This window comes from Microtus pennsylvanicus, chromosome 2, assembly GCF_037038515.1.
Source record: "Microtus pennsylvanicus isolate mMicPen1 chromosome 2, mMicPen1.hap1, whole genome shotgun sequence".
Classification (NCBI taxonomy): domain Eukaryota; kingdom Metazoa; phylum Chordata; class Mammalia; order Rodentia; family Cricetidae; genus Microtus; species Microtus pennsylvanicus.
In genome coordinates, this window is record NC_134580.1 from 14326748 (window position 1) to 14437842 (window position 111095).

Consider the following 111095-nt stretch of genomic DNA (forward strand, 5'->3'; position numbering starts at 1 on the left):
TCACCTCCTGGGGCGGGGGTTGGGGGAGTCTTCTGGGTGTGACAGGTGCAGCAGCGACAGAGGATCCAGCAGTATTGGGGGGCTCAGGAGTCACAGAGCCACAGCCAGGGGCTTGCGACTGAGACCCACGAGGCTGCTAGTGGCTCCCCAAGCACTATTACTTCCTTGGAAACTATAAAAAAAATCAGATATATAATATAAATGAATGCCGAATGCTACATATGCTGCATATAGTATAATAATCAGCATTGATTCAGAAGATATTACATAGCAGGTGAATACCAGCTCCTGTCAGGCATGTGCGGGGGGTGAGGGGTTGTGCAGAAGGCTACAGGAAGGCCATGTGCTTAGGCCCAAGGGTCTATTTCTGGGGCCCGCCCGCCCGCCCTGGGAAGGGAGCCCTGTTTCAGTCTCTGCCATCTTACCAACCTATTCATCACATGAGCCACCCTTCTGACCAGCCAGTGAGGGGCGCTGGCTGCACGTTGATCTGCCTCCTCCACTCGGCGGGGTGCTTCCCAGCAGCGACATCGTGTGGCATCAGGAGGCTATGGCAGCTGTGAACTGAGATCAGCTCCACTGAGGTGGTGATATGCGGGGGGCGGGGGGGGGGGGGAAGCACTGATCTGGGCTATGCCAGCATTGGGGTCCGAAATAATTCAGGGAAGGTCTGCACGAAGCTGGAGCTGGTCCTAATACCCCTCTGAGCATGTGGCTGAGGGGAGGCCCTGCTTGGGAAGTGGCTGTCATGGCTGAGTCTCAGCTGTTTGCATATGCACATATGCCCATGACCCTCAGGCAGATGCATACCTGTCCTGTGACATTCAGTGGGCATGTGTCTCTGGTGTCACCTACTGGGATGGATTGTGGCACTGGAAAAATCCCTATGTCAGCTGGATGGATGCGGCTGCTCAGCCCTCCACTCTGAGCCCAGGTCTTTCTCAGGAACTGGACAAGGTGGAAACAGCTAAAGTCGGACCTGGGATGACTGGAGAACTGAGATAAGCCAGGAAGCAAAATGTCTTTGGGTGTGTGTCTTTGGGTGTGGCTGGCTTATGGGCCCAAACCTTGGTACAAAGGCCGGTGGGACTGCCAGTTACTCCATGCTTCCTCCCCACTTACTGCATCCTGACCCCAAGTTCATTATGCACACCCTTGCCAGCCCCAGCCTCTTCCTGCCCAACCAGGATCCAGCCTAGAACCCTAACTGTCTGTGGTCTAAAGTGCAAAGCCAGGTTACTCTATTCTGTAGGGGCAACTCCCTGGGGGTGGGAACGGGGTGCACAGGCTATTGAAGTAAACCCAGGTGTGCTGTGACGCAGCTTCAGGATGTCTGATTCCAGTCTTCAGTGCAAACCCTCAGGCTGTCTTCCCAAGCTGGCTTCACGGACGTGGAAACTGAGGAACAGAGAGATAGAGCCGCTTCTTCAAGGCTGCACAGGAGGCTAAGCAGAGTGGGTAAAAGAGGTTGTGTCTGTTCGTCACATCTATAGCTGTCCTGCCTTCCCAGCCGCTAGGGACTATGAAAATGGCAGGCAGGAGGAAGGACTAAGGAATCTGCACAGGGCCCTTTCTGTTCTACCCCAAGCTGCCCTCCTTGGCGAGAGGAAAGTGGCCAATGATCATCAGTCTATCTTCCAAAGAAAGAAATGACTGCCCTGGCTTTGAACAGGGATGAGGAGATGGTCTGCCTGGGAGGTTCTCGAACCCCAGCGCTCTGGCCCTAGGCATCAGACATGCCTTTAGCCATGACCACACGGGTGATGATAAGCCGTCAGCGTGAGGGGGAGGCATTGTCTTCTTGTGATCTCTAGAAGCCAAAGTAAAGTATGTCCTGCCTTCCTTCCCCTTGTCGTTTCTCCTCCCTTCCTCCCCTCTCCTCATTTCCCTAACAGGCCTCACTCACCGTCTACTCTCATCCTGGGCACCCTCTGTCTTGGTTCTGTCTTCTGCTCATTTCCTGGGTCAGCTTGGCCTGAGTTCAGGGTCACAGCAAGGGGCCTTCTAAGGAGACACTGCTTCAGTCAGTGCTTGTTAAACCGCAACTGGCTGGCCTGCTGCTGAGCAGGGCTGTGGGGTATGAAGATGTGGAAAGTTGGGGAGGGGGAGACGGGGGAATGTGTGAGGCCCTGAAGCCTGGGAAGGGGCCTCACAGGAAGAAGAAATGAGTTCTTGTGGGTCTGAAGACAGGAACAGCCGCAGAGGCCCCAGGAAGAGGACAGCAAGCAGAACTGGATGGAGACCAGGGTGGTGTGCGGAGGAGGCCCCAAGGGAGGTGCCCAGTAATGTGAAGGAACCCTGGAGGGGGTCAGATGGCGTTGACAGAGCCCCTGTCCTCGTGGGGTGCTGAGCAAGGGACAGGGAGTGACCAGCTACAGGAATGAACAAGACCAATGCTGGGACTAAAGTGTGCCTGGTAGAGCCCAGGAGCACTGAAGGCCCAGCCAGTGTCCGCTGACCTGGTAGGTAACAGGGGATCCCTCACATTCCTCTGGGGGAGCTGAGGTAAGCTGTGGACAACCCTGATAGATGCCCTGCCCTTGAAGCCCCTGTGCCTCAGCCACAGGAAGCCTGCCAACGGCCCCTCAGGCCCACAGGCATTGCCCTGCAGTGCCCCTGGCATCCACAGTAGGCCCCCAGGTGTGGCAGAAGTAGTAGCATCAGAATCCCACCCAGAATCCACCCTCTCCCTGCTGTTTCTGCTCAGGAAAGAAGGCCTGCTTCTCCCTGGTGCTTTGCCATCCTCATAGGTAGTCTCATAGGTACTGGCCAGGCCAATGAGAGACGAACAGGTTCTGCTCAGCAGGAGGTTCCTTGTCGGTGGTCCCTGCAAATGACCTGGTCCCCCAGACCAACAGCCCCTGAGCTTACTCTCTGAATGGTTCTGGGAAGTTTAGGAACCCGTGCGGCCCCATGGGGGTATCAGAAATGCAGGCGTGGAAGGGTTCTGAGGGAGGAGGGCTCTGCTCAGAGCAGCCCCTTGAGAGGTAGCTATGAAGGGCCAGCTGCCTATGGTGAGGCCAGGGATGTGACTGGTGAAGTAGCCATTTTGCTAGCTGCTCAGGAGTGGGGGAGCATTCCAAAGCATGGGTGTTGTTCGTGGTCTGTGTTGGTGCCGAACTTGTAGGTATCGTCTTGTCCTTACTCACTGTGGTCTCAGGGATGCCTTGTCTGAGGTTGCTAGGGTTTTAAATGGATACACTGGCTAACCTATTGTCCAGCCTCACCTCTGTCGCCATCCTCCTGTGCCCACTCCACTTTGTCCTGTGCCCCGAGTATGTGGTCCACCCGCAATAGTCCCCTAGGGTTCCAGGGACTGTGGTCATCCTCACCTGTCCCACGGCTTAGCAGTCGGAGCGGGCTGTTAAGTGAACTAAGTGGTAGTTTGGGTCAACTTCGTACAAACTAGTCATTGGGGAAGAAGGAACCTCAACCGAGACAATGCCTGTGAACAAACTGTGGGCCATTTCCTTGACGAATGGTCGATGGGAGAAGACCTAGCCTACTGAGAGTAGTGCCACCCGTGGGCAGTCGGGCCTGAATTGTGCAAGAAAGCAGGCTGAACAAGCCATGAAGGCAAGCCAGTGGAGTGTTCCTCTATGGTCTCTGCTTTAGTTCCTGCTTCCAGGTTCCTGCCTTGAGCTCCTGCCCTGGCTCCTCCTAATGATGGACTCTAACCTGTTTAGACGAAAACAAGCTATATCTGTAAGTGCGTGTGTGTGTGTGTGTGTGTGTGTGTGTGTGTGTGTGTGTGTTGTGTGCTTTACTCTTAGCTCTTTGGGGACCCACAACCCAACTCCCAAATAATCAGAGACTGATTCTTTCTTATGAATGTTCAACCTTAGCTTGGCTTATTTCTAACTAGCTTTTCTTAAATTATCCTGTCTACCTTTTGCCTCTGGGCTTTTGTCTTTCTTTATTCCTTTCTTTACTTCTTACTCCATAGCTGGCTGGTTGGCTGACTCCTGGTGTTCTCCCCTTCTCCATTTCTCCCTCCTCCCTCTTCTCCTCTTATTTATTCTCTCTGCCTGCCAGCCCCGCCTATCCGTCTCTCCTGCCTAGCTCTGGGCCGTTCGGTTCTTTATTAGACCAATCAGGTGTTTTAGACAGGCGAAGTAACACAGCTTCACAGAGTTAAACAAATGCATCATGAAAGAATGCAACTCATCTTTGCCTCGTTAAACAAATGTTCCACAGCATAAACAAATGTAACACATCTTCAACTACTGTTCCACAGCATTTATCCTCTCCAAGTGAGCTGTGGTCAGGGTTTTATTGCAGCAAGAAACCGAACTAGAACAGAAGGTAAATTAAAAAGACTATGCCAGGGGTCAAGTGAGCCCAGAGCTGCGGGAGAATTCAGGAGAGGCTGCTGCAAGTTGGTGGGAACCTGGGGCAAGTCGAGGGGGTGACTGCTGGCTCTTGTAGTGACTCGTGAGATGTGCTTGCACTATGAGATGTGCTTGCACTTCCCTGGTGGCGCAGGGAAGTGGTAAGCGCTCTATAGCGCTGCCCCATGTCCTCTCCTGGAGTCATGGAGCAGTGACCCATGGAGGCTCTGACAAGGTCTGTAAAGGGGGAAGCAGGTCCACATGATTTGGTTCACTCATGCTACTGACTGTCTCACAGAGCAGGAGCCGTGTCAGGGGCTGGAGTCAACAGAAGTCTCAAACGGGCAGAGAGTCTTGGGAGCTGGCAGCCACTGGGCCTCAGACCAGAGTGGACTCACACAAAGCTTGACAGAGTGATCCACCCACCACTCTGGGAAGCTGCAGCCCTCACACCCCCACCACCACCACCATACTTGGCCATCCAGGGAGAATCTTAGCCTGGCTTTGGGTGGTAGCCTATCCTGAAGGAATCCAGCAGGCTCAGGAGTAGCAGAGGGAAGGGCAACTGGATATGCGCACACCTGGGTCCACAGAACACTGAGATCGGCTCAGAGCCAGGTGAGCACTAGGTGTCGTAAGTTAGGCTCCAAAGCCAGAACAAGGCAGGAACTCCAGAGACAGAAGGTAAGGTAAGGTCCCTGACACTTCCAATTTCAGACAAGGCCCTTGGCCATCAAATGCTGCTTCCCTGCACATGGGACTTCCGGGGTGCAGAGCCTGGCTCCTGAGCGTGAGGCCCCGGTCCTGGCGGCTTGGCTAAGGGTGCTGGAAATAGTGGGTTTCTAAGCTACAGTTTGGTCAGGACTGGGAGGCACGACTATGCAGGCCAGAGATGGGGGTCTGTATGGTTGGGGCAGTGGTCCCTTTATAGTAAAGCTGCTTTAGCCTGATCCACCAGCCAAGCATGAGTTGGAGGGACATCATGAGCTTGAGGAGTTTGGAAACCTTCTAACAGACTCCCTACGGTACGACAGAGAGGCCCGGAGGTGCTTTCTATAGCCGTGATCAACACCACGACCAAAAGCAACTTGTGGAGGAAAAGATCTCTTTCATCTCAGGCTTCCAGGTAACAGCCCATCACATAGGGAGGCCAAGGAAGGACGTGAAGCAGACGTCAGGAAGGAGTACTACTTACTGGCTTGTTCAGCCTGTTTTCTTATACAGCCCAGAATCACCTGCCCAGGGGTGGCATTATTCATAGTAGGCTGGGCCTGCCTACACTAATCATTAATCAAGAAAATGCTCTACAGACTTGCCTACAGGCCAGTCTGATGGAGGCATTTTCTCAGTCCAGGTTCATTCTTCGCAGATGAATGGGATCGGCGGCTTCCATATAGGCAGTTCCTAGTCTGTCCACAAGGTGGCACCCTGCGCTGGCAAATATACCAGTAGTAAAAGGCTGGTCAAGTGGGTGCTTGGCCTTGGCTGCCTGTAGATTAAATGGTTCTGGTCTCCAGGTAAGAGTGTGGATGGAGACTTGGGCTGAATAGCCTCAGTGTCAGCCTGGGAAACCTCAATCTCCAACCCACATGGACCCCTGTCCCCAAATCTCTTTTGTAGGTTTGCAGGACTCTGACCACCCGAGTTCACCATAGTGCTCTGCCTCTTTGAATTTCATTTTCCCCACCTGTAAATAGAGAAACAGATATCCCTACTCCTCTCCGGTTCAATAAGATTGGCCATTGGCTCCCAAAAAGTCTGCCTACCCCTCCAGTCAGTACCATCTCCTCCCCTACCTTCCCGTGTGCCAGCCCCTACAGATAGAGGGGTGTCCTGCAAAGTGAAGGGTGGCCGCCTGGGTTAGGCTGTCAGCGGGAGGTGAAACACTAAGAGAAGGGGGAATTTTGTTGATCCCAGGTCCCAGGCGTGCAATGCTTCTCAACCTGTACCTTTGAGGGTCAAATGACCCTTTCACAGGGGTCACCGAAGATCGTTGGAAAACACAGGTGTTTACGTCATGATTCATAACAGTAGCAAAGTTATAGTTATGAAATAGCGATGGAATGATTTTGTGGTTGGGGGGGTCTCCACACACGAGGAGCTGGAGGAAAGGGTTGCAGTGTTAGGAAGGTTGAGAACCACCGCAGTAGTGGGTGGATGATGCCTCCAGCGCAGAGGTAGGGGCTGGTGTTCCATCTGCTCTTCCCAGACGAGGCCATCAAGACGGAGATGCCAATGCCGCTTTCAGGGTCACGTAGACGTGCTCCTTCGGTGATCTCTGATCTTGAGCCTGATCATGGGAGTTGTGGCTGTCAACACCACTGGCCACCATGTCATCATGAGAGCCTCAGGGGTGCTGATCTCTAAGAGGGTCACTGGGTCCCAAGGCAGGCTCCAAAGTGTCGGACCCACAGGGATGTTGTGGTGGGGAAGGGAGGCAATTCAGGGACAGCCATGTGACACAGACAGGAGGTCCTGGCAGCTTATGTAACCTGGCAGGCCCGTGTCCCACTGAGGAGTTGGTGGCCAACAGATGAATCTCCCCATAGGCATGGGCAAAGGCAGCTGCTGGCCCAGCACTGAAGGAACCTGGTAGGTACAGGGACCGGGTCCGAGAGCCTGGTACCTGGGGCACATGCCACCACAGGGTGATGGTGCCTTGTCTAGGATGATGGGCACTGCCATTTACTGTTCTGAAGGAGACAGGCTCTGATGCACAGGGAGACAGCTAGAGCTGGAGAGAGGAACAGCATTGTGTGTCCCCACGCCCTTCCTAGCTGTTGATTGGTGGCTCAGTTCAATCTCTCCCACTAAAGCGCTCACTCCTGGGGCCAGCGTGACCTGCTTCCTCTGGCCTTCCTGCCATAGGGGGCTGCTTGCCCCCCCCCAAAAGCACGAGTGTCCAGCCTCAGCTCACATCAGCCCTTCTCTGGCAGCTTTATCTGGCCTCCCCCTCAGCCTTTGGGGGCACTAACCACCTGCCTGTGGGGAGGAGCTCCTGGGTATTGAGTCTCTTTCCACATCCCAGTGTTTACTCTCTTTCAGCTTAAGGGTGAGAACCCTGGGATGTCAAGAGGGGCAGGCAAGACCTTCCCAAGGTCTATAGCCTGGAAGACGCCTGTCCAAAACACTGGTGGCCTCGCGTTACATAAACCCTGGCTTTGTCACCGCCTGCCCTGGGCGACTTCTCATCTCCAGGGAGCTTTCCTGGACTCTATCTCCCCTCTCTGCCCCAGCTCTTGTAACCAGATGTTCACAAGCCCTGGCACCTAGGACGCTTGTGGGTTACTAGGACAGAGGGGAGCCAGTCACAGACGTGAGGCATGTCTGTCACCCACAGGATGAGGGTGTAGCCGTATGTCCTCACTACCACCAACCCAGGAGAAAGGTGATGGGTACCACCTACCCAGGGAGGCCAGGACCTGGCACTGAGGCCCCCTATCTGCTCCAGATCTCCCCTCCCCCACCTTTCTGAGTGGATCCAGTGTTGTCACAAGTCATGTGCCATGCAGTCCCAGAGGAGGCCTGTTTGGACAGTGAGACCCACAAGGACATAGGTGGCAAGAGCCAAGGAGAGACCCATGCTGTGGGGGAGGTGCCTGCCATAGGGACTGGCTGGAACTCTTGTTTCATGACCCCACCTCCGGCTCCTGTGCCCCAGCCCCCCACTTAGCATAGAGCTGACACTACGTGAACCTGAGTGACCTCAGTCTGGGCTCTAAGGGTTGAATAAGAGTTTATGGGGGAGAAGAGGGGTGTGTCTTGTGTCGAGGGCACAGAAGAAGCAAAGGCCTGAGTCAGGGCAGGAAGTACTGTGTGAGCGGATAGCAAAGACACACGGGACGGGTAGAGGCATTGAGGCTGCTCTACCAGGAAGGGGAAATGGGTCTGTCCAGAGCCACTCTGTCCATACCCTGTCCCTGCTCTAACTTCAGTAGTCTGTCCCCTCCCTGTCTTCCTCAGCCTCTCCTGTCCTGAGCATTGTTGCACCTCCCTCCCAGTTCCTGCTTCTCCTCCCCTCAGCCAGCTGGACAGTGTTTAGTAGGCAAAAGAGGATGCTCAGGCCCAGAGAGAGGCCAAAGTGATGGAGCCACCTCCGGACCCCGACCCCGAGTAAACCTGGAATGGGTCAGGTGGGAATTTCCCCATCTCTGCTAACATTGAATACTTGCACAATGACGGATGCGGCTGCATGGGGAAGGTCCATCTCACTCGCCCCTAGTCCGGCAGCCCCACTCATCTCCTAACTCCGCCTTCCCTTAGGAGGACTCCCCAGCAGGGTCGTTTCTATGGTTGCATGGATGCTGCTGCCTCTGTCTCTGCTTCCTAGCTAGTGGGGCAAGCCTAAGCTAAGCTAAGTTTTCATAATTCATAACGAGTCTCGATGTCATTATTTGAGATCTGGCGGCAGAAAGATATATCTGCCTAAATACCCCAGGGCTTCTCTTGCCTCCCTGGCCCAGCCCTGTCACCCAGAGCTTCTCTTGCCTCCCTGACCTGGTCCTGCCACCCTTCCTCAGGGTGCTCCAGCCCTATTGACCACCAAGCTTCCCTCTCATCACCACACCCTGCACCTCCCTCTAACTGACCCCTCCCTCCTCTTGTCTCTCTTCTTGGTGGGAGCCCGATCACCTTGCCATCTCCTCTACCCTCACCCGCCCTGCTGGGGATGTAATCCTTTCTCTCTGGCCTCCATCCTCCACTCTTCTCCCTAACAGTCCTGAGCAGCTTTGAGGACAGACCTTGGTCAGGCTGTCCCCTCTTGTGACTTAGGTGTGAATTGGACTTGGCTCAAGACAGTCAATGGTAGCAGGACATCTAACTACCCAACCTTCTAGTAATGACCTGCTGCTATGTTATGTGGCCCCCTGGTCACTCAGGAGTGCCCTCATCTATCCCTACCCCTCTGGTCAGGCATAAATACTGAGCATAGGCTTGGGGGGCTGTGCTCTGTGGGCAGCTTCTCTTGAAGCCCCCACTGGCTTCCCTCAAGTCAGTGTGATGGAACAGGGGATAATGCAGGTTCTCAGTGGCCACCTTCATGATGGATACAGTCAGAGCTACCCACCTTCGAAGACTTGGGGCTACACACCTGTGGAGATTTGGGGCTGCAAACCTATGGAGATTTGGGGCTATACACCTGTGGAGATTTGGGGCTACATACCTGTGGAGATTCAGGGCTGCATACCTGTGGAGATTTGGGGTTACACACCTGTGGAGATTCAGTGCTACATACCTATGGAGATTTGGGGCTACAGACTGAGGGGAGGAACCTTCCTCTCCCTTCTGATGAGAACCAGTGTCAGGCCATTGCAGAAGCGCTGTGCCACAAATCTACATACAGGCTTTATGCCCCCTAAGAGTCCCTACACCCAGATCAGGCTGTGTGATGTGTGTCAACAGGTCTTGAGGCCAATGGGACACTCAAGCTGGGCTGTGTCTTCACACCCCCGCACTCAGGGGTGCTGACTACAGTGAGCAGCCAAATACTGCAGAGATGCTAAAGCTCAATAGAGCTTGTCACCTTGGCCCCAAGCCCCCTTGTCTGGAACTGACTCTGGGTTCCAATCTCCAGAGCACATCAAGGACTTTGTTAGTCTAGCAGTAGTTGGCCTGTTCTGGCATCAGTTCCTACTGGTGGGGTCCTTAAACTGTGACTGAGGCCAGGTGATGTGCAATGTCTTTCTGTATGTTGTGAATATAGTTGATAAATAAAGATGCTTTGGCCTGTGGCAAGGCAAGATAGAACCAGGCGGGACATCCAAGCAGAGATACAGAAGAAGAGTCTGAGAGACACCAGTCACCCAGCTGCCCAAGAGGCAAGATGCCAGTGAACCGGTAAAGCCACAGCCATGTGGCAATGCTTAGATTAATAGAAATGGGTTAACTTAAATGTAAGAGTTAGCTAGTGATAAACCTAAGCTATTGGTTGACCATTTGTAAGTAATATTAAGTGTGGTAATTTGGGAAGCAGCTGCAGGACTGGGCAGAACAGAAAAACCTCCATTTACAGCCAGGGTGCAGTGTGGTGCTGGACCTGGGAGCAGTTTGGTGGACACAACACTGACTGTAGAGAGGGTCTGGGGAACAGGCACAGGGAGTGACATGCCTGATGTCAGCAGGTACTGACTGGGCTGTGTAGGGTCGTTTATACCCAGTAATCCTTTATTTAAAAGCTGTGGATTGGCCAGGGGCTCTCAGGAGCATTTGGCAGGGTCCTCTGCTGATGTCAAGGATGAGGGGCAGGGCAGGGTCCTCAGGTGGATCTGAGGACAGGGCAGGGGCAGGGGCAGGGAACTATGCTTAGTGTGGACTACCAGTTCACGGTCAGCACCCACATTCGCTGTGTCAGTCCTGACCCTAGGCCCCAGTAGACAGGATGATTACAGGTCCTCATGCTGGCCTTTTGGTCATCAGGCCACCTATGGAACTGTGTGCAGGGATCCAGAATTCTCTGATGTCTTCCAGCCAGATTGAGCTAGAATGGCCATTGATACTGTCTATGTGCCCTGCCTGATAGGCAGTGCCATGACACCAGCCTTTTTTTTTTTCTGCATCTGGGAGGACACTCTTGGCATACAGAAGCCCTAGGAGTGCAAAGCCACTTTGGGTTACACAGTACATGGGTACAATCACCCCAGTGCTGGATGCTGGCCCTCTGCCTTGGAGCCCTGGCTAGCACTTCCCTTTGGTGGTCTGAGGACAGTGGGAGTAAGCAATGGCAGGGAATGTGGGATGATAAGCATGGATGTCCTGGGAGCCAGTAGGTAGAAGAGTCTTCTGGTAGTTTGAAAGAAAATGGCCTCTAAAGGGGGTGACATTATTAGGCGGTATGGCCTTGTTAAAGGAAGCAGATCACTGTGGAAGTGGACTTTGAGGTCTCCTATGCTCAAGTTACAACCAATGTCACAGTTTACTTCCTGTTGCCTGCGGACCAAGATGTAGAGCTCTCAGCTCCTTCTCCAGCACCATGGCTGCCTGCTTGCTGCTGGGCCCCACCAAGATGATAATGAACTAAATCTCTGAAACTGTAAGCCACTTCCAATTACATGTTTTCGTTTATAAGAGTTGCTGTGGTCACGGTGTCTCTTCACAGCAATGGAAACCCTAAGTAAGACAGAAGTTGGTACCAGGGTCTGGGTATTGAGAGACCTGGCAATGCTTTTGTTCGAAGGACTGTGGACCTTGGGGCTTTGGATTAGAAAAGCAGTTGAACACTTTATATGGTGCCTAATGGGCCATCCTGGAAGGAGCTCGGAAGACAGTGGTGCTGATTGTGATTCGTTGAACTGTGCAGGCCTGGCTTAAGAAGTTTCAGAGAAGAAGAATTTTAGTAGGTTGCCTAGAGACTGGTCTTGTGATATTTTGGTGAAGAATGTGGCTCCTTTTGCCCTTGTCCAAAAACTCTGCCAGAGGCTAAAGTGAAGAGTTTTGGATTAATTCCACGGCAGAGGAAATCTCCAAACAACCTAGTATAGACTCTGTTGTGTGGTTGTTAACTCTAATGAAGATTTATCAAGGAAAGGAGCAAGCTGAGCTAATAAAAATACAAAATGTACAATTTGAGGAGAAAGGGAGTACCAGGAAGTGGAATGAAGCTAAATCCTGTGTTCAAGGAGATAAACAGATTAAGAAATAGAATAAAGGGAGTGGTGACCTCAGGGCAAGATCCCACCCACCTAAGTTTCTAAATTGTAAAAAGGGATGAAAGAAAAGCTTAGAGCCCCATGATGGTGCACACCTTTAACCCTACTTGGAAAGAGACTGGTGGATCTTTCTGAGTTTGAGGCCAGTCTGATCTACAGAGAAAATTCCAGAACAACCAAGCTTAGGTAATGAAGGAAATCATGGAAAACAGAAAGCTGGTGAAGATGCAATTGAACAAAGGGGCCATGTTCCAGCCCCAACAAGCAGTAGAACTTGGCAGTTTTGGCCACATGGTTCTGGCTTTAGAGTCAAGGAGAACCAAAGAAAGTCTCTGAGGCCAGGCATGTGTCAAGGGTGTCCCTGAATGGAGGCCTAGAGAGGACATTGCGTGAAGTTGTCAAGTTGAAGCCTGGATTGCCTCGGAGACCCGAAGATGTGGGAGATGCCAGAGCCATGGGATACCTGCTAAGGAGATCTGCTAACAGGGAGTAGAACCAGCCCAAGAGAAAGAAGTATGTTGCAGCTAACAAAATGAAAAGGCATTGGAGATATGAAGACCATTTTGACATCAGACATGGAGATGCAGAGTTTGGAGTTTGCACAGCTGGTTTCCAGTCTTGTTTTGGTCCAGTATTTCCTTACTATGTTTTCCTCACTACATTTTGGAATAGTAATCTATACCCTGTGCCATTATATGTTAGAAGTATAAGGTCTGCTTTTTGATTTTGATTTTTTTTAGAGATTACAGTTAAGAGATTGCCACGAGTCTCAGAAGAGTCTTGAAACTTTAGACTTTTAAATTAGTTTGAGACTGTTACAGACGGTGGGAACTTTGGAAGTTGGACTGAACAAATTTTGCATTATGATGTGGCTACAAGCCTTGGGAGGCTAGGGAGAGGAATGTGGTAATTTGAAAGAAAATAGCCCCTATAGAGAGTGGCACTATTAGAAGGTGTGGCCTTGTCAGAGGAAATGTGTCACTGTGGGGGTGGGCTTTGAAGTCTCCTATGCTCAAGCTAAGCCCAGTGTCACAGTCCACTTCCTGTTGCCTGTGGATCAAGACAAAGGACTCTCAGCACCTTCTCCAGCACCATGTCAGCCTGTGTGCTGCCATGCCCTGACATGATGACAATGGACTAAACCTCTGAACTGTTAGCCACCCCCAATTAAATGTTTTTCTTTAAAAGAGTTGCTATGGTCACGATGTCTCTTCATAGCAATAGAAATCCTCCTTTATCAGTGGTGTGTGTGTGTGTGTACTGGGTGGCTTTATGTATCAACTTGACACAAGCTAGAGTCATCAGAGGAAGGAACCTCAGCTGAAGAAATGCCTTTTTGAGATCCAAGTGTAAGGCGTTTTCTCAATTAGTGATCAATGTGGGAGGGCTCAGTCCATGGTGGGTGGTGCTATCCCTGGACTGATGGTCCTGGATTCTATAAGAAATCAGGCTGAGTAAAATATGGGAAGTAAGCCAGTAAGCAACACCCCTCCATGGCCTCTGCATCAGCTCCTGCCTCAGGGATGCTGCCCTGTTTGAGTTTCTTTCTTGACTTCCTAAAGTGATAAACAGCAATGCTGAAGTGGAAGCCAAATAAACTCTTTCCTCCCTGACTTCCTTTTTGGTGATGGTGTTTTGTCTCAGCAATAGGAACCCTTGGACAGTGTGACATGACCCCAAGAGTCCAAAGACCAGGCCAAGGTCATACCTCGGCCAGGCATCCAAGATGGCTATCAGATCTTCGGCTCCCAGGTTGTGAAGTGGGATTCCCCTCTGTATGCTGTGATTACCACTAATGAATAAAGAAACTGCTTTGGACCTATAGCAGAGCAGAATTTAGCTAAGCCAGGAAAACTAAACTGAATGCCGGAGAAAGAAGGGTGGAGTCAGAGAGAAGTCATGTAGCCTGCCAGAGACAGATGCTGTAAACTTTACCCAGTAAACCACAACCACATGGTGATACACAGACTAATGGAGATAGATTAAATTAAGATGTAAGAGTTGGCCAATAAGAAGCTAGAGCTAATGGTCCAAGCAGTGATTTAATTAATATAGTTTCTGTGTGATTATTTCTGTTCTGGGCAGCCGAGACGAACAAGCAGCTTGCTGCTACAAGGTTGAGCTCCTTTCTCTGTAGTACGTAGAACAGGAATGAATGGGCTATGATTTCTTCCCATTCTTGAGGGAGCCAGTCCCAGGATACACCAGTCTCTGGGTCCAGGATCTAGTGAAATCTGGGGTCATAGAGAGGTGACCTGGGGCTTCTGGCAAGCCTGCTGACACTGTCAGCACACTAAGGTGGCCTTGACTCAGGGGATAAGTGACCAGCATGTCGTGGGCACCTCCTGTCTTCTTTCTAGAGCAACTGGCCTTTCAGGGACCGTGGGCAGCTGGCCAAGGTATCTGATTGCTTGGTCCTCAGGAAGGCATGGTTCTCACTTAGCAATCTGTTCAGGCTTCCTGTCCCAAAGGCAGTATGGCCACATGCATCCAGATCCCATGAGCCCTCATGTCAAAGAGAGCATTTAGGGATCCTGGGACCTCTGTGAATACCAGCTTGGCTTCTGCCTCCCTGCCTTTCCCTTGGACCTCTGCTAATCTATTCACCCCTTATCTGGGTCTTCATCCTTCTTCCTGGGCAAAGAACCTATAGGGGACTTCAGGGACCGTGACTGTAGGTAAGTCAAATGTAGTGTCCCTCTGCACCCCCACCCAGGACAAATCCAGCTCCAGGCAGTCCTGGTGCCAGCCCTCTCTGTAGCCAGCCCTCTTTCTCCTTCATGCATGACCTAAGAGGAACCTTCACAAATATAAGACCATGGCTTCCAGAGAGATGAAATCTGTGCCCCGAGACTGTGAGTGTGAGAATCACCCCTCCTCCCAAAAGCTGGGGCAGGTAGGAGTGGTCGTGTCAGGAGCACAGGACTCTGGGAGAAACCCTCAGCAGAGCAGGATATCATCCAGGGGCACCGAGCCTTGTCTGTTGACTATTTTGGAGTTCTGCATGCAAAACTCTGTGGTCCACCCCATGGGTGCAGCAACCCATTGTCTCCCACAGAAGAGCGGACGAGGATGCTGGAGCATTTTAGATAGCAGTGGTGAGAGGAAGCATTTTAAGTGTCAGCTTCAGAGAGAAGCAAGCTGGGGGAAATGTTGGTTCCTAGGGATGGAAGGCCCCAGGGAAGAACAGAGAGAGACTGAGGGCCGGAGAGAAAAGAGACCAGGAGCACCAATGTGGAGCCTGGAGGAGTAGGGTTGAAGATGCCGGTGTGGGGGAGCGAGAGATTAAGATTGTTCTAAACAACCAGGTGGTGGCAGCACACACCTTTAATCCCAGCACTGGCAGGCAGAGGCAGGCAGATCTCTGAATCAGGGGCCAGCCTGGTCTACAGAGCAAGTCCCAGGACAGCCAGGACTATACAGAGGAATCCTGTCTCGAAAAATAAAGACAAACAGATTGTTCCAAGCACACACATGGGCCAAGTGTGAACAATACAGGACAAACTAGACACCCCAGGGTGCTCTGACCAGACGGCCCCATCTATCCTGTCTGCCCGCTTCCAGAAGCTGTGTCTGAATTCCCAGACTCAAGTGAGGAAAGGAAGAAATAAAATCTTTGCAGCCCTTTCCCGTAAGCTGTTACAATTCTATCTTTGTTCCTCTAATGAAGCAAATGCTGGAGAAACGGACAGCCCTTCAAATTTCTGTGAAGCCTTAAATAGAAGGTCCAGGCCAGGCTGCACCTCCACCATTATGGGGGCACCAGCTGGGAGAAGAAGCAACTACAAGGACATCTCTGCTGCCTTTTGGAATGACCTTCTCTCAGAAGGCGCTACTTGCTGTGGAACGGGAGAAATTGGGAAACTGGCAACAGAGGTCATCATCAAAGCTGTTGCCAACATCATCCAAAGATGCGGCCTGCCCCTGCCTCCTGACCTTGGCTTTGTGGAGTTCAAGGTCTCAAGGCCTTGCTGGCTGTGAGGAGACTGTGGGTCACGGGACCAAGTTCAGGACAGCCGCTGCTCTCAGCTGTCTCTGGTATTCCTAATCACTGGAGAGAGAGCAAACAAAAGAGCGTGCGCACACATACAGACACAAGCTCACACGGATGTACCCATCTAGACAGGGGCATGCCAACACACCTGTACGTGTCCATAAACGCGTGAGTGCATGCTCACACATACATATACCCATATACTTTTTTTTCCATCTGGAATGGCACCTCTGCCCATGCGTGTGGTTATTCCATGCCATTGAGGAGCTTGAGGAGCACAGCCCACTGATTTGGTAGGATGTCTGTATGATAAGACCCAAGCTATCCCCTTCCTAGCTGGAGAGCCACAGGAATGTGTGTCTTTATCAGTGTAGCCCCAGCCAGAAGTCCCTGGAGAAGTGCAGAGTCAGCTGAAGGCGCTCAAAAGTTACTGTTTCTCTTTAGGACTTGCAGCCTTGCTACATTTCATTACTACATGGCCTGGTGTCCTCGACAGGAGATACTTTGAGACCATAAATACTGGGTTAAAATTTCACCTACTTATTCTACCATCCATGCGTGATTTTTGCCGGATTCCACTGTCACAATGGTTAAATGATTTTTTTATTCCATTTTATTATGTCTTACCATTAATCTCAGAAGACATTCTAATTCCCAAGGACTTTCAAGGCTAGTGAGAAATACAGCTAGGGCAAACCAGTACAACGGCAGTAGTAGGAGGCACTGGGATGGATGTGGCAAAAAGCAGGACACAGGGAGGCGAGATCAGGGAGGCCTTCCTGGAGGGGTTGGTGCCTGAAGTGAGACTTTGAGGGAAAAGCAGAAGTGAGCAACAGAGATGCCCCACAGAAGGAAAAGTGAGCGGGGAGCAGCACAGCTTAAGTCCAGAGACTGGAGAGAGGTGAGATGCAGCTGGTGCCGATTCCTGGTGTGGGGTCCTAGGGCTCTGCTCAGAACTGCCGGCTGCCACTGCGTAGGGTTGTGGACGGAGATAGCCTACAGAATCAGTCATGTGGGACATGAGTAGATAGGGTCTCCAGGTAGAGGGAGAGTCTCCACTCTTGCCCGTCATCATCCCTGCCCTCCTGCAGCCCCTCAAAAGGCCCGAAAAACCAAGTCTCACTGGGCAGTGGAAGCTCATGCCTGTAATCTCAGCACTTGGGAGGCAGAGGCAGGCAGATCTCTGTGAGTTCAAGGCCAACCTGGTCTACGGAGTGAGTTCCAGGACAGCCAGGGCTACACAGAGAAACCTTGTCTTAAAAAACAAAACCAAAAACAGCAAGAAAACCAAATGAAAACAAGAAACAAGTTCCAAAGAGGTGAGGTCAAAGACACCCTGAGGAGCAAGTGTGGGTTAGTGTTCAGACTCAGAGCAAATGGGTTTTGAGAGAGAGCCTTCTTTCAGTGGAGGGACCTTCCTCCTGGAGCCTGCACCTCTCCCAGACCCAGAGACTAATCCATGGGGTCCACCCACCCAGTTTAGAGAGTGCCTGGTGACCTTGGATCCTGCCAGTTCTGTCGCAGATAACTTGTTGGGCTTCCTCCCAAACCAGGCAAGGGTGACCAGGCAAAGAAGTGCAGCTTTGGCCTTCAGTTTGAGGACTGAGCCTCCCCATCAATACTGAGGAGTGAAACACACAAGGTCTGCTCTTTGAGAGTTTGCCAGAGCAAGCCTGCCTGGCATTTCTTCCTGCTCCCAGCAGGATGTGACGTCTATTTCAGACCAAAGCCACAGCATGGGACAGTCACAGAACTCAGAGAAGACTGTTCAGGAGGGTAGAAACCCAAGAGAGATCGCCCCTGCCCCTGGATGGGCTTGGGTGTAACCTTCAGCTGGTCTGCTCTGGCCTTGCTGAAAGGAATCAAGTCCCTAGGGCCGCGGACTTGGGGCTAATTCTAGGCCTGAACTAGTTCTAAATGCATTTGCAAAGCACAGAGCACAGAATTCACTACCAGGCTCAGCCTGGAAGGTCATGTGGTTGCCTCCTCTTCCCCCAGGTCAGGACATGCCCCATGGCACTCTCCTTCTGAGGCCTGGCACAGTCACGCCTCCAGATACTACACAGGATCCCAGGCTGGCAGGAGTGTTCCTGATCGGCTAACCTAGCCTCTCATCTTACAACTACCAACAACAGGCTGCTGGGAGACCAAGGTCAAAGAGCCCAGGAGGGAGCGTGGGGAACAGTTGAAAAAAAATGAGGGCTTGTGAGCAGGGCTTCAATGCATCCGGGTCAGGCCCGGCACTGCCTCTCAGCCTCAATTTCCATTGCAGGGAGCAGGCAGAGGAGCAGACACAGGAGGTTCCCTCAGAGACGCGCAGCACCTTGCGGTATCATCAGTTACCTCCTGAGCAGTGAAGCTGGAGGGGTTAACGCTGGGCTGCCTGACCCTCTTTCCCCTGAACAGTGGTATCCTTCAGAACTGTGGCCAATATCTCTGCCTGGTGACTTCCTTTCTGTGCTAGGGAAGTCATGGGTCACATGTTCAAGGGCAGGTGCTATCTCCAGTTACTTAGCTTCTGGCATGTGGAATCAATAATGCTCACAACTTAAGGGCTCCGGAGACTGGGAGATGGCTCCGTCAGTACAGTACCCACTGCACAAGCCTTCAGTCTCATGAAAGCCCAGCAAAGACTGGATCAAAGGCCTGGAGGAGCACTGGAAGGCACACACCAAAAAAAGTAACCAAGATACCACCAGGAAGAGCCCACAGATAGAAGTCGGGCATAGTGGCGTTTGCCTGTAATCACGGCATGTGGGAGACTGAGACAAGGAGGATTGTCAAGAGTTCTAGGCCACCCTGGGTTGTAGAGCAATACTCAGCCTTGACTCAAGGGCTGCAGACGGATCAGCAGCCACCCGCATGGCCTCAAAGTGCTATGGTTTCCAGGATCTACCAGACTAACGGTCTAGCCATGATAGAGAGATGACCATATTTAGGTCCAACACATGGCCTACCTCTGCTCCCCTCAAGAATCCTGCAGAGAGCCGGGCAGTGGTGGCGCACGCCTTTAATCCCAGCACTTGGGAGGCAGAGGCAGGCGGATCTCTGCGAGTTCGAGACCAGCCTGGTCTACAAGAGCTAGTTCCAGGACAGGCTCCAAAGCCACAGAGAAACCCTGTCTCGAAAGACCAAAAAAAAAAAAAGAATCCTGCAGAGGACTGTCCTGTCCAGGAGTCACAGGTGCGCCGGTGGCTGCAGGCAGGTGGCTAGGGCAGAGGAACGAAGATGGTGTGTCCTGACTTTCTTACATACTTGCTATGGCACTGTGTCTTTAACCTCAATGTATGACAGACAGGGAGGAGCAGATTTGCTCTTAATAAAGTCAGTCTAAACAAGGGACTGGAGAGATGACTCAGAGGATACAGGCGCTTGCTCCCCAGCCAAATGACCCGACTTTGATTCTTGGAACCCACGTGGAGGAAGGAGAGAACCGACTCCCACAAGTTTTCCTCTGTTCTCCATGTGTGGGTCATGGTGGGCACCTCCCCCAAATACACTTTTATAATTTTTTTAAAATATTTATTTATTTACTATGTATACAATGTTCTGCCTGTATGCCTGCAGGCCAGAAGAGGGCACCAGACCTCATTACAGATGGTTGTGAGCCACCATGTGGTTGCTGGGAATTGAACTCAGGACCTTTGGAAGAGCTGGCAATGCTCTTAACCACTGAGCCATCTCTCCAGCCCCCCAAATACACTTTTAAAATGTAAAATAAAGTTTTTTTTTTAAAAAAGTGTAAGCAAGTATGGGGGAATAGTTCAGTCAGTACTGCCTTATAAGCGTGAGGACTGGGTTCAAGTCCCAGAACCCACATAAAAAAGGCACTGTGGTACATGCTTGTAATCCCAGGGCTGGGGAGGTAGAGGCAGGCAGATTGCTGGTCACTGGTCAGTCAGCCTAGCCTGCTCGACAAGTTCCAGGCTAGTGAGAGACTCCCACAGGAAAAAGAGGATGACAGCTGAGAAACAATACCCTGTCTGTCTGCACACCTACATCTGCACCAGTGCCCACAGGAACACACACACACAGGAATCAGGTCTGCTCAGGGCCCACTTCTGTGTGCAGGGTAAAGCCAAGAGCCTGCTCCAAACGAACAGGTTGTTTTTTTTCTTTTCAGGATTGTTTTCTTTCTAATTTGCCATTACCCAGAGCTACCTGGAAAATGCTAATGAGCTTGGCATTCATATCTCCACAGTCGTTCAAGTCACCCCTATAAGCAACACGCTTACTGTTGAATTTTAGCTCCTCCCACTTGGACCTGCCTGCTTCTGTTCACTGCAGCACAACTCTCCCCCACTCCCCAGACATGAGAGAAGAATCTCTGGCCAGCTCAGCAGCAGAGTTCCATTGTCCCTTGTGTGTGCACACTAACCTCTGCTCCTTCCCCTGGGCCCGGGGCAGGTCAGGACAAGCAGGCAGGGACGTTCCTACTCTTGAGTCTATGGCTGCTTGGTATCCCCTCTTGCCTGCCCATTGCCTGTAACACCAAACCCCACTTTGCCTATATTCTAAGACTCTCTGTGTCTTGGCAGAATGATTTTGCAGCTATACCTTTGGACTGCTGGCCTACGAGCTGGCTCTTGCTTCCAGGCAGACAGCATGTGGCCGGTACCATCCCATCTGATGACAAAAGAGACTAGGGGTCAGCCTTCAGTCTTCTGTGGAAGCCTTCTGGGTGCCGCGGCCAGACAGCTAGTGGAGGCAGACTCTTCTCCACCCAAAGAGGGATGCAAGCCAGCAAATGACCTCAGTAGACTGAGGTTTTCCCAAGGCACCAGGGGACTGTGAAGGCAGGTGCCAGGGACAGTAATAGGCTAGACAATGTGTGGCCAGCCTAGGACACTGTAGCCCAAGATAATGAGCGAGTGCTGAGATGTGGTTCAGTAACTGGGTAAGATCCCAGAACCCAGCTTGCTGCTTGTCAGCGCTGAGGTTGCTGGGCAGGAAGACGGGAATCATGTTTGGAAAGCACCAGCTCAGCCCCTGCCTCCCACTTAGCCCTGCCACATAGGTTTAGGGTTGTTTTAAAAGTGAAACTCATCACTAACACTTGACAGGAGACTTCAGTTCGTTCCAGCGCTTCCACCCTGGGGATGTGAGGATGGGGCTCCGGTGCCTAGGCTTTCCTCCTGCCGGCTAACCACTTTTTATTAAGAGCAGATGGTCTTTCCTATGCGGCCTGGTTCCCTGTCCTTCCCTGCCCCTAACTGCCCCTTCTAGGGACACTCTGAGGCTCCCAGATAGAGGAATTATGCCTTTTCAAATCTGATCCCTGGGAGGATGCCCAGTACCTTGTGCCAGAGCCCCATGTGTGCAAAACTCCTGCAGGCTGTGCCGCCCACACCTTGCTCCTTGGCCTCCTGCAAGATCAGAATCTAGCCCTCGCATAGAATCTTGTATTTCACACTGCAAGTCTCAACATAAGCCAGTGTGTTGACTTGAAAAATAAATATCACAAACAAAGCCAGGGGAAAGGGCTGGGCATGGAAAGTCCAGAACCATATCAAGAAGCCTTTGCCGCTCGCTCACCTTTTGAATCTGTAAACAGAGCCGTTCAGGCCAGAGGTGGGAAGCTGCAGAGGGGGCTGGGTTCTGACCCACTTGGAGACTCATCATGGGGTTGCCAGCATTTGGTGAGGCCAAGTCGGAACAAATTCATATTTTGCTGATAGCACCCGTCTATTGCTTAGGGAATTTCCTTTCAGAAAGGATATTTTCAACCATAATAGATTATAAAGGATACTCAGGGAAGAAAAGTACATTTCTTTAAAGCAACTAATAAAGGCTGAAACTATGACACTTCCTTTCCCTCCGTGTTGCTGAAGAGTTAAACAAACAAAACACAAGTGTTTTTAAACATGGCCTGTCCCTTTCTAGGGACGCAGGTGTGGGGCTCTGTCCATTTCCACTTTTTTTTTTTTTGATTTTTCGAGACAGGGTTTCTCCGTAGCTTTTGGTTCCTGTCCTGGAACTAGCTCTTGTAGACCAGGCTGGTCTCGAACTCACAGAGATCCGCCTGCCTCTGCCTCCCGAGTGCTGGGATTAAAGGCGTGTGCCACCACCGCCCAGCCCATTTCCACTTTTTAGTAAAGCCCAGGGCCATCCAGCTGGTCTTATCTACAAGGGCAGCCTTCCTGAGCTCTGCGGACGCGCTTCAGGGCACCACAGCCCCTTCCAGAGAGTGCTCTGGAGCCTGGGGCCTGGAGGCTGCTCTGGACAGAAGGGACTCTTCTACAGAGGGCAATGGAGTGGCAGGCGGGGAGGGCAGCAGGGGGAGGCATGCAGTCACGGTGTCGGTAGGAGTGAGGGCTTCCTGTCATCTATGCCGAACGGTAGCCGTAACAGAAACTGCAACCAGAAACTGCCAGATAGCGGAGACCTGAGCTAGCTGCATGGCATAGGGAAGGAGGGGCTGGAACAGAGGGCAGCACGGCCATGAGATGATTGCCGAGAAGCCTCCTAGAGGAGGTACGAGCCTTGGGCTTGTGGTCACCACATTAAGACTGTGACCTGCCTTTCGGAGGGGGTCATGCAAGCATTCCTCATTCTTGCACCAGGACACTGGGAAAGACACGATGACCCTGCTTGCTAGGTGGGGAGGCTCCTGTGGGAGTCAAGTCCAGTGCAAAAGTTACAGAGTGACTAATGGGTGGAGCAGACTCTGTGCTAAGGGGGACTAAGGGGACAATATCCCCAGCAGAGGCGGTATGTGTACTCCCAAGCCTCCAGGAGATGTTGAAACTCAGTATCAGAACCTAGGGAGAAAACCTAGGAAAACCTGGGATATCCCTAGTCATTCAGGCCCAGGATAAAGTTGAATTTATATAGCAGGCACAATAATGGATCAGCAACCAAACAGTAATACACTGTAATAAGCATTATTAAAAATATGTGAAATGTTTATTTCCATTTAATATTTTCAAACTGAATTTGACCACAGATTCTTGAAAACAAAGAAAGCACATTTTGTTTGTTTGTTTGTTTGAAACTGGCTCTCTTCTATTATGCAGCCCTGGCTGTCCTGGAACTTGCTCATGAAGCAGGCTGGCCTCAAATTCACAGAAACCCACCTTCCTCTGCCTGCCAAGTGCTGGGGTCAATGGCATGGGCTACCACACCTGGCTTGCATTTGTGACTAACACACTAGGCCTTATCTCTACTCTCCTGACCCTTGCCCAGTCACAACAATGTAGCTCGTGGTCCTACCTCCTGTCCTTGTCAGAACAAATGTCCTTTGGGAATCGAATCTGTCTACTTCTGCACTGAGACTCTCCCAGTACACAGTGGGCCAGTCTTCAAGTCTGTGCTCTGGATTGGATAAAAGGCACCTCTAACCCAGTGCCTCAAGACATAACCCACTGGGGATATAGTCACATGTGTCCACAAGGAGAGTATCTGTGTGCCCTGGGAGGGGAAAGGGACAAAGAACAGAATTACTGTGGGCAGGCTGCTTTGACCTTCCAAGACTTAGAAAGACAGACAGACATCTGACCCATGGTGAGCACAGGCAGTCTATGACCTTAGGCTGGAGATGGGTTAATTATCAAAAAAGGGTAGTGTGTCCATGATGCAGCAGTTTCTGGGCAGATGGTTCCAGATCTTGCACACCTCCAGTGAGTTTATAGCTTTACCCTCCTCTGCCTGGGTAACCACCAGATGTTGACATAGCTCCTGTATCATCTGTTGTTCTGATGGGATTGCAGCCCCCACTTAAAACCATTCGTGGTGAGCTTCCCACAGACCTCCATACCCCAACCTCCCCAGCTACAAGACCCTTCCTGGATAGGGCCCCATCACCTCTGCCCACCTTGGCCCACTTCCACACTCTCCCCCCTTGAGCCTGTCTCCCCTTCTTGTCATGGCTTTTGAATTGTCTGCTGCCAACTCCAAAAGTCCTGGGGCCAGGACTGACTGTCCAGAGCACCGGGCTCTGGTGTCTGCCAGAGCCTGAGGTGTCAAAGCCAGCAGGTGGCCTCTGTACCAGATAAGTACAGATCGCAGAATGGATATGAGGTCTGAGAGCATCCCCATCCCCTCTAGGTGACTTCTGCTCCTGATTTCTTCATCTGTGTAGCGGGAGTAGGCGGAACTGCCTTCCAGGGCTACCGCGAGTCTCGTGTCTAAGGTGAACATACTTTGTTTCTTGGACGGTGAGTGCCAGTCCTAGGGTGGCATCCAAGGACATACTGGGATTGATCTTCTCTGAAGTCTACCTCTGGACACCAGCAGCTTCTTATTTTCCATCAGCAATACCTACTTCTCCTGCCCTGGTGGACTTCCACCACCTGATTGAAGGCAGGCTTCCAGGAGACCAGAGGCCACTGTCCTGGCAGATGACATATGATAGGAGGGCTTTGCAAATCAGCAGGGGGCAAGCCAGTGACCCTTGGAAGCCTTGGGTGGCTCCTGGAAAGGACTTACATAAGCTGCAAGGTAAATACCGATAGGCCTGGACCCCAGACCCGTGGGAGAATCTCTAAATGCTGGGGCAGGGCAGGTAGTGGGACTCCTATGCTTCCTGTACCGGGCTCTCACTGCTCTCTGTACGTTTGCTGCAGGAAACTCCCTGCAGGTATTTCTTCCACACACCTTCAGGTAAGTGTGTGCAACAGCAGCGTCATAGACTGCCTTTCTCTCCTGGGCCTGCCACCGGCCAGGAAATGTGAACATGGAAGGAAGGGACAAGTGTGTCTAACCTGCATCCCGTGGGCTGCATAAGTCCCAGGATAGCTATAAATGTGACCCAACACTTTTGCAGGTGACATCATCGTGCAATCTCAAAAGGCATCCCAGAGTGAACTATGACACATGCCCAGAAACTCCCAGTGGGGTTAGTAACATGCCAACTAGGAGACACAAGCGCTTTGATAGTCCCCAGAATCACAGGAGTCTACTAAGCCCTGCACAGGCAGTGTCTCTGCTCTGTGTGCACCCATAGACACCAGTCAACACTTGGGAAGCAAGGAGAGAGGGTACAGAGGCATCCCAGAGCCAGGTGTGCATCCTCTGCTCTCATGGTGGGCGCAGGACAAACCCTTGCGTCTCTCTCCTCTGAAAGCAGTCTCCCAAATGAAATTCACTGTCCTCTGGGGCAAGTGACAGGGGACCATTTGAAAAGAGAAGTTCCAGATGTCTAAGGGAGGCCAGATGAAAGTCTGTTCAAAAGTGATTCCTCTGGATATGTAGTTAAAAAAAAAACCAACAAGTTTTCTTTTCTTGAAACTGTGGGAGCTCCAAGAACCCCAACTATTGGTTGACTGTGTTCTCTGTGTTCACAGCGACTCTGCTGGCCTCTTACAAACCTTAGTTCTCTTTCCTAACCATTATTTCAAGATCATTCTAAATGCCTAGTAGAACTAGGTTTATGGCAGAACATTTCGAGAGAGAGAAAGAGAGCAGAGAGGAGAGAGAGACAGAGAGAGAGAGAGAGAGAGAGAGAGAGAGAGAGAGAGAGAGAGAGAGAGAGAGAGAGAGAACACCCCTGCATGTGCTGCATGTGGACTCTGGTCCTTGGAGCTTGGGACCTGTTGTACACCAGGTAACTAATATCTCTTTCCACTGGCCACCCTGGCCATCTGGTACCTAGAGAAAGTCCTTCAGATATGTAGCCCCGTGAGCAGCCTCCAGTCACCCTTGCTCACTGTTATAAACATGCCACCTAGCACAATGCTGCCACTGGTAGGACAATGGTTTAATGCTGTCCCTGCCTGTTCCCCAGGTCATTCAGGAAATCATATAGGCAGGTCAATTTGCAAGTTCTTTTAATGCTTCCATTTATTTATTGTATGTGGCAGAGTGGCTGGTGTGTGTGTGTGTGTGTGTGTGTGTGTGTGTGTGTGTGTGTGTGCATATGGAGGTCAGAGGACAACTTTCAGGAGTTGGTTCTTTTCTTCCACCATGTGGAAGGTTCAAATACAAGCCATCAGAATTAGTGGCAAGCACCTTTACCCACTCAGTCATCTCCAGGGTCCCAATTTTGCAAGCTATGAAACATTTTACAAATGGCTATTTCCTGGCCAGCACGAGCAAGAAAAGGCGGGCTTGCCAGTAGACAAGTAGGGAATGTTCTGTGGGTGTCTGGAGGGTGGGGCAAAGTTCACCAAAGGTATGAGGCTAATCAGCAAGGGTGGGTTTAAAAGTTCCTGAATGTTACAGTTTAATCGGGTCGGGTCCCCAGTTCCCGAGTAAAGAGACGTGCGCTTAAAGTTTCATTTCCCCGAGTAGCTTCTCCAGGGCGCTCATGGCCACAAATAGCATAGTGGCAGGCGCAGCGTGAGGACAGAGAGGAGGGCTGGCATAGCACACATTTCGTTCCCAAAGGAGCGGTATCCTGATGCGTTGGCACCCCGGGGGCCGTGTGCATTCCGTGAGCAGAGATCCAGGGAGGACGCAAACAAAGTGGCTGCGCTGGGCCGCAGCACCGGCCCCCCCCCCCCCCCCCCGGCGCTGGCAGTTGGCAGAACCCCAGCGCCTCAGCTGGATACAGTCAACCCCTCAATCCCCCAACGTACTCAGAGGGGGTGCAGCCCGGGGCGGGGCAGGGGCTAAGGGTTGGAGCGGCGGCGCCTCCTCGCCACCGTCCCCGATGTCCTTCACCCTCCTAGTTCCCCGCCCGCCACACCCACCCTGGCACCTCGGCCACCTGTTGCCGCGTGCCCCTGCTTGCTCTTCCCCCCCCCCCCCATTTCTCATCCTGGTGCCCTGAAAATCAGATCTTTCCTGCTCGCCACCCCTACGAACTCCCGGGACTCTGGGGTGCTCTCGGTGGCCTAAACCAGCTCACCGAGGGCACACGGCGGGAAAAGTTATACCCGACCCGCCACCTTGAACTTCAGTCCCAGTTGGTGTGCGGGGCTGGGAACTGTAGCTCGCGTGCTTCGGGGTGTACCCTTTCTGCAGGGTTTTCTCGCCCGTCGGGTGACCTTGAGCAATCCCTACACCTAACCAGCCTCAGTTTACTAACCGACACCGTGGCCCCCGGGCACTAAATGGGCGTCGCGAAGAGCTGCCCCGGGCCTCTTCGGCCCCGCCCTGCCCCTCAGCAGCCAATCGTGCGTTGCCGTCTGGGGGGTGTGTCTCGCTCTGAGCCGCGGCCCCGGGCCTAGGGGGCGGGGTTTCCGGGGCGGTCACCTCGCCGCGGGACCCCGCAGGGGACGTCCGAGGGGCGGTGCGTGTCGTGGGGGCGCGGCTGGCACGGGCTCACGGAGGCGGTGCCGGTCAGGGGCCCGGGACGCGGCGGCCCCACGACAGGAGTGACGGGGGCGGAGGCAACCGCTTGCGCCCCGCCTGGCGCCGCCTCCCCGGGCGCGCTGCCCTCGCGGACCCGCAGGCGGAGCGCAGCCTCAGGTGCTCGGGGGCGGGAGGGCACGCGCGGGGGCGGGAGCCAGGCGTCCCCTGTCCCGGGACAGTGAAGTGGGTGGACAGGGAGAGGAGGGGCTCGGTGGCGCATGCGCGCGGATCAGGGGCGCGGGTCTAGAGACCCACAGGCACCGGCTAGGGCACAAGCTGGGAACGCGTGCGACTCTCGGGGCCCGCGGGACTGTCCGCTACTTCGGGTCCCCGCAAGTGCCGAGCGCCGGCCCCGAACTCTGTTCGCAGCTGGTAGTGGGGCTGGGGACTTCGCGGAGTCCTTGAATTGGAGCGACGCTGGGTCCTCTGGTTGTCCCCTGGAGGGGAGGGCCCACGGGCGGAGACATCGGGGAGCGTCCTTCCCACGGCGTGGTGCATTTGGGCGTCACCCACCGGGGGGCGTTTCCTGAGACCCTCAGGGATCTCAGAGGCGAGGTAACCTGAGGACCGGACAGACTGATTCTGGGATCACTGAGCCCGGCTACTCCTGTGGATCTGGAGAAACGCGGGTGGGTTCCTGTCACCAGCAGCCGACCCTCTTTGAGCACCAGTTCCCACATTGCGTCTGACCGTAGTGGGGAGATGGGGGACAGGCCCCAGCAGTAGGGTAGAGTCTGGCAAAGCCACCCTATGTCTCTGCCTCTCCAGAGCCCAGTGCCACAGCGGGCCCTGTGTAGGGCAACTTAAGTCTCCTCAGCACCTCTCTCTCGCTGCTCGGCCAGCCTGCTAGGGATAAAGGGAGCCTAGAGTGCCAGTGTGCTAATCTGGAGGGTGACTCTGCCCCAGTACCCGCTCCAACTATCCTGGAACAACTGCACCCCTCCTTTTCCCAAACTTTTTTTTTTTAATTTAAAGGGAAGAGGGTGTTTCTCTGCAGTTAAGATTCTTTCTAAGAAAACATACAGTGTTATAATGTCTTATAGTCTTTGAGGGGCACTCTGTTGGAGTTGCTCACCCACCGCAAACCCAGCCCACTCCTTTCCCCTAAGGAAACCAGAAAGGCCTCTCCCCTCCTAGCACTTCTTGGGGGAGGAACTCAGAACTTTCTTGAGCGACCCTGGAACACTGTAGTGGTTGCAGGCAGCAGGGTCACAGTGACTTTCCCAAGGTGGCGGAGAGTTGGGGGGGATCCAGAGAACATATTGTGACTGGTTCCTTCCTTAACGTCCTACAGCCAAGACTGAAGTTCAAGGCCCTATCTTCCCGGTGGAACTGATTTTTGTCGCAAGTCAAGCTCAGGAACAAGACGCTGTCATCACAGGTAAAAAGAGGACTCGTGGAGCTTCCAGACTGAAATATAAATTCTGTCTTGGGTTGCAGGCCAGGGGGTCGGGTAGATTATTTTATGATAAAATAGTAAATGCATTTTCAGGGTTTGGAAAGCCAGGCAAATGGATGGAACCATGTTTCATTTCTGAGTGTGTGTTCCCTGGGAACTTCAGTTCTTTACGGCAGGCTGCTTTGGTGCTTTTTAAAAGGAGGTGGCATTGCTTTAGAAATAGTCTAACTGACTGGTAAGGCTAGCCTGATGTCTTCTAGCTGTTTCCAGATAAATTTGACTACGTGGTTGGTGAGTTTCATCATCAGCCATGGCAGGGATGACCCCAAGAAACAGTCCGATGAATAGTCCTTAGCAGCCACATAAAAGTCCAGGGACATTGGGCCTGACAGTAAATGAAAGGCAGTAGAAAGCAAAGTGTTTCTTTCCCCATATCTTAAACATGTATGGAAACACACCAGACTCCCAGTGCTTGTTAGTAGGGGAGGATCCTGTTATGTAGCCCATGCTAGCCTGGATCTTGCTGTGTAGCAGAGACTATCCTTGAGTTTTTTATATTCCTGGTTCAATCTCCTAAGTACTGAAAGCTAAAGTCATTCATTTTAACTTATGCTTATCAAGCCTATTAATTAGAGAGTTCTAAAAATTGTGCACGTGTGTGTGTGTATGTGTTTAAAGGGTAGAAAGAGATGGGAGAAGAGAAAACATGTTTCTTCTACATAGACTTTTATAATGCTTTATTAGGTTGAGGAAAAATATTTTCATGTGAATAAAATGTATCTTTGCTTCATTTAAAGTGTCTGTATAATATCTCACTAGGCTTAGATACAGTATTTAGCCAATGCATATATAGATAAATGTGAGTATATAATTCATTTGATTCATGCTTACTGTGTAGCTGCTAGGGGCTCCTGTGTCATTCATGAACAAGACAGTCATGGACTTGCTCATGAAACTAATTTTCATGCCAGAATATAGGAAACAGCTGAAGTTGGAGCTCAGTTGGTGTAGTGCTTGCCTAGTACACACTGTACCCTTGGTTTGATCCCACACACTACATAAATCAGGTGTGGAGGGTTGGCACATGCTTGTAATCCCAGCACTGAGGAGACAGAGGCAGGAGAATCAAAAATATATGATAAGTTTGAGGGTAGCCTGGGCCACATGGGACCTCGTCTCAAAAACAAATAAATAGACATGCTGGTGCATGTCTTTCATCCTCGTACTCAGGAGGCAGAGGCAGGAGGATGTCTGTGAGTTCAAGACCAGCTTGATCTACACAGAGTTTTAGACCAGCCAGTGCTATGCAGTAAGACCCTCTCTTAAAAAATAAAATAAGCAAACAATAACAAAGCTAACAAACAGACAAGCAAAAAAGAAGTTTAAAACTATCCTCATAATGGTTAAAAGATGAAGAAACTGGAATGCAGTGAGAGAAGGGGTGTCTTAGCCGTTTGTGCCTAGGGACCCTTGTGCCCCTTTTTTAATGTTATGATCATTTGTGGTTTTATAATACTGTTTGAAAAGATTTTATTAAAACATCGTTTGAAATGTCTCTTTGCTTGACATAAATAGATTTTTATTTTTTTTTTTTTTTTAGTAAGCGTTAAGGTATTTCAGGTAACGTGGGTTTTTTTTTTTTTGTTTTTTTTTTTTTTTTTTTTTTTAGTAAGCGTTAAGGTATTTCAGGTAACGTGGGTTTTTTTTTTTTTTTAAAATAGATTTTTATTACAACAAATTCCCTTGCCCCCGTTTGCTCCTGCAGCCTCTGTGTGGGGTGTTGTTGTTGTTAGTGGCTGATGTTTGTCCTAGCTTTGTGGCATTGCAGCTAAGGTCGTGGCCGGTTGAATGTCTGCTTTTGGTGGCAAAAGGGAGAGGGTCTCTGTTTTTATTTCTGATTTTGGCAGTTTGATTGGCACTGTTTTAAAAATTTCAATGGGCATGGTGGTGGTGCATGTCTTTAATAAGATAGATAGATAGATAGATAGATAGATAGATAGATAGATAGATAGATAGATAGATAGTGAGTTTCAGGCTAGCCAGGGCTACATAGAGAGACCCTGCCTCAAAAATAGATAGATAGATAGATAGATAGATAGATAGATAGATAGATAGATAGTGAGTTTCAGGCTAACCAGGGCTACATAGAGAAACCCTGCCTCAAAAATAGATAGATAGATAGATAGATAGATAGATAGATAGATAGATAGATAAGCTATAACTTCTGTGTATGGGACAAACATTTGTTGTGTCTGTGGCTTTAGACTTTTTAATGTTGCAGAATAAACTGGATCATCTAGGGTCATGGGCTTAGAGAAAATTAGGCAGAGAATTTAAATCTCCAACTTGGTGATAAGAGGACCTTTGTTATTGTTTTTGGGTTTTGTGAGGTTTCTGCTTTGGTTTTGGTTGTTGAACATCAAGTCCAGGGGTGCAGGTTCACAGCACATGCTGTGCTGAGGGGTGCCCCCAGCTGCAGGTGGGTTTCAGTAGGAGCTTCCAAAGAGAAACATGTGCTGTGTAACAGCTTGCTTCTCTGGGTGTCCAGCAGAAAGGAACACTGTGCATGTGGCATTCCAAGCTGTTCTATAGATTTACTTGTATTTACTTGTTCTTCAAAGATGTGTGTGTGTGTGTGTGTGTGTGTGTGTGTGTGTACATGCTTTGTCTCTCCTAAGCTTTGTCAATGGCTGAGTGTCAAGGGGTGGTAACTGCGGTGTCCTGGAAGTGTCTGTGCATGTCACATGGTGAAGCCCTTGCTCTTGGGTGAAGTCTTCCTAGTTGAGCTGAGCTGGTTTGGGGTCTGCACAGCAGAAAGGAAAGGGCACTGGAGGGTGCATTGGAGACAGACCTGGATATGGCGGGAAAGGTATGATGTCATTCATTATGACATTTTGGGTCCCCACCTCTCAGCTGCCACCTGCTAGGCCACAGACTTCTGTCCACCTCCCTATGCTGCTGCTTCTCAACAGAAAATGCAGTTCTCTAGATCACCTTGAAGAGCCGTGACACTGAGAAACAGCAGCCGAAACAACCGTGCCCACCTGAGTAGCCGTCAGGGCGGCTCAGGCTCTGGGCCACCTCTGTTGCTCACCTACCCTGAGCCATTTGTAGCTGTCACAGCCTTTTGACCTCCCGGAGACTTTGAGAAAGAGACTTTCTCACTACCCTCCCATGCTCTCTCATCAGATTCCAGTTTGAAGCAGGTAAAGGAGAGGGCCGAGGGCTCTAGCAGTAACTTAGAATGTGACAGACAAGTCCTGCATGTGCCCCCCCCCCCAGTGTCTCTCCAGAGGTATCCAGCCTAGGGCCAGCAGGCTGTGTGTGTCCCAGGATCGCTGTGAGTGTGACCCAGAGTGTAGATGATACGACAGTGCAGTGTCAAAAGTCAGATGCCCGTTAGACCAAACCATACTGAGGGACCTACTAAAAGGCAGCCTCCTGCAGCATAGTGGGACTTATGTTTAGGTGTTGCCTGGCACCTTGGTTCTGGAGAGTCTGCCTCTCCCACTGAGGCGGGGGTGGGGAGTGGGGGTAAGGTGTTGGGCATGGAGGGCTGGGGGTTAGGATCTGTCCACTGTTCATCTGCTAGCACCATAGATTTTGTAAGAACTTGGAGAACCTCATTGAATATGTAAATGATTGGCAGTAATGAGATCAGCAGGAACTCACTGCCCTATACCCTTGTAGAAGCATTCATGTGGAAGGGCAGATGTCTCTGAGCTGGCAAGTGCTACATCCTCGTCTCCACTGTGGGGCACCTCTTGGTAGTTGGCAGCTCTCCTTATGTCCAGGTTGTAGTTCCTGTGGCTGTGGAGTGAGATGTGGTGGTTGCTGTCAAAATATTGTGTTTGTAATTATCACTAGATTTGGGAACTACTCTATATGAAATACCTTTTTTAACACTACAAAGCCTGAAGATATGTTTAAGTAAAGTGTTATTTTTTTCTGCAAACCATGGACTCAAATACCTGACTGAGGAAGAAATGTGGTTCAAGTTCTGTAAATTGGGACATGGAGCATTAATTTTTAAATATATATATGTGTGTGTGTGTGTGTGTGTGTGTGTGTGTGTTTTCCCTGCATGTATGTCTGTGCTTCCTATGCATGCCTGCTGCCCGTGGAGGCTAGAAAAGAGCATTGGATCTCCTGGAACTAGAGTTACAGATGGTTGTGAGCTGCCATCAAACTCAAGTCCTCTGCAAGAGCAGCCACTGCTTTAACCACCAAGTCACCTCCCAAGCTCTTCAATGTATGTATTTAATGGACTAAGGGTCTTGCACAGGATGTATATTCTTAGGAGAAATTGGAGACATTAAATGCCCCTGCAGGTGGCACACCACAGGCTGCTCTTATTCTGCTGGATTTTAAGAGATTGGGAAATAAAAAAAAAGGAGTGAGTGTCTCTAATTGGACCCACTTTCTTGACACTTTCTGCTTGGAGAACACAAGGAAGCCTTTAAAACAGCATCGCTCTGAGTCCTGAGAGTCAGGGCTGGAACACAGACTGGTTAATTGTCCCAAAGGTCACTGAAACTTGTGAACAATTCAAGATTAGGGTAGGCTCAAGAGTGAGGGGGCCCCCTGGGCTCTTGACAGCCATTTGTAACTGAACAAGTCTGCGGGTATGTGATAACCACTCTGAGGTGACAAGCAACAACTATCGGGGAGAGACCTAGTAATTAGGGGTGAATGGGTGGAAGTGCCCGATTCAAGACGTTAGCAGCCAGCTTTAGGTGAGCATTCGTGGTGAAACAAGATGGCCTGTAAAAAAAAAATGCAAGATGAAATCACACAGCAGGTGACAAATCTTAGTGCCCCAAAGCCAGTGTTTCTGTGTTCCCTCCACGCTAAATGCAGACGGTTTTTACTGGAAGAAGTTTTAGCTGCGATTTTCCAGGTGGCTTTTCTGATTGGTCAGAGTGATAGCTAATGGCTTGCCGATCCCAGAGCCCTGCTCTCCTCGTCTAGAATCACGAGCCGAGCCGCTCTGATGCATTCCAGGCTCCAGTCACAGACCAGCCTGGGGGAGGGTTTTATTCACCACTTTCTAGTCCTGTGCATGAAGAATGATGCTTTAAAAAAAAAAAAACTGTTCTGGGAACTTTGAACTTTGGCTGCCGTGGGGTCATGTCTGAGTAAGTGAAAGTTATTGACAATGGAAATCATCCGGGCAGCGTGTGGTTGCAGTGCCCTTGGACTTTACAGTTTAGGGAAGCGTTTTTGCTCAAGTATTATCATTGCCTCCGTCTTCACTTTGGAAAATACTGCAGATGTCACCAGATGCAGCCGGGGAAGCTGGGCTCACCTTTCCTGCCTGCTGCTTCGTAAGCAGGAGCCTAAAGTACTTGAAACTTCAGAGCGTGACTTCCACGTTCTCGCCTTCATAGAAGTCGCTTTGTCCGCTGTTTTCCGTTAGGAAAGGCAGTCTCTTGCTGTTGTTTTGAAATCACGGAAACAAGCCTGAGCTGCTGTACTCAGTGTGGAGGACTGACATAGGAAAGCCACTTTAGAGAGTTCAGGTGTGTAAAGATGTGTAGGTTTGCACGACACAGAATGTGATGTGTGCAGAAGGAGGCTTGAAAAGGGCGTGCGGTGAAGGAAGGGGTCTTAGTGTCTAAACGTGCTCTGAGCAGTGCTCTTTGAAGTACCAGGCTCTTGGGACGAGTGCCGGTGATAAATGTGGGATGAAGCCGTGTAGGCGTCACATGCCTATAATCCATGCTTGGAAATCCAAGGCAGAAGAGCCACAAATTCTGGGATAGCCTGGGCTAAACAACCGAAGGAGCATGGCGTGGCGAGGTTGATGCCTGGTGCCTTTATCCAAAGCAGAGAGGATTTTAGATGTATGAAGGCGTTATGGCAAAAGTGGGAACATTCAAAAGTAGAATGGCCCTGGCGGTGGTGGTGCACGCCTTTAATCCCAGCCCTCAGGAGGCAGAGGCAGGCGGATCTCTGGGAGTTCAAGGCCAGCCTGGTCTACAAGAGCTAGTTCCAGGACAGACTCCAAAGCCACAGAGAAAGCCTGTCTCAAACACCAAAGATAAAAGAGGAGAATGGGTTGGACAGTGACTGTGGGAGGGTGGATCAAAGATGGTGGACCAAGGGCACCCACCCTTGCCACTGAACCTGCAACCTGGATGGGACCATGAGAGAGGAGCGGGGAGTGTGCATCTGGGCTGGTATGTGGAGGCCAACAGGAAAGTTGCGGTTCTCAGCCAAGAGGACAGCAGTGGAGAGGGAGAAACGGCTCACCTGGAGCAGCCAAGGCTCCTTGCAGGGTTCTGGGGTTGTACTTAGAGACTGGGCAGGGAGCGTAGCAGGATTCAGACGGAAGAGTGATATATGAGCGGCTTCCTTTTACTCTGGAGACCAAACATTATCGGTTTTTCCTGTGCCCTATTCTCTACTTGGATGAATCTAATAAAGGTAGCTTTTAGTGTCTAGGGCAGAAGTCTAATGAAGGTGAATGTTTAACCACACTCAAGGGCAGCTGATAATCTCGATAGCAATAGAGGCACAGGCTCAAAGAAATGGGAGCCTGAAGGAAGACTTCAGCCAGGACTTCCTTGACTCAGAGAGCACAGTCCTACAATGAACTGTGACCCTTTGGAGAAATGAATGAATCTAGAAGAGGCTTTCCTGGTGGGAGGAAACATTTCTAGTAGGTATTTTAAAAGAAGGTTTAGGGAAGACTCCGAAGCCTTAGTTAAGGAAGTCTCTGAAAACCAGACCTCAGGAGATGGTAACGTGCATTATAGCATAAGGTGAACACATCTAGACCCAGTTATCTTGAGAGCTTTGTATTTAGACTCATGAAGGCAGATTACCAAAGGGCCTATTAGCATGGACTTCCCAATTCTCAGTATCCTCAGGGTCGGTCCCCTGAACCCAGCGAGCCCCTCTGCCTCCTGCTAGGCCCCTGCATTTTGCCATCTCTCTCTGAACTCCAAGTCCAGACATCACCTGTGACCTTGCCATGATTCCCAAGCTTTGTGTGTCTTACTCTGAGCCACCCTGCACTATTCCCTTGATCCTCCCCCGTCTCACTCATTGGCTCCCACCTGGACTGGTCTAGGGGAAGCTTGGAGCAGCATAAGCTACAGGGTCCTCTCCCGTCACTTAGCAACCCTCAGACTCAGGTTTTTCACCTGGCCTTCAGTTTCCTTGTTCATAAATGGGATGACTGCCAGTGCTTTCCATAGACAGCCCTGCCGGGCAGGCTATAAGAACTCTGTAGGCGCTTGTCTGCCTAATTAACTCCCGCTGTCTGTCAGCCCATACGTCAGACACTCATGGGTTTCAGTGGTGACCAGAAAGGCATAGCCTGACTCCCCAGAGCTGACATTTTCCACTCTGGCCTCTTACAGTTCTTTTTCTACTCTTTACTTCTTCCACAGATGAAGACGACATGCACCCTTCTCCTGTTCTAGGTCTTCTCTCGACCCGTAGCCTCTTCCCTTCAGATCTCAGCTTCAGATCTTCCTTTTTAGCTTTCTCCCTGAGCCTCCCTTGGTTGGAGCTTTCTGACATGGGTACCAACAGAATTCTGGATGCCTTCCTGTCAAAGCATGTGTGTCTGTGTTATGTATGTTCACATATGATTTGACAAAAGTGACTTTCTCTGAGACCCAACAGCTGCAAGAAGCCTAGTGCTCCTCGCTCGCACCCCACTCCCGCTCGGTAGGAGCAGGTGCATTCTCTGTCTGAGAGTTCTTCAAGGTTGCTTTCAATGCCGCTTCCTTCGTGAAGTCTTCTCGACTCTCCCCAAAGCAAGTGTGTGTGTTTGTGTGGTGTATGTTTGTGTGTATGCACGTGTGTGTGCATGCACATGGAAGCCAGAGCTCAACTCCAAGTATCTTCTACTATTGCTTGCTACCTTACTTCTTTCCTTTACAAGGATTTATTTTTAAATGTGTGTTGTATGTGTGTGTGTGTGTGTTGTGTATGTGTATGTGTGTGTGTGTGTGTGTGTGTGTGTATGTGGATGCACACTCACGCACCATCCATGTGTAGGTATAGCCAGAGGCCAGAGGCACTAAATTCCCTCAGCACTACAGTGCATCTCAGAGCATGTTTGTTCTAAGAATTCGGAATTTCCCTTTGCTGAAGGAAAGAAGTTGAAGGAAAAGTAAGACTCACTGAAATTCATGAATCTGCAGAACCCTTTCCGTTCTTTTCATCGTGATCTTGAGGCATTAAGTGTGAGTTAAACTCCTCTTGACCCACATCGGCCGACGGGATCTAATCTTAGGTGATTATTAACTCTAATCAGGAATTTAATGACCGATATTCAGGAAGCATTGCCCATTTAATCACCACGCCTGCCCGTCCCCTTCCTGTCGCAGATGGGTCCGGCAGCCTCAGGGCAGTAACCATCTTCCCCTGGCCAGCAGGTCAATGGCTTCCCGAGATGGAGCCTGGGAGGGTCAGAGCAGACTTCGGGGTGTAGTGGGCCCCTCGCCATTCAGCTCAATTGGCCTGCATGAGGTCAATTGTTCCCTAGACAAATATAAGCCTCTCATCCAGGCCTGTTAGCTAGAAGAATCTAAAATGAGAGCGAGCCCAAGCTACTCCTTGATTTGCCTGGTGGGTTTGAAGGATGGGGAGGCCATCTGGGGGTCATGACCCCACTAGGTTAGATGGGAGCAGCACTAGCCCCTGCTGCTTCTGGGCAGGGTACCCTGGCTGCCCTCGCTTGTGCATGGGAACCCAGGTAGTGAGATGGGTTCCAGGATTTTAGTTTTTCTTTTACAGTCAGGCTGTTTAAATTACTGCATGTCCTCGGGAGGCAAAGGCAGGCAGTTCTCTTGTGAGTTCAAGGCCAGCCTAGTCTACAGAGCAAGTTTCCACGACAGCCAGGATTGTTACCCAGAGAAACCCTGTCTCAAAAAAGAAAAAAAAAGAAGAAAGAAAGATTACTGTATGTCATTTATATACAGTGAAATCTATCTGTCCTCAGTCTATAGTTCTGTGAGGTTTGAGAAACACTATTAGATCCATGTTTTCTCACTAGATGCCAGCTAGGGTTTGTTAACTGTTCCTAGATATCGTTCTTAGTGGCCTTTCTGTTGTTGTTGATGCCAACCCCCGTCACTTTGTTTTCTCTCTCACATCACCTGTTCCTGGCTCCCCTCTGCCTTCACCTTACCCACCCCTTCTGCAGCATCCCTGATTCCAGCAGAATTCAGAGTTCTCCACCATGAGAGCTCAGGTGGGCCCCTTGCTCCCACCCTAGGTCTCAGGATGGCCCACCATCAGAGTCCCTCAGGATTCTTCTGGAGAGCTGGACCTAAGTGTCACACCCTTGGACTCTAGGGATAGTCATGTCTTGTGATTTTGGAGGCAGAAGTCTGTATCAGCCGGCAGAGCTGCATGCCTGTGAAGGTCTGGGCAGAACCCATCCTTGTCTTTCTAGTGTCTCTGATGGCCACAGCCCTGTGTCCCATAGCCCGCCAGTGAGGCCCTGCTGTGACTGCTTTTGCTTCACAAAGCATCTTCTCCCATGTCTGTCTATGGTCACAGTTCCACTTTAATATTATTCAGTGTGTGCGCATTCATGTGTGTGAGGTCAGAGGGCAACTTTTTAGGAACCAGTTCTGGCCTTCCACTTTGTGCCGACGGGGTCTTCCATTTTGTGGAGGCAGGGTTTCCCTTGTGAGTACCTCTATGCCCTATTCTCCAAACTAGCTGGCCTGAAAGCCATCCAGAGTCTCCTGTCTCTACCTCCTTCACCACAGGGAGTGCTGGCATTAACCGCATGTCCACTGCATCCAGCTTTTCATGTAGGTTCTGAGGATTGTACTTTGAGTCAGAAGGCATGTACAGCTAGCCTGTCTACCTGCTGAACTATCTTCCCGGTGTAAGCGGAGACTGCTCATTTGTTCCCAGCCGCCCAGACACAAATAGTCACACAGAAACTGTATTAATTATAACACTGCTCAGCCAATGACTCAGACATAGTTCTAGCTAGTGCTTCCATCTTGAATTAATTCATTTCTAGTAATCTGAGTATTGCCACCAGGCTGTGGCTTACTGGAAAGATTCCGAGCCCTTCTCCTTTGGCAGCTATGTGACATCTCCCTGACTCCGCCTACTCTCTCCCAATATCTCTGTTCAGATTTCCTGCCTGGCTTTATTCTGATAAGCCATTGGCCAAAACAGATTTATTCATTAGCCAATAAAAGCAACACATATACAGAAGGACATCCCACATCATGCTCAGACTCATGCTCCCCCTTTTTGGTGATGTCTGTCACTTTGCCTTAGGCCTAACCTACACCATGGTGAGCTCACTATGACTTTATCGTTGGTGACTCATTTGCAGATAACCTCCATCTCCGAGGTATGGTGAGTTGAAATAGAAAATTCTGTGAGGAGCACAGATCAACTGATCACAAGACCTCCCAAGCTCACTGTAGAACCCCTTAGCATGGGAGAGAACAAGCTGCAAAGCCTGGGCTCAGGACACAGACAGCTCTGCAGCCATCATCCCGTAGCCACTCACGGCTCCTGCCTTCAAGCCCACAGTGTGTTGGCAGCCGACCCTCACTCAGGGAGGTGTGGAACATTGTGGCCTTTCAATTGTTCATCCTTAAATGTGGACCTGGCAGGGAAATGTAAATCACAGTCCTACTGAGTCTGCCCATCTCATCCCAGTCAGAGTGGCTCTAGGAAGGAAACAAACCACACAAGCTGGTAAATCTGTGAGGAAAGAGCAAGTCGCCCACTGTTGGTGGAAAGGTAGACGGGTGCAGCCATTGAGGGAACCAGTGTGGAGACATCTCCAAAGCTAAAAACAGAGCTACCGCATGGTCCTGCTATCCACAGGAAGGATCCTCAGGCAATATTCCTCAGAGACACTTGGGCAGCCATGTTTATGTAGGCCCTGTTTACAGCAGCCAAGATAAGAATCATCCTTGTGGCTTATCAGTAGATGAGTAGATAAAGAAATGCAGGGCTTACTGGCAAAAGAGTTGTATCTAGTCACAAAGAGTAGAATCTGCCATTTCTCAGAAAATGTATGAAACTAAAAATTACCATGTAAGTGACAGAGACTCGGCAAGGCAGATGCTGCGTGTTTCTCTCATGAGGGGCTACACTTGAAAACACACGTGTATGCATGGCATGGAAGTTAGGAGGGACTCCGAAGGAGAGGCTGAGGTTGAAAGGGAGTGGCGAGGGGCAAGAGAAATGAATGGGAGGGCTAGAAAGGCCAGGGTTCCCCTCCCATGAGCAGTCAGGATTTAAAGACATACATGACATGAAACAGGGGAAGGAGCATTTGGGGTGGGAGGCGAGTGAGTGGGGAGCGTAGTTAGACGATACGCCGAGTATAACTATATACTTTGCACACTATCTAAGATATGATAATAAGTGATAGCAGTGCTGTCCCAGGGAGAGCATGTGCCACAAGTACACGAGAAGAGAGGAAGCCAGTGGTGGTGCCTGGGTGGAAGGAACAGCGGGAGAACAGCCAGCCGCTACGGGAGGTGCGCTGAGGTGGCCTTCTCACGCAAACTGAGAAAGCGGCGGTGATGAGAAGCCTGAAGAAGCAACTCCCACACATTACAGGGATTCACAAGGCCATTCATGACCGCAGAAGAGCACAGGGTAGCGGCTGAGGAAACCCCAGTGGTTAAAGTACTTGCCCTGCAAACACACGGACTGGAGCACTGGTCTCTGAACCCATAGGTGCCCAGTGTGTGGCAGCCCACCTGTGGTTCGTTCTAGCCTCAGAAGGTGGAGAGTGAGCCAGTTAGTGAGACTGACTATATTAGTGAGTGCTGGGTTCAACCGAGAGACCCTGCTTCAATGGATGAGGTGGAGGAGCAATTGAGAAGATTCTGAATAGCGATCTTGGGCTTCCATGTGCACGCATGCATATGCAAAAACGCACACAAACACGCATGCACACACATGGGCCTACACATATGCAAAAACACACGTCTACACATGCATGCACACATATGCACATGCACACCACACAACAGGAAAGTGGAAAGGGGGACAGTGCAAAGGAAAGGTAATGTATTGGTAGCAAGTCCATCAAAGTGAGTCTGATGGTTTGTGTGGCACAGAAAAAAAATTGCTCCTATTCACCCTCCCAATTACCAGGTTTTTAAAAGAAAGTAGAGTGTGGCTGGAGAGATGAATCAGTGGTTTCAAGCATTGGTTGATTTTTCAAAATACTCAGGTTCTGTTCCCAATACTCACATGGTGGCTCACAACTGTCATTAACTCCAGTTCCGGATGATCCGATTCCTCCTTCTGGGCTGTGTAGGTACTACATGCATATGGTGCACAGACATACAATGCAGGCAAAATGCCCAGATACATAAAAGAAAAATAAATACATATTTTTTAAAAAGAAAGAAAGAAGAATAAGGAAGTAAAAATTATATACAAATATTATCAAATTAAATGTAGTAATATGCAGAAGTACAATATGTTTTAACCACATGTCAGGAAGCCAATAAGAATGGTTAAATATTTGGAAAATATTTGAAAAAAATCAAGTAAAAATTATCTATGAATTTCACAGAACTTATGGAATAAAAGAGAAAAATCAGTGTAATTCATAATATTGGTTGGATGAGGGAAAAATTGTAATACAGTTAAAGCATTGAACAAAATTTCAAAGAGAAAAATGCAGAGAGAATCTTAATCCAAGAAAGGATTTGTGAAATCCCTGGCACCTAACAGTGAACACTCGAAGCTCTATAAAATTAGCTAGATTTATTATGTAGTTGGCTGCAGCATCGTGATATCAGCATTAGACAATGTAATAGGACAAGAAAAATAAAAGTTGTAAGTGCTGGGAAAATATTTTTTGACCTTTGCTTATCAAAAGACACTTAAGAAAATGAGAAGTAAAGACACAGACTTGGAGAAAAAATTATAAAGCATTTATGAGAAAAAAGTTATCCCTGAAAATAGAAGGAACTCTCATAACCCAGTAAGAGAAAAGTGCAGTTTTAAATGGGGAAAGAGTTGACTAACTCATGAGCAAAGGGCATGTTCATAAGTGGATGGAAAGAGAGCACACGGGAGATGTCTCGCATCCTTAGCCTGTTGGGAAAATCAAGTGAGCAGTACGAGTTCTCACCTAGTAGAGATGGACCTTGACTCTCCTACTGGATCAGGTGGCACTAGGCATTCTGGCCAAATGTGTGTGGGGCTGTGGAAGGGAATCTCATACATTGCTGGTGGCAGTGAACGAGGACAGTCCCTTCAGACAACACTGTGGCCGGTGCCATCCATAGACTACAACATTAGACAACATGTGTGAACATGTTGTATCCCTGAACTGGTGGTATACAGTATGATCACATGGCATGGCATGATGGGAACGTCAAGATTATGGAGCCAGTAAAGAGAACAGTGGCCTACGAAGGGAGGAACAAGTGAGTCAGGGACCATAGATGGGACACTTTGGGGGCAGCGAAGAGTGCTCTGTGTTATACCATAATGCTGATGGCATCCCACAAAATATGTCCAGTCCTGCAGAGAGGGATTGCCAGTGGTAACTAGGGACTTCAGTTAGTGGTGTGCGATGTTGTCTCATCAGTGAGCTAACGAATCTGTCTCCCCAGTACAAGGCCTTAGTAATAGAAACTGGTGAAAGCTGAAGGATTGTATGAAAACGTGTTGTGCTCAAATTTTCTATAAACCTTAAAACATATTGTAATAATGGATTAAAAACTAAATGCATCTATCATACGCCTAGGAATAAATTTGAGAAAAGCACCCGAAGCCTCCGCTAAGAAACTTGATGTTATTATTGGATGTTATTATTAATGCTATTGTTATTAAGTATGGTTTGTCTTGGTTAGTTTTTGCTCAAAACTTGACACAACCCAAAGTCACTCGGAAAGAGAGGAACTTAATTGAGCAATTTGCCTTGATCAAGTTGGACTGTGGTCATGTCTGAGAGATTGTCTTGGTTAATGATTGACGTGGAAGGGTCCAGCCCACTGCGGGAAGCACCATGCCTAGGCAGGTGGGTCTGTATATAGGAAAGCTAGCCGAGCAAGCCAGAGAGTGACCCAGCAGGCAGCATTCCTCCATTCTTCTGCTCCAGTCCCTGCCCTGACTTCCCTTGTGATGGATGGCATGACCCTTTTCTTTCCCAAGTTGCTCTTGAGTGTGATGTTTATAACAGCAACAGAAAAGCAAACCGTATCATAGACCAAGTAAATAGACAGGTATACCATATTCATGGAAAGGGGCTACCTGGTTTCATAAAGAAGTCATTTCCTGTATGGAAATTCCTGTATGACATGCTGAAATACTGACCTTGAACACCAACCATATGCATGTTTAGCTGAGTGGTGTGGACCCTACACAACTGGTTGTTGATGCTTTCAGTGGTCTGGGGGACCTTAAGCATGTCTCTTCCCAGAAAGTTTTGGGATGCCTGTGATGGCTATTCTTGGTTATCAACTGATTACCTCTGGAATCAACTAAAACCCAAGCATCTGGACATACCAGATGTGAGATATGCTCTTGATTGAATTATTTGAAACAGGAAGACCCCCCCATAAATCTAAACCATGCCTTCTAGTAGCAGCCCCCCCCCACACACAAAGGACATGGAAGAAAGAAGCGTTTGATTTTTGCTTGCTTAGTCTTCAGTCTATGTTGGAATACTGAAGAAACGGGTTCTAATAACTGCAAAGGAATGCCTTAGTAACAGGGTGATTGAACTTGCCAACCAGAGTGAAGACGAAGCTCTCTAGGAAATCCCTGGGACTCCAGCACCATATTGGTACTGCTGAGACACCCGGTCTTGTGGGCTGAACAACAACTAAATTCTTAGCCTTTCTGGAGACAGTCTTGTTGTACTACTTGGACCTTACCTGTAAATCACTCTTCTAAGTCCCCTTTAAGGTAGGTATGTAGGTAGGTAGTAGATAGTAGGTAGGTAGATAGATAGATAGTAGATAGATAGATAGATAGATAGATAGATAGATAGATAGATAGATAGATGATAGATAGCAGGTAGGTAGTAGATAGATGATAGATGATAGATAGATAGATAGAAATAAGGTAGGTAGATAGATAGTAGGTAGGTAGATAAACAGTAGGTATGTAGGTAGGTAGATGATAGATAGTAGATAGTAGATAGAGAGATAGTAGGTAGATAGATAGATAGATAGATAGTAGATAGATAGCAGGTAGGTAGTAGATAGATAGATAGTAGACAGACAGACAGACAGACAGATAGATAGATAGAAATTAGGTAGATAGATGGTAGGTAGATAAATAGTAGGTATGTAGGTAGGTAGATGATAGATAGATAATAGAGAGATAGTAGGTAGATAGATAGCAGGTAGGGTAGATAGTCGGTAGGTAGCTAGTAGGTAGGTAGGTAGATAGATTCAGAGTAGCAATTATGTTCTTTAGAGAACCCTGACTAATACCGCACCTATCAAGAATCTTACAGCAGAAAGTATTGTTATGCTTTTCTTTCTTTGTTAGCTGGGCATCCCGAGGTAGCCCTGGATAGCCTGGAACTTGCTATGTAGATCAGGCTAGCCTCAAACTCAAGATATCTGCCTTTCTCTACCTCCTGAGTGCTGGGCTCAAAGGTGTGCCCCACCACACTCTAGGGCCATGCTTTTATTCAGCAGCTGCTTCTGTTCCTGTGTGTTCTCATGACTTTAGGTGACAGGCATCCTATTTCTTTAAGAAAGGCTTTGCCTTGAAGTCAGCTCTGTCCTTTCAACACTGCGTTATCTTGGGGCAGGTCCCTCTCCCTCCCATAGGCTCACTGCTTAGCACGGCAGGGAGCATTGTTCACACGTTAACGCCAGTATGAAATTCATGTCATAGCTATTGATGAAACGGTGTTGTGTAGGAGTAGAGGAGGCAGAAAAGTGAGAATTCTGTGTAACGAGCTGCTCCTGCTCACGTGGGCAGGTCGTAGGTAGGTCATCAGTCAGGACCTAAGAATGGAGCAATGGCGAGTCGGGGAGTGGCTCTTCCACCCTGGGCATCCACAGGAGGCTTTTGAAAGGAGGGGTATTCGAGTGTCCTCAAAAGTGTGAGTGATGCTCCAGGTTGAAGAAATTGGGGCGAAGCGTGGAGACTGAAAGCAAGTAATGAGTCTGCCAAGCTCTGGGTGTTTTGTATTGGTCAGAGAATTGATTTACAAAGGAAAACAAACAAAAAAAGATGCATTCAAATAGTTATTGAGTTCCTCTGTGCCCCAGGGGTACGTCAGTAAGCCCCAAACACAAAATCCCATCCTTTGTACCAGGGACGTGGGATCGTGGGCACAGAGGCTGAGTTTTGGACCTGGGAAGGTGAAAAGAGGACAGAAGCAGTGGGAGGAGCAAGCTTAGCTTGGGTCAGCTGGGCCTGGAACATTGTGAGATAGCCTTGTTTGACCTGGGGAGAAAGAAGTATGATGGGGCAAGTTGAACTCAGGTGAGAACCTGCTGAGCAGACTGGATTGGGGCTTGTCCTGGCAGCTCAGGCCACCAGCTAGGCTCATGCAAAGAGCAGCAAGGCAGTGGAACTGAACTGGAATGTCCCAGAGAAGAGGACGAGACGTCCCAGGAGAGAGGTGGGAGCAGGTCACTGTGGTGACCATCATGAGGCCGGGTTGGGACTCCATGTGAGTGGCACGGGGCTTCCGAGTGAGGCTGGCATGTGCTTTGATTCAGCTGTTAAGAGGCCCCCACTGGCTGAAGGCGGAGCTGAAGGTGGCTCAGAGCGATTACAGAGGACTTGGGCAGGTGTAGCCCTGATGAGCAAGGGCCTGTGTGGGAAGGCACTGCACCACGTGGGAGTCAGGGAGACCCTGGCTTAGATCCAAGACCTAGTGAGCTTCCAGGCAGCTACACAGAGACCAAGCCTAGCTCTGGCTCCCAGCTGCAAACCCAGCCGTGCTGTCCTCCTCAGGAGTAGAATGGCTAGGATTCACCCCCAGGACCGTGAACCCGGCCCCAGTGCATGTGACCCTTGTGTTGTGGAGTAGATGCAACACCATGGCCAGGGTTTGGAGCAGAGGAGATGATGTTTACCGAGCAGGGTGAGGATGAGGGGTCTGATGAAAACCAATGGAAGAGAAAACAGTCTTTCAAAGCAAACAGCACGGAGTGGAGGGAAAGCAGACAGTTCAAAGGGTACAAGCTGCAATCCTGGGCACAAATAAAAGAACAAGGTCACACAGGGGCATGCTGGGGTCAAGACTTGTGGATAGCTGGGCCCAGCCTCAGCTATAACCTCTTGCTGGTAGAGGTAGCGGCACAGAATCTGCAGAAGTTTCTCAGCATGCTCCTGTATTGGACCCTGGACAATTTCATGATTATCGACTCCAGACACACATCTGTCCCTTGAGGTCTCATTAATAACCCATAACCCATAGTGGGTTTCCTGTCGGGGTGTGTGTGTGTGTGTGTGTGTGTATGTGTGTGTGTGTTATATGTTTGTGTATGCATGGGTGTGTGTGTGCACATGCATGCAGAGGCTACAGGTCAATATCTGCTCTCACAGAGCCTAGACCTCACTAATTCGGCTAGGCTGCCTGGCCAGCAAGCCCAGGGGTCCTCCTACCTCTGCCTGCAAGTGTTGGGGATTACAGGTGCATACCACCATGCCCATTTTTTATGTTTCTTGACTTTTAATTTTATTCAGGGCTTTAAAGCAGAAAATTCCATTTCCCTCCAAAAATGGACTGCCTTCTGGTCCCTTAGTGTTCATGCCACTTTAAATCATATCTGTCCTTATTTCCCTTCAATCAGTTATTACGGGAGGTGCCTGACTTAGGAGTCTTCATGTCTGCTAAGCATTTAAATCCCTAGAATAGATTCAAATTGGTGTCGTGGGGGTGGACACTGGGGCCCTCTACTCTCTTACTTGGAAGTGGACAGAATAATTATGCTTCCAGGTTTCTTTTATTGGTTGTGCTGAATAAGAATGGAAGCTATGCAGCTCCGGGGACCTCTCGTTCCAAACAGGAAAGCCTTGTACACACTTCCAGCTGGCAGAGGGACAAGACTGAGGGCATGCAAGCGGAGAGGCCTGAAGGCTATTTAAGAACCAGCTTGAGAATGGGACGCAAGATAGCTTGGGCGAGAAATTCTCAATCTGTGTAGACTCAGCTGTGCAGACGGCTCCCAGAAGTAGAGGTACTCACACAGTTCCTACATTCTGTTTAAAAAGAGGGGAGCTGCCAGGGGGGTACCCCCTTGAAAGTGTCCTCCACACGGCCGGCAAAGAAAAGTCATGGGCGGGTTTCAGATGCACAGAGAGATGGCAACCTGAGCCTAAACCAGGGACCTGTGCTGGAGAGAGCCAGACTGCCTCATAAGAGTTCAATGTGAATCTTAGATTAAGGTATTGTGTCTCTGTTAAAATTTGCTGGAAAACAGTAAGTGTGCCCTGGTGTGTGGAGAACACCTTTATTTGTAGAGAATATGCCATAGCAAACATGTAGGTTAGTACTTGGGGGATGGGGCCATGACTAATCCTCCAGTCATGTGCACGTGCGTGTGCACACACGCACATCTGCGTTCACATGCATACCCATAGATACAAATGGTAACTATACTGAGAAATGGTAATTACACTGGGTAAGAGCTTACTGTAGGCCTGATACCCAGTGTGTCCTGTTAGGCGTTGGCCTTTCTTCACTCAGCGTGATTCCTCGAGAAGCATCTGCGCTTTTGGGTTCCTTAGTAGATCCCTAATGTTTGTTACTGAGTCCCATGCTTTGTGGTAAACCGCGGTGTGCATCACCCACAAAACACATCTAGGCTTCTTCTAGGTTGGGGGTGCTATTGGTAGAGATGCTTTCAACATTTGTGTGCCCGTTTCCTCCCTCCCCTCCGTTTAAAGATATATTTATTTGTTTTTGTGTGTTACGAGCCTGTGCCTTCTTGAGTTTGTGTTACCTGTGTGCAGTGCCTGGGAAGGCCAGAAGAGGGCATCAGATCCTCTATAACTAGAGTTGTAGGCATTGTCTGCTGCCCAATGTGGATGCTGGGAACCTGCATCCACTGCAAGAGCAGTTCTTGCTGTTAGCTGCAGAGCCATCTCTCCAGCCCCTCCTTTTCTTATTTAAAGGCTCTGTTGAGATGCAGTCCACACTGGTTCACGGTGTGTCATCCCAAGAAGCTGAGCTGACTTACACAGTTAGCATTATCTCCAGGCTTCCCAGCTCCTCCCTTGAGAGCCCCTAATCTGCATCCTATAGGCCTCTTCTGGAATCAGACACAGCCTGGTCTCTGTGATCACCTTTCCCATGTAGGAAGTCTGCTGGAACATATGCCCATTCCTCTTGTTGACAAAATACCCTGTTGTGTGGACAGAGTGTATTTTATTTAACTGTGGTTTGGCACATATTTGGTTTTTGACTTTTTGCTACTGTGAATAAGGTTGCTACGGCCATCTCTTTATGTGTCTTTAAAAAAACTATGCATGTTTGTGTATGATATATGTGCAGCCATGCAGATGCCACAACTCAGATACGGAGGTCAGAAGACAACACCTGTTTTCTCATTCACTGTGAGTCCCAGGGATGGAATTCGGGTCCTCAGGCTTGCTTAGCAGGTGCTCTTACAAAGACTACTGAGCTGTCTTCCTGTCCTCTTTGTTATCATGGCCTAGTGGGCGTGAAGTCACAGATCCCATGGTTTTGATTGTATTTCCCTTCCACCTTTCCATGTACCTGCTGTCTTCTTTTGGGAAATGGCAGGGAAATGTTCTTGCACACTTTCTTTTTTTGTGTGTGCATATGGTGTTCGTGTAAGCACACGCATGTGGAGCCCAGAGGGTACTGTCAGATGTCTCCCTTTATGGCTTTCTACCTTATTTTGTGAAGCAGTCTCTCACTGAACCTGGAGCTCATTAATTCAAGCTTGATTCCTGGTCTAAGGTCCAGGAATCCACGTGCCTCAGGTCTTGTCCCTGTACTAGGCCACAGGTGTATATTGTTGTGCCTGGCTCATATAGGGGTGTTGGGGATCAAACTCAGGTCCTAAGGTCTGCATGGTAACTTTTTTTTAAAATGATTTTTCAAGACAGGGTTTCTCTGTGGAGCCCTGGGTGTTCTGGAACTCACTCTGTAGATCAGGCTGGCCTCAAATTCAGAGATCTGCCCTCCTCTGCCTCCCAAGTGCTGGAATTGAACATATGTGCCACCATGCCCAGACTGCAAATAGTGTTCTTCCTTTTAACTCTCTGCCTTTTAAAGGTTTAGTTATTTTAACTCTTTTGTAAAGAAGTACCTGGAAGGTAGGTGTGGGGAGCACATATCTTTAGTCTCAGCATTAGAGAGGCAGAGGCAGGCAGATCTCTGTGAATCGAGGCTAGTCTGGTTCTCACAGCAAGTTATAGGCCAGCCAGGGTTACATAGTTGAGACCCTATTTCAAAAAAAAAGAAAAGTATTATTTTTCTATCCATGGTGGCTTCAACTTTATTCAACAAATACATGAATTTCTTCATTTGAATTAATCCTAAACTTGTAATTTACATTGCAGTTTTCACTTATTTTTAATCTAATTTTTTAAAAAACACAACCTTCCATTATTTCATTTTTAAAGTATAATTTTTATTTATTCCTTTAGAATTTCATATATACATGCAATGCATTTGGATCACAATTACCCCTGCTCCTCTCCTCTATCCCCTAGTTACTTACAAGAATAGCTAGAACCCCAGCTATTGGTTGAGTAAGCAGTAACTGAGAGCATCCTTGGCCTTGCTGCTGGCCAAGGCACAAAGACCCTGAATCTTATCGTTAACCTTAGTGTTCGTTTGATAGATGTTCGTTATTGAGTTGGTTTGGTCTTTCCTAATCGGAACTCATTAAGGTCTTGTCATATTTTGCCCACTGTCTCTTCTTTAGCCGTTGCTATAACAGCATGCATGTCCCAGTGTTAAATTGCACACCTGGAATTAATTTCACATGACTGTGACATATTGGTTGGTCTTTTTTTAACTGTTTATGTAGTTTGGGATTTAATTTGCTAATATTTTGCTCAAGACCTTTATGTTGAAACTCATAAGCAAAATGCATCTGTAGCGTTCCTTCTTTTAACTGGCTTTGCTGGATTTTTGAGTGGTACTAGCTTCATGGAAATGCATCTGGAAGCATTTCCTTCTTGTCCTGGCTAGACTTAACTGAGAACTTGGCGTATCTTAGATGACTTGGGGGAAGGGGCTAAAAATGAAAAACCTGTATCTTTGGTTTTGGCCTTCCTATCTTTATCAGGCTGGCCTGTGGCCCTGTCTGTAGGGGGTTGTCTTAATTGGTAATTGATGTAGGAGGGCACAGCCCACTGAGGGCAGCACCATTCCCTGGGCAGGTAGTCCTGGGCTCTATAAGAAAGCTGTCTATGTGTGGGTCCGTGAGCACCAAGTAGTGTTCTGTGGTTTCTGCTTCAAGTTACTGCTTGAGTTCTTGCCTCAGTGATAGGCTGTGGCCTGGAAGTGTAAGCCAAGTAAATCTTTCTTCCCCAAGTTGCTTTTGGTCATAGTGTTTTATCATAGCAACAGAAATGAGACAAGAATACTTCATTTTTAAAAAAGAGATTATATAAGATTGCTTATGGATTCTTCTTTAGATATTGGATAGAATCCTCCAGTAAAACCATCTGAAGCAGGGTATTTCTTTGTTGGGATGTTTTAAATCACAAATTAAGTTTTGTGGTCATCCAGCTATTGGTGAAGTTATAACAGTAACTTTTGGGAATTTGTCCATTTCTTCTCGTCTGTTTTATTTCCCGACAGCAGGGGCCTGCATCTTGTATCTATCAGCCTAACTGAGGTTTGTCAATTATGATTTTTTTCCCTGAAGATCCAACTTTTTGTTTCATTAATTTTCTTTATGGCTTTTTAAAAATTTTTAACTTCATTGATTGCTGTTCCTGTTTTATTATTTTCTTCCTTCTCTTGCTATGCATTTTCTTTGCTATGACTTTGTTGGCTTCCCAAGGAAGACTCTTAGGTTATTGCTTTGAGCCTTCGCTGCTCCTCTTTCCCCTGCTGGGTATTTTAGGGCTAGCAATTTCTTTCAGTCATATTCCTGCAGCTTCGCATGATTCTGTTGCAATTGTGATACGTTGTGTTTTCATTTAGCTCTGTATGTTCCAAATTTGTTTTGAGACTTCATCTTGACTTGTGGGTTGTTTCGAGGTGCACAGTTTCATTTTCAAACATTTAGGAATATTTATGTCATCTTTCTCTTGTTAATTTCTAGCCTGATTCTGTTGTTATCAGAAAGCACAGTTGACATGGTTTTGGTTTTAAATGACTGAAATCTACTCAGTGGCACAGGATATATGCCTTGGTGAATTTTCTGTGGGCTCTTGAGGTAAATGAAAGGGTAACCTGCTGTTGGGTGGTGTCTTGGCCCTGCTGAGCTTCTGTAGCCAAGTTATAGTAAGCCGCGGCTGGCATGAGAGTTCAGCACTGAAGTATATGCTATATGAGCCTAGGGACCAGTGTTTGGATCTGTGGAACTCGGGGATATGCTGAGTGGGTCTGGCAGCCCTCCTGTAATTCCAGACTGTGGAAACAGGGAATTCCTAGAGCAAAATGGCTGGCAAGAGGAGACATAGTGGCAAACTCCCTGAGAGACCTTTCCTCGCTGAATGAGGCAGAAAAGCAACTGAGGATGATCCTGATGTCAGCCTCCAGCCTCCATGCACACCCTCACATATGTGCACCTGTATACACATGTACACATATGTACAAATATATGTATCTGTACACACATACAGATACCTTCACAAATATGCACCTGTATACACATGTACACATATGTACAAATATATGTATCTGTACACACATACACAGGTACACACATACAGATACCTTCACAGATATGCACCTGTATACACATGTACACATATGTACAAATATATGTATCTGTACACACATACAGATACCTTCACAGATATGCACCTGTATACACATGTACACATATGTACAAATATATGTATCTGTACACACATACAGATACCTTCACAAATATGCACCTGTATACACATGTACACATATGTACAAATATATGTATCTGTACACACATACACAGGTACACACATACAGATACCTTCACAAATATGCACCTGTACAGGCATGTACACCAATACAAACATGCACCGCACCTGTACACACAGGTGTGAACACATGCACCTGTAACACTTGTATACATACCCACCCACACATGCACCTGATTACACACACACACACACGATAACAGAAAAAAAAAGCGTTAGCACGAGCTGAGTCATATAGAAACAGTGTGAGTTTATTTCTCACAGGCTGGGAGTCTGGGATCCCAGGCTCAAGCTCTGTGACTGATGAGCTATTTCCTGTTGCAGAAACATCTTCTTGTGTAGTCTTTACCTGGTAGAGAGAGGAGGTGACTCACAGGGCTCTGCCCTACGTGCTCTCTTCCCATCTCATCCACCCTCTTGAGCCAAACGCCTCCCGAAGGACACATTTCCTTATACCATTGCCTTGTAAGCTGTTGGACAGAAAGAGACCATTGAGCTACCGGACCACCACCATACATGGAGTCTTCTTGTTTTATTAATTATGTTCCCCTGGTCTTCCATAATCAAGCTGACTTTCTGTCCTACTAACGTTATTGGGTCCTAAGAGGAAGATGCTGAAGTCTTCAGCCATGCCTATGGACTGGTCCTGTTTTCCCTTTGTCTTTGCCAGTTTTTACTTCATGTATTTGGAGGCCCCCTGTTTGCTGTCACGTCTTTCTGGTAGGTGAATCCCTTCATGGTCATTAACCCTCTAAGTATCATGCTTTTCAAAAGAAGACGCATGACAGCCTAATAATGTTTTTTTCCCCCCATTTTATTGAGAATTCATTAGTTCCGATGTGTCAATGTCAGGCATGAACAATGACATGTTATCTGATGATTTTATGGTTCCATATTTTCTAAGACTCAAAATGACATCTAAAAATATTTATTTATTTATTTAGTATGTGCACAGCATTCCTTCCATATGTGCCCGCAAGCCAGAAGAGGGTGCCAGGTCTTATTATAGATGGCTGTGAGCCACCATATGGTTGCTGGGAATTGAACTCAGGACCTCTGGAAGCGCAGTCAGTGCTCTTAACCTCTGAGCCATCTCTCCAGCCCCCTCAAAATGACATCTAAGTGCAGGTGTGGGGTGGACCCAATAGTTGAATTTAAGCAATGTTTTGAGTAAGTATGAAGAAAGCAACCTGATAGATTCTTGGGGAAATATATATCAGAATATCAAGTATACACCTAAAGAGCTGTATAGAACCTCAGGTGCAGGGGCTGGAGAGATTGCTCCATGGCTAAGAGCACGTGTTTCTCTGGCAGTAGACCAGGTTTGGGGTCCCAGCACCATGGTGGCTCATAACAGTGTAGAACTCCAAGTTCCCAGGGTGCATTGGCTTCTTCTGAACACTGGCCACAAGGCACGCATGTGGTACATATGCACACATACAGACAAGACACTCATATACATAAACATTTTTAAAATTAAACAAGAATCTCAGGTGTCTACCCAAGGAGTATACTGGGATCTTTAAGTATAATGATCAATTTACTTTGAAATTATGCAAGCAATTTTAGCGAATATGAGATGCTACTCTCCTGAAGACAGTGGCCTGTAAAACATTGAAGGGGCTGAGAACATGGCTTAGCGGCTCCAAGTGCTCTGAAATAGGGAACCTGAGTTCAAATGCCAAGCACTCAACACAAAAGCTGTGTATGGCTGGGCATGGAACCCCAGCAGCGTTGGTGGGTAGGCAGGAGGCTCCTGGATGCTTGCCAGCCAGCCAGCCCAGCTCAAACAGTGAGTTTCTGCCTCAGTGAGAAACTGTCTCAAAACCTAAGGAGGGAGGAGATAGAGGAAGACAGCGGAGTCATGCTCTGGCCTCCAGATGTGCGTGATTGAAGATGGGCACTCACTCACACATAAACCCATGCACAGTTTTAAAAAACATTTATAAAGTATTGAGAAATACCAACCAAATGGCCTTATTATAGCCAACTTATTTTATGATGTGTGAAAATGATCGGCCCCTTGTCCAGAGAAGATAAAAACCAGCTTACACCAAAACAAACAAACCAACAAACCCCAAACAAACAATACAACCAGACAAGCAAACTGAAATCTGCTTTCAAAGATGCTGGGTGTCCGGTGGTGCAGTTTGGGTCATTCTCAGACAATAGCAAGTACGGGAGACGTGCTGACCTGAGGATGGCCAAGATGACACACAGGGAGGAGACTGGACAGAGCTTGCAAAGTCCTTAATTTGAGGAACTGGCAGTGGGAGGGGTAGTGTCCACCCCCAGGCAGGTGATGAGAGGAGAAAGATCTCTGGTCCCCAGACATCTGCCAGTGAATTTGGGGGTACATGTCTATGGACAGAAGAAAGAACCATCAGAGGAGTTTAGAGGGAACAGGGCCAGACATGGTATCTGGCCCTCATACAGGCCCAGGAACTCTGCCGACTCCCATTGCCAACCTGGAAAACCTACATGCTTCAGTGGGAACCCAACAGGAGATCCCTCCTCAGTAGTGGGGAGCGCTTTGCTATGCTCCTGTCTAGCAAGTCGCCAGGACCAGATGTGGAAGGACCGGAATTGCCCAAGGTGTTTAGCTGCATCCCCGCACAAAGGTCAAGAATATTTCTAGGAATACAAAGCTGCCCCACAGCAAGCAAGGAAAGATCACAAAACCAGTTATCTGAACGTTGCTGGCATGGGAAGACACAGGAAGAGAGGACCTATAATGAGAATAAAAATCAATGTTTTGAAATGTATCAGGAATGGCCATGGATATTAGATTTAGCAGCCAAGTACATTAAAGTCATTATGATTGAATTTCAAAGGTTCAGAAAGCCAAGTGGAGACGTGGATGATATTATGGAGAAAATTGAAGTTCTCCGGTGAAAATTGCAAGAGCCAAGATATAAAACCCACTGAGTGGGCTTGGTAGCAGATTAGACACTGCAGAAGAAACACTGGTGATGTTGAGCCGAGTCAGAAGAGCCATTTAAAATGGCATACACAGGGGAAAAACATTTTTCAAAAAGTGAAAATGCCATCAGTGATAGCAGTTTGACTTTAAGCATCTAATATGTGGATAATTGGAAACCTCAGGGAATAAAAGAGGGACAGGGTTCTAATTTCCTTTCTGTAGCTATGACCACACTGTGACCAAAAGCAAATGACGGGAAGAAAAGATTTATATGGCTTACACTTCCAGGTCACAATCCATCACTGAAGGAAATCAGGGCAGGAACTCCAGGAGATTGAAGCATAGGCCATGGAGAGAACATTCCTTTCTGGTTTGCATGCAGATTTATGCTTAGCTGGCTTTCTATATACACCCCAGGGAATGCTGTTGCCCACAGTAGGCTGGGCCTTCCTGCATCAATTAATAATCCAGACACCCCCCCCTCAGGCATGCCCACAGGCCAATCCGATCTAGACAATTCTTTAATTGAGACTCCCTTCTCAGGTGGCTCTATACTGTGTCAAGTGGACAAGTAAAGCAGCTAGGACAGACAGAGAAAGGTTTTTGTTTTTTTTTTTTATTTTTCGAGACAGGGTTTCTCCGTAGCTTTTTGGTTCCTGTCCGGGAACTAGCTCTTGTAGACCAGGCTGGTCTCGAACTCACAGAGATCCGCCTGCCTCTGCCTCCCGAGTGCTGGGATTAAAGGCGTGCGCCACCACCGCCCGGCACTAGAGAAAAGTTTTTAAGGAAATAATAGAGATGATGTATTGGGAAGAGTTAATTATCCTAAAAGTTTTTCATCTGATAACAAAACTTTAAAACACACAAAGCTTGCCAGGTGGTGGTAGCTCACTCCTTTAATCCCAGCACTTGGGAGGCAGAAGTAGGCAGATCTCTGTGAGTTCTAGGCTAGCCTGGTCTACAGAGAGAATTCTAGGACAGCCAGGACTACATACAAAGAAACCCTGTATTTAAAAACCAAAACCCCAAAACAAAAGAAAGCAAAAAAACCAAACAAAACAAAATAAACCACATAAAGCAAAGAATGATGTCACTGTAAGGAGAAATATCTAAGGGTACAATAGTCATCAGTTACATAAGACAGATACAGACATCAGCAAAGATAAAGTGCATTGAACAACATTGCCAACCAACTTGATCTAACTGACATTTATGTGAAATACCTCCCCACCACCGGCAGGACATACAGTACTTATTAAGTTACTTAATTCACTCATACAAACCATGTTTTAGTTATACAACAATTCTCAATAAATTTAAAGAGATTCAAGTCATATAAAGTAAGTTCTCTGGCCATAATGGAATTAAATTAGAAACCAGTCGCATAAAACATGACTGGAAAATCGTCAAATATTTGGAAACTAAATGACAAACTAAACCAGTAAGGAAATACCAGAGGAAATTATGAGGTGCTTACACCAGATGAAAACTTAAAACAACATGTTTAAGGCTTGTGGAATACTGCTTCAGCTTAGGTGGAAATTCATAGCACCAAAAATGTATATTAGGGGAGAGAGAATGAACTTGAATAAGTGATCTTAAGCTAGAATAAAGGTCTGGGAGGAATGGCTCAGTTGGTAAAGTACTGCCATTCAAACATGAGGATCTGAGTTCAAATCCCCAGCACCCACATAAGAAGTTGGGCATACGTTTTCTTGGAAGACTTTGTCTCTGACCTGCTCCGAGTGCTCCACATCTCTCTGTAGCATCAATAAAACACAGACAGCCAGTGATACTGAGTAATCATAACTCAGCTGAAGAAACAGACACGGCATATCCATTTCAAATTGAGGCCAACTGAGAGTGTGATTGTTGTAATCGGGAGCAGATCAAGAAGGAAGAGTCTGTTATCTTCCAGCTAAGTCATTCCTTTTCCCTTTTCTTTTTACCTTGTCCAGGTGGCATGCCTTTTCTTTCAAACTTTCCCCCACAAAGAGAAATGGTTCTATGATTATTTCTGTTTTATTTGTTATGAAAAAAAGGTGGGCATAGCAAAGGCACCTAGTGCTTGAAAGATGGGAACAAGTCAGTCTGTCTCTAGACCTTGTTAGCCACTCGGTCTAGCCCACCAGTGAGCTTGAGATTCAGCGAGAGACCCAGTCTCAGTGCATAACCTGGCTCACGAACCACAGTGAAGAAGGGAAGGGGGTGGTGGGTGGAAAGCTCACAAAGCCAGAGGTGGGGAGGGCTGGAGCCAGGGTCTTCTGGACATGACAGGACTACTATACTCATGAACTCTCAGCAGCCATGGTCGCCTGTGCAGATCAAGCAGGCCAACATTCCAGCAAGGAGTGGAGAGAGGGTCTTGAGACCCCCCCCCCCAACTAATGAGCTAAAGGCAGTCAATGGCTTCTAGGGGAGGGAGAATCAGTTTTCCTTAAGTGGCCCCTGGCAGGATGACCATGCTTCATTGGATGACCACACACCCAGGGGTATATGGACAACACAAACTGGAGCTAATGGATTATTAAATTAGAGGGAGGGAGGGAGGGAAAGAATAAAGAGAGGGATGGGGTGAATTTGGGAGGAATTAAATAGAGAAGTTAGGGTGGATATGGTCAAAATATAGCATATGAAATTCTAGAATAGTTAAAAACACTTGTTAAAAAATTAGTGAAGCCACCTGACATCAACTTCTGGCCTCCATGTTCACACTCTCTTGCACATCCAAATGCACAAACACACAACAATAAATTTTAAAAGAAGCTAGGAAAGGATAAACAAATCTGATATAAAGCAGAAAGAAAGAGGGATCAAAATGGAAACGGAGTTGTTAGAATACCAGGTGGAGAGAGAGAGAAAAAAAATCAATGAACAACTAAGCGTATTCTTTGGGAAGGTAAATAAAGCTGAGAAACCTCTAGCCAGGCTGATTGGGGGTTGGGAGAACAAGTCACCAACATCTGGCAGGAGTGGGGACATCACAAGTTCTACAGACATAAACAGGCAGTGAAGGAGTATTAGGAACACATTTGCATCAATAAATTGGGCAGCACAGATGAAAAGGACAAATTACTTGAACTACATGGCCTTTCAAAACCCATTTCCAGAAGAAATACATCATCCAACTAGCCCTAAGACTATAAAATAAAGATTTTTTTTTGTTAAGAGGCTTCGCTTAGAGAATTTCAAGATCAAATGACTCCACCGGAGGATTTGATCAAATATCTCAGGAAGAAATAATGCTGGCTCTCTACGTCCTTTCAGAAAACCAAAGAGGAAGAAACAGTTCCCAGTTTATTCTGTGAATTCCGCATGAATCTAACAATAAAATTAGTAGACATAAAGCTAAAGATCAATGTCCCTGGTAAACATAGAAGCAAAAATTCTACTAAAAAAAAGAACATGATAAAGATGATGATCTCAGCAATGCAAGGATGGCTGGACAGCTTTCAAAGCAACAACAAAAGATAAAACCCCATCTCAGGAGGATGCAGGACACTGTACAATCATTTCAATAGCCCCAGAAAAAGTATATAAAAAAACAAAATAGTTTTTGCTTATAACTTAAAAACAATAACTGTTTCTTGACAAAGATGGAGAAAGGGAATTATTTGCAACACACGGTGCCATGCTTGTGTGTTTGGTTACTATGCACATGAATGTCAGTCTATACCTCACACCAGATAAACAAAGGTCACCCGGAACAGATCGTAGGTTTGAATACAAGGTCTAAAGCACTAGAACTTTAGACGGATTCATGGGAGGAAAACCCTATAACTTTGTATAAGCAAAGTCTTCAAAGCTCTGAAGGCAGCCACCTTGTCTATACAATAAATAAACAAAAATGGAGTTCCCCCAAACCAAGACTGGCACTAGGAGAATAAAGACACAAGCTGCGGCATAGGCGGGATCCTACGTAAAGCGTGTGCTTGGTAAAGGGTTATATCCATTATACAAAGGGCTTCGAAGCTGGAGAACACAGATCTAAGCTGTAAAACTGGCAAAAGATTTGGATGACAACACCAAAGAAAACATATATGTGGTAAATGATCTGTGAAAAACGGTCAGCATCTGCGGCCATCAGAGCCGTCACCTGGCACCTACATCTCATGCTCCCATCTTGGGGCCTCCACAGTCTCAGTGTGGCACTGCACCCACAGAGAGTGCCCAGATTCAGAGAGCCGACCCCACCAACGCCAAACCAGGCTTGCACACATTGCCAGTGGGAAGGGAAAACGATGCAAACACTTTGGAGAACAAGTTAGTGGTTTCTTTAGAAGCTCAACAAGGGCCTTTAGAGATGGCTCAAACACTGGCTGATCCTGCACAGGACCTGGGTTCGGTTCCCAGCACCTACAGTGCAGCTCACAGCTGCCTGTTAATCCAGTTCCAAGAGACCAGATACCCTCTTCTAGCCTCCATAGACATCAGACATGTACACAGTGTATGTATGCATGCAGGTCCTCATGCATACACATAAATATATACATAAATAAACCTTTAAAAAAAACATTGAACAAATACATACCACCATTCAGCATTCCCAGCCCTGGGTTCTTCAGGCAGGACAAAAGAAATACACATGTGTGGATTTTACCCTGGCTCCCAAATGCCCCTCACTGCTTTGTTTGTAGAGGCAAGAGCATAGAAACCGCTCGAATGTCTATCAGCAGGTGAGTGGGTGGCCAGACAGGTTACCCACCCCATAGCTGTGACTTTGAAGCAAGGGAGAACTGGACAAGTAATAGAGCCCAGCATCTCAAAAGGATGATGCTGAGTGAAAGGGCCAAACCATAGCTACCGTGATTTTTAGTGCACTGCTCTGTAGCAGCAGACACTGGCAGGTGGGGATGCTGACGTGCTCGGCACGAAGATGTGGGGTGATGGATGTGCTGTCGGCTTGGTGACAATGATGTCATAGGTGTGTATGACATCACAGTCTGTAACCTTTGCACACTATCAATGTGTAGACTGTTACATGTCAGTGAACCTTCCTTTTCCTTAAGATTTTTTTTTCCATTTTGGTTGTGTGCATGTGCATATGTTTGTGTTTGGTATGGGCCTGTGAGTGAAGTTGCCTAAGGAAGCCAGAGGCGTCAGCTCCCCAGGGGGCAGCTGCAGTTACAGGAGGTTCCGTTCTATCTGACGAGGATGCTGGGAATAAAACCCGAGTCCTCTGGAAGAGCAGCACATGCTCTTATGCACTGGCCCATCTCTCCAGCCCCTGAAGCTTATTTTCGAAGTAAAAAGGGAGAAGATAGTTGGACATCAATATGGACTGGAACTGAAGCCTTGGCTGAGGGCTCAACTGAGACCCAGACTTAAGCGTTAGGCCCTAGGTAGTAACACCCTACAACGGGTCCATTGCTAAGTGAGTAGACAAATAGACGTGCATGACCACACTACATTCAGCAGCGTGAGCCACTCCCTGAGAGTCAGGTGACCCCCGAGTCTTCACCAAAGTCTATCAAGGACACCAACACAGAATTATACCACTCAGTCAAGTGTGGTGGCGCACACCTTCAATCCCAGCACTCAGAAAGCAGGGAAGGTGGATCTCTGTGAGTTCGAGGCCAGCTTGGTCTACATAGCAAGTTCTAGGCTAGCCATTGCTACATAGTGAGACCCTATTTCCCCAACACACACACACACACACACACACACACAAAACAGACAAATGAACACATAGAACTACACTACTCAATGGAACATGCACTATTGTGTGTGCATTGTGTGTGTGCATTCACACACATCTTCATACACAGGAGTGGGTGCGGATGCCAGAGGTCAACCTCAAGGTCATTCCTCAGCTGCTCTTCATCCTGTTTTTTGAGACATGCGCTCTCACTGACCTTGGGGGTCTCTAATTTGGCTAAGCTAGCCAGCCAGCAAGCACCAGGGATCCACCTGTCTCTACATCCCCAGTGCTGGGATTGCAAGCACACGCCACCACACACAAGCAACTCTTAAATGGTTTCTGGGGCTCGAACTCGGTTTCTCGTGCTTGCAAGGCCAATATTTGCTAACTGAACCACCTCTCCAGTCTTTGTACTCTTGAGGTATACAAACCAGGAAGGAAAATGTAAGCGTGGACTGGGGGTCATGGTGGGGAATGAGAAGCAGATGTCGGCAACCCGGGTTTACTATAGTTCATGGGCTGTGACCCTCGGCAGGTTACTGAGATTCTCTGTACTTTATTTCCTTCTCTATAAAGTGAATTCAATGACAGTGCCTGTCTCACGGGGCCGGGCAAGGATAACAAGAGCTGGTGGTATCTTAAACGTTAGGTACTTAGGACTCAGTGTGTGGCTCATGATAAGAACTCAGGAGTGTTCGCGCGGCTGCCATCACCACTAATATAATCGGCCACATCTCTGATTTACAGCAGTGTTGTGTCTGACAGACAGACACCAATGATGACTGCTTTATCAATGATAGGCTTAAACGTCTGTAAGCTGTCAAATAAACGCATCGGGCAGAAACATAGGAACTTAGCAGTCCACTCTAAGTTGGAGATCTAGAATAGGGTGCTAAGTATTGGTGAAGAGGGCATTCTGGAACCTTGGAGAGAGAGTGAACAGGGTGAGCAGGGGCTCTGCACTCTTCAGCTTTCTGAACCTGTGATTACCAGCCAGAAGTGATTTCTCTTCAGTATTTTGATGGTATCAACTTTTTTTTTTGCTTCCTGTGGTTACTGTTGAGAAACTCAAGAGCTTTCTCATACTTGACCCCTTGCAAGTAATGTCATGTAAATGATGTCATATGTCTCTCCTGCCTTCTGGAGAAGATCAACTGGTCCCCAGTGTGCTCTGGAACTTTCCAGCAACTAGCCTTACTGTATATCTTTCCTCAGTCTGTCTGGACCCCTTTGGACCCTGGCATCTGTGAACTCACTCTGTACTTTGCCAGAAAACACCACATCTGCCCACTAACTGAGCCAGTGCCCTCGTCAGGCCAGAGTCCTTGTCCTCGGCTCTGCTCCAAATGCCTGATGCAGCCATCTCCAGCTCTCTGGGGCAACCCCCAAATGTTGGGGGACAGGATGACAGGAAGTGGCTAGAGAGATGCTGTACAGCTTAGGAGTGAGAGCTGGCCTAACCCAAGAGACCTCACCCTCTTGAGATGATTCAGTCCTTGGAGGAAGCCCAAAACTCCCAGCCCTAGTGAAGATGGAAGACATGGTGGGCAGGGGCCAATCAGAAGTTAGAACCAATTGCTGGGCATGTGATTGAGGCGATGTTGAACCTACCAGCCATGAGTGAGTCTCCCAAGAGCTATGGCTCAATGATAGAGCCAATGACATAGCCTTTATCATCACCAGAAAACCTGCCTTGCTGGGCCCAGTTCTCTTGGGACTGAAGTAGTAGTGCTTTTATGTTTAGAGCAATTTGTTACACAGCTGTTACAACTCTTGGCATAGCTTGTCTGGCATTCATTGGTTATATTTTCAGTAATGTCTTGGTCATGTAGGTGCACTGTTTCCTCCTTCGTGAGGTGCCCTTTGCCCTTTCCTGTTGAGTTTCTGGTCATCTCTTAGGCTTGGTGTCTGGTGTTCCTGATCTCTGACCTGCCATGGTTCCCACACAGCACCTAGCATCTCCAACTGTTTACCGACATGTGCCTCTTCTGTACTAGTTAGGCAAATAAATGATTTGCTCTCTGACCCTTTTGCTGTTCTGTGAGTGGGACCCATAACTCCCATCCCATCTCAGTACTGGGAAAATTAAAATCATTTTTTATTGAGGAAGTGACACAATGGGTTGCCTAATAAACGTTTGATTTTCCCTTGTCCTTCCTTTTCTGCCTACTCCCCACTCCTCATTCCAGGACCCTGGCTCATGGGCCCCTTCAAACTGCGGTTTCTAGTGTTGAGCACAAGCGTTAGCTTCAGTGGCCATTTGGGTCTCGTGGAATTCATAAAATACGGCCTCTCTTCCCAAAGGGACCATCGGGTTAAGTCTAGAAGTCCTCCTTTGGAGTCTTCGCTGATGGAGTCTTTGTGCCAGCTGCCTGTGGCCCTTCCTCATTCTGGACTGCTGGCATCGCTCTGCGGCACAGTCCACTTTACACGTGGCAGGGCTATCCATCCGTGGCTTCTCTCACCTGGCTCCTCACCATCACAGCATGGTTCCCAGGGCTGTACGTTCTGTCTGTACAGGACTGAGGCCTCTGAGTGACAAAGACAAATGCTGTGTTAGTTGACTTTGGATTCTTAGGACACACTCCTGGTCCCGCTCACCTTAGATTGCATCAGACACAGAATGTGCCCAAGCTTGTGGCCTTTCTTTCATTATTTTGACATCACTATTCAGAGCGGTAAGATTGCATCAAAAACCATTTCAGAAAGTTAAAAAAGGCATGTTGGGTTTCAGTTAGAAGTCATAAGCCCCATCGCGTAGTGGGGACCTGTTCCTCGGCATCAGCTGGGAATATCCGTCTTATGCTGTCAAAGAAGGGCTGTGGAGGCCCAAAGCTACTGTCTTATGCCACTTTGGGCTTGCCATCCTGTTTCTCATGCCAAGTGTTGCTTGTGATCACAGAGTTTCAAGTTCATCCCTTCATCATTGTTGGGCAAGATTTAGGAATGGTGAGGAAATGATCGGGACTGTGTAGGACTTGTTAAAATACGCCCCATGTTTCTTTACCATTGCTACGTGCTAACCTTGGCCTTGGGTTTCTTGTATGTCTTGTGGGCACTGTCTACACTGACCATTGGCAAGTTGATCTCTGTGTGGTTGGTAATAAGTAACCTATTTTGTTGAGCCCCTGGGTCATAGGTGAAGGTACACAGAGGGCGTCTGCGGCTTTTTGTTTATTTATTCTGAAATGTTAGTTTAGGTCTTTGTCCAGCAGACTGAACCCAGAGACTTGTAAATATGACTATATTATATAAAAGAAATCCGCAGAGTATGACTAGCTTGTGAACTAGACATGGTGAGGAGAAAGACTCCATCTGGGAGCCACTTGTGGCGTCAATGGTCCTTTGATTAGACTTCCTCGTTGGCCTTTCAACCACTCCCTTAAGCCTAACCATGCTTCCTAGAGTAGTGAAAGGGTTAAATTGGTTTCTCTAGGTTTGCGGTGTTGAGCACTGGGAGGCGATGAGCTGAGGGTGTCCTGTGATACAGAAAACTAGGGAACCACTGGAGAAGGCATAGTGGGGAAGCCGGAGTCTGCGGGTGTCTGGATGCTTTCCTGACAAATATCCCAGGTTCGCTTTTTCATCGAGGGATTCAACTGTTTCCGTAGCTGGGACAGTGTCGTGCTCCCTCCTATTTAGTAAGTAATTCTAGAAGATATTTAGAAAGTGACTTGGCAACCCAAGAAACCTCTGTTAATAATACACAGGTTTGATGATGGTCAGGGACAGCAGGTGCCCCTGGGAAGCCCAGAGTGATTTTCCTATGTTACAAGGTCTTTCCTTGTGGCCTAGGTTAGCCTAGAACTCACAATCCTCCTGCCTCACAGGCTTCCAAGTAGCCAGGATTCCATGTGAAAGTCACTTGGCTGGTTTGGGGGCAGGGGAAGGTTGCTTTTTGTTTTTTGTGTTTGTTTGTTTGTAGACAGGGCCTCACCATGCAACCCTGTCTGTCCTGAAACTCACTCTGTAGACCAGGCTGGTCTCAAACTCACAGAGATCCGCCTGCCTCTACCTTCCAAGTTGTGGGATTAAAGGTGTGTGCCACCACATCCGGCTCCTTTGCAGGCAGATGAACTTCTGGACTCTCCCCTGGCACACTCTGTCACAGAACATATCCAAAGTTCAGCATTTGCAGTTCTGAGGGAAAAGTTAGACGACTCTCCTGTCCCTTTGCCTCTTCGTGTTTACTGTCTGCTGGGTGCTAGTCCTCTCCCCAAAGCCAGGGAGTGTGCTGAACCAGTCTGGCCAACTCCTTTGCTTTCAACTGAGGGGTTGATCCCTGTTCCCCACAGCTCTTGCTCAGTGACTGGGGAACTTCTCTGTTCATTTTTCTGTTTTTCCCCATTTCTCAAAATTACAGTCCCTGTGGTTATACTTCCCTCTGAAAACTGCTGGTCATATATCCAGTGCACAATCCCCTTGGCTTCTGTTCTTCGTATCCGCTGCTCAGATGATGTTCTTGGAGGCTGTGTGCCCTTTCCGACTGACACCCGTAGCAGCTGCTCATTCAGAGGAGCCCCACTTGGCAGAGGTTACGGCATGATCACTTGTTCTGGGCCGGGCAGTAGACATGGCTTTTTGAACATCTGCTCCATGGCAGAGATTGCTTTGGACCTAAGCATGTAAAAATCAGACAAATGCACCCCTTGCTCTATCAAGACATGCAATCTCGTAGGAGAGACAGATGTAAGAAGTTACACAACCCTATGCAAACAGGGCCCAGGTGTGGTGGGCTTTAGAGGAGAATGAGCTGAGCCCCACTTGGCTTCACACAGTAAGTACTCATTGTGAGATTAGCAAGTCGGGTTAGCCTAACCATCTAATGTCCTAGAGGGGCAACATGCAAGATGCTTCAGCATCAAAGGTTGCCGATGGATAATACCCAAGTTCTCATATGCTTTGTCTTTTCCTAACATGAAACTGTGCGTCTGTTTCTTTTGTTTCCTTTTTATTCAATGTTCTAGAGTTTTCAAATAGTTAACTTCCTAATTCCCAATGGAATATTTTTGTTACTTAATTCAAATATTAACCACACACACACACACATACACACCCACCAGAAAAAATAAAAGGTCCCAGCAGTGGTTACTGCTGAGATAGGGGATTGTTTCTCATTTTTCTATCCTTCTGGGACATCTGGGGCACAGGGCACAGCCACTGGCTGCCCTGGCTGCTCTTCTTAGTGAACCGTCAATGGTAGTGAACTGTGGGTATTGGACACAGTCAGTGGTAGGACTGTCCAGATGTTTTTGCTCCTAATCAGAGTAAGTGAGGATGCCAGGGTATGCTGGGAACCTCAGGGTGAGCATGTTGGGGTGTGCCCATGTGACCTCTGTTATCTATCTGGGAGACTCATTGAAAAGGAAAAGCTTTTATCTGCCCTGCTTGGAGTCAAGAAGGACCTATGTGTTCTGTGCGGTGCCAGACTCAGCGGCCAGAGTTCACATCAGGATTGCCCCACTCATGAAGAGGTATTATCCCAGCTATCTCATGAAAGGAAAGACCAGCGTTTCTCTAGATAAACCCAGTTACTCTTTAAAAGCCACCAATGAGTCAAATCACACGATTCCCAAACGCTGGCGCTCCCTGAAGGTCATGACAAGGAAACCAGTTCAGGGCCTTAGCCCAGTGCTCCCGGTGTGTGGGAATAAAGGCTGCTGTCGGTGACAGGGACGGCAAAAGGAGAGGACACAGCCCTTCCCTAGTACAGACTTTGCCCTGTTCTGGCCTTTTCGTGGGGATGAACTTTATGTCTGACCTCATGATTGTGGCTTTTGAACATTTTGTTCATGATGAAAAATAACTTATGTAATGCTTATCATTCCGCTATCTGGCTTGCCAACTGGAGAATTACTCTTTTCAATACAATACAAAATAGAGTGTGTCTACAGGCTGGGGTGGTAGCTCAGTGGCGGGCTGTGCTCAGCATGCCGCTGCTCCAAATAAAAAAGTAGGCACCGATTTGTGGAATAGCATACACAGACAGAAAAAGGAAGACCATCTTTAGCCTACAATGCTTAAGATTGTGTGTATGTGTCTGTGTGTGTGGTATGTGGTGTGTGTGTGTGTCTTTGTGTGTGGTATGTGTGTTTCTGTGCGTGTGGTGTGTATGGTGTATGTGTGGGGTGTGTGTGGAATGTGTGGTGTGTCTGTGTGTGTGGTGTGTATGGTGTGTGTGTGTGTGGTGTGTGCTTGTGGTATGTGTATGTGTGGTTGATGTATATGTGTGTGTGGTGTGTGTGTGTGTGTGGTGTGTGTGTGTATGGAGTGTGTGTGTGTTTAGGTTACTATTAGTTGTCTTCCTGACATTGTTCTCCACCTTGTCTTTTGAGACAGTCTCATTCAACTTGGAGGCAGCTTTTTGATTAGTGGGCCAGGGAGCCCCAGGAATCCTCCTGCCTCTGCCTGTTCAGTCCTGGGACTGTAGGTGCACACTGCCATGCCTGGCTTTGTCTGTCAGAGACGGGGAGTGAACCCAGGGCCTCAACCCTGACAGCAAACACTTTACCAGCGGAGCCATCTCCCCAGCCCCATGATGATTATTCTTTACTGTTTCCCCCGGTCTATAATGATTACCTGTGATAACTTGTTAGGGTTCCAAGCCTGAGATGTGAATTTTCACAAAAATATATAGTTGTACCCATTTTTCGTTCCTTGAGGAAACCCAAACACCCCTTTCTCTTTGTGCTTGAGAAGTCTGTTGACGTTTGGCAAGTGGGAGAGTGCGGAGCTGCCAGTGCACGTGTGTTCGTTCAGTGCTCTGGGAGTTGGAAGTGCTCTTCAGAAGACACGGGCTCTCTGTGGTCACAGCACGGCAGGAGCTGCTTCACTTGGAGCCCACAGCCTGGCTAGTCCGCAGCAACTCTGGCCTTCTCTGCGACGTGAGCTGTGGTGTTTTCCGTGAGGCTTGCTCTGGGACTACTTCTAGATGGAAAAACAGGTCAGGAAGCTGAATGTCATCTTGTCAGTCTGTCTGGGTGCTTGGTGACCTGTCAGGATTAGGTGGGCTGGAAGTCGGGCCTACTGAAGGCAGCAGTGGGCGGTCCCAGCAAAGCTGCCCAGTGAAATAGCAAAGCCAAGAGGCCTAGTGTGCTCTATTTCCATGGGCTGGACTGACACACTGAGGGATTGGACTTTGACCTGGAGATCACAGGAAGTCAATGGAGATTATGGAGGGTGTGCTTATCATAAGGGCACTGATTTTTGCTTGCAGGTAAGTGGAGTTTGGAGTTGCCTGGGACTCACTTAAAACTCCACAAAGCACTTGGTACTGTGTAGTTTTTCTAATACTATCTACAGTTGACTGCCCTTCACGTCTACAGAAGAACACCCAAGAGTGAATAACACACAACACTCTTGCTGACTGCGCCAGCCTTCCTTCCTAGTGCCCCTTAACGAAGCCCTGTGGCCTCCCTGCTGATCCTAGAATGTGCTGGCCTGTACCAGCACTTGGTACTGGAACATTCTTTGTACTGGAACATTCTTCTCCAGAACAGCGCATCCTTCTGAGGCTTCCGGGTCTGAGGCATCTGTGCTTTACCTGTTCCTGCTTGTGTCTCTCACCCCCACCAAACATCCCATTCAGTTGGCCCCTACCTGTATCCCCATTGGAAGGCATGTTTCAGGGAACGTAAATTGTGTTTTTGTCCATGACTGGAAAGCTGAGCTCATGTGTAGTGAACAGTCAGTAAGCAATGAAGGGTTGTCCTCTGCATATAGTTTGACTCTTTCTATATTTGTTGTTTGGAGATTTTAAAATATATATATATCTATATGTTTGAGAATTTAGCCTGGGTCTATACGTGTGCACCAAACATGTTGCCTGTTGCCCATGAAGGTCTGAGTTCCCTGGAACCACAGTTACAGGTGGCTGTGAGCTGCCATGTGGGTGCTGGAAATCGAACCCAGATCCTCTACAAAAGCAGCAAGTGCTCTCAGCTGCTGAGCCATCCTTCCAGACCCAGTTTAGAGAACGCATCACTGTGATTTCAAGTGTCAAGGGTGGAGAGTCAATGCTGCCACTGCTGAGATTTGAACTTAGACAGCCCTTCGAGGGTAAGTGGTGTTCGTTTCAGAGCAGAAAGGGAATGCTCTTCTGACTATTTTTGTCCCACAGGTTGACGCTCTGTGGCCTGCCTGGCCACTTCCAGCCAACATGGTGGACACAGAGAGCCCCATCTGTCCTCTCTCTCCACTTGAGACGGATGACCTGGAGAGTCCGTTATCAGAAGAATTCTTACAAGAAATGGGAAACATTCAAGAGATTTCTCAGTCCCTTGGGGAAGAGAGTTCTGGAAGCTTTAGTTTCACAGACTACCAATATTTAGGAAGCTGTCCAGGCTCTGAGAGCTCTGTCATCACAGGTAAGTGCTGCTTTCTGGAAAGATCTTCCTAGATGTGTATTTTCCTCAGAGTATTTAAGACTTTTAAAAAGAATCTCTGTCTCTCCGTCCGTCTGTCTGTCTCTCTGAAACCATCATTACAATCAAAGTAATGACTGCACCCATCAGAGTCAGCTTGGCGCTTCCCCTGCAATGCCCTCCTTCCTCTCTACCACATGACTTCTGATATGTTTTCTAGCTCTATAGGCTTTTACGTGTGTGTTGTGTCGGCTAGTGTGTGTTTCCTGGAACTTTCTCTAAATGCATGACTCTTCCTAGATGTCCTTCTACACTCTCTGAGATCCGTTGATGACGCCTCTGCGTGGTGGTTGTGTACCCATTCTTCCCTCAGTGCTGTGCACTGCCCGACATGATGTTCTTTCTGTTTCCATGTGTCTGCCTGTGAACACTGGAGCTGTGGACAGTTCCCAGCTCCTGCATTTAGAACCACTGTGAATACATCCAGGCAAGGCTTTGTCCAGACACCTGTGGGTAAATATATAGGAAGGGCTGAGCTAGCAGGGCAGATGTGTGTGTGTGTGTGTATGTGTGTGTGTGTGTGTGTGTGTGTTTTCAGGAGATGCCAAAACGCTTTCCAAAGTGCTGTCCCCACCATCAGTGTGGGAGTTCAGCTCCTCGCGGGCTCATCTGTGGAAGGTGACCACTCTTTGACTCCTTAGCCATCCTTGCGGGAGAGCCACAATGCTCCGTGGGGATCGTTTTAGTTTGCTCATCTCTGGTGCTACATCTTCTGGTGTGATGATTTGTCCTGTAACTGTTTTGGTAGAGTTTCTGGTGAAATTGTTTGCCCGCTTTGTCTTGGGTTGTGTATTTTCTTATACTGATAATAGAAATTTTATATGTATTCTGGATACAAGGATTTCCTCAGGTAAATAAATGGTCTACAAATACTTCCTCCCAGCCTGAAGTTTGTCTTTTTTTATTAGCTGTGGCATTCAATGCAAACCAGTTCCTAATTGACAAAGTCCAGCTTATCAGTGTCCTTCTTTTGGTGACCATGCGTCTTGTGTCATATTTAAGAGGTCTTTGCTTGGACATTTTCAAGATGTTTTAGGTTTTACATTGAAGTCCTATGTTCATCGACTTAATTTTTATATACAGATCAAAGTTTCTTCTCACTTTCTCTTTCGTTTGCAGTTGTTTGGGCATAACTCACTGACAGGAGCACGTGATTGTCTGTGTGCCTCTGAAATCAGTGGACATTGTAGGTCTGTATCTAGGCTTTTGCTCAGCTCCATCCATTTCTTTCATTGGATGCCAATCCCATGGTGCTGGCATCTCCTGAGAACTCACACAGACATCTGCTCCATGCTCTATGCTGCGGTCCTTCCACTCCTGTGTATTCATCCAAGAGAAGAATGCAGATACCTGGGTAGAGCCTTGTGCAACTGTTCACAGTAGATCTCTGTGCAATTGCCCAGTGCCCCCCAGATAAGTTCTCTGGTCTAGTTGTGTGTGCGCGCGCACGTGCATGCGTGCGTGTGTGATTATATACACGTGAGTGCACGTACTTGTGGCGGTCAGAGGCATTGTATTCCCCTGGCGCTGGAATTGGATATAGATGTAAGCAATCTGAAATATATGCTGGGAACCAGATTCAGGTCCTCTGGAAGAACAGTGTTCTTACTCACTGAGCTAGTCCCCTAGCCCTAATTACTCAAGTCAGTCAAGGCAGCTGAGTTTTTTCATTAGAGTTATGTGTGTAGTCATTTTGGGGAGAATTGACATCTTCCTGATCTGAGTTTTTCTGTTGATCTCTGACAGTCCTGTTTCTCATATCTGGGTCCTCTTCAGGTTCTTTGCCCGTGTGTTATTCAGTCTCATGTGTAGGCTTTTCACATATTGTGTCAGATTTATATGGAAGCATTTTGTACTTTTAACCTGATTATAAATGAGTGGTATTGATTATTTTGTATTTAAAGCTCTGGTTATTCGGTGCTACACACACACACACACACACACACACACACACACACACACACATACATACATATATATATATGTGTATAATCATTTTTGAATGTTAATTTTTAAACTTAATTAGTTCCAGTGACTTTTTAAATATAGGTTCTTTAAGTTATTCTTGTAAATAATGATATCATCTGCCATGGAGGCAGCTTTGCTTCCTCCTTTTCAAAATGGGTCTCTTTAATTTCCTTTTTCCATATTGTTACACTGGTTAGAACTTCCAGCCTGATGTTAGGTGGGAACGGTGATGCCTCTTCTTAGTACTGGTCATGAGAAAACCACCTAGTCTTTGCCACAGAGTGTGCTGGCTACCGTTTCTCTTACATACCTGCTAACAGCATTCCTATTGGGCTGCTGGAGTTACCTTCTTGTCCCAGCTTGCTGTGAACTTTTATTAGGCATTAGTGTTAGGTTTGGGAAAATTATTTTTATGTGCTAGGATGATGATCAAAAAGCTTCCTTTTAGTTTGTATATGTATATGTGTGTGTGTGTGTGTGTGTGTGTGTGTGTGTGTGTGTGTGTATATATATATATATATATATATATATATATATATATATATTCATTCAAGACAAGATTTCTCTGTGTAGCCCTGGATGTACTGAAGCTCATTCTGTAGACCAGGCTGGCACTAAACTCACAGAGATCTGCCTGCCTCTGCCTCCCGAGTGCTGGGACTAAAGGTGTGCACCACCGCTGCCCAGCCCCTTGGAGTTTATTTATACAGTGAATTGCATATGTTGACAGTTAAACTAACCTTGCATTCCAGTGGGAAAATGTTAATTTGTCCTAATGTCTCATACTCTTGGTAAACAGCTTAATTGTCTAATATTCTATTAAGGGGATGCTAGTTTTTATTTCTGAAATATCCTTGTCTGACTTTGGTCTTAGATTGATTCTTGCCTTGTGAAATGAGGAAATGTTCTCTCTTTTTTGGTTTCCTGGAAGTTTTCCTGGAGAATTGTGATGTAGGATTCCCCTCTGTATGTTATGAATATGTTTACCAAGCCTATATCAGGGAAGAATATAGCCAGGCTGGGAGATGGAGAGAGAGAGAAAGAGAGAGGGGGGGGGGAGGGAAGGGAGGAAAGTAGATGGAGTCAGAGAGATGCCACATAGTTGCCGAAGAAGAACCACAGCTGGAACCTTTCCTGTAAGTCACAGCCCCGTGGCAATACACAGATTAATAGAAATGGGTTGGTTTAAGATGTAGGAGTTAGTTAATAAGAAGCCTGAACTAAAAGGCCAAACAGTGTTGTAATTAATATAGTTTCTGTGTGATTATTTGGGTCAGGGCAGCCAGGAAATGAACAAGCAGTCTCTGTCTACAGAATTGATACTTGGATTTCCTTGAATGCTTTGTTGATTTCATAGATGAAGTCATCTGGGCCTGAAGATTTCTTAACAGCTTTGCTCTTCCTTCCCATAGCTAATGCTGTTGTGTACATATTCTCTCTCTCTCTCTCTCTCTCTCTCTCTCTCTCTCTCTCTCTCTCTCTCTCTCTCTCTTTCTCATGTGTTTGTGTGTATGTGTTTCACTGTGGATAGTTCCTATTGCTGTGTTTTCCACTTTGCCAATCTTTTCTTTTGCAGCATCTAGTCTCCTTGGTTTATTGTCCACAGCAGATATTATAGTTTTCATAACCAGCACCAGGATCTATTTTTTGAACCTTCATTTTTATCCAACACACTCAGTCTTCCGTCTTGCTTTTTAGGGTATGTTCAGAATAACTTTTTAATGTCTTGGAAGCAAATTCTATCATCTGTGTCACTTCTGGGTCTCTTTTATTCATTTGTCTTCTCATCGCGAGCCAAGATTTCTGCTTGTATGCCTTGTAATTTTTTAATTGAGTGGCACACACTGCGAGCTCTGTTGTGTGGTGGAGTTTGCATTCCAATAAGCATGCCCAGGCTTTGTTCAGAGATGCAGTTAAGTGACTGTGAAATGTTTGATCCTTTAGGGTCTTGCTTCTAGCTTTGTTAGATGGAACCATATAGCTTCTACTCTAGACGCGACTTCCTCACTGCCAAAGCAGTAAGTACACTCCAGGTGCTGGTCCTGATGTCCCACACAGTCGGGAGCATCCACTGCGTGGGGTGAGAACAGGAATGAATGTTCCTGGCCCTGCCAGGGCAGTTCCCTGGGATCAGCTGCTAGGATGTCTTTTTATAGTTGGTTTGTTATGATTTGTTTTCCTTCCTTCCTTCCTTCTTTCCCTTCCTTCCCTTCCTTTCTTCCTTCCTTCCTTCCTTCCTTCCTTCCTTCCTTCCTTCCTTCCCTTCCTTCCTTCCTTCCTTTTGTTCCTTCCTTCCTTCCTTCCCTTCCTTCCTTCCTTCCTTTTGTTCCTTCCTTCCGTCCTTCCCTTCCCTTCCTTCCTTCCTTCCTTCCTTCCTTCCTTCCTTCCTTCCTTCCTTCCTTCCTTCCCTTCCTTTCTTCCTTTCTTCCCTTCTCTGTGTGTAGGAACATATGTGTACATGTGTGGTGTGTCTGTGGAAGACAGAGGACAACCTCCATGTGTTAATTCTCTTCCTTCCACTGTGAGCTCCTGGGATGGAATGCAGGATGTCAGGCTTAATTAATCTGACTACTTCCAATTCTTAGCAATTAAGCATGAAACTACTGGGGGCCAGGGAAATGGTTCCATAGGTAAAAGTGTTTGCCATGTAAGCATGAGGACCTGACTTCAAAACCTAAAAACATATGTTTGAAAAAAAATAAAAGAAGTCAAATATAGTAGGCTGAGTCCACAATCCCCATACTGCTTGGAGAAAAAGGTGGACAGATACAAGAGCCTCCCTGGAAGTTCACAAGCTAAGCCAGCTACCTGGTGTACAAAGAGGTAAACAACAGGAGAGAGACCCTGCCTCAAACAAAGTGGAAGGTGATAGCTGACACCAAATTGTCCCCTGACCTACCTCCATATGCATGCCATAGCACGCCATGGCATGCACATCAAACACATCCTACATACACTTTTTTTTTAAAGCTGCTATCATTGATTTTTGTGTGGACCTGTTCCCAAGTCAGGTGGGTGAGTAACCAGAGATGCAATTGTTCTCACCTATGACTGTTTTGCTTTAAAACCGGCTGTCCCTGTCGTTCTGCGAGTGCACTGGCCATGAGTGACAGCAGTCACTCTACAACCCTGCCGGGGCTTCTGCTGTCAGTTTCAAAGACATTTCATTTAATGGGTGTTCAGTGACGGTCACTGTGGTTTCAACTCACAGCCTGCTAATGACAGGGACACACTCCTCATCGGTCTGTCTTCTTGGGCAAAGTATGTATTATTCTATTGATGGGCTTCTGATGCTTTTGGTTTATTGGTACCTTTTATATGTGTTGTCTTCTATTGCTTGGTGTTAAGACTTCTTTGTATCTTTTAGACCCAAGGCTTTCATCCATTGGGTTTTTAAGAAGCATTTTCTCCCCAGCTCTGATGTATCTTTTCATTTCTCTTTCCTTTCTCTGCCATCTCTCCTCTCTTCTTGCTCAATCTCTTTTTCTGCCTTATTCTCAGCACATTCTCCTCTCCTCTCTCAACTCTCGCTCTCGGCTCTCTTTTATTTTCCCCTTTTCCTCCTCTCCATTTTCTCTTCTGTCTCTGACTCACTCACTGTGTAGCTCAAGCTGGTCTTGGCCTGACAATCCTCTTGCCTCCGCTTCTGAACTTTAGGGTTAGAGACCTGTGTCACTGCACCTGACCCGCATGAATCATCAGGTCATATTCTGGTGCCACTGAGTAACAGGAACAACAAGACTGGAAAGCAGCCAGCTCTGTGTTGGTCATGTGGCATGGGAGGCTGGGGCCCACGTGCAGGTCTCTCTCATAACATGGCCTCTGAAGAACTGGAGGTAGGGTACGAGGAAGCCGGCTAGTGTACATGAGCTTCAGGAATGGGGGCACCATGGTAACTACTGGCAGTGTGTGGCCAGAGGCAGGGCTGATTCAAGATGGGCACCTGCCCTCATCCCAGGTCCCCTGACTACTTCTAAATCATCTTCCGAGGGATCCGGTTCTGACACGGGTCTTAGTACCTCAAGTCTCACACACTTTCCTCTTCTTTACAGACACACTCTCTCCAGCTTCCAGCCCCTCCTCAGTCAGCTGCCCTGTTATCCCCGCCAGCACGGATGAGTCCCCTGGCGGTGCACTCAACATTGAGTGTCGGATATGTGGGGACAAGGCCTCAGGCTACCACTACGGAGTCCATGCGTGTGAAGGCTGCAAGGTATAGAGGGCCCCGGGTGGAGGGGGAGGTAGCCACATGACTTTGCTCCTCTGCAAGATGCCCACCACTGAGACCTACAGAAAGGGCAGAGGACTGGCCTCAGTGGCAGGTTGACTACTCTTTGGAGAATCTAGGGCAGGTTGCTTTGCTGTGATTTGTAAATACTCTAGAGGGATGCATCCTTCAAAACAAAACAAAAAAACAGGGAAACCAAACACAGTTGCTTTAAAAATGTCTCCTCCCATGACACCAGTGTAGGCTCCGTACTTTACCTCGGGACCACCTCAGAAGCCAGCTGGAGCAGAGGTGACCATGCAGTGGGGTGTGTTTACCTACAGCCTCCTGACCTCTCCAGGGGCCAGCTAGGGCAGAGGTTACCATGCATTGAGCAAGGGGCTAGCCATCAGACGTGTCCTGCCCCTTGCTCGGAGTCCACAGTGACCGGCTCTCCTGCTATTGTAACTGACCCCCACTGGTCGCTTCTGGCACATACTCCCGTCCTTCTAGCCACCTGCACCCTCCTGAGTATCTCTCTCCTCTTAAGAGTCAACTTGACCTCCAGACAGTCATGACCCAGGCCCCACATACATGAAGCGAGCCCCCTTCTGCTGCATATACATTCTCAAGCTTGTCACTTCCATGAACGCCATATATGGAACTGAGAGACGCACATGTTTGCTTAAAAGCCACAGGCTCCCTTTCTAGTACCTTCCGGAAGTATCCAGGGTCTGAGGGAATACCACAGACCTTCCTTCCTATACATCATTCTTGAAGCCCTGTCATTTGTCTTCAGGTGGTCCTGGTGCATGGGAACAATAAGCCCAGATCTAGGGCCTGGTGGCCCCTGGCATTAACTGTCCTTTCTTCTCACTCTTCCTTGCCATTCCACACATCTTTCTTCCATTCTGCCTCAGATGCCTAGATGAAGAAGCTACTCCTTCCAATCCCCCATCCCAATAAAGGCCTGATCCCTTCTGCGTGGGCCACAAGAGTCCACCATGTCAGGCAAGTGGAGGGGGCACTCAAAAGCAAAGGATCAAAAGCTAAGATAAATGCCGTATCTTTATCTTAGCTGAGTTTTCCTTCCACGTCCCTTTAAAAGCACGTCTTGTGGCAGGGCTTTCTGTCGAGGTCATGTCCAATCGCTTTTGCTTAGTCTTGGCTTTTATGGGTTCATGCTGTTTTCTTCATGGGTGAAGCCCCAATGCTGCTATAAAGCAAGGGTGTTGCTTTCAAATAACTGGTTCCCTCTTGCTATAGTGTCTACTCTTCAGGAGTTGGTATTGTGGCCCAAGAAACTACCATTCCCTCTTCCCCAGTCAGGTAGGGTCTTTCTAAGATCGCTTTAAATTCTGCCTTAGATCATTATTTTCCATTTTCAATGCAGTGAGACACGCATTTTTTAATTTGCCTCAGTTTACATGACTAGAACTTTAACATGTAGTTTCTTCAGAAAGAGACAGTGAGGCTGAGTGTACCTCAGCCGGTAGAGTAATTTCCTAGCATGCATGGAGCCCTGGGTTGGATCCCCAGCACCCCACAAAGCCAGGCATGATGGTGCTCAGCCAAGTGGTCTCAGCACTTGGGAGGTGGAAGCGTGGAAGCAGAAAGACCAAGAGTTCAAGGACACCCCTGGCCACAGAGCAAGCTCTTAGCCAAGCTGGGCTACATGAGATCCTGTCTCAAAACAAACCAGTCAGTCAAATGCACAAGAAAGCTGAGTGACACCAGTCTGGTGACTTACCCAGAACCCATGTTCTTTACGTCAATTTTGTGGCGATATCACAGGGCTTCTTTCGGCGAACTATTCGGCTAAAGTTGGTGTACGACAAATGTGACCGGAGCTGCAAGATTCAGAAAAAGAACAGGAATAAGTGCCAGTACTGCCGCTTCCACAAGTGCCTGTCCGTTGGAATGTCACACAATGGTAGGTAAGGCTGCTGGGCACACCATGTCAGCCCGTGACTCAGTTTATCCTCCTATATTTTGAGTTGGTGTGCTGTAACATGTAAATATCCCCAGCAGCTCGTATTTAGCAGAGCACTTGAAAATACTGTGGTAAGACTTTGCTGTCCACTTGGGGTGTGGGAATCACGAGTGGCACGATGTCACATCACTTCTGTTAGATGTAGGTCCATTCAAACATTGTGCCATACTGTGAGTTTTGTTTTCTCAGCCATAATCTAATTTAGAACATGGTACCCAGTGAATGTAAATCAACCAACCAATCAATCGATTAATTAATTTTGAGTTGAGGGTTTTACTACCCATCCCTGGCTGGTATGGAAATCGCTTTATAAACCAGGCAGGCCTTGAACTCACAGAGATACACCTGCCTCTGTCTCCAAGGAGTACTAAGAGCACGGACATAGTGGTACATGCCTGTAATCCCAGCACTTAGAAGGCTAAGGCAAGAAGAATTTGGTAACTTCATGGCCAGCATGGGCTACATAGAAAGACCCTGTCTCAAAAAATACAAAATAGAGCTGGAGATATATCTCAACTGGTAGAGTGCTTTGGCACGCCTGAGGCACTGGGTTCCTAGCACCACGTAGACCTGGCCTGTAATCTGAGTACTTGAGGGGTGGAGGCAAGAGTCTCAGGAGTTCAAGGTCATCCTCCACCACGCAGTTGGTTGGAGGCCAGGACGAGGCACTAAGTGAGACCCGGGAGGGCAGGAGGGAGGGAGGAACAAAGGGAGTGTAGGAAGGAGAGAGATAGGCAGATGGATTATAAGTACATAGATATAGATATAGATAGATGATTAATAGGCAGATGATAGGCAGACAGATGATGTATATAAATGGGCAGATGATTGGATTGATAGTCAGATTATATAGATAGTACATAGGTGATAGTTTGCTTTAAGTCCCCTTCACTTTGGCGGATGGCCTACCTGAGGACAGTAAACTACCCCACTGATAAGCTCTGTGGTTGGCCTTTAGAAAGTTCGGTCATAATAAGGAATAGGTTTAGCTCGTCATGCCTAGTGTGGCCTCTGCCTTGCTCATCACACGCCTTGGTCATTTCTGCATCTCCCCTTGTCTCATCCCACCCCAACTCCAGCGATTCGTTTTGGGCGGATGCCAAGATCTGAGAAAGCAAAACTGAAAGCAGAAATTCTTACATGTGAACATGATCTGGAAGATTCGGAGACTGCAGACCTCAAATCTCTGGCCAGGAGAATCCACGAGGCCTACCTGAAGAACTTCAACATGAACAAGGTCAAGGCCCGGGTCATCCTGGCAGGAAAGACCAGCAATAACCCGGTAGGTGCTCCTGCTGCCCTCAGAACCTTGGTGTATCCCTTGGTGATATCAGCTGGGGTCACAGGGAATGTCTGAGAACATTGTCCGATGTTGGAAAATAGAATTTATCCTAAAGTCCCAGGAAGGGCCATGGAAATACACGGCTTATTCTGAGGCACTAAGATGTAGCTTGACACCAACAGCTGCCTTCCTGCCTGGGCTCGCCTCAGCTCCTAGCAACCAAGACATTATAAAGGCTAAGTAATTGATACACCAAAAATAATCTAGTTAATTCCTTACCCAGTATCGGGGTGTTTCTTAAGTGTGTTTTAATCCCTATTTTAAGGCCAGAAATGAAACCTATTCCCTCCCAACTCGAATCACTCATTCTTCTGCTAAGCTAAACCTGCCTTCCTTGACACCTTCTTGCTTCTCTTTCTCTCTGATGGCTTGGGTCTCGGGGAAGGCCTTTGTTGACCTCCTATGTCAGCTCGCCCCTGCATCTGCAGTTCCTGTAACAGTTGCCGGGCTCATGGCCCACTGTTCCCATAGATGGATAAGCCTGTGTACACTGCAGAAGGGCGTCGAGCCATTTCCACAGAGGGGCCAGCCCTCACTTGGCACAGAAGGACTCTTGCCTGGTACGACAGGTTTAATTTGTGCTAATGAATAGCTCGGAGCCTTCCTCACTGGGAATTACAAGCAAGAATTTTTAGTCACAGGAAAACGGAGGATTTCACAAGCTATACACTTTAATCAACAAACCCCACCTCTCTTTTACTGAGTCTTCTAATTCTTTGGTGAATTCTCCAGTGAGATGGGCTGAGACACCTTAGAAGGTTACAGCAAACTCCACACTGGGTGACCCCAGAGACCCTTTCCAATTAGAGCAGTGGTTCTCAACCTTCCTAATGCCGCGACCCCTTAATACAGTTCCTCATGTTGTGGTGACCCCCAACCATAAAATTCTTTTGCTGCTACTTCATAACTGTAATTTTGCTGCTGTAATGAATCATAATGTAAATATCTGGTACGCAGGATATCTGATATGCGACCCCGAAGGGGGTCCTGACCCAGAGGTTGAGAATGGTTGATTTAGAACCTTTTCTGGCTCACAGGGTAAAGTTTGCATTGTTATCATGATGACCCCAAACGAGGGAAATTAGAATTTCCATTGGAGACCTTCTATTTCTCCCTCAAACTCTGAGATTTATAGCCAACATAAGAGTTGGCTTTATTCATACCTAAGCACTCTGCTGGAATATTGATTTAATCCCTACTGAGGTGCCTCTGCTTTCTTTACCAGATTCCACAAGGTTCTTAGGAGGGAGGGTCCCACTGTCCTCCGTCTTGAGGAAGTCAAGAGTCATGTGGAAATGAATGCCAGAGTAATGGTCCAGGACTGGGAGCTGCCACATTACAAAGACAGAATGGGGGAGGGGTTTGGGAGCTGGCTCAGACAGCTCAGTGTCTAAGGACCTGATTTTGGATCCCCAGCTCATACATAATAAGCCAGATGTGGTCATACATTTCTGTAATCCCAGCACCGTGGAGGCAGAGACAGGAGGATGCTGGAGCTTTCTGGACAGCGGGCTTAGCTACATCAGCGAGCTCCAGGTTCAGTGAGTGACCTTGTCTCAAAAAATTAGAGACTGGCTGAGGAAGACAACCAACGCCCACCTTTGGCCACCACGTACACCTTCAATGCACCAGTGCACCGAACAAACATGTACACACACACACACACACACACACACACACACACATCACACATTGCATACATACACACACACACACACACACACACACACACACACACACCACACATTACACACACCACCAAATTAACGACCTATGGCAGCTAACTGCCTGCTTCAGCCACAAATCTCTGTGCAGGGACCAGCTTTAGAAGCAATATCCAGCTGCTTTTGACCCCTCTGTTGACCAGAGGTACCTCCTACCTCCAGGTCTCATGTCATTTCAGAGGCTGGGCCTTCTCTTCCTGCCCAGACTACTGGCCAGCTTCCCAGAACTTGCTGGTCCAGTGTGAGACCCCCATCTTTCCTCTTCCGTCTGTGCCCAGCCTGGGACATTTCCAGGTGGCAGAGTGCCCGCCACCAGCTTCGCTACCCTAGCACCTCTGCAGAACTCTGGTTTTGTTGCTGCAGTTGTATTGAGAGACTGTAGGCTGTGCATTTTACAAGATTTTAAAAATTTATTTTGCGTGCATGTGCATGTATGTGCAAGCATGTGTGTGTGTGTGGACATTTGTGTGTGTATGTGTATGAGTGTGCCTGAATATGCCTGAGTGTATGTCTGTGTACCACATGTCTGCAGAAGCCTGTGGAAGCCATTGGATTTCCTGGAACTGGAGTTACAGGTGGTTGTGAACCACTGTGTGGGTGCTGTGAACTGAACCCCAGTCTTCAAGAGCAGCAAGCGCTCATAACCTCTGTTTATAATATCATAAAACATAAATAAGCATAAAATATAAATATCATAAGACATGTTCAACCCCATGTTTTATGATATTTCGAAGCTGGGAGTCCCTTTAGGGAGATTGGGCTGTAGCCCTGGTGCACTCAGTTTGACCTGTGTCCCATGGCACAATGCTCAGTGACTGTCAGGTTCTAGGCTGGGATGACAGCCCCAGCAAGATCCCAGCAGAACATCAGTGAAGCCCAAAAACTGTGTTTCAGCTGGTAAACAGTTTAAAGCGCATGGATGCGATGCATGTGAACTTGTGAGGTGGGGGGATAGGCGTTCACGCCAACAGTGCCACGCAGTCTTGCTGTCCTGCAGGCCAGCTAGGGCAGGCGCAGTCACAGACGCCACACACCATACCGGGAGACAGGAATGCTTGTTCGATGGTATAGCCAAGCAGTCCCTGGTTTGCTAAAAGTGGAGGTCAAGTCCCATTTTGTAAAAGACCCATCGGAAGAAGTGGCGGCTCAGGCCATCTGGAGCTGCTCGGGGCATGGGGACCTGGAGGCTGGATTCCGCTAAGGTCAGAAGGCAGCTGTGGGGGAAGGTGAGCTTTCCCAAGGGAAGAACTGAGGAGACAGATGAAACCATTGCTTTCCGTCTGGACCCTGGGTCTGATTTGAGCCCCCTGGAAGTGCAGACACAGGAGCCAGAAAATGGCCAGGACCTCTGGTGTTTCTAAAACATTTCTTGGGATGTGTTCCTGCCTGATTTGAAAGGGGCAGAATTGGAAACATCTTAGATGTCTAGATGTTAGAGCCAGAGAGATAGTTTAGCAGCTTATAACTGCCTGTACCCCCCCCAATTAGAGAGCATCTGCTAGCCTCTTCCAGCCTACTTGGGCACCTGCATGCATATGGATCTCTCCCCCTTTCTCTCTCTCATGCATCCGCACACACACACATACACTAAACTCTAAATTCATAATTAAATAAATCTTAAAAAAATAAAGCTAGTCACAATATTGACCTGTCCTCTGGGCATCACCGTCTAGCTCTGGCTGGTGTGGAACTTACTCTTTAGACCAGAATAGCCTTAAATTCACTGAGACCTTCTCGCCTCCCTAGTGCTGTGATTTAGGGCCGGTGCTGCTGTGCCTAGCTTTTTTGTGTGAGAGACAATGTCTCACTAGCCCAGCCTGCTTTTAAACTCACGGGACCCTTGTATCTCAGCCTTCTGAGTACTAGAATAATAGGCATATGCCTCCATGCCCAACCGACTTTTAAAGTGATTGTGTTTTTAATCATGTGTAGATGAGTGTGCGTGTGTGTGTGTGAGTGTGCACGCATGCACGCGCACATAAGTGGAGGTTTTCACAGAGGCCAGAAGGAGGCACTGGAGCTGGAGTTTCAGACATTGTCAGCTTCCCAATGTGGTTCTGGGAACTGAATGCAGGTTCTCTGCAAGAACAGTGCTTCCTTCTTAACTGCTGAGAATTCTTAATTGTCTTTTGTTTCTTTTGCCTCACCCTGTGAGCTGTTTGTGTAGCTGAGGCTGCCCTAGCCCTTGGAGATGCCCTTCAGTAATCGTCAGGCCCCCTGGAAGGCACCACTCGCCACAGCCCCCTTCTGGAAGAGCCCAGTGTACAGTTGCCATGTCAAAGTCTCCGGGAGGTCCCAGCCCTGCTCACTGTGCTTCTCTAAATCTTGACTATGTGTTTGCTTGCTTCCCACTTTTCTTTCTGCTGAGTGCATGTTAGGAAAAGACAGTGTTCAGAATGAAGGTGACGCTGCTGTCCCGGTCGGTGTTCTCTTGCTGGGAAGAATCTCCATGACCACAGCTGCTCTTATAAAGGACTCTAGTCCCAGGGGGCCTGAGCTACTTCTACCTCCAAGGGCACTGCACACACGTGGTGAAAAGATGTACATAAGGCAACAATACCCATACAAATAAGATAATTTAAAAAATGACTCACATTCTATGGGCTAAACTCAGAGCCAAGCTGCCAGGTATCTTACAGATTCATGCTCTTTAAAAAAAAGGGGGGGGGTTATTTATTTACTTTTATCTGAGTGTGCCATCTGCATGTACTCCTTAATCCCAGAAGAGGGCATCAGATCTCACTTCAGATGGTTGTGAGTCATTTGCAGTCACTGGGAGTTGAACTCAGGACCTCTGTAAGACCAGCCAGTGCTCTTAACCGCTGAGCCATTTCTCCAGCCCTCCCCCCCCCTTTTTTTAAGATACCACAGCATCACAGAGAATCACACATACATCCTCTCTAAACTCAACTCACTCTGGTGTCTTATAACACTGACGGAGTGTGAACTATGGAAATGACCATTATGCTGAAAGTGTCTGGGCAATAATAACAAGAGGAAAAAGTCTCAGGGCCGAGAGGTCTCTATGGTAGAGAAGCCTTCCCAGCACAAACAATCTCCATAATTACAAATACTCATTCAGTATGGACATTGAATTTTAATTATTAAGAGTTATATTAAATTTAGTCTGTATGTGGAGGCATGTATGCAGAGGTCAGAGGACAATCCACAGAGTCAGTCTTCATCTATTGTGTGGGTCCCAGGGATCAAACTTAAGTCTTCAGGCTTGGAAACACACACTTTCACCCACCACGCTATCTCACCTACCCTAAAAACATGGACCTACTGTATTTCTGTAGTCCCTTAAATTAGACTTTCACTGTTGGTCTTTTGGGAAGAATAACTGTCCCCAAATTAACCACAAGAAGGTGGTTATCAGACCTGTTGTTAAGACTCTTAGAGAAACTTTTTTTTTTTGTCTGCCTAGATCTGACTTGAGAAACTCAGTGGCTTGCCTCTGAGTTTTGCCCATAGACTGTCCGTGAGTCATTTTTTTTATTAAGTGTATGGGTATTTTTGCCTGCACGTATATCTTTGCACCACGTGTGTGCCATGCCCTTGGAGGTAGAAGGAAGGTTCCAGTCCCCTGGGACTAGAGTTACAGATTGTCATACATCACCACGTGGGTGCTTGGTGGAACCAGATACTCCGGAAGGCAGGCGTGCACTTAACCTCTGAGCCACCTCTCCAGCCCCACGATGAGTCATGTTTAATGGATCTCCTTTTGTTAATATAGAATCAGATTTTTTGGTCCAGTGCTGTATTGCCAGTTCAGGCTCTGCCTAAACACCTCAGAGACAATTGCTTCTTCTCCACACATCCTCCTGCCTCTGTACCAGGCACATCCCGGGTGTCTTGACTATGCATCTATTCAATGGTTCCTGAAGATGCTCTTAACAGCCCAGCATAGGGCGAGGGGCCAGGCTCTTTCTAGGTAGCTGGAATGCTTCTTCTGTACAGTTAGATATCCTGGATTGAAGTAATACTGGCCACCTCATTAGTGACCTGTGCTCACTCAATACAGACATTACGTGTGTGTGCATGCATGCCTGCACATGTATGTTGTAGATGGTCCCAAAATTCAGATCCCTTGATGTTGTCACTCCTGCTTGGCAAATATGAGTTCTGGCCAGTTGTGAGGTAAAAGCTGGCTCTTCTCTGTGTCCCTGACATTTAATCCGTCTGGGTACAGTGACTGCAAACAGCTGTTTGTCCCAGCGACAAGTGATTTTTTTTTAAACAGTTTATGTTTTTAAATTGCACACATTTATGGGATATAGTTTGAAAATCAGATGTAAATACAAAATGTGTGCCGATAAGATCAGAGCAGTGTGTCCACCTCCTTAAATAGTTATCATGTGTCCAGAAAGTCCAAAGACCCTGTAAACTCCTTATGAAAAATGCAATATACCTGGAGTCAATGGCATTACCAGACCCCTCTCTCTCCCATCTCCCTTCTCTCCAGAGTCTCTTCCCTACTCTCTGTTCCTGTGAGGCCAGCGTTTTTAGCATCCACATGAGCGACAATACATGATATATGTGTCCTTTGGTTTCCTCCATTTGGTACAAATACCAGGATGTCTTTTTTATGGCTGAATGATATTCTATTGGCATAGTCATTCATCTGTCAATGGCCATCCTTGTTGCTTCCACATTTGTCTCTGGGGAATAGTGTGGCAGTAGCCATAAAGATCCAGCATCTCATAGCCTGTTTCCTCTGATCACTTTATTTATTGCTTGCCCAGTTACTGTGACAGGATACATAGCGAACATAAGTTGGTGTTGGGCTGATGATAGCTCTGGTCCATCTTAATAGGGAGGGCATGATGGAACATGAGACATCTGGGCTCATCGTGGCCACAGCCAGGATCAGGGATGACAGGTGCTGACTCTCCAGCCTAGGGAATGGTGTCACCCACATTCAGGGAGGCTCTTCCACCTCAGTTAAACCTCTGGATATAAATTTCCTTACGGTTTGTCTCACCACCAATCTGACAATCCAGAGTAACTGTCACCTGCTTACATAGTAGTGACAAAGCTGGATGGTTCAGTAGACTTTATAAAGAGGCAGGACCTGCAGGTGTGGATGCCATGGTGGATCTGCAGGTGTGGGTGCCATGGTGACCTGCAGGTGTGGATGCCATGGTGGATCTGCAGGTGTGGGTGGTAATGGTGAATCTGTAGGTGTGGATGCCATGGTGACCTGCTGGTGTGGATGCCATGGTGACCTGCTGGTGTGGACGCCATAGTGGCCAGCAGGTGTGGACACCATGGTAGACCTGCAGGTGTGGACACCATGGTGACCTGCAGGTGTGGATGCCATGGTGACCTGCAGGTGTGTGTATGTTATGGTGAACCTGCAGGTGCAGACACCGTGGTGGACCAGCAGGTGTGGATGCCATGGTGACCTGCAGGTGTGTGTGCCATCGTGCCGTAGCACAGAGAGAGTCAGCCTGGGATTTGGCCCTTGTTCCAGGATAGCCCATGTCTTCTGCACTGGCCTTGTACCGCTCCCACTCTACAGAGCAGAACAAGGCCTGTTTGTTTATTTCTACACAAAGCCCGTCATGTTTAGCATATTTTTACATGCCTGCATATATGTCTGCTCCCCTCCTTCCTGCCTGGTGCTACGTAGGTCGGCATTAGATTCTCTGAAACGGTTGTGTGCTGGAAATCAAACCAGCGTCCTCTGCAATGGCTGCTGAGTTATCTCTCCGGCCCCAACAACTGTTACCTTACTGACTTATTTGTTAGTTTTCTACAAAGTCTTTGATTGTCTGATTTTGAAGCTGCCCAATTACAGGTCTGCACTACACATGTATTTTGAATCAGCCCAGCACCAAGCCTGGAGACTTAGACACAGTAGCTTCCCATTAGTTCGTTGATGTTTAAGGGGACTGCATAGTTTGTCATAGGGTAGCCACTTGATTGACGTTGGCACCTTCCTTTGTAGCCTTTCGTCATACATGACATGGAGACCTTGTGCATGGCTGAGAAGACGCTTGTGGCCAAGATGGTGGCCAATGGCATCCAAAATAAGGAGGCAGAAGTGCGGATCTTCCACTGCTGCCAGTGCATGTCCGTGGAGACCGTCACCGAGCTCACCGAATTCGCCAAGGCCATCCCAGGCTTTGCAAACTTGGACCTGAATGACCAAGTAACCTTGTTAAAGTACGGCGTATATGAAGCCATCTTCACAATGCTGTCCTCCCTGATGAACAAAGACGGGATGCTGATCGCGTATGGCAATGGCTTTATCACGCGGGAGTTCCTGAAGAACCTGAGGAAACCGTTCTGTGACATCATGGAACCCAAGTTTGACTTTGCCATGAAGTTCAACGCCCTAGAACTGGACGACAGTGACATTTCCCTTTTCGTGGCTGCTATAATTTGCTGTGGAGGTAAGTTGATATGCCACTGTTAAGTATTTACAGGCTATCCCTCTGGAGGAACTCAACGGTTGTAGATACGGTGCCAGCCTGGGCTCTGATACGGTGAAGTGGGCACTGCCAGGGTGGGGTGGTGTCTGAGCCCGAGTTACTACCAAGTAGAATTGAGAATATATCTACTATATGTCGTGGTTGCGTTATTATAGTATTTATTAATGCATATTGGCATGTTATATGCCTAAATTAAATATATGCTCCACGGATAATACAATTATATCAAATATAAGTGTCTTAGATACACATACTATACGGTGATAATTTGTACTATTGATATTATAATTATTGTAGTAGATAATAGTCTGGAAAATACAGTGCAGGGGTAAGGTACCGTGCTGTTCATACTGATGTTAATTCATGCTAACTGGAAGCAGCTGCGAGGTCTGCTTTGCCAGAAGGAACAATCCCAGGGAAGGAAGAGCTGGGCCTCACTGGGGAAGCTGGCCCTGTGGTCCCTGATATTTGGCTCAGCACTGCGCTTCTTTAAATAGCCTTGTCTCTGGTCTAGGAAGGTCATCCACCTACTGTAAGCCCAGCTGACCTTGCCTGGCCTTGGCATAGAGCTGCGGGTGACAGTTCTTCCCAACTGCCAGAAGCCATCCTGCCCTTCACAGTCACTGTCTGGCGGGTGACTAGTTGGATTGAAGGCGCGTCATTACTCTCGTAAAGCACGAAATCGCCACAGATCTGTAGCGTTTGTCGGGGTCCTTTGTGCGATTGCGTGTGGATGGGGGAGGGCAGCAAGGCCATGCAGAGTTACGCATACACGGCCTTTCATGGCTGCTGGCCTGCACCCACCCTGTGGCTATGGGAACTGCTCCATGTGGAAAATAGTAAACTTGCCATGGTGAAGTTAAAACTATAAAGAGTGAGTGGGTCATTCTACCATTGGAAAACGTAGCCATGGGGTTGGGAAGATGGCTCAGTCAATAAAGTGCTTGCCACACAAGCATGAGGACCTGGGTTTGAACCCAGAACCCACATTTTAAAAAAAGCTGGGTGTGTGGGCGTGCTCTTGTAATCCCAGTGCTGCGGAGGCAGGGACACCTAGATCCTTGGGGCTGGCTGCACATCCAGGTTAGCCTGCTTGGTGAAGAGCTGCAGGCCAGTGAGGACCTTGTCTCAAAAAAACAACAAGCGATTTCATCAATATATACGTACACAAAATACAAATACGTACGTACACAACGACCTTTGTTATTTATATTTATTTTACTTCTAAACCAATGAAGGTTAAAACTCACATCAGGGGCAGGAGAGATGGCTCATCGGTTACCAGTATGTGCTATTCTTGCAGAGAACTCGAGTTCAGTTCCCAGAATTCATGTCAGTCAGACAGCTCACAGTAGCCTATCACTCCAGCTCCAGGGGATCCGATGCCCACTTCGGGTCTTCCAGAGAGCTGTATTCATGGGCATCCCCCACCCTCCCAACACACACACACACACATACACACACATAATTAAAATAAGTATATAAAAATAAACCCACTTTAAAAAAAACAAGATAAATTTGTTAAAGGATACATTTTAAATTTCAACCAGATTATTAAACTAAAATTGTATATACTCTACGTTTTGATTACCAGGATATCTGCTTTGCTTTTAAATACTAAGATTAAATTTCTGAACTTTCTGTAAAGGAAAAACTGATACAAATGACATAATAATTGATAATATGATTTAGAGATGTCACTCCCCTCTGGAAACAGGAAACAAAATAGATAAAATAAGCATATGTTATCAGTAAGATGTTCCAAACATAAATAAGGGCCAGTGAGCTGGGCCCATGGATAAAGAAAGCCCTTGCTGAGCGAGCCTGACTGCTCAGTTTGTTCTCTGGAACAGCATAAAGGTAGAAAGAGAAAACCAGCTCCCAATGGCAAACATGAATTATGAAATAAATACTCCTATATTATAGATGTCTTCTATCCCTATACATATACATATGCCAAAAAAAAATCACCCACACCATCATTAGCAGCTTTTAAGGCCTGGTCATGCGTGGATTAGGTTTAAAAGGCACAGCTGTCTGGATGGGCTAAGACCTGAAACTGTCCCAGGAAGGCCACCAGATGAGAGGAGTGGTACTTCCTGCTGTGTGCTCTCCCAACGCCAGGGGCTCCTTGGCATTCTGCCCAGCCATGATCTCCCCACCCCCCATCAGTTCGCAGTCTGCTCTCCACCTGGAACTCACTGGAGGTATTGATAACGTTGCTTTTAAGGCAGAGCCCGATCAGCCGCACTCCTTCAGTACTGGTGGGCAGCAGAATTCACAGCTTTCCCCCGGGAAGAATTACTTCATTTCCTACATTACACAAAGATGTGGCATGAATTGGGGCCTGTCAGGCCAGGCAAATCCAGAAATGGGGGCTGCACTATACGGGGGATGGAGGTGGCACCGTGTACTGGCTCTGTAAAGAGCTAGGAGCGTCAGTCACGTCTGTCCCCATCAGAGCCAGTGACTGTGGAAAAGTCTGTCTGGCCTCTGGTCAGGTTACCATGTGAAGGTCACTAGGCGCCTTCTCCACGGGGCCACGATAAGCAGTGACACTCAGCTCCTCCACTGACCAGTGGCTCTCGGATGGTCACACAGACGTCTCTCTCTTCTTTTGAGCGTAGATCGGCCTGGCCTTCTAAACATAGGATACATTGAGAAGATGCAGGAGGGTATCGTGCACGTGCTCAAGCTCCACCTGCAGAGCAACCATCCCGATGATACCTTTCTCTTCCCGAAACTTCTTCAAAAAATGGTGGACCTTCGGCAGCTGGTCACGGAGCATGCGCAGCTCGTGCAGGTCATCAAGAAGACCGAGTCTGACGCAGCACTGCACCCGCTACTGCAGGAGATCTACAGGGACATGTACTGATTTCTCCTGAGATGGCAGCCATTGCCACCGTCCAGGGACCTCTGAAGCCTGCAGCCCCACACAGCAGAGTGGGGATTTGCACAGACGACCACCCTCCTACCCTTGGAGATGAAGAGGGCTGAGCCTAGGTAATGCAGGCTCTTCCCACGTCTTTCCTTTCTGAATTGGCACTTCTAAGAACACCTGTTACTCAAACGCTGGTGAGCGGAGGCTAATAGGATTCAGACAATCACAGGGAATGGCAATCCCCGGGCTGATCGTAACTGGTCCCGCACTAATCAATGCACATTTCTCTACATCGCGTTTATAATTTGCCCCTATAATTAATGTGTAACCTCAAAGTCTGAGTGTTTTCGTCTCTGCTCACCGACCTTCTGGCTGTGTGTGCCCTTGTAAATCCTGAAAAAACTAATCTGCACTTTTTAACCAATGTCTGATACACAAAGACAGGATGAGGCCCGAGCGAGCGACAAGTTCTGCAATCCTGTTCATGTTAACCCCATAGCATGTTGGCATGACAGCAATTCCAGAGATGGAGTCGCAGAAGATCTGTAAATGCTCCTCTAGGCCCCCTCTGGCAGCTCCTTTAATATGACACTTTATGGCTTTTTTGTTTTTAAATCTTGATGGGGAGATACTCCCTGGAGTGGAGAAGGCAAAGGTGACTTTACTACCCAGGCCGGGAGGGTCTGGTCACCCTGGAGAACAAGAGGCAGGGGTGTGGTGTCCTTCCCCTTCTATCTGTACCCAATAGAAGATCTCACAACACTTGATTGGGTTTTTGTTGTTGTTTTGCTTCAAAGAATTAGATGATAAAGTCCCTTTTCTTCCATCCCATTAGGCAAGTAGTGCTGACTACCTTCAGGAGAAACAGTTGGCACAGAGAATTCCCAGACCTCACGGACCTGCCAGCACCTGCCCTCCAAGAGGGTAGCTGCATTTTTCTGATCAGGGTGTATCTTTTGTGCCCCTTCGCATCTTTAGAAAATTTTGACTCTTCTGAAGTCACATTATCTGTTATTAAAGAATGATCAAGATGGATACTGCCAGGGAGTTGGGGATGTAGCTCAGCTGGCAGAGGGCTGGCTGAACCCTAGTGCTGCTTTCTGCTGGGCATGGTGGCGCGTGCTTGTGACCTCAGCAAATGTTTAAGGTCACCTTCATATGCACACTTAAGTTTGATTCCAGTCTGTACTGCATGAGACCCTGTTTTTCTTTTAAAAATATTGATGCAGATAAAATATTCAAGATCAGCATTATGAAGACAGTAAAACGAATAATATGGCCATGATATTTCAAGTAGGAAAAAGGGAAAATTAGGGTCAAGACATAGTTTAAGATTTGCACACTTATGGCTGAGTGGTGGCGCACGCCTTTAATCCCAGCACTCGGGAGGCAGAGGCAGGCGGATCTCTGTGAGTTCGAGACCAGCCTGGTCTACAAGAGCTAGTTCCAGGACAGGCTCCTCCAAAGCCACAGGGAAACCCTGTCTCGAAAAACAAAAAAAAAAAGAAGATTTGCACACTTATGGCTGAGTGGTGCTTGTGCACATCTTTAATCCCCGCACTCGGGAGGCACAGGCAGGTGGACCTCTGTGGGTTTTGGGTCCAGCCTAGTAGGGCCAGCCTGGTCTACAGAGTTAGTTCTAGGACAGTCAAGGCTACACAAAGAAACCTTGTCTCAAAAAACAAAACAAAAACAAATAGAATGAGTCTTTTTCTGTCCCGCCAGCCAGCTCCCAAATAATGACACAGAAACTTCTGATTAATTAGGAAACTTGGCCCATAGCTTAGGCTTGTTCCTAACTAGCTCTTATAACTTAAATTAACCCATTTATATTAATCTATGTTCTATCACATGGCATTACCTCTCTTCCATCTTGGACCTCCCGTTTCCTCTTCATGTCTCCTGGAGTCTCTAGAGTGCTGAGATTCCTCCCCCCCCCCCCCCCCCGCTTCCTTTCTCTCCCTGGAAATCCAGCCTATACCTCTCCTGCCTAGCCATTGGCCATTCAGCTTTTTATTACACCAATCACAGCACTACATTGTCATACCGTGTACAAATATCCCATGACATCCCCCTCTCTCTTTCTCTCCTTCCTCCATGTCTTCTTTCCTCTCTCCCATTCTTTCTCACTTTCCCACTTTTCCCTCTTCCCTTCCTGCCAGACAAAGGCTCTGCTGGGTAGCAGTCGCTGCAGGCAGTCTGCCCAGGCTCTCAGGAATCAGTGGCAGAGCAAATCAGTTCCATAAATGATCCCAGTGAGGATTGAGCTCATTCGGGAAGGAGCCCGCCTCTGTGGCACATGGCATACCCAGTCTTTGGTCCTTCCTACAGGCTAGAGCTGGTCCTAGTTTAAAGGGTCAAAGGTTGGATTCCAGTTCCAAGTCTCTTCAGTGCATCTGTCCCCAGCCAGGGTAGACTCCTGTTCTGATGGGCCTTAGACAAATGCCACTCTGGGGTAGGTGACCTTGGAAAGAGAGTTTTGAGTCATGGGTTTTTGGAGTAGCCATGCACTCTGTTTGAACTTCCATAAAACCTATAAAAGTAGCCCCTTGCCGTATGCTTTCAGCATGGACCACACAGCTGACTGACAGCTCTGTGTCGGCTTGCATCAGAGCTGATGCTCAGTGGTGTTCATGAAATGTGGTGTTCTCAGAGCCTCATGTGACTGCCAATGAGTTACCCCAGGGAAACCAGGAGGGACCACAGTGGCCTTGGCTTGGAAGTCACTGACTTTGTGCACTTCCATTAATAGGAAGGATATTCACAATGTGGTCACATCGTGATAGGATCTTTCAGGTCCCCTAGTCAGATTTAGCAAGGTGACAGTCACCCAAGCCTTGCCAGGTCAAATACTGTGGCACATGTAGGAACGATAAAGTGGATAGCTATGGTCTGCAAGGTGTCAGTGGCGTCAACCAATAGCCCAGTAAGAAATGCCACCTTGGTTCCTGGAGCTCTAGAGCAAGGGTGTGGAGCCACTTCTCAACAATGAAGGCAAAATTCTCCTGGTGCCAGACTCCTTGGAGACCAGTAGAGATCAAGTCCCTCCTCCTCAACTCCTGTGTCCAGGAGATGTATGAGTCTCTGTGAAGGAACAGTTGCTGTTAAAGGGAGCTTTAAGGATGCATTTGTACAAAAATGGCTGTTATCTACTGAACTGAGGTCTACTTGACTTCCTCTGGGACCCTGTCTGCTCCACTCCGCTAGCCCCTCCCTCCACACCACCTCTTTCCAATTGTCTTATAGGCCCTTCGCCAGGAGAGATTCTTGAAGCAGACCTTCAGCAAGCATGGCCCCTGGGCTGCTCTACACTCAGCTTGTATCTGTCTGATTCCAAACATATCTCACCTTGAGCCTTTATCAACACACCATGACATGGGTATGCTGGACACTCAGCAGCCTGACACATGGTGGAAAGCGATGTTTGCCCTGCGTCCTTGGCCATGCATTTTGAAAATTTCTTGCTGAAGTTCAGCTTAAAGGTTTTCTGGTGTCCCATAAGATTGACTAGCCTTTGGCCCAGGGCCTCCTAGAGCCAGAAAGCCCACGACCTTAGCAGAATCTCTCTTTAACCTTTGTGGCCTTTCGAGATGAAGATCCCACTAGAAAAATGCAGCACCTGCCTACAGCTGCTCACCCAGCATGCAGAGTAGGCCACAGCCTTTAAAATGGTGAGAACAGGAGCCTAAACCGATCTTCAAGTAGATACCACCAACCTGATGGTTAGAGGGCCAGCCTGGTTTCCTGGTGGCCCACCAGGTACCACTCTGTCCCCAGTCCCATTTGTATGGCTGACACCCATGAACAGAATCGGGTAAGAATATCAGAACAACAGCCTGACTCAGAACACAGCACACACTAAGATCTGCATCAAGACAGGTTTGGGTTTAAATGAGTAGATCATGTTCCTCACTAGCCTCCTCTGAGGAATGTATTGGCATCTCTGGTTTTTCCTCAGTGGAGTGGGCTTCAGGCTCATCAGACCTCAGCCAACAGCTGTCGCATCCATGTCTCAGAATCTCAGAGACATGAGAAAAAGAGTGTGTTGCTTTGCTCCCCCAAGAGAACTCCTTTTGTCAGGGAAAGTGGTTGCATAGTGAGGTTCACCTTTTGGGAAGTCCTGTGCCAACCGGAACTGATCAAACTGCTTCCATGGTTAGTGTCATGTCCTGACCATGTGGCTGCCAGGTGGCAAAAGAAAATGAGAAACATCAAGTTTTACATCATAGACAGCGACCAGGCTCAGTTTCATTTTCTTTTTATTTAAAAGTTTCCCAGTTGAGGTCAAATATAGAAACTCTGGAATGATCTGTGAAGAGAGGAGATAATGGTCTCCTCTTTTCACATCTCTTTCCCCCTTGTCCAGCTTCAAATTCATTTGTTCAGTGAAACATACTTCACCACTGGGGCACAGGTCACCCCTACAGTGGTGAGGCCAGAGCAGAGGCAGATGGATATCTGGGCTCCCTGGCCTGCAGGGGGCACTTGGGCATCTTTCCCAGACCCCTGGGACTCAGTGTGTATCAAGTCATGTAGAGTCTGGATTCAGGCCCTGAAGACCAGCAAGTGGCTGACCTTTCCTGGTAAAGTTGTCACTGGGAGACATTTCACTTTTTAAAAAAAGGCTCTTTTGTCAGGCCTGAAACCAAGTGTACCTCACAACAGATGACTGCCACTTGGCACTTTTCTAGGAAGATGTCAGTATTATCATGTCAAGTATCACTATGTTTTCTGCACTGAATGAAAAAGAAATTATCTTTATAGCTATATCTTAAATACTGTGATTTCTGTTTTTTTGTTTTTTAAATGCTCTGATACAAGCAGTTGACTAGCTTGTGATTGTGTGTCTGATTGCCAACACCTGGAATATGTTCAAAGCCTGGCCCTTGAACCTGCTCGACCCAGGAAGCCCAAATACACAACAGCACCACTGCCCGTGAGCACATGCCCCACACCCGAGCTGTGCACTCTCTTTCCAGTGTGGGCATCTGCTCCTTTAGTCATTGTTTTTTTTTTCTTTTTCTTTTTCTTTCCCCTCGCAACAAGTGCAAGCCAATCTGTTTGTATCCATCTCTGCCAGCCAGGCCTTCCTGAACCCTGACTGGAAGTCACTAACCTTACACCGGCGTTGCTATCAAGGCTACTACTGAGTAGGCTTGTAGGGTTAACAGCTGCCCGCTATTCAGGGAATTGTTACCTGTAAATTACCAAAGAACTGTGGTGATCTGAGTTGTTCCACGTGTCTCCATGTCATTTCCAGTCTCCTGGCCACATTGCTCCTTGGTGTGTCTTTGTGACACCCTCCAAGACCCACAGTGCCATCCCTCCCACTAGAGCCCAAGGGGAGGGGTCTGACAGACACACACAAGGACATGCTCATTTCCAAAGCAAGGTCTGAGCCAGCTTTCTGCCACCTGCTCACTACTGTCCATGTGCCATTCTCTCAGAGCTGGGGGCCTGCAGCCCTTCTTCACTTCTGTGGTAAGAACGGTCCTGAACAGGGATTGTTGAGCCAGTGCCGGCATCCTCTCCCACCTCCCAGCTCTTCGTGGATACAGGGCTACCCAGGACATCAGGAATCCAGGGTGAACACAGAAGCACAAATAGAATTTACTAGTCACATGAACTGACTGGTTCCAGGCAATTAGAAAATGGCTGTAACTTAACCTTAATTAAAAAAAAAAATATTGAGTCTTCTTCGTTTTCTCCATAGGAGATTGAACTGACTGTAGGCGTTGATTTATATCCTGAATTTATGGGAACCTGTATGTTTGGAATGTCCTACTGTAAGACTGATGAATGTAAAGAGTTAATTTCAGGGTACAGTTTTGCCTTAATGGTTTTAAAAAAAATAAACTATTTTTAAAACTTAGTTGGTTCGTTTTGAATGCTGCTGGGACATGGCTGGTTTGCACAGACCGAGCCCCACAGACTGGCCCCGATGGGATGTACTGAGTGTCCAAGTAGGTCAGTGAAAAGGTTACTTAAACCATTAGCTTAGTCTTCAGGTCTTTAATTATAAACATGGTACAGGGTCAAGGTTTAAATCATTTCCCAGACATGTGACACAGAATGTGACGTAACCCTTGAATACCCTTGGAGGCTGATTTCCCTACAGACATGACATCATGCTACTTGGAAGTCCTGAGAGAAGCCGGGTGTCTCCCACAGGTACATCTACCGGGAGTGTCTACCAACTGTCCACTGAAGGAGGCTCCCTTTCCCTCACTCTTGGCTTCTACTAGAGGCCAGTCCTGGAGCTGCAGCTGGATCCACTCCGGCTGTCTGGCCTCAGTCTTGGCCACCTCCTGGGTTCCCAGGGCTCCGGGTACTCCACAGTTCAGAGAAGGCCAGATACACAGCTCCCAGTTGGAACCCTGGCCGAACCAGCCCAGTGCTGCACTGGAGGAGGCTCTGCACATGGTGGTCAGGGATGGCTGGAAGGCCTCTTGGAGGCGCCTTTTCTCTTCTCCACATCCTGCCGAATTTCCTGAGGGAAGGCACTGATATTCTCCTGAACGCAGGGGAGGCAGACCCTCTTGGAGTAGAACAGGCTGCAATCCTGTGAGAAGAAACAGGGCTAGAACGTGGAGGGTGGGGGCAACACAGCACTGCCGCTCCCAGGCAAGCCCCGCTCCGCCACACCGCATAAGACACAGGGAGAGGCAGCCACCAGAGCAACAAAGGGATGCACCAAGGGCTGGCAGAGTGGCCACCCTGCTTGAAGTTCTGAGGAACGATCCATTGCAATGGAGACCAGCTTACTAACAATGTATTGTTTAATCCAAGAAAGGGGAAGATGCCTGACATTCTTGGGGGCAACTCCCACTTCTGCTTCCCAAATACAGTCCAAATCCAGGGAGTGAGCAACTCGAGGCTCCTCAGAGGCTGGCTCCCAGCCCACTTTTCCAGTCTGTTGACCTCAAACACTCCCTCCATAGTCTTCCCGCCAAGTAATGGGACCTGAGGCTCCTGCCACCATCCCCTACATCAACCAGACAGCCTAGAGAGGGGACAGTTGTCGGGTATGACCTGTGGCAAGGCCCCTTGTGTGCGCTGACCCTGCAGCAGGTACCAAGGGGTTCCCAGACCCTATGACGACTGCAAGGCCCAACCTCAGGCTGAGACAATCTGCCTGCCCTCACTGGCCCTTTCCCTTTGCCCTTGTGTCCCCAAGGCTAGGCTAGCTGTCAGCTAAGAACCCTCACCCTCTCTCCACCTGGTGATCAGGAGGTTCCCAGATCTGTGGGGCAAAAACAGGAAGTCCCCAGGTATACCTACCGGGCCCACACACACCAGCCTGCCGCACACACTGCACCGCGAGCCGAGGACCAGAAACCTTGCCTTGTCTGAGGAGAAGGGATCCTTCATGATGTAGCTCTCCTCCAGGAGGCTGCAGGGAGAAGGGACACTCCCCTGTGAGCCACGGCAGGGCTGCACGGCAGCACCAGGAGCCTCAGCTGGCAGGAACTAGTCAACCTGAGCAGTAAGGTAGTGGCAGAAAGGCTGGCAGCTGGGGGACAGGCAGGACCTGAAATGTGACCTAGCCCCAGCTCCGCAAGGTGCAGTGGAAGCCTCCCAGTGCATGCCAGAGCAAGTAGGATTCACTAGGTGGGCTCATGAGGTCAACGGGGAGCACACTCTACTCCATGCCACATACATCAGCATGAGAGCAACTGAGTGGCATGATCCTCTAGGGATGCAAGGGAATTGAGCCTGGTCCCCTGTTGCTTTGTCACGAGTCCAGAACAAGCCAGCTTTCTCACATAATGTGTTTGATGAAGGATGAGCCACAATCCAACAAACAAGCTTAGAACTATCTCTACTCCCAATCTGCATGAAACAGACCTTCAGAAAGCTGGTCCTTAGGAACCACTAGGTACCCACCCAGCCCCGAATACCATCAGCAGGGACAGCACAGGGCAAAACGCCACAATGCTCCTCCATTGCTGTTTGACCTGGGCCACAAGGCTTCCATCTCATAGAGCAAGTGCTTAATTGTCCGCTGCACCTACAGGGAGGGCAGGGAATCCTGGCAGAGTTTTTTAAAAAGCTTTCTAGCCTCACCTGGGGCTTCCCTGGGCTAGGCCTGGAGCATCCAGAACAAGGGCAAGGACTGATGTAGGGTACAACACAAAGCCAAGTACACTCTCCACACAGCATCCTCCAAGCAATGCTGGACAGAGCCTCTGGAGCACTGGCTCAGAGCGCATACTCACACAACAGCCTGGGTGTCTGGGGGCTTCTGTCCCACGTAGCTGTAAGGAGCTGTCAAGGCACAGAGCTGGCACTCAAACATGCCCAGGGGGCGGGGTTCTGCCTCAGATGCCATCTTCTGTAAGACCAAGAGGTAGGGGCATCACCATCGGAACCGAGAACCAGCACCCTTCAAATCCACTCTGCCTGCTGTGCATATTCTCATCCACAAAATGCAAACCTCCTTGACAAGTAAGCTCAAACTCAGAGCAAGTAACATCTACTCAATGCCACCCAGGATTGCCAAGTGGTGAGATGAACTGCGGCTAGCCTGGGCTACAAAACAAAGTGAAATCAGAGAATTTGGTTTTCATCCCCACATGCTTCAACTAGATAATTCACTTTGTATTTACGTTCGTTTATTTGGGGAGAGGATTGTGCATCCATGGAATTCATGACAAGTTCAGAGGACAACCTGCAGGAATTCTCTCCTACAGTATAGGTCCTGGGGATTGGTACAGGGTCATCAGCCTTGGCAGCGAATGACTTTAACCTCTGAACCATCTCACCAGCCATAATTTTTTAATTTTATTTTTGTTGCTTGACTGATTTTGTATAGGTATGCATGTGTGTATTAGTCAGGGTTCTCTATAGTCACAAAACATGGGATGACTCTCTCTCTCTCTCTCTCTCTCTCTCTCTCGTGTATGTGTGTGTGTATACAGCAATTTATTGGTCTGTCTTACAGTCTGTCGTCCAACAATGGCTAGCTGTGAATGGAAAGTTCAAGAATCTAGCAGTTGCTCAGTCCCATGAGGCTGGGTGTCTCAGTTGGTCTTCTGTATGTTCTAGAATCATAAAGTAGGTGATTCCAGTGAAGGAATGGATGTGCTGACAAGGTGAGAGCAGGCAGGTGAAGAACGAACGAGCCCTTCCTTCGTCCACTGTCCTTACATAGGCTCCCCAGCAGAGGGTGTGGCCCAGATTAAAGGTGTGCTTCCGGCCTCAAGATCTGGACCAAAGGCATGTTGTCTTCTTGCCTCAAGATCCGGATCACAAGTGTGCCCTCCATTTCTGGATTGTAGTTCATTCCAGATACAGTCAGTTTGACAACCAGGAGTAGCCATCACAATGGGCCACAGAACCAATGTGGAGTCAGTTCTTACCTTTCACCAAGTGGGATCTGGAGATCAGTTTCAGGTCAGGCTTGGAAGCAAGGCACCTTTATCTGCCGAGCCATCCCACCAGCCCCTATTTGGATAATTTCTATAGACTTCCTTCAAGTTCACTGGCTTTATTCACATAACTGATAGGCCCCTTAAGTTATTCTTCCTCTCTTCCTGTCTACTGTTCTTTTTCTCCTCCTCTGCTGAAACCCCTATCTGTGTATGCATGTTATGTGTCTTTTCCACTGGCATGTTGAACGTGTTAACCATGCTTGTTTTAAACCTCCCATCTGATAGTTGTAACAACATCTGAGCCATGTCTGGTTCTGCACCTATTGAGTATCTTGCTCCTTGGCAGCAAGGCCGTCTCCTTGCTCTTTCTTGTGTCTCAGTCTGGGTTATAAGCATGATTTGTCTATAAAATGGTAGAGGTAAAAACAATATTTATGACCCAGAGTGGGTATGTATGTCAGGCCTGTGCTGTTTGATGCTGAATCAATCTAATGAGAGGTTTGGCTTTCCTGGTTGTTCTTCTGTACTGGCTTCAAATTTCTCTAGCATTACTTGTGCTTAGGTGTGAGGTTTATTGGCCTCTCAGATACTATTTAAGGACAGATTCATGTGCCTCCTGCACATTCCCTTCACTGGAAGAATCTTCACTTGTCATTTTGATGGCACTTCTATATGCAGGTGTAGCTAAGGTCTTGGAGGACCTGCCTCCCTGTAGATTGCTGGCTAAGTGGTCCACCGGCAAACAGAGTTTGATGAGTTCAAGAAAACGCAATTGACAGATTTTATCGGAATTCCTACCTCGCCTTTCAAAGTTCCCACACAACCCATCAGCAGCCCCCGCCCCTCCCCATCTGTGCCCTCCTCTAACCCTCCAGGTCCTGCAGATTTGGAGCCAGAAGGCACAAGCCTTGGAAACTGGCAGGAGTTCCAAATGATGTCTAAAAATGAAAATCCTATTTTGGGTGTGCGCGAACCTAGCTAGCTCTGCTTCGTATCTCAACTCGCACGTCGCAGGCCTGCTGCTGGGCACGTTGCCCTCGCAGCAGGTGACAGTCAGGGGACAGTCCCAGGATAGCGAGACTCGGCCAGAGCCTCCACCTCCCGCTCAGTCTCCCGGGTCAGCAGGGCTCCGCCTGGCGACCAAAGACACCTACGGCTCGGATCACCCACTAGCCACCCGCGCGCAGCCCTCCCCTCGCCCTCAGCGGGGTGTTAGGCCAAACGCCTCCCTCTCAGCTTCCAGAAGAGCCGAGGCTAGATCTAGCGAGCCCGGCAGTGAAGAAAGAACGCTGCCGCTGACCACGCGCGTCCCCGCGACACACGACCACGCGCACTCACCACCTCCCCGCCGAAAGTCCCACGGCGCCTGCGTGACCCGCCCACAACCCTAGCTCCACCCCATAACGCATGCGCGGCCCGCCCCAGATCCGCCGAGGCTCCGCCCTCGGCCCGTAGCGTCCGTTCAGTCCTTCCCGGTGGAGCGGGTGGCGATTTCACCCGGTCTCCGCTGTGGCGTGTTCTTGTCGGGGAAGAGCTTCACTGGCCGCTTCCGTTTCCACTGCTGATGTCTAGAGGTTGTGGATCTCTGCTTTGCTCTGTCTGGGCTTCTTCAGGACAAAACAAAACAGGCAGACAAAAACAAAACCAATTCTTCCTAAATTTTGCTTGGTGAACCAGTGAATGTATTGGGATTATTTACAGAGCTAAGGATGACTGAAGTAATTGCAACATAGAAAAGCCTACCCAGTGGGGTTAATGACTTGTCTGCACGACTTGAAGGCAGCTCCATCTGCCTCCCGCAACAATTGCTAACTGCTTTAGTAACTTTGGGAAGGGGCTTTGTGGATATTTTTTTGTTTGTTTGGTTTGGTTTTGGTTTTTCGAGACAGGGTTTCTCTGGGTAGCCGAACCCTGGCTGTCCTGGAACTCACTTTCTGGACCAGACTAGCCTCGAACTCACAGAGATCCTCCCGCCTCTGCCTCTCAAGTGCTGAGATTAAAAGCGTGTGCCACCACACCTGTCGTAGATGGTCTTAAAAGTTTGGTGAACTTTCTGATTCTCGTCCATCCTCCTCTGCCTCCAGGAGAGAATGTTTCCATCTACAGGAAAGGGAACACTATATAACACTTCACTTCTTTCTATGGCCAGTATTTCTGCACTTCTTGAATAATGTTCCCTGAACCTTGGAAGGGGTCACATAGAACTCTGATTACTTTCTTTCACTTATGGTTGGGCATTGGGCCGCGATGCCATAGGAATAGGTATTTACAGCTGTTTGGCTGGTTTTGAGTCTCATTAACTACCACTGACTGCAAAAAGAAGAGCAGCAGTAACTGAGTAAGAAAGACAAGTATTTAACCAAACAATAGTACTCTCCCCACCAGAGCCTATGACCTCCAGCCACAAGTTTTTTGCCGGTTTTATAGTTCCAAACATGGGTTCCTTCCTGGGGAGCCTTAAATCCAATCAGTGTCGTCTACATTCACACCAGTTTGCCATTATTGCACCAGCAGACACCCCTTGCCTGGCGTGGTCGTGTAATGAAATCCATAGCCAAGCAGGACTATTGGCAGTAATTCTCCCTCTGCAGTGTGGGCTCCTCCTCAGTTTTGGCATAATTTCTCCATGTCCTGCGATATATGTGTTTTCACCTAATTTAGCCATGCAACCAACATTAGTGGAAATTGCCTTTCTGGTTTCTCGGATTTAAACGGTTTTGTTGGCTAGCAGCTTGTAGGGACACAGCCTGCCCTTGACTGTGTGGGATTTTCTTTCAACCAACCCTACAGCTTCTGGGGAGGGTTTTCTAACCATGCAATGTCCTTTCTTTACTGTTGCTGTGCTGTTCTTCCAGACGCATCTCCAAGACATCTGATGGCCAGCATTATGACATATATGTAATAAAACCCTCTCACAGAAGATGGGCAGAATCACTGAGCTCCTGCCATTTCAAGCAAGTGCCAGTTGAGTTTGAGATTAGGCAGCAGAAGGGATTCTGTAACAAAGCCATTCGCAATGTACAGTACAACACAAAACAGCCGGGCTGTTGAGTGCTCCGCCCTAAGTGGGACATCTGTAACACTTCCACCCCCAGCAAGGCTCAGGGAACATCTCACAAGAGGGGCCAGAAAGAACTTAAGAGCAGAGGGATGGTGGGGGAGGGCATTGTGACGTGCTGTCTTTTGGGCATGGCGTGGCCATTGGCCTCATGAGTTCACAGCGACCGAGTTTACCTGTACAAGTCTACACGATAAGACCAAGCCAGTTAACATTCCAGCATGGATGGGGGAGGGACTCCTGTGGCTCCACCCTGTCTCGGGAGTTATTGGCAACTGACGGCTACTGGGGAAAGAGGTGTCGTGGTCCTAAACGCATCCAGAGTAGGCGGGACTTCGGATGAGGTTGATGATGGTGGTGGCAGCACGAAGGTGGGAAGAGGAAGTCTTGGGAAAGTACAGAAGGAGTGGTAGGCGTGGGTAGATTCCAGGTATATACTTCTATGAATTTTAAAATAAAACTGAATATGGTGATACACATCTTTAATCCCAGCACTGGGGGGAGCTGGGATTTTATTTAATTTTTATTATTTATTTATTTTTTGGTTTTTCAAGATAGGGTTTCTCTGTAGCTTTGGAGCCTGCCCTGGAACTGGCTCTTGTAGACCAGGCTGGTCTCGAATTCACAGAGTTCCACCTGCCTCTGCCTCCCGAGTGCTGGGATTAAAGGCATGTGCCATGGCCACCAGGCAGAGGCAGGCAGATCTAAATAGTGAGTTCCAGGACAGCCAGAATTATGTAGTTAGCTCCTGTCTCAAAAAAAAAAAAATAGAGAGTGTCGTACAGATGAGTCTTCAAAGTCGCAGGACGCTGCTGTGAGTCTAGTGCAGCCGTAGCCTCGCTTGTGTGTTTCCTTTTCTGGCCCTCACCTTCAAAGGCAGCCACAGATACGCCTTGATCCCTTACACAGAAATCACTGCACAGGTCACAGAAGAAATCTCAAGTTTAATTCATATAAAACTTAAAGTGGCGTCACCATAAAGACGCATGCCTCTGGGTAACAATATAATAGTTGTTAGCCCTTTGTTCTTCGTGAACAGTGAAACGCATTCCCTTCCTCCTAAATCATCTACCCAGTCACAAATGTACCCCAACTCCCAAGACATCGGACACATATTGTTATATTCAGAACAGGTACCATGTTTCCAAAACATGGACCTTTGTGTGCCTTTGTTGGCAACAGCTGTGCTTCTTGGTCAGACACTGTTGCCAAGTGCACTAGAAATGCTTATTCTGAAGGGATTAAGTGGGAAGTTTCAGATCCCTGTCCCCTGCTCTGATCTCTGCATCCTCAAACTCTAAAGCCAGTCCTGGCACTCCCCGCACTGGACCCCCTCTCACCCGGGCCTGCAGAAAGGCTGGAGGAGAGAGGTTTCCCAGGCATGGTCTGCAAGGGAGTCTCCCAGGGAGACTGGCCAGTTTGCTTCTGCTTAGAGGCTGCTGGCCTGAGGCTAAATCCACGATGGGACCTGACCAGCTCTTTCCCTTGAGGTTGGGTCTCAAAATCAGTGGCTGTCACTCCTCCATACTGCTGCAGGCTTCCACCAAAGGAGTCCCTGAATCCCATCCAGAGGGAATCCCACCTTGCCATCCTCTTTCCCCCCCAATATTCCCCTCTGCTCTGGGCTCAAGAGCAGGGCCCAGAGCGGGGATACTCCAGGTGTGGATATGTGCATGACCGAGCCATCAGGACATTCTTTGGTCCCCTTGACAAACACCTAATGTTTCGGGACAGTCTTGCTTGTGGCCCTTCCAATCCTCACCAGTCAGACAACAAGGTAAGCCATTTTCTTCCCATTGATGTTTCTGGTCTTCAGCCCCAGGAACCGGCGATTGTTTTTCTCTGGCTGCCCATACATCATGTCGACCAAGAATTCGGATTGGTCTTTGTCCCTAGATCGGGAGGTGAGAAAGTCAAACCCAGATCTTAGATTATCACACAGGTAGGTTATTGCCTCCGCCTCATCTGATGGCTCCTCATACACAGGCTGCTTCATCTCATCATAGGCAGACAGAATCAACGCCTGAAACAAGTTGATGAAGATACAGATCATCACCAGCATAAAAGATGATAGAAACAGGACCCCAAAAACCTTGTTGCTGGAAAATTCTGTGTTCTGAAAGGCTGACACGCAGTAGGAGAAGATGGTTTGGGTGGCGTGACTGATGTTGCTGTAATTCCATTCGTGCTGACCGAACACCAGGTACCCAAAAACTACGTACATGAAGGCATACATGGATACCACCAATGCCACATGGAAGATGCCAGGAAGGGCGGCCTGGATGGCCTTCTGAGCCAGGCGCACATCATAGAAGAATCTGGAATACCTGAGTGTCTTCAGTATGGTCAGAAATAACAAGAAAGCCAAGATGATCCTCATGGAATGATCAAGCCGAGAAACAGCATGGAAGGGGATGAAGGCTCCAGGGTGAGTCAGGTAAAGCTGGACCATGCTGGTGGCCAGGAGGTGCTTCTGGAAGAACAGTAATATCAGCAGGGTAAACATGCACTTCAGAGACAAGTTGAGCAGGTTGTACACACTTCTTAAGTAGGAAGCTCTTTCTTGCGTAATGACGTAGCCCTCGTCCACAACATAGGCACAGAAGAAAATGAGGATGGCCACATACAGGTAGGTTTCTGCCGAAGTTTCTCTGTTGAAATCAGATAGCGAGAAGGAGTACACAGAGAGGCTGGAGTTGACCACCCCTAAAGGAGAGACTTCAAATACAACTGAAACGCTACACACCAGACCGGCATCTAGATTCAGGGTGGTCAGTTCCACAATCACAGCCCAGGTCATCTCATCAAGCCAGTTCTTTCCCTCAAGTTCCTGGAGCCTCAGTGTGGAATTGGAGATCTGCTCTTCTGGAAAGAAATAGAAGGCATACCCTCCAGATCCATAGGTGTTTAACACTCCGTAGGAATGATACACCCATTTCTTCCCAGGGGGCTTGTAAGTAAATCCATCATTGCTTTTGCCTGTAGACCGCTTGCCAGCCTTATTCCAAACACTGGAATAGTGTTTTGTGTCTTCTGGGTCAATGCCGTACTGCGGGTGACAATGGATTTCTCTTGCAATGCTTCTCTGCGCAAACTTCTTGGCCAACAGACAAGTTTTGTTGCTAGGTTTGGCCCTCACTTGCCTCATAAGTGGAAGGCCAAGGATTTTGGAGGAGCCGTCTGGAAGGAACGTTGGGTTCAGGTTGTTGTGTAACAAAGGCAGGAGCACACTGTTGAGCCATGTGTAGATGTCACCCAGCTTCATCACGGTGGCGAGACCCATGGAGAACTGATGGCCAATGAACTGGTTATAGAAGTAGCTGTCTTTGTGGCGCAGGGTGACAATGAGGAGTAGGAGAAGGGTCAGGAATATGAAGTGGGTCACGAGGTAGCTCAGGAACAAGAGGGACCTCCTCCTGGTCCTCTTCTTCCTCCTGAGTATTTGGATTTTGTCTTCGCTGATGGGCTGGTATATGCTCGAGCTTCGGAGGTAGTCCATGTTCTCATGGAGCTGCTGCATCTCCTCTGGTGACATCTTCACCTCCTGCAGCCTGATTTCTGTGTAATGGTACTTGCTGGACCATGAGATGTTTTTACAGTACTTGGCGTTCTTTGTCCTGGTGCTTGACCACAGTAGAATCTTACATGGTTGTACAATGAACACAGACTGACAGAAGGAGCAGAAAGATGCGAAGAGCCACTCTACTGACTTGTCATAGCCGTACGTCAGGCCATAAAATACAATAAGGAATGATGATATGCCAGAAGTGGCAAACACGAAAAACCAGGCTATATAAGTACACCACCTGGGCAGGATAATCTGGGTCTTATTTTTAACGGGCTCAGCAGTATTTTGCTGGGTAAAGGAGTCCCTTGAAGATGTGTCTTCACTGTCTCCCTTACTGTTACTGAAGTTCCTATTGGACTTCTGGGTGTCTGGGTCCTTGCTGTCTGCTTTCTTACTCTTCTGGGAGGTCTTAAAGGCCCTCTTTGAAGGCTTTTCCCTGGGAGCAGACGTGGACCTGGTAGCTGTTTTGGAGAGAGCCTTCACTTCATGTTCATGCCATTTGTCCAGTCGCTCTTTCCAGAACATGCCTTCCTCTGACATCAGGGGGTGCTTCTGAGGTCCCACCTTGTCTAGACTCACTTGAGGTTTCTTCTGGGAATAGGTGAAGAAAAAGGTTATCAATATTTGCACGGGGATTGTGATCAACACACTTTCGATTCCTATCATCATTGACCTGATGATGCGCCCCTCTATGGATTCACTTTGCTCATTTATGTTCAGATTGAAAAACATGATATTACAAACGAGAGAGCTTAGCAACATGGCCAAGCAGCAGGACAGCCGCTGGAGCCTGTTGACTGGTTTGGGGACAACGTCGGTGAAGACGGAGAACCACATGTGGTTTTTCCCAAGCTGATGGCTCAGGTCAATGAGGAAGAAGTCGATTCTTCTCAGAGGTTCATTCGGGTTGGTGACAGGAAACGTGGCCTCCAAAGTGGTGTCCACAGAGAGCCACCTTCGGCACATAAACAGCCAAATGCGTCTGCTGAAGAGATTTTCTACTTTGATGCGACTTAGGTACCAGCTAGGCGCTTTGCCTTCGTTGTCGTGCCAAACTCGGATGGAATGGATGTCCCCCAAGTCATGCTTTGTTGTTAGGAGGAACGTGTTGATGCTTCCTCGGTAGAGAGTTCTAAAATAGGGATGGGTTAAGCAATGCACGTCACTGGTACTCTCTGTTCCCATAAGCTGGATAAAGACGTTGGCTCTGGTTCCAGACCCCAAGCGACTCCCAGTAAAGATGGTAATCAGGTAGCATATGCTATCAAAAGGATCATTGTCAGGCAGTATTACCACATGGTCCCGAAGATACTGATCCATTACATCCCTGTGCAAGGCCCAGAAAGCAAAAATAACATACAGGATTATAATGAAGAGCACAGCCAGGAAGGTTGCGGGGTTTTGGCTAAGTTTTCTAATGATGGTTAGCTGCAGATCCACGGGGTTGGGGATCACGATCACCTTACCAGTCACAAAGTGGGTGTGCAGATGATGGTAGATCAGCTTGACCGAGGCCAGCTGCCGCCGGCTCCGCCCCACATTCCTGCAGATGCAGTGGACTCGTTCCCATGTGGTCTTCTCACCCAACACACAGGTGCCTTCTTGCCAATCACCCTGGATCCCATACAAGTCCAAACAGTGAACTATGAAGAGGGCAATTCTCACTAGCTTGTTAGTGGGCCTAAAGACAAAACGAGGTGCCTGCAGGACCACGGATATGTTATACTTGAATGAATGGCTGCGTTGAGCTATGATTCGAAGCAAGGATGATGGCAGACAAACCACTCGGGCCTTCTTGACTGGACAGGTTGGGTCAAACAGGCCACTCCACTTGGCAGTGGGGGGGATGTCATGAGGTACTAGGAAAGTGGCAACCAAATTGGTGGGGGTGACCTTACTGCCTGCATATACCAAGGCCTTGAACAACACTGTCACTTTTGTGACAATTTGAATCAGCACCTCCCCAGTTCTTCTGCTGTCCACCTCAAAACTAACTCCACCAGTTGTCATCTTTGAAAACCCAGCACCCTCATGGGCTGGTCCCACCATGAGGTTAAAACTCGCTAAGGTCAAGTCTTTTCTAGCCATGTACACTTCCGCTACATCGGGTGTGATCTCTATGACACTACCGTTATCTGTGGCTCCTGTCATTCTGAACCCTACCACATCTGAAGAAATGTTTTCTGGGTAAGTTAACCAAGGAAAGGGGTCATTGGTGAACTCACAAAACATCATTGAAACTGGAGCCTTCGGAGGTAGACCGGGAACTCTGCTTGCAGTCAGTGTCGCAAGGAGGCAGTCCGGGCAGCGTGTCTCGTTTCTGAAGACCCTAGCAGTATGCGAATTTTCAGCTTTCTCCACATACATGTTAAAGTTGCTGGTCCTCAGTACTGTGGTTTTGCTCCCTGGCACCTTGTTAGCCAGGATTGTGTCTGATAGTGATTCAACTACAAAGAAAGGGTCTTGGAACACGTAGTAGGGACTGATCAGCTTAAGAAGGTTAGACAGACTGGTGAGGATGCCGGTGCCCACAATTTCAATGTGCCGGGTGTGAAAGTGTTTGTTCCTGCGTTGGTAGGTTTGCAGAGCTTGGTTTGCTTGCCCCAGCCGTAATGTGGCTCCCACCGAAAATGCTTGACTGGAGTTAGGGGCTTTCTGTGTTAATTTGGTGATCGCTATCACCACCTGGCAGATCTCGTCCAGGGTACTCATGGTGGGCACAAAAGACTGATTGACAAGGTGCTCCAGGAACTGAGCTCTCTCATCTTGGAGCTCTGGCTCCCTCTTTATGTTATTCAAGACAGAAGCCACCACATAGATTAAGTAGCCTGCGGGCAGCCAGTCCTGCTTTTGAAGCAGAGTAGACAGTGGTGACGTCGGTCCCGTGGTGAAATTGAGCAGCTGCTGTAAAACGGTCTTCGGGGAGTCCCTGACAGTCGGCACCAGTACAGTGGCTTGCAAAGTCACCTGAGTATAAGTCCCTAGTGAGTCGTAGACCTGAGCATACAGCCTCAAACTGTAGTGACTCGCCATCACGCCAACAGGAAGAAAGAAGGCAGGTGTTGTGGACTGTGTCCCTAAATATGCAATGGCCCCCAGTGTATTCTCTTCTACTGAACTGATTTCGCCAGTGCTCTCCAGCTCAGCTACTATTATCTTATACGTAAGGGGGAGGTTCTTATCCTTAAAATCACTACATTCAACAACAAACTTAGTAACCATCGAAATCCCTTTCGCTGGATTGATCTTGCACCTACCAACTTGGGGGCCCTGGTTAATGACAAAGGGATGTATCAAATTCAATGTTGCACCACTCCAAGATACTAGATCCAGAGAAACCCAAAACCCGCGTTCCAAAAATTTCCTAAAGGCAAATGCTTTTATAGATAAAAACGTCCCATTCCTCCTGGTGACAGCTTGCCCTGTCCAGTCAAACATAACTTCATGACCTGACCGAGACAAGATGGACCAGCTATAGAAATCCTGGCTGGAACAACCTGTGCAATCCAGAGACAGAGAGAATCGGTCTGATACGACTAACTTGGGGCCGCAATTTTCTATGCATGAAATGAGTGCCGTAGGCGGGAGTCCTTTCAGTACCTGTACCGTTTTATCTGCAAACGCAGTTCTGTTTTGTTTCCGTACTACCATTCTGAAGTAATACACGCCGTTGCCCCTAAGAGTTTCTGGTGGGATGGTTAGTACTGGGCCCACTGCCCAAGGCCAATTCAGTGTATCCTGCTCTGGGTGACAGACATCTTGCTTGGTCACTGGTATGTAATTGTCATCATAGTATATAGGATTTGTGGTACAGTACCAAAAAAATCGGAGCCCCTGTGTGGGGATGTCTGCCTCTGGGTCATAGGACATGTTTCCATTCAGGATCAATTTATCAGAGAAATTCATAGTCACTTTGGCAGTTGCAGGAAGAAGAATCGCCTTCAAGGGACGTTTTATAACCCAAATGTAGATACTATCCGAGTCTGTCAGTGGGGGCAAGGTGAGGTCCCACCTGTTGATGGACAGCGTGAAGTTAAACACATACACCCCGTAAGACAGGGCTAATTTGGGGATGTGGATGGAGGAAAACTTCATCACCCGCACCTGCGGCAGGAGCACAGGTCGGTTCCAGTCAGGTGTGTCATTCACAGAGGCCACCAAAAAGTACAACCAATTCTTGCGAATGATCATGGCTTCAGGGCAGTCCCAGAGCATGGTGACGTTGAGGGTGACTTCCTCGTTCCTGCTCAGGATGAGGGGAGCGCGCTGGTCTTTCCTGTTGATCTTCACCTGCTGAATGGTACAGGTGGTCGTCTGGCAGGACACCATAGCCGTGGAGGCTGCAGGGTCCGATGAGTTGACTTTCAGGAGGACACGCGCAGCTGCGCCCGAGGGACACCTATGGGGCAGCGTAGGGCCCGCGCGGCGCGGGGCTGTGCGCGAGGACAGGCCACCGGTGCCACCGCCCCGGACGCTGCTCTCCTTGCCTTGCCCCAGCCCCGGGGCACTCCTGAGCACGCCCGGCAGCCCGCGAGGGCTGGAGGATGGCGGCAGGCGGCCCAGGCCCAGGCCCAGGCCCAGGAGCAGCAGCGCGGGGCCCGGCCACATGGCTCCCCCAGGAGCTGCGGGGCCGCGGGGCGCAACGGCCGTGCCGCTGGGCTGGGCCGCGAGCGCACCGGGAGGGGCCGGGCGCGTAGCCGGTCGCGGGGCAACGTGCCCCGCAACACTGGAATAAAGTGGTCCACGGAGCATCTGGGGCTCAGACGCCACGAGGCAATGAGTTCCCAGGGGGAGTGGGTTTTCAGGGACTGCGGATTTCTAGGGCTTAGTGAGTTTCAAGAAGAGTGTGTTCCCAGGGGCGGTTGGGTACCAATGGGCAGTAGGTTCCCAACACAGTGGGGTCTCAGGGTCATCAAAGGTCTCAGGACCAAGGAAAAATACTGAACACTGCGGCGTGGGAAATCACAGAAAAGTGGGGGAGTGGGTCCCGGGGAGTCTCGGGAACAAGGAGGATCGTAGAGCTGCTGGGACCAGGGCTATATCACAGGACACTGGGGCGTTAAGGGCAGTGCCATTTCCAGAAGGGCAGAGACAAGGTAGGTCACTAGGTGCTGGCCAGAAGCCTGGCTCAAGACTGCTTCCCACTGCCTTTTTTCTTCCCACAGTGGTGTAGGCTCCAGGATCAGGGCTTGCTAAATGAGGTTAATCCCGCTCCCTGCCCCCCACCTCTTTTCTTCTTTTTAAAACTGGACACACCAAAAAAGCTTCTTAGCAGAAATTCCGCTCCCACGGGAAAACCAGTTCCAAAATAATGTAATCAGGAAGACCTTGCCAGCGCCTCAGCTCAGTCTGGGGACATTAGACATTTGTTCTTGTTTTGTTTCGTTTCTTCCCTCCACTTTTAAATGCATTATTTATGTATTTGTTTGCTTGTTTGTTTGAGATGGTGTCATCCCAGGAACCAACTGAGTGAAGATCCTCCTGCCTCAGCCTCCTCAGCCTCCTCAGTGTTAAGATCACAGAAGTGTGTTTGAACTTAGCTAAAATTAGCTATGTAATTTAGTGGGGAGAAGGTTACTGGAGCTAAAACCTAATCTGGGAATGATAGACAGGGGCTGTATCCCTGAACCTTTGGGGGCATTTCTTCTTCTTCTTTCTTTTTTCTTCTTCTTTCTTCTTCTTCTTTCTTTTCTTCTTCTTCTTTCTTCTTCTTCTTCTTCTTCCTCCTCCTCCTCCTTCTTCTTCTTTTCTTCTCCTCCTCCTCTTCCTTCTCCTCCTCCTTCTCCTCCTTCTTTCTCCTCCTCCTGCTCCCTTTGCTTCCCCTCTTCCCCTTTTTCAAAGGCGTTCAAAATTATAAATTTCCCTACTACGCAGTATTTAAATACATCCTACGTGTTTATTGTATTTTTGTCTTTTTTCTGTTAAAATATGT

At 48.2% G+C, this 111095-nt stretch overlaps 3 protein-coding genes across 8 annotated transcripts; 1 reads left to right on the top strand and 2 right to left on the bottom strand.

Annotated features, from left to right (window-relative positions):
- Positions 1-27279: 27279 nt before the first annotated feature.
- On the top strand, positions 27280-95035 carry Ppara (peroxisome proliferator activated receptor alpha). Of its 4 annotated transcripts, none has more exons than XM_075960248.1 (8): positions 27280-27323; positions 28501-28587; positions 68305-68551; positions 74629-74789; positions 76578-76716; positions 77856-78058; positions 85796-86243; positions 88910-95035. In XM_075960248.1, the coding sequence occupies exons 3-8, from the start codon at positions 68344-68346 to the stop codon at positions 89155-89157; spliced, it is 1407 nt and encodes a 468-aa protein (XP_075816363.1). In that variant the 5' UTR covers positions 27280-27323; positions 28501-28587; positions 68305-68343; the 3' UTR covers positions 89158-95035. The 4 variants fall into 4 exon arrangements, with proteins under 4 accessions (XP_075816363.1, XP_075816365.1, XP_075816361.1 ...); XM_075960250.1 differs by lacking the exons at positions 27280-27323; positions 88910-95035 and adding exons at positions 27383-27835; positions 86797-87141; XM_075960246.1 differs by lacking the exon at positions 27280-27323 and adding an exon at positions 27384-27835.
- A 125-nt stretch (positions 95036-95160) lies between these two features.
- Cdpf1 (cysteine rich DPF motif domain containing 1) lies at positions 95161-99911 on the bottom strand. 3 transcript variants are annotated; one of them, XM_075960252.1, is made up of 4 exons: positions 99876-99911; positions 97383-97498; positions 96445-96556; positions 95161-95725 (listed from the first exon to the last, which is right to left on the bottom strand). In XM_075960252.1, the coding sequence occupies exons 2-4, from the start codon at positions 97493-97495 to the stop codon at positions 95591-95593; spliced, it is 360 nt and encodes a 119-aa protein (XP_075816367.1). In that variant the 5' UTR covers positions 97496-97498; positions 99876-99911; the 3' UTR covers positions 95161-95590. The 3 variants fall into 3 exon arrangements, with proteins under 3 accessions (XP_075816367.1, XP_075816366.1, XP_075816368.1); XM_075960251.1 differs by having other exon boundaries at positions 99838-99897; XM_075960253.1 differs by lacking the exon at positions 99876-99911 and adding an exon at positions 98526-99318.
- Positions 99912-103360: 3449 nt separating this feature from the next.
- On the bottom strand, positions 103361-109771 carry Pkdrej (polycystin family receptor for egg jelly). Its single transcript, XM_075963524.1, has one exon. It carries the CDS (start codon positions 109769-109771, stop codon positions 103361-103363), a length of 6411 nt encoding a protein of 2136 aa, XP_075819639.1.
- Between the last annotated feature and the right edge of the window lie 1324 nt (positions 109772-111095).

Bases quoted from the DNA above. Each gene is read 5' to 3' on its own strand.
- Ppara (XM_075960248.1), top strand. From the start codon at position 68,344: ATGGTGGACACAGAGAGCCCCATCTGTCCTCTCTCTCCACTTGAGACG. The intron at 68,552-74,628 runs GTAAGTGCTGCT...TCTTCTTTACAG, and splicing joins TGAGAGCTCTGTCATCACAG to ACACACTCTCTCCAGCTTCC. The intron at 78,059-85,795 runs GTAGGTGCTCCT...CTTCCTTTGTAG, and splicing joins GAAAGACCAGCAATAACCCG to CCTTTCGTCATACATGACAT.
- Cdpf1 (XM_075960252.1), bottom strand. From the start codon at position 97,495: ATGGCATCTGAGGCAGAACCCCGCCCCCTGGGCATGTTTGAGTGCCAG. The intron at 96,557-97,382 runs GTGAGTATGCGC...TTCTCCCTGCAG, and splicing joins CCAGACACCCAGGCTGTTGT to CCTCCTGGAGGAGAGCTACA. The intron at 95,726-96,444 runs GTAGGTATACCT...TTCTTCTCACAG, and splicing joins GGCTGGTGTGTGTGGGCCCG to GATTGCAGCCTGTTCTACTC.
- Pkdrej (XM_075963524.1), bottom strand. From the start codon at position 109,771: ATGTGGCCGGGCCCCGCGCTGCTGCTCCTGGGCCTGGGCCTGGGCCTG.